Below are 144,179 nucleotides of genomic sequence, written 5' to 3' on the forward strand. Positions count from 1 at the left end.
ATGGATGCGTCCAGATGTTGCTGAAGCCCGTTGCTGTTTCTTCTTCGTCGATCTGCTTCACTGTCGCTGCTGCTCCGTCGTGCTGCTGCTGCTGCGTTCGTCGTCCATGGCTGCTACTGTTCTTCTCCATTGATGCCGTTGTTGCTCCGTTCTTTTTCTCCATAGCTGCTGCTCCCGTGCTGCTACTGTTTCAGCAGCGTGGCAGCAACATGTTGCTGCTGCTTCAGCTCTCGTCGTTTCCAAACACCCCTCTAACGAAGCTTCATCCATTGTTTAAGTTTCCGGGCAGATTCAAGTGATTTTGGTGCGATAATCGTTTCCGGACAGATTTGTTTTCATTCAAGTTCATCGTCGCTTCGATCTGGTTAGTAGGTTTGAGTTTCATGTTTTCCGTATTTTGTTTTGATATTTTCGGATTTAAAATCGGTAAATGTTCGATTCTTGTTTTGTTCATGTATATCGTTGAATTAACGTTCTAGTTTGTTCATATGTTTTGTTGAATTAATTCATGTGTTTGTTCACGTATTTTGTTGATTGAATTAATTGTTCAGTTTGTTTCATGTGTTTTTATTTATTTTTGTAAAAGAAATTGTTAGTTTAATTTTAATGTTGTTAGATTCAAAATGAAAATTGCTAGTTTAATTTTAATGTTGTTAGATTCAAAAAGAAATTGTTAGTTTAATTTTAATGTGGTTAGATTCAAGTTGAAATTCAATCAATTATTTCTTCTTCGGTTTATTTTTATTTGTTTAAAAGAATTTAGTTGTAATATAGAAATATGTTAGTTTAATCACTTAAATCGTCCATTTTTGTTGTTTAATTTAGATTTAATTCGTGTTTATTGTTTGTTTGAAGTTCGTTTTAATTTAGTGATTTAATGTGAGTTTATGTTTTGGTGTTTTGGTTTTTAATTTTTTGATTCAATGTATCTTTGTTATAATTTTGTTGGATTTAATTTAAAAAGATCAATTGATTATTTGAAGTTTAGTGATTTGAATATGTTTATTTGTTTTGTTTAAGCTTAATTCGAGTTTAATTCGAATTTGAATAAAACTTGCTTGTTATTGTTGTTGAATCTTTTCATTTATGTCCATACTTTGTTTGATTGTTCTTGAATCCGAAATTAGGATAAGTTTGATTTTCTTGTTTGTTGTTTATCATTTATGATTATTTCTTCAGTTTGTTTCATGATCTTGTTTAGTTTAATATAGAAATTGTTGGTTGTAATGTTGTTAGATTTAATTTTAAGTTCAAATGATTATTGAATTTAGAAATCTGAATATACTTGTTTGTTGTTGTTGTTGAATTTAAAAGTAGGTTTGTTTGTTGTTAAAAAAATATTGTTCAATCAAAATTTTAGTTTTTCTTTGTTGTTCATCATTTAGTTTGAATTTGTTGTTGAAAATTGTTTAGAAATTGGTCATATTTGTTGTATTGTGGTTGAAATTGATTAGGTGAATTGGTTATAGCTGAAGGGGGTAGTTTGGTAATTTGCAGTACGTTCAGGGGTAAAATGGTAATTTCAGTAAGGTTAGAGGAGTATTTTTTGAATTAAAATTCTGAACAATTATTTATTTTGAGTGCTCTGTCAATTAGGATTAAAATAATTAATAATGGGGGGACAAGATATAATGGTGGGGAATAATGAAATTGTTTAATATAAGCATGAGAAACAAGATATAATGAGGTATTTGTTTAATGTAGTGGGGGACAAAACATTAAGTAGTGGGATTAAAAGGGGGATGAGTGGGAAGATAGTGGGTTTTATGTTTAAAAAATACTGAAAGATGGGGATAAATAGAGGGACTTGATCAGATTTTAGGGAGGAGAGACAGAAAAAAGAAGGAAGAGAGAGAAACAAAGGAGTTGAATTTTAAGAGAGGGAAAAATTCCGAAAATACTAAGACTCCAAAAATAAAAATAAAAACATTCTGGAAATTCAAGAGAAGAATAGTATACACCTGATATACAATTTAAATATTCTGATATACGGATTTAGAAATTAAGGGTTGAACATTAATTAGTCTTTCAAATCTGAAAAGATTCCCTTGTCTTCTGTCCGTTGATTGTTGTTGGTGTTTCTGGATTTTTATCTTGAGTTTTAAAATCCTTCACTGGTTTCTCATTGCTGGTTGCTGGGTGTTGCTGTTGTTGTATGCTACTGAATTTCCGCTGATCTCCCTTTTCTTTTGCTTCCAATATCAGGTACACAACTGACACGCTGATTATTGTAAACTGAAACATAAAGCATGAATACGAAAATGAAGAGTTGAAGTTCTAAATTTATTTTAATTATATTCTGAATTTTATTTGTATATGTCACACCTCCTTTTTGCGCGCCCGCCCCGAGGGGTAAGATGCGCGGGTGGAGTTTTTCCAATTAAAGTGACAATATTCGAAATGGGATTATTTATTTGATTCAGAGTCGCCACTTGGGAAAGGTTTGGTTTTTGGTGTCCCAAGTCACCGGTTTATCTTGAATCCCGAATCGAGGAAATTTTCGACTTTTCCAAATGAAGTCTGCGAACCAGAAATTCTAAGTAAGGAATTCTGTTGACCCGAGGGAAGGTGTTAGGCACCCTCGAATCCCGTGGTTCTAGCACAGTCGCTTAAATTGTTATAATGGCTAAATATCGGATTTAAATACATGTTGTGACTTATGTGCTTTTATTAAGTTTAAAAACCGCTTTTATTATTATCATTTATTTTTATAGAATTGCAACGTCATGAAAATGCATCTCGAACCACGTCACAATCAATGTACCCGTAGTTGTTAACACATTTCGACTCCGTTGAGATTTGGATTCGGGTCACATCAATGGGCACCCGAATTTAAGAATATGATTTAATTAAACCGCGCCTAAAGAGCCTAACGCGTTATTATTTTTTGAGAAGGCCATGAGATTCACTAAACGGCCTAGCCTGAATTCTAAATATTTATTATGATTATTTATCGAGGGCCCCGCGATTTTGCATTTTTATTTGGCGAGGCTCGTCTCTATTTTAGAAAGGATATCCTAAAGTGGCTACATTTCTAATGTGTTTGTCTCTAAAAATAGAAGAAAAGATGCATGCTAACCCAATTATAATGCTTTGGCCAAATCCAGACTTTAGTTAATCGTCTGATTAATTATTTACAGAGTGAAGAAACGTTGTACCGCATGAAACATGCTTTTAACTTGATAGAAGAATTATATACAAGATTGATGAAATGCTACGACTGCTGCAAGAGCTCCCTAACTCTAACTTATTTAGACAAGATTAATTAAAACTACTTATTAGAAAATGCGACTAATGATATTTGAAACTCATCCTATAAACTGCCTAATGAAACTGAAACTCAAGAATCTGAAACTGTATTATCTTTAGCTAGATTTAAAACAACCATTTGCCCTTACATATTCAAAGCATGCTGAAAGAGCGAGTTTAAGTTAAACAATCGTATTAAATAGTTGCACATTTCATGAATTGTATTTACATCTTGTATACTACTTAAACGAATAAAATGTCGCAGTTTCAGATTGGCATAGACTTTAATTAAGTACAACCTTACTAATGTATCTCTATTAGGCTAACAGACTAGAAACTTACATATCTTAACAACATTTATATAAAAAAATCCGTAAGCAATGCAACAGATGATTATAACATTCTTCAGATCTTTCGATTCAACTTTCATTGCAACATCAGACAGATTCGAAATGTGTACCTGAGGAAATGCTTACAATGAAGAAAGTAGGGGAGTCAGTTGAGCAACAGTGCAAGCGGAACAGCAGTAACAGATGAACAACAGCAGGACAAATTCCCAGTGCAAAAATGCAATTTAGAGCTAATGAAAGATGGTAGAATGTAGCAAATCCCCAGCAATATGGAATCAGAATTTAACCAGAATGGATCCAGAACTGAATTGATACTTCACACAACTAGTAATATCAAACAAGACTCAGGATAAATCAATATAGAACAGGCAAATCCAGACTAGTTGAGAATCAAGACAAAGATGGAAAAATGCAGTTCCTTTTTCTTTCTGTGTTAGGCCTCTCTTTATCTATTTCTGTCCGTGTGTTTCGGACAAACTCCCTTTTTCTGCTTTCTTATCAATGCCTTCCCTATGTTCACTAATATCATGTGGTATTGCCCCCTTCTATTATCAATGTCTATCTCCCTCTATCAGATGCCCTCTCTTTTTCTATCTCCTCACAGTGTGCCCCTATCTCCCCTTTATATCAGGTGGTATCCTGTGATTCCATCTCCTTTTTATCTCTTAATGTGCCCCCCTTTATAAGCCTTCACATTACTCCTTTTAACAGCCTGTTTAGAATATCACAGTACCCCTCCCATGTGCCCTTTTTCATTTTCAGATTCCAATTAGTTATTTAAGTATTAACCCCCATCAACATTCCCTGGCAGACTTAACTTTTAAAAGGTTTAATACTTTTAAACTAAAGCAAGGTATGGGCAGTGGAATCTATCTGACAGCATATGCTGTCAAATTTATTTAAAACTTAACAAAGACCTTTATGCGGGCCACAGGTTGTGCACAAAGCACATGAGGTGCACCAATGCATATGCTGTGCACGAGTGCACATGCCCTCCAATTCAGCATTTAAATCAAACGTCCTTTTTACATTATTGATCCAAATCAACAGCTATAAGTAAACAAAACTGGTTCTTAATTGATTCAACAAATGCTTAGCAGAAGTAAGTCGATTTGTTATTGTTCGGACAGTTGAAACTAATTGACGACACATGTCGACTCGACTATATTAGCATTAACATACACAATCGTAGCCAAAAATCGGACACTTAAACAATATCGATACATGGTTCGAATTATACTGACTAAGCAGAAATACACTCGAGGAGTCAACTGGTCAGTCCAAACTTGAAAATTAGCTACTTGCACAACATTTACATACACATTATCAGAACAAATGGAAGGGCTTAATCAAACAACAGAGGTTCGGGTAAAGTGGACAAACAAAAGTTGATAAAATTAAAACAATTATGAACAAACTTTTAAAACAAATCACACGGACTAAAACAAGTAAAGGAAAGAAAGCAAACTCACCTTAAAACTCGAAAGATCAAAAGTTTGAACTCGGATTTGGACAGACCTTTCTTAAGGCTGAACGGACTTTAATCGAAGTGTTTCTCAGATGAGAAACACTTTGATTAAAGTCTATTAGACCTTAATCTCTTCGGTTGAACCATGTGACGAAGAACTACAAAGTTCTCAAAACTCAGATCTGGGATTCATGCTTCCCTGGTCAGATTCGGACCAAACCAAGTATGGCTTGGTCACGAGGGGGGTCTGGGGAGTGTCTGGTGTGAGATTGGGGTTAAACTGTGTAGATTGAGTTTTGACTCGAATCTTCAAATGAAGATTCGAGAAGGTGGGGAGGGATTCGAACTACATGGTTACCAGATCCATGTTCAGGATGGCAAGAGGATTCTAGGGTGTTAAGGGGAAGGTCACCGGCGTTCATGCCGCCGGTTTTCATGGTGGGGGATACAAGGGCGGCTCTAGGGTTTGGGGGTTGTGGTGAATACGACGAAGGCTGGGGTTTGGATAGGGGGGGCAGGGTAGTGTTATGAGCTTATATAGTTAGTGAACAAGTGGATCCTGGCCGTTGGATGAGATGAGATGAAGGGCCAGGATCCTTTGGCTAACAGGGAACGACGTCGTTTCAAGGATAAAGGGTTGGGGTCGGTCCGGGTGAGATGGGTCGGGTTTGTTGGTGGGTTATGGGAAATTGATCTTGGCCGTTGATCAATTTGAGATCAACGGCCCAGATCAACCTGCATCAATACGACGTCGTTTGGATTCTCTGGACATCAGGTGGTCTGGACCGGGCAGGCCTGAGTTTTGGGCTGAGTTTGTTGGGCCAATTTAACAAATTGGCCCAAGTCCGGAAGGGGTCTTTTCTTTTCTTTCTTTTATTATTTTTTTATTATTATTTTCATCTCTTTTTCCTTATTTATTTTAAAAACAAAACTAAGCAAAAAAATCAAAAATAAAAATTAAATACACCCTCACTACAATTATTTGCACACACACTAAAAATATTTCAAAACAGGTAAAATCAAACAACATAAAATCACGGACGAAGATGCTTGTTTATGCTTTTCTATTTAAACCATGTTACGGTTCAGATTATGCATGACACGTACACATTTTTTTTTGAATTTTGTTTTAATAAAGTAAATAAATAAAAACGGGCCAAAGTCACAAATAAATCAACAAAGTGCCGCACGGAAATCCAAAAAATTGTACAGCAGGAGCAATTTTTATTCTTTTGGAGCGACTGTCGCGCAAAACAAAAATCACGTGCTTACAGCTGCCCCTCTTTGTTTGGAAACACGAAGGGTTTTCGTGCAAAGATAAAGTGAGCGTGTATGAGCGATTTTTGCCTATAGACCACTCCGTATGAAGCATTTTTGAAAGATCTGACCGAATCTTGCTTCAAAGATTTCCTACATATCCTGGGCTAAACAGGAATCAGGTCAATGTAGTTCGGGAAGTTTTGGTAGCTGGGACTACCATGGGATTGCAATGCTTGCTGCTACTGCTGTTGCTGTTGTCACTGCTGCGTCACTGACCGCCTTATTACAACCAAACGAAAATTGGAAACTGAACTAACTACTTATATGCATGTCAACTGCTAGTTACAAGATTCCTATCTATGATTCTTTTACGACTTGATCTTGGGTCTTAGCTGATTCTGCTTGTAGACTCCGATCTGAATCTTGATGCTTGCGAGTTGCGGCGACTTGTTTAACCTCTGGGATACTGAGTGAGACGCGATCGGCAGGGTTCAGGATCTTAATCAAATGTTGGAGTCAACCACTTCCGATATCTCGGGACATCTTCTCTCTTTTTTTTCTTCGATTCCGAACTGGGACTCATCTCGTGGGTCGTTTCGATCCATGTGGCTCGAGGTTAGACCTGCGGGAGAAAACAAACGAACGAAATTTTCTGCCCCAGTTTCACTAGGAAAATTTCGTTAATTATTCGCCAGGAAGTTCATAGAATTGATGAAAGAGGATGTGCATGCTCGGTTCAGGGTTGGAGCCCCAATACCGACTAGTTGGGGAAAGTTTCAGTTTAGGATTTAAAACCCTAATGCCGAACAACTGGGGAAAAGTTCAGTTTAGGGTTTAAAACCCTAATGCTGACCAAAGGAAAAATTCAGTTTAGGGTCTAAAACCCTAATGCTGACTAGAGGAAAGAGTTCAGTTTAGGGTTTTAAAACCCTAATGCTGACTAAAAGGAAAATTCAGTTTAGGGTTTAAAACCCTAATACTGATTGCATGAAAAAGAGTTCTCGGGTTATGCCGAAAAGATTCATCGAGTCATGCTGGGAGGATTTATCGGGTTATGCCGAGAAGATTTATCGGAATATGCCGAAAAGATTCATCGGGCTATGCCGAGGGGATTCATCGGGTTATGCCGGGGGGATTCATCGGGTTATGTCGGGAAGATTCGTCGGGTTATGCCGGGAAATTCGTCGGGTTATGCCGAAAAGATTCATCGGGTTATGCCGGAAGAATTCATCGGGTTATGCCGGAAGGATTCATCGGGTTATGCCTGGAAGATTCATCGGGTTATGCCGGAAGGATTCATCGGGTTATGCCGGAAGGATTCATCGGGTTATGCCGGAAGGATTCATCGGGTTATGCCGAGGGGATTCATCGGGTTATGCCGGGAAGATTCATCGGGTTATGCCGGGAGGATTCATCGGGTTATGCCGGGAAGATTCATCAGGTTATGCCGGAAGGGATTCATCGGGTTATGCCGGGAAGATTCATCGGGTTATGCCGGGAAGATTCATCGGGTTATGCCGGGAAGATTCATCGGGTTATGCCGGAAGGATTCATCGGGTTATGCCGAGAGGATTTATCGGATTATGCCGGAAAGGAAAAGAGTCCTCGGGTTATGCCGAGAATTTGGATAGAAAAAGTTCTTTGGGTTATGCCAGGGAGATCCGGGGTTTATACCGGGATAGTTGAGGAACGAGGCCCTATGCTACCATGATTTGTTTTTCTTTTGAGATGTTCATTTTTTATTCCTTGTCTTCTTTCCTTCCTTTGGTTCTCCCTTTCTCTCTCTCTTTTTTTTTTTTTATCAGAAATGCACGAAAGAATTATAGGGGAACTTACCATTGGTCGTTTTCCCACTGCAAGGCTGTTTCAATGCTTGTGTGCTCCATTTCTTTTGAGCTACACCAGCTTTGTGCATGGCTGCTTCGGGTCGCACCTGTCTCAATTTCCTAGACAAAGAAAACATTGTCAGTTTGAAAATGGCGGTTGGTTTTGGGGGCCTTGATCGTTCCAATTGCTTTGTCTTAGCCTAATTCTTGTTGAAAAACTCTGCCATTGATTAGATTTACATGTGAAACCCTTTGGACTACTCAGACTTGCGTTTCCAGATTTTGTGATGATTTGCCTTATAAGGCTTTGGTTTTTCCGTCTCGTTCTGCTTGGTGATTTTGGTAGGGATTTTATTAAGGAGACTCGGTGGGGATTTGTACAAGAGAAACTTCGTGTGGATTTGTCCAATGCGAACTCTGTGAGGATTTTTTTTTTTTTTTTATGTATACACTTGCTGGGGATGTGTTGGGGTGGACTTCTTTGGGGAATTGTATACAAGGGAAGACTCCATGGGGGATTTGTAACAAGGGATACCCTGTGGGGATTTGTCGGTTTTGGAAGCAAATCAACTACCATGGCCAAGTCGGGATGGGACTGACGCGCCACTGAGGTCGTACATTTATTTGACTCTTTCCAAGCGGAGCCCTGTAAAACCGGTCCTGCCACCTTTCTTTGCGATTATTACGGAATTAAAAGTTAGATCAAAAGAACTCAAAGAAAACTATGTAAAGGAAAACATATGAGTTTAAAGAGAAACGCCCCTTTCGGGGAGAAAAGAAGGACTTATCTGGAGTGTATGCCAGTTTCAAACTGACATGACATGCCTTTTTGACTGGATGCCCGACCTCCGAGAACTTGCATTTCTTCATGAATCAAAACAGATCTATATTTTTCAAAACCCGGGAACCTTGCCAGGGCTTTCTGAGGTGGAGTCATCTTTTTGGCCGACAACGCCCTTTGCGGGTTTTCGCTAGTCGACCTCTCTCATTTCTCTTCTTACTGTCGCCTGCTAGTACTCTTTGCGAGTTTTTACTAAACAAGCTCTCTCATTTTCAATTTCTCTTCTCGCATCGCCTCACGGTGCCCAAAGGTTTTCACCGACAAGACTCTCTTATCTTTATTCTCCTCATTTGTTGTATCGGACCCAAATAATTCCAACTTCCTATTTTGGAATGCTTCGTTGATTGATCAGAAGGACTTGAAAAAGGTTTGGGGTGAAAAGAATTTGGGTTGAACTACAACTTTGGAACCTCTTGGGTAGGATTATTGCTGAATCGTTATAACTTCTGCCCCAGTTTTACTTTCGGGGGGAATTCCTGGATTTTATTTTGATGTGACTGAACCCCAAGGAGAGGTTGCCTACGTATCCTTTCGGAATCAAGTCAGACGTAGTTCATACGTTCCTTTTATATATATATATATATATATATATATATATATATTTCCTCATTCTTCCAATTCTTTCTTCTTCTCTTTTTTTTATTCATTTTTTTCAATAATATTTTCAGGTTCCAAAGAGGGTAATCAAAGAAGAGTAACCAGCTCAAATGGGTTTGCAAAGGGTTGATAGTGTTTGGGTAGCGAGAATGAAAGCCTTCGTCATCTCAAACTGTGCAAAGATATCGCCAGAGTGATTTAGACATATCACTGCACCTGCTTTCCAAGCAAGGCTGACGTCGTTTCTTCCGACGTCGCCCAGATACAAATGCTCCATTTGGTAACGTTTTTCGATGACGTATGGACCCTTCTTTCTTTTTGGTACAATTGCTCGTGACAAACCGCAGTTATTAAGGTTATCATTCTGTACGGGTAAAACCCCTTTACTGCTCTCAAACTCTGTTTTAGTGACGGACATTCTCCAAACCATGAACCAATTTTCTTTAGTTGTTCCTATTTTTCAAATTCTTTATATCTCAAATTTTGACTCATTATTTGAAATCTGATCGGAGTTCTCGTGATCCGGGCATGAAGTCCTCAAATATGTCATGTTGTTTAAAACTGCATTTATCAGAATTGAAGAGAACACAAAAGAAAACATAGAAGAATAAAGTGAGTAATCAAGCACGATTTCATTTCTTGGTATTTTGGGGAAGATAACGAAAAAGGTTGACATTCAGGAAATTAAAAACATGAAACTGAAGAAAAACATCCGAGCCACCCTCTGGGGTTACTCGTGATGCAGAGAAAGTGGCAAGACAGGTTCATTAGGACTTCCGTTTGATCAAGAATGGCGTAGCCTTCTAGTTTTGAAACTAGGTGCTTGGTCCCATGTACGATACTTCAACGATGCTAGTGTCCTCTCCTGGCTGGACCATGTGTATTTCGCATAGCTCTTCCCTTGTCGCCTCATATATTTCCTCGCTCTCGTCGAGCGGGGACACCTTGTCATCTCCCTCTTTGTTGTATTTTGGTTCATGTGGTATGCGTCCGACAAATACTGGCTCGTTCGGCCGAGGTTGTTTGATCGTCCCCCATACCATGGAGGCCTGCTTGAATACATCACTTATTCCTTTTTCTTGCTCCGGAGTTACCCTGGGTCCTTTTTCTGTATCAGCAATAGCAATTATGGCTTTAAGTGCCGGATCAACTTCTTCGTCTTCACAAATCATCCCAACTATCGGCCCGTTGTTGTGGGCGGGCAGCGGATTATTGGTCACATTTGGGATATCCTCGTCTCTCAACACAATCTTCCCTTGGTCTAACAGATTCTCTACAGCTTGTTTCAATGTCCAACAGTCGTTGGTGTCGTGCCCTTCTACCCCTGAATGGTATGCACATCTGACACCCCGCTGATATGATGGTGATCCCGGGTTCTGCCCGTTCGGTGGTATGGGCTGCAACAAATTCATTTGGACAAGCTTAGGGAATAGGGTGGAATAGGGTTCACCGATTGGTGTGTAGTTGGGTCTCCTGGGTGGTTCCCGAGGACGGAAATTATTTGGAGGAGGTCGAGGATTGTAGTGGTTTCGGTGAGGAGGCTGATTCCTGGGATGTGGGGCCTGCCCCCGATTGACTGGTTGTGACCGCTGGATATAAGGCTGGGTGCTCATGACCATGTAGGGTTGAGGAGCGTAGGTCGCATTTTGGTGGGGGAAATAATGTTGCGAGGTTCTTTCCGAAGAACAAAGCCCGGGATTATGATATTCTCCCACCTCTGACACTGCCATGGATGTTTCCTCTTTTTTCTTCCCTCTTGCCATTCCTCCAGACCCGCTTTGGACGGCTTGGGAGGTTGCCCTTATGGCTGCCTGACTCAAAATTCTTCCCGTTTTCAAACCGTTCTCCACCATCTCTCCAATCTTAATCGCTTCTGCGAAAGGCTTTCCCATTGCTGACATCATGTTTTGGAAATAGTCGGACTCTTGAGCCTGGAGAAAAGTAGTGACCATCTCTATCTCGTCCATGGAAGGTTTTACCCTTGACGCTTGCTCACGCCATTTGATGGCGTATTCTCTGAAACTTTCCGAGGGTTTCTTCTTTAAGTTTGACAAAGCATTTCTGTCTGGTGCGATGTCAATATTATATTGAAACTGCCCTACGAAGTCTCTGGCAAGATCATCCCATATATTCCAGCGAGATATGTCCTGGTCCATATACCATTCCGAAGCGACTCCCACCAAACTTTCTCCAAAATATGCCATTAGCAGTTCTTCTTTTCCGCCGGCTCCCCGCAATTGATTGCAGTATTTTTTAAGATGTGCAATGGGGTCACCGTGCCCATCGTATTTCTCGAACTTTGGGGTCTTGAAACCTGCTGGCAGGTGCACGTGAGGGAACATGCATAGGTCGGCGTAAGAGACGCTCTTCTGTCCGCTCAATCCTTGCATATTTTTCAAACTTTGTTCAAGGCTTCTCATTCTCTTGGCAATCTCATTTTGTTCTGCAATTCTGGGGTTCTGATCCTGCCCGGGTGCAAGCTCGCACTGAGGCGGTAGAGGATTAGTGCTGGTAGCGAATCTAGTTGGTTCCATTGAGAACGATGGTGCTTGGAATGTAAAAGAGGATGAGTCAAAGCTTGGCTTGTACGTGGCAGGCTGTGCCGTAATCGGGCAAGGCGATGCAGTAAAGATGTTCATGCTTGCATCGGTGGCTGACATTCGGGGATGAGGGTCAGAAGGCGATCCAGCAGAGAAGGCTGAGGTGGCTGGGTACCCGAATGGGGTAGCAGGATAATTTATGGGAACATTTGAAGTCCCACTTGACCTGGAGAATAATTCAGGGAATCCGGGGACGACACTTGGCGGCTCTTTCCCATTATTCCAGTCGTCCAGCATTTCCAGCATGCGGAGCCGTAGGATTCTATTTTCCTCCGCAGTTGCGGATTCAGGTGTGAGGACGGCTGAGATCGAGCTTTCCTCGGAAACCGAGATTGTTTGCGATGGAATTTCTGAAGACATTTCCACACTTCCTTTTGACCTGGTAAAGTAAGTGTGAGTACTGCTTCTGGTCCTAACAACAGGTAGTTGAACACTTCTCCTTGACCCCGTGAAGTAGGAGTGCGAGGCCAGACTTTCACCAAACCAACCGTCTTTCCAAAACCCTGGATATACTCATCGACAAGCGCACGGTTAATTTGCAGCAAATAACAGATAGTTAATCTCACGTTGGGCATGATGCACCTATACAGTTAAGTGGATTACTATATGTTTGCTACGAGAGCATGCGTCATTCCGGCATTTTTCTTCTTATTAGTTTTTTCCCTCTTTTTTTTTTTGTTTTTCTTTTATTTTGCAGTAAAAGAAATGCGACCGGATCCGATGAGGATTGCCTACGTATCACGATGCCTACGTGAATCAGATCATTACGTAGTTCGAAACTAACAAAAATAAAGAAGCAAGTGCTCATTTAGCATAGGGCTCAAAAGATTTGACTATTCTTTGTTTATTTACTTATTCAAATTTTTTTTTTGGGATTTTTGAAAGAAATACTTTAAAAGAAGAAAGAAAATTTTGTTTATTTTGATTTTGTTTTATTTTTTAAAGAAAGACTTCTAAAATTTATTTGCTTTTGACTTGAATTCTGGAAATTTATTAAGAAAAGAAAATATGTTTGGTTGGTTTTTTTTTTTTTTTGTTTTACCTTTTCTACGGAAGAAAGAATGTATATGATGTTGCCCCTTAAATTTTGAAAGAGGGACTTTTAAGAAAATGATGTGAAATTCTGAGTTTATTTATTTACAAAATCACTTCTAAAGAAAAATCCTAATATTTCGAAATTCAAATTATCAAATATATATATTTTTTTTATTTTAAAAAACACATTTTACAAAAGAGAGACTAAACAGCAAAGAGTATTTTTTTTGGATTTTTATTGCTGATTTTTAATTCTTATTACATTATTTCACATGAAAGACTTCAGAAAGAAGGAGACTATTTTTATTTGAGTTTAAGAAACTTTTGTATTATTTTTTGTTTCTTTCTTTTTTTGTTTTCTAAGGAAAAATTTATAAAGAAAGAACTAAAGGGAAATATATATATTTTTTTTGATTTTGAAAATTGGGGCCGGAACCGATGAGGTTTGCCTACGTATCTCACATCCGGTGAGAATCAGACCCGCGTAGTTCGGTCAAATTAACCGAATTATTTTAGAACAAAATTCTTTCCTTTTCAACGAACAACTTTCCAAAAATAAAAGACTATTTTTTCTATCTTTTTGTTTTTCTTTTTCTTAGTAAAGCAAATTATTGAAGAAAAAACATTTTCCCTTTTTATTATCGCAAAATTTCGGCAGAGTTTTGACAGTAATTGGCATTGCTATTTTTTAAAGTAGAAAATTAGTCCTATACACTGATATATTTTTTTTTTATATTTTCAAATACTCCAAAGTCAGGCAGCATGCATGTCCGAGACAAATAAATGCGCGGAAACAAATAGGATGCAACAGGATGGTCTTTTCATTTCAGGTCGCTAGTCCTAGACGGACCCAACCCCTGTGTTGAGTCCCCTAAGTCAAATGCAGCATGATGCAAATAAGCGTTCCTACTAGGGATCCAGCATGAAGTCAAGTTATTCTAGGTTCGTAACCTGGGTATTTGTTCTAGACTTTGCACCCGAGCGGACAACTCAAGTCGAGGAGGGAGCTACGTACCGGGGACCCGCGAGATCATCCGGCTTTGTAACTTGTCCGACCTCTTTCTTATTTCAGGTATTGACACTAACAGAATAGGGAGTCTCGACCAGCGAGCTTCTCCCCGGAGGTAAGAAGAGAAAGGGTTTCGGCACAGTTTATATACAGTTCAGATAATATCAAAGCGGTAAAAGACAACATTTAGCACGTTATGCAAAAACATGTAATAAAGATCAGATAATAAAGCCAAATATAACAATTATTCTAAGCTCGAATTCTTGAACCCTGAACCAGTGGTTCTGGGTTTCATCCCCAGCAGAGTCGCCAGAGCTGTCACACCTCCTTTTTGCGCGCCCGCCCCGAGGGGTAAGATGCGCGGGTGGAGTTTTTCCAATTTAAGTGACAATATTCGAAATGGGATTATTTATTTAATTCAGAGTCGCCACTTGGGAAAGGTTTGGCTTTTGGTGTCCCAAGTCACCGGTTTATCTTGAATCCCGAATCGAGGAAATTTTCGACTTTTCCAAATGAAGTCTGCGAACCAGAAATTCTAAGTAAGGAATTCTGTTGACCCGAGGGAAGGTGTTAGGCACCCTCGAATCCCGTGGTTCTAGCACGGTCGCTTAAATTGTTATAATGGCTAAATATCGGATTTAAATACATGTTGTGACTTATGTGCTTTTATTAAGTTTAAAACCCGCTTTTATTATTATCATTTATTTTTATAGAATTGCAACGTCATGAAAATGCATCTCGAACCACGTCACAATCAATGCACCCGTAGTTGTTAACACATTTCGACTCCGTTGAGATTTGGATTCGGGTCACATCAATGTGCACCCGAATTTAAGAATATGATTTAATTAAACCGCGCCTAAAGAGCCTAACGCGTTATTATTTTTTGAGAAGGCCATGAGATTCACTAAACGGCCTAGCCTGAATTCTAAATATTTATTATGATTATTTATCGAGGGCCCCGCGATTTTGCATTTTTATTTGGCGAGGCTCGTCTCTATTTTAGAAAGGATATCCTAAAGTGGCTACATTTCTAATGTGTTTGTCTCTAAAAATAGAAGAAAAGATGCATGCTAACCCAATTATAATGCTTTGGCCAAATCCAGACTTTAGTTAATCGTCTGATTAATTATTTACAGAGTGAAGAAACGTTGTACCGCATGAAACATGCTTTTAACTTGATAGAAGAATTATATACAAGATTGATGAAATGCTACGACTGCTGCAAGAGCTCCCTAACTCTAACTTATTTAGACAAGATTAATTAAAACTACTTATTAGAAAATGCAACTAATGATATTTGAAACTCATCCTATAAACTGCCTAATGAAACTGAAACTCAAGAATCTGAAACTGTATTATCTTTAGCTAGATTTAAAACAACCATTTGCTCATACATATTCAAAGCATGCTGAAAGAGCGAGTTTAAGTTAAACAATCGTATTAAATAGCTGCACATTTCATGAATTGTATTTACATCTTGTATACTACTTAAACGAATAAAATGTCACAGTTTCAGATTGGCATAGACTTTAATTAAGTACAACCTTACTAATGTATCTTTATTAGGCTAACATACTAGAAACTTACATATCTTAACAACATTTATATAAAAAAATCCGTAAGCAATGCAACAGATGATTATAACATTCTTCAGATCTTTCGATTCAACTTTCATTGCAACATCAGACAGATTCGAAATGTGTACCTGAGGAAATGCTTACAATGAAGAAAGTAGGGGAGTCAGTTGAGCAACAGTGCAAGCGGAACAACAGTAACAGATGAACAACAGCAGGACAAATTCCCAGTGCAAAAATGCAATTTAGAGCCAATGAAAGATGGCAGAATGTAGCAAATCCCCAGCAATATGGAATCAGAATTTAACCAGAATGGATCCAGAACTGAATTGATACTTCACACAACTAGTAATCTCAAACAAGACTCAGGATAAATCAATATAGAACAGGCAAATCCAGACTAGTTGAGAATCAAGACAAAGATGAAAAAATGCAGTTCCTTTTTCTTTCTGTGTTAGGCCTCTCTTTATCTATTTCTGTCCGTGTGTTTCGGACAAACTCCCTTTTTCTGCTTTCTTATCAATGCCTTCTCTATGTTCACTAATATCAGGTGGTATTCCCCCCTTCTATTATCAATGTCTATCTCCCTCTATCATATGCCCTCTCTTTTTCTATCTCCTCACAGTGTGCCCCTATCTCCCCTTTATATCAGGTGGTATCCTGTGATTCCATCTCCTTTTTATCTCTCAATGTGCCCCCCTTTATAAGCCTTCACATTACTCCTTTTAACAGCCTGTTTAGAATATCAAAGTACCCCTCCCATGTGCCCTTTTTCATTTTCAGATTCCAATTAGTTATTTAAGTATTAACCCCCATCAACATTCCATGGCAGACTTAACTTTTAAAAGGTTTAATACTTTTAAACTAAAGCAAGGTATGGGCAGTGGAATCTATCTGACAACATATGCTGTCAAATTATTTAAAACTTAACAAAGACCTTTATGCAGGCCACAGGTTGTGCACAAAGCACATGAGGTGCACCAATGCACATGCTGTGCACGAGTGCACATGCCCTCCAATTCAGCATTTAAATCAAACATCCTTTTTACATTACTGATCCAAATCAACAGCTATAAGTAAACAAAACTGGTTCTTAATTGATTCAACAAATGCTTAGCAGAAGTAAGTCGATTTGTTATTGTTCGGACAGTTGAAACTAATTGACGACACATGTCGACTCGACTATATTAGCATTAACATACACAATCGTAGCCAAAAATCGGACACTTAAACAGTATCGATACATGGTTCGAATTATACTGACTAAGCAGAAATACACTCGAGGAGTCAACTGGTCAGTCCAAACTTGAAAATCAGCTACTTGCACAACATTTACATACACATTATCAGAACAAATGGAAGGGCTTAATCAAACAACAGAGGTTCGGGTAAAGTGGACAAACAAAAGTTGATAAAATTAAAACAAATATGAACAGACTTTTAAAACAAATCACACGGACTAAAACAAGTAAAGGAAAAAAAGCAAACTCACCTTAAAACTCGAAAGATCAAAAGTTTGAACTCGGATTTGGACAGACCTTTCTTAAGGCTGAACGGACTTTAATCGAAGTGTTTCTCAGATGAGAAACACTTTGATTAAAGTCTATTAGACCTTAATCTCTTCGTTTGAACCATGTGACGAAGAACTACAAAGTTCTCAAAACTCAGATCTGGGATTCATGCTTCCCTGGTCAGATTCGGACCAAACCAAGTATGGTTTGGTCACGAGGGGGGTCTAGGGAGTGTCTGGTGTGAGATTGGGGTTAAACTGTGTAGATTGAGTTTTGACTCGAATCTTCAAATGAAGATTCGAGAAGGTGGGGAGGGATTCGAACTACATGGTTACCAGATCCATGTTCAGGATGGCAAGAGGATTCTAGGGTGTTAAGGGGAAGGTCACCGGCGTTCATGCTGCCGGTTTTCATGGTGGGGGATACAAGGGCGGCTCTAGGGTTTGGGGGTTGTGGTGAAGACGACGAAGGCTGGGGTTTGGATAGGGGGCAAGGTAGTGTTATGAGCTTATATAGTTAGTGAGCAAGTGGATCCTGGCCGTTGGATGAGATGAGATGAAGGGCCAGGATCCTTTGGCTAACAGGGAACGACGTCGTTTCAAGGATAAAGGGTTGGGGTCGGTCCGGGTGAGATGGGTCGGGTTTGTTGGTGGGTTATGGGGAATTGATTTTGGCCGTTGATCAATTTGAGATCAACGGCCCAGATCAACCTGCATCAATACGACGTCGTTTGGATTCTCTGGACATCAGGTGGTCTGGACCGGGCAGGCCTGAGTTTTGGGCTGAGTTTGTTGGGCCAATTTAACAAATTGGCCCAAGTCCGGAAGGGGTCTTTTCTTTTGTTTCTTTTATTATTTTTTTATTATTATTTTCATCTCTTTTTCCTTATTTATTTTAAAAACAAAACTAAGCAAAAAAATCAAAAATAAAAATTAAATACACCCTCACTACAATTATTTGCACACACACTAAAAATATTTCAAAACAGGTAAAATCAAACAACATAAAATCACGGACGAAGATGCTTGTTTATGCTTTTCTATTTAAACCATGTTACGGTTCAGATTATGCATGACACGTACACATTTTTTTTGAATTTTGTTTTAATAAAGTAAATAAATAAAAACGGGCCAAAGTCACAAATAAATCAACAAAGTGCCGCACGGAAATCCAAAAATTGTACAGCAGGACCAATTTTTATTCTTTTGGAGCGACTGTCGCGCAAAACAAAAATCACGTGCTCACAGTATATATAAATTATTTAGCTTACAAAAATCAGAATCATATAGCTACTTAATATATATAGTGGAACATCTGACGATAGCTTAACGGATGAACTATCTATATATATTGCCTAAAAATAAATAAATGGTGTAGTAACTCCATCTAGTTAAAATCAAACGAATAGACCATTTCGGAACTTGTAGGAATATTGTTTAGTTAAATAATATTGGTTAATTTCAGCATGTAAATGGTCTAGGATTAAAATTAGACTGCTAAGTTTTTTTTTAATTTGACAAACTGAGAACATGCCTAGTATAATATAACTAGGTAGTAACATGTGAATAAGACGGCCCAGGTTTAGTTTTATGCCATACACATTGGGAATGGGCCCGCATTGGCAACAGACTGTCCTGTTTGCATAATTTTCAGATTTTATGAATCATATTCGAAACCCATCTATAATAACCCAAGCATGTAAATAAATTCAGACATTTTCTCTTTCAATTTGTAGAGACAAATTTAATGGAGAAAAATGTAGGCATTTTAGGATTGTCCTTTAAAAATAAATGAGATGAGCCTCGCCCACTAAAACGCACCAATTGCGGGGCCCTCATAAAATGTGTGTGTTAATTACTTAGAACTCGGGATCGGCCGCTTAGCGAACTCCACGGCCTTACCCAAAAAATAATAAATACGCTAATCGCTTTAGGCGCGCATTTTAATAATCTTACCTTCTTAAACTTGGGTGTGCATTTCATGCGACCCAAATCCAAATCCCAAAACATTGAATAAAAATTTGTTCCGGATTGCGGGTGCATTTCATGTGATGCAATCCAAAGACATGTTTTTAAACGATGTTCACATTCCTTTAAAAATATAATAAAAGCGGTAAAGAGTTAAAATTTGCACATGAGCTCATAATTGTATAAAATCAGATAAACAAGCCTAATATGATAGTTGAGCGACCGTGCTAGAACCACTGAACTCGGGAATGCCTAACACCTTCTCCCGAGTTAACAGAATTCCTTATCCGGATTTCTGGTTCGCGGACTGTAATACAGATTCATTCTTTTCCTCGATTCGGGATTACAATTGGTGACTTGGGACACCCTAAATCTCCCAAGTGGCGACTCTGAAATAAACAAACAAATCCCGTTTCGATTGTCCTTTAATTGGAAAAAAACTCCTTCACCCCTCGCGGAGACGGAAAAAGGAGGTGTGACAGGCTAATCTCTCGTACTTCCCTGGTTGGGATTTTTTGAGTTTCTTGTGGATCCCCTTGGTGCACGCTCCTGTCAGTGTATGAGCTTATGTCGATGCATTGGGTGTCGTGTGAGACCGCGTCCATGAGGATTAGTTTTGGTGCATTCCCAGGGTTTCGTGGTGGCACACCAACACCTGGAACACCTACACCATTTTCTCCGTGGTCCTCAAGATTGTTGTTTTCGCCTTCATTCACTGAGTTAGACATTTCGACCTGAAATCGAAGATCTTAGACAAGAGAAAGCGTGAAAGATAACTTGCGTTATATAGTAAAATCAGCAAGAAAATAATCACTATTATTTTTAGCCCAATGGTGGGCCCAAACTATTTACCGTAAAAATGGTAATAACTATTAAATTTGATTATGGGACTCTAAAAATACGTGATCTATTTTTATGCTAATTATTAAGCAGTTGATGTTATGTATGTTAGACTTAGAAATGAAATGAGAGTTAAGGATAAGGTGATAACCGAACCGTTAAGTTAACAATCGGGGCTCTTTATGGCCAATGATAAGCAATAAATGATGAACAATAATGAAGATAATAAATGGAAGCAATAATATCAAGAGAATGTGTTAGAGAGAAAATAGAATATTCTTGTATATTTCGTGTGGAGCAACTAAAGCAACAGGGGTTTACAAAATGACAAAGATCCCCTTTTTATAGGAAGAGAATCCCAGCATAGTATAAAATACATTAATGACAAAGAAGCGGAGATGGGACAGCCAGATGACACCATGATTCGGGTTTAGAGTGGCCCACTAGGCTCTGTCAGTCCTAGCCGTGTGCCTTGGGAATTCCCTATTTCTACCATTACCGTAATCATTACTGTCCCGAGGTTGAGTGTCGATGACCCTCGAGTGAGGATACTCGGCCGTGGCCTCGATCCTTCGAGGTGATCTTCCGAAGTGCCTTAATGAAGAGAAATCGGACCCTCCGATTTCACCATATACAACTTCCATGGATTTCCCTATTTGATGTTCGAACATTTTATTAACTAGGCACTGGTACGTGGCTCCCGCATTTTTTATCCCGAAGGGCATTACATTGTAATAATATGTACCGTACTTTGTGATAAACGAAGTCTTTTCCCTATCCCGGGGTTCATCAAAATTTGATTGTACCCCGAGTAGGCATCAAGAAAAGTGAGGGTCTCATGGCCGGTCGTGGCATCGATCAAACGGTCGATGTTAGGCAATGAGAATGAATCCTTGGGGCATGCTTTATTTAAGTCTTTATAATCTACGCACATTCTCAACTAATTTTCCTTTTGGGAACTGCCACCACATTGGCTAGCCATTTGGGATATTTAACTCCCTAACAGACCCTATTTTGAGGAGTTTTGTTACCTCGTCTTTGATGAATGCATGTTTTATTTCGGGCTCGGGTCTTCTTTTTTGCTTCACCGGTTTGAATCTAGGATCGATACTTAGTCGATGAGTGGTTATTTCTGGTGGGATCCCTGTCATATCTAAGTGGGACCAAGCGAAGCAATCGATGTTATTAATAAGAAATTGAATGAGTTTTTTCCTGAGTTGGGGGGTCAGTCTCGTTCCCAGGTAAATCTTCCGATCTGGGAGATGTTCGATCAAAACAACTTGCTCTAGTTCTTCAATAGTTGACTTTGTTGTGTCCGACTTTTCGGGGGCAACGAAGGTTCGGGGAGCGAAGAAATCTTCTTCTTCATCCTCGGGGGTATGTTTGTCTCTCGGCTCTTCCGAGGTAGAGTGCATAGAATCTGACATTTCCTAGTGGACTGCGAACATCTCTTTCGCTGCATGCTGTTCTCCATATACTTTTTTATACCGTACTTCATTGGAAACTTCATCATCTGATACAGAGTTGACGGTACTGCCCTCATGTTGTGTATCAACGGCCTACCAAGCAATGCATTGTACCTCACATCACCGTCGATGACATAGAATTTTGCATCCTAAACTGCTCTAGACACATTGACCGGGAGGGTGATCTCCCTCTTCGTAGCTTCGTCGGCCATGTTGAAGCCGTTGAGGACTCGGGAGGTAGGTATAATCTGATCAAGCAGTCCGAGCTGCTCTACCACCTTCGACCTGGTTAGGTTAGCCGAGCTACCTGGATCCACGAGTACACGTTTAATTTGAATGTTATTCAAGAGAAAAGAAATTACCAGTGCATCGTTATGTGGTCGAGTTGGGGTCTCGAAATCTTCCTCGCTAAATGCAAGGGTGTCTTCGGGCATACGACCCCGAATTGACCCTTCCGTTACAGCGTACACTTTTACCCGTTTGATCACGGGTCCCTGGGGGATGTCGGTCCCCCCAATGACCATATGAACAATGTGTTGAGGTTTTTTCGCTCCATTTTTCCTGTATGCCTCTTTTTCTTCCCGGGTGGGATTTTTCTGAGTTTCCTGTTGGCTTTCTTGGTGTGTATTCTCGTTAATGTAGGTATCGACATCAACATGTTGGGCGTTGCGTGAAACAGTACCCACGGGGATCGGTTCTGGCATACTCTCGGGGTTTTGTGGTGGTACTCCAGTATCTGGAATTGCTACACCGTTCTTTCCATGGTCCTTAAGACCGTCATTTTCATGTGCATTTACTGGGTTAGACAGTCTAACCTGAAATCAAAGATTCTTGGACAGGAAAAAGTGTGAAAAATAACTTGTGTTATGTAGTAAACCAGCAAGAAAATGATCACTATTATTTTTAGCCTTACGGTGGGTGCCAAACTGTTTACCTTAAAAATAGTAATTACAATTAAATTTGATTTTGTTGGTTCTAAAAATATGTGATCTGTTTTTATGCTAGTTGTTAGGCAATAGGTGCTAAGTATGAGACTAGGAAAATAAGATAAGAAGTTGCAAATAGTATGTTTAAGCAAATCGGGTGCCTGAGAATCGGGGCCTCGAGCTTGGCTATACGGGACCTTGAGGTCGTGCTCGATACTGAGTTATGGGTAGCTGATGAAGGGCTAACAGTATTGGGAGCTTTGATGAAGGCTATTTATGGTCAATAATGAGCAATAAATGAAGAACAATAAATAGAACACAATAAATGTAAGTAGTCAAATCAAGAGAATATGTTTAAGTTAGATATCAGAGAATGTTCTTGTTCTTGTATTCAATATTGTGTATCTTGTGTAATATCATCTGTGCAAAAAAATAGTAAAGGTCCCCTTTATATAGGAGAAGGGAATCTCAACATATTACATGTGCATTTATTACAAAGAAATGTAGTCGGTATAGCTACTTAGCAGTCTGGTACAGACTGGTACTATTCTTGTAGGTGTTGTTATCTTGGACCACGTGCCCAGAAAACTTCCCGTTTATCCATGATAACCACCGACTCGTGCTACCCCGAGGTCGAGATCTCGAACTGTGCCCCTGGCCTTCGAGGCGAAGCTATGAAGAAGACATAATGACCGCTAAATCGGGCTTTCCGATTTCACCCGTATACAACCACCAATGTCCCCAAGATGGTGGAAAACTAAAAGAAAATACATTAATATATCACCTGATAGTGCGTTTATTCATTGCATTATTTCTTTTCTACGTGCGATAAACCGTTCCCGTGCAGTTGCAGTTATTGTTAGTACTAAATATGAGCGGTCACTTCCTTATTCTCTTGTTTTAATATATGTGATGGCTAAGATTAACGAGACTTGGTATTCCATAAAAAAAATTGTCACAGCTCAAAACCTCGGCCATAATTGGCACTGAACGAATTATAATTTTAAATTCTTTCTCCAGTAACAATACGCAAATAGATATTCATCACAACCATATTGTCGGTATGTAGCATACTAGCATTGCATACAGGGGTGAAGCAATGTTGGTCCAAGGGTGATCAACTGAACATCCTTCGCTGAAAAATTATACTACGTATAAGATAAAATATGTACTTATTATTGATTTAAAAATAAACTTTGAACACTCTTGCATAGCCCATTGGCAAAGGGTGTTTAAAATTTGAACACCCTTATTGAATTTCCTAATTTCGCCGCTGATAGCATATGATGTATCAATAAAACAACCTAAAAATATACCAAGGCAGACAAGTTTAATGAATAAATGGAGTAACTCTAGAACAGCTTTCTCTTCTACAAACAACGTCTAAGCAACTTTCTCGCCTTTAATTATTGTTATTATTAATTAAATCAGACGTTACAGGAGGTAAAGAGAAATCCTTGAGGAATTATTGTAGTAAAATCAATATGATTAAGCTAAAAGGATAATCTTGGCCAAATTGAAAAGTTGAGGCGCTGGACAGTGGACACAACTATTGATTGTGATAGATGATGGAAATAGGGCTGGTACCGTGGGCGGAAATTGGCCGGCGGAAGCGGATCAACAAAATCCCTTCCACCGAAAATTATACTGTGTATATAAAGTAAAATTATATATATAAACACTATTAGAAGTTGAATGCCACTAACTTTTTTGTCGTATTTACTTTTTTATTTTTGGAATTCCTTTAGTGAAAACAACTGACTGGTACACATGCATCACTACACTACCCATTGCTCCTTTTATTAATCTGGAATGATTGGTAGGGGCTCATTTACATAGAATATAAACTTTTGGAAATTTCATTGAAGATTTTATGATATATCCATTTTTTTGTTTTTCTGGGGTCACTCAATGCTTCACGACTTACAGTAACACAAAACTTTTTCTTGTCAATTAGTCAGGGTGTACATGGTCCACAAACACATTATTCTCTGCTGCTCTTCTTGAATAATGTTCGAATTACCACTCACGTGATAGGAAAATGTCAACAAGTTCAATCCAGCATATTTTTGCCCCCACTTTGTAAGATAAAATTTGATTTTAAGAATGAAATTTTAATTGAAATTTAATGAATAATTAATTCAATATTTCAACAAAATGTGGATATTTGAAACCGCATTAACAATTTTATCTATACCAATGAATGCCAATAAAAACTTTCAAAATCTCATAAAATTTAATGAATAAGAATTTTTGTTTTCCATTTATTTTAAAAATATTCTATAAATTAACCAGGATTCACATCATATATGCAAAGTTTAGTGTCTAATTTTAAAATATATTGGCTATTTGCAACAAAATCATATCATAGGAGTGTTTAAAGTAAAAGTAAAAGTAAAAGTAACGAGGAGATGAGGTACCTAGTGTTCACTCGTATTAGACTAGGTTCCAGTTTTTTTAAGAAAGTTCAATACTACTCCCTCCCTCCGTTCCAGTTTACGTGAACCTATTTTTTTTTTGTCCGTTCCATAAAGAATGAACACTTTTTAAATTTGGAAACAATTTAGCTTAAACTTCCAATTCTACCCTTAATGAGAAGCTTTTTAACCACACAAATACTCTGGACCCCATTTTAACTTGTTTAGGACCACAAATTCCAAAAGTCTTCATTTTTTTCTTAAACTCTGTACTCAGTCAAACAGGTTCACATAAATTGGAACGGAGGGAGTAGTAGTAATATATGGCCTACATGTATTAAATAAAATTATAGTGAAAGTCCCTATCATATGTACTCGGCGAAAATCACAGCTTACAAGTTGATTGTATTGATTTTCATTTTTATATTATTGATAGAGAGAGCTATATGGTCATAGCCCTGCCCTACAAAATCACACTTCCTCTATATATAGCTGTTAATGGTCTAGTCATTAAATATGTTTTATGGAATTTAGGATAAATAATGACCCTCTTTAAATCATTAGGAGACAACCTACTCCCTAAATTTGAAAAATTGGAGCCAATAATTATTCAAAATCGTAAAAAAGTGCAGCTACCCAAAAAAAAAAAAAAAAAAAAAAAGATAGGAAAAGATAGATAAGCAATTAATTTTTGTCATTCTCTATGTTGGAATTTGATATATAATACATGTGCATATTCCCAGGAAACAGAAAAAAGATGGATGTTATCGGTAGAAAGAATGAAGAAAACAGTAACTGGTATCTGTAGAAAACTATAGAACAGCTATTTCATTTTTTTAAAGGGGGGGGGGGGGGGATTTACAATTAAATGAAAGGAAAAAAAAATTGTTATTAGAAAATTTTAATAATAACGCAAAGGTGAAGTTACAGAAAGGAAAAAGGCAGAATATCTGTTATGCCATTTCCATAAATAGAAAGTAAAAATTGATATGAGGTGTGTAATATATTCTAAGGAAATGTTCAATCATTTCGCTGGTTGCGTACGTAACTAAATATGGTCAAGTTGTGAATAATAAATACACATTAGTTATTTTAAAAGCTTGATTGGTTGTTTAACTTGTCGAAACAATAGATTTAAAATGTTTTATTATATAGAACAATTGTATTATCAAAGATACTAATTATTTCATTCAGCTTCAACATTACAATTTCGTACAGGTTGGTAGGCGTTCTAATATAACGTCAATCGGAAGCTGATACATAATTACTTATTATGGGCCTAATTGATCTCTCACTTTAATTAAGCATAAACAAATGTATCCAGAAAAAAGACATCCTTTTGGGAATAGCCATATCACTGTAGTTCTTCAGTATACATGAGGAAACTAATGATTTCCTACAGTTGTAGCACTTCCCAATTGCATTACAAATTTCATAAACACACTTATTAATTAAATATTTGTATAAGTAATAATTATTGCTAAATGGACAATTATTGTACATCAAAAGTTTCGGAAAATAAAGCTTTCAGTTTACGTCACAATTTATATTTGAGCTAAAAACAGTTCTTGCCAGTTCAATTTGTCTTGATCTTGCACAGAAAAAGATGGTTCAATTTTCTCATACACGGTGAGATAGGTATTTGAACAGTATTCGATTGAAGATGAAAAAAAAAGGTATTTAAAATAGAAGTTGATAAAAAAATTTAGATGGATAAAGTATAATTCGAACAAGAATTTCACTTGGAAATATATGAGTGAAAATCATATTTTATTTGATATACTCCTTAAACTAGCTTTCAACTTCAAATTCTTTACCTCAAGTTGAAGTTGAAATAATAAATCATAATGTTAAGAAAACATTAATAGTATGTCATGTTCAAAATTAAAATAATGAAAAATTTATGACCAAATAATATAAGGGATCAATGATTTTAAATTTATGGGTTCAAAACCACATAAACCCTTTTTGCTTACTAAGTTTTGGACACATTTTACATATTAAGTGACTTTTTTTACATAAATATAGAGTTTGAGAGAAAATTAAAAAATAAAAAACTATTTAGTAGCAAGCGAGCAAACGTTAAAAAGGAGAAAGGAGGAGTTTTCCATCTCTAGAACAAGGTTAGAACATGAAGTGAACTTTGCTCAAATTTTGTCCAAGTCTTTGGACGCATTTATAGAGCTACATATGCCTAACCTTAACAATAGTAGAAATATATAAATACTGAGAACAACCAATTTGAAAGCAACTTTAACGATTACTTCTTTTGTTTCCCATGTTTGGGGACCAGGATAAGATGATAAACAAGACTACATCAACCATATAAAAAATTGGTGGACAACATTAATATCATATAGAGAAAATTAATGATTATGCTTGGTTTTTGTTTATATATCCTTGATAGACATGGCTTTGAGTTTATTATTCTTGTTTGAGCACTCCAATACCTTATTTCCCTTTTTTCGCATGTTGCTTTGAAGTAAGAGCTACCCTGAGCTTCTACTAAACATCATTATTAATTCAACTCACTTTTGTATATCTCTCCACCCATGAAATTATTTAAACTAAAGAATTTTGAACCATATTATCTTCTCTAATATATATACTGCCAAAACCTAGTTAAATCTATAAAGCTTCTCGTGATACAAAATTCAATTATGTTAGTGACTATATTTCTACTGACCTCGAAAATAGTTTTTCAACTTTCACAAGCAGAGATACACCTATGCTATACTGGGAGGGATCATAGGTATCCATAAAATACGGCAAAATTCTCTCTCTCTCTCTCTATATATATATATATATATATATAGTGGTGACACCTTATATATCAAATAAATTTTGGTTAAATCTAAAAACACACCCAACTTTTAAATTCTGGGTCCATCTCTATCACAAGGTAAAGATAAGATCTACGTACATACTATACTCCCTAGTTCCAATATTGGATTCGTTTTTGTTGTTATTATCTTATTGTTGTTATCTCGTGATACAAAATGCAATATTGAGTTTTTAGATTTTACTCTCACAATTTATAATCTAGTGATACCAATAAGAGCCTTGCGTATAATAAGTTCTGATTTTACTCTCATTGTCCCAAATCCCTTTTCTCCTCACCTCACCATCTCTCTATATAATAGATAAAAAAATTTAAAAGTGAATGAAGATTCTACATATTTACATCAATGCGATAACAGAGAATTAAGAAATAAAAGGAAATAGCATGAATAGTCATTCTTTTTAAATAAAAACATTACTTCTTGTTTTTTTTTCCTTTTCAGTGCCTCTAATTAATTTTAACCACCCATACTATTTTTAGTTCTCCCATATCATAGTCATCCATTAGAGTGCTTGTTTGGTTTGGTGAAGGAGGACACATTCATGTACTTAAAGTTTTCATGTTTCCATCATTGTATCTTAAAAGTGCGTTGATCAAATTACAGCAATGCAAGTACATGTCAATCTACAATAAGGCTGTGTATCTTTATTTTCTTTTAGGGCAAGAACTAGATAGAGTTGACAGAGGATAAGAATCCAAAGATCCAAAGCGAGAATTACTATTACTAGTATACCTTTTTTCAAAACCCTATATCAAAGTGACCATTGGCTATATAAAAGGGACAAATTACCACCCTAGAATAAAGAGTTCAAAAATTCTATTGAGAGCTTTTTAAAAAAAACTAGATGCAATATATGCAAACAAATTTTGAGGACGAATTTGTTGGTTCGATTTCAGCCTTTGGAAAAGCACAAATGTCTAATCAAAGATGCACAATATCTAAGGGCTATTATTAAAGGTATCGGTAAGGCTTACTAGCTAGCTCCTCTTATTGGATATATCTTTTTGCCTCAACTGGCTTACATTGTCTGAAAAGGATTTAATTTATTGTACCAGCTACTTGCACTGATGTAACATGTTGATTGTAAAGTTGGGACCAACTGAAGATAAAGGAAACAATTTTTCATTTTCAAATACAGTATAACATGGTAATAGAGCAAAAGAAGCTAAGATGAAAGGCAAAGCTTAATTCCAATATTACTGAGCAGCATAGCGTACAGGCTCAAAGCAAATATTCCTCTGAAAAGACAATCTATTCATAAGCCGCAAAGTTAAAGCGACTAATTTGTAAAGTGCCAAAAATAGAAGATAAACGTAAAGACTTCGTTTCTCGTAGATTAAGAGGATCTAGGAAGTATGCATCAAGAAAAGAGATGAGTGTTTGTACGCGAATGGTGCTTTTTTTTAATTAAAAAAAAAATATGGGTTAACTTACGCTCTAATATAACACTTGGTACCCGTTACTTTTCACTAATACAAATATCGAGTTCTATACCCGCGAAAACTTAACAGATAAAAAGATCATTATTTTGCAAGAATATGGTGTTTTAATATCTGCAGTGTCACGATTCTACTTAATTTCTTGCATCTCGTGGAAAATATAACCAAATGGATGACAAGTTCTCATTATTTTACACATCTTGACCTGCCTCCTCAGTCTTCATGTTTAATGATGCCACCATTGGGTTTATTAGGAGGCACAGATTAGGATACGATGAAGTACTTATAAACATTAAAAATGTGTTAAATAATTAAGTGGCGCCATTCGGTACACCAGTAAAGTAGAAATTAGTTTGTAGCCTAACTACAAGATTTTGATGTACTTTGCACCTTCAATTGTAGAGGGTTTTAAAGAATGCTTAACAAGGCTGAGGATACTTATTGGAGAAGGCAAGTAGATTCTATCCATCCCAAAACACTAGCTAATTGCTTTGTGGTGCTGTCGCTTTTGGTTGTAAAGGAGAATGTCCAAATATTAAAAGCAGATTTAAAGGCCCAAAACGGAATTTGTCAGGCAGCAACGACCAAAATGGTGTTAATTATCACAAAATGATCCCCCTCTAGTAATTTACTTTCACAGGGATAAAGTTCAAAGATATGTTAGCTCTTTCGGGATAAGATAATTTTTGCTAAAAATGGTTAAGCATATATCGCTGCCCGTGGTCTATCGGAAATAACAGCTCTATCTTTACAAGATAGGGGTAAGGTCTGCGCCAACACTAATCTCCTCAGATCCTACTTGTGAAATTTATATTTGCAGAAATGGTTTGTTGTTGTTATTGTTGTTGGTTAAGCATATATCTAAATTAGCTCATATTGCAGTAGGCTAGTTGTTTCATTGATAAATGAACATCTCTCTTGTCTAACTGTTTCAGGTCGAATTCCAATTCCAGCTTAAAGCGTATTTATGTACATTGTGTCTGTCTAAATTCACATTGGTGTTTGTTTTTCTTCTTATTAATTGGTTTTGTCATAAATTTCCCAACTCTTGTTCGAGATTCACCTAATTCATACATGTGCTGTTAGCAAATTTCAAAGTCACTAGCTAGAACCTCAAAATAAAAAAAATGGCTTTCCGCAAATAGCCAAAACATGCGACGCCCAATTGTTGCCATTTTTCATGGCATCCAAGGTACGAGACCGAGGCTGTCTACACCAGCCACCAAACTAGTAAGTCCAAATTTAAAAAGATCATTGACTTGCTGTTTATGATTCACGACATATTCACCAGGACATTTTCACAGAACATGTTTAACTTTTTACTGGAGCAGCACATCTACAAACCTTTGCTTAACCCAACATATCATGGCAACCATCTTTACAGAAACGGAGTGTTGGAGGAATCGAAAGCATACATACATGTCCACATACCGAAAAGCAAGACACCAAGTTCCCAAGCTTGTTTGTGCTCGATGCTTATATCATCCATCACATTATACAGGGGAATGGGAAGAAAGGGGTAAATAGCAACACTTCTGTGAAAACTTCTGTAAATTAACCTAGTTGTCTTGTAAACATTCAGGCTCATCAGCACAGTTAAAAACAAAAAAAGTTACAAAATTTAACAGAAAGACTTGGGCCTTAATATCTATCCATAAGAAGCCAACAAGTTCACTACATTGCTCTTTTGGCTTTAAGGCAGAACACATGGGGACAAATCTAGCATAAATGCTACAGCCTACAAACCGAACATTCCTAGTTCAGTCGCCTTCTCCTTCTCAAATGTCTCAAAATATTGGTAAATGATTGTGACAGCAAGAAGAATTCCAGTTCCTGATCCAATTGCTCCCATCAAGTCTGCCAAAACTGTCAATGCACCAATGCATACTCCTCCGAAGGCAGCTGCGGTAGGAATGTAACGATTTAATTCTTTCTGCAGGTTTGAATCACGATGCCCAGGCATCACCATTTGTTGCTCCTGTAAAACAAATATCATTAGAAGTGTCATACCAGCAATACTCGTGGAGTCATAGGCATCTAGAAAAATCCAAGAAGATAACAAACTTTTTACCGCCAAAGAGAATAATTGTAATATTTCCAATGGCGATTGAAAGAGTTACTTTTATTTTCTGAAAAATAACTGTTTCTGGAAATACACAAAACCTTTGTCATTCAGTACTATGACCACTCTGTTTCTATATTATAATCCATGTGAGATAACCATGCTCCAAAAACCTACATCTTTCATTCATAGGCAAAACTAACCAGGGTTTTACAGTGATTCAGTTATACAGAGAGATGTGGGACATTGCTTAGTCAAATATTATGAATTTTCATTAGTATTTTATGAGCAGTTAGCACAATGGAAAGATAAACTCTGCTGTCTTTTTCAACTTATGGTGCCTGGAAGTGACTAGTTCTTGACAATTAAGTAATCTATAGCATTTATTTCTTCTCATAATCTACAGTATGGGGCAAAGTTAGAACCCCAGTAAGAAAGTTAACATTAGAAGTCTGATCAAGTTGAATTTTGATTAGTATTACTGTCAAATCACTTGGATAGAGTAAATAGATTGGGAGACTGAAAGGCAACCCAGCAAAAGCAAATGCTACAAGATCATTTACCTTAAGCTGCTTGGCAACATCTCTGGCGGATGATCCAGAAACTTCAATCCAAGTCTTCGAGAACAGGGCACAGGCTGACAACATGAACACTATATAGAAAAGAGCATGAAATGGATGTGCTACCATTTCTGCCAAGCTGAAATACATGAAAGTAGACAGTCAATTGCAATTGAGTAAGAAGCAATAAGTATAAGATGTGGGGCTAAACTTAGATCTGTGAAGAACATTTACAGCAAATAGAGATTGATTAGCTGAAGCAAAAGGATACAATACCTTGATGGAGCAGTAACAAGGTAAGCAAGACCAGCAACAGGAACAGATTGACCAGAATATTCAGATTCCTTCCAGGTTCCTATCAAATTCACGATGATATTTCCACCGTACCTCCTGTAGAGTAACTGATCATAGAGTAAAGAGAAGAGGAAAAAGAAAATAACTTGTTAACACTCTTGGAACAGGTAACAGTAAGGTGTCAATTCAAATAAAAAAACTTTACAATTAGGTACCTGAGAGATGAAATAAAGGTTGGAGACAAGTGCGGACTGAAGAATAATAGGCATGTTTGAGGTGTAGAAGAGTTTGATTGGGTAAGAACCTTGCTGTCCGCGAGCATTCTTAGATCTAACTGGCAAAACTACACGGAATCCTTGGAAGTAGATAACAATGAGGAAGATCAACACAGTCGCAAGCAGATTTGTCACATTGGGGAGACTTTGCCGGTAGAATGCCTCTCGAAGGGCACTGATCTTATTTGCTCTAGTAATACTAAGATGGAACAGAGCAATAATAGCACCTTCAAATTCAGCGCCACGCCCAGTATTGATGGTTGTGGGACTAAAGGCTTTCCAGATAATGCTTTCACTGCAAAATATAATTAACTTGGAATCAAAAGCTCCAAGATTGTACAGAGGAGCCCAAAACAAGTTTTTTGATGGCCAGTAAGAAACTTACCAGATATTGGTAGCTATGAACAAGGAAATTCCAGAGCCAAGACCATATCCTTTCTGAAGAAGTTCATCCAAGCACATAACAATGATAGCAGCAAAACAAAGCTGAAGGATAATGAGGATAGCGTTTCCAACACCCAATTGGCTAACACTGCCATACATCCCTGACAGGACATAAGCAACTGCCTCACCAACAGCAATCAGGATACCCAACAACTTTTGAGCACCATTACTGCATGAGATAAATTTGTCAAGAGAGCACATCAGAGAGCTTATTGAGCAGAACAGGTAACAGAAACACCATAATATCTAGTTAACTTAATAGCAGGAACAAAATTTTGTCAGGTAAATTGTGTAGTAAGTACAAAAAAGCGGCATCCCTTTCTTTGAGGGTATGGATGAGGGGGGTGGTTGGAGCAAGTGAAGTAGGTTCAGATACAAGCATCAGATGAGGGCAGAAATATCAGTATAAGTTCAAGAGTGGGAACATTCAAAGCATGAAATTTGTCTTGCAAATCCATATAACACAACTAATATAGGTTCTGCAAACTGATTTGAGCATAAAAGTTATATATCAAATCATCCTCGAGAAGTTCCAAATAATATCCTTTTCTGATGGTTACAAACTATACTATTACCACTGCATATGGAATAAAACAAGGGACAACCAATAAATTAAACTGATGCAAATACATATAGTTGTAAAAAGAGTAAACAAACAAAATAAAAGAAATAATAATATTGAAAGTGTATGAACTAACAGGAGTGCTCGGTCCTCACGGACATTGTTGTCCACTTGAATGATCTTTGATCCAGCTAGCAATTGCATCACCATTCCAGAAGTCACGATAGGAGTAATTCCAAGTTCCATGACTGTACCACGGTTTGACGCAAGAATGACACGCATCCAGTAAAAAGGATCCGCACCAGTTGTGGAATGTATGCCATAAAGAGGGAGCTGGCTGCAAACCAGAAAGATGGCAAGCGCAATTACAGTATAGATGACCTTCTCTCTAAATTGAACCTTCCTGTCAGCACTCTGCACTTCTGGTAGGAATGAAAGAAATGGTTTCACAAGGTGCAGCACTCTGAATCCTCCTCCCATTGTTCACTATAAACAGAACTATCTCTGCTCGAACCATGAAAAAACAAAGACAAGAACTATTAGACAATTGACAGTGAAGATATAGTCCCTCAACTATACCAGCAAAAAGTACAAACATCTTTAAAACATTAAAGGGGAAAAACATAAAATATTAACTATTCAAAATTTCTAATTGTGGGATACTCAATTGAGTGTAATTTTAATGTGCATAGCTAGCAAAAAATATTAAATCTACATGTAATAATACTAGTATTAACAACATCTCAAGATAGATTTTAGAGCAAAATCTCAATCAATGAAAGGTGTTGTCATTCATTCAGATTAAGCAAACCATATATATCAAACCAATAATTTCCTAACTGAGAGTAACAGGATATTATTTGCACCCGAAACATGACTATAACTTAAGCATATAAATTGAGCTGATATCTGTAAACAAAACGAGAAAGTTCTTCCTACACCCGCCCCCGTGCCCCCCAATTCCAGAGGATTAAAACATGGAAATCGGAAATTTAATCAATCAACATATTCCTGCTATTAACAGGATAACTAATTCAAATAAACTTTTCTGAATGCTTGCAACACGACTAAAAGGTCGCTACAAATGCAAAAACATCAATTCTGATGTTGATGAACCACTTCAAATACTTTTGCATGGTCGATTAGTGAACATCACATAAATAATAAATCCATTTCATCTATAAAAGTCAATTCATCAAACCATATCTCTTTCTATAAAACATGTAAAGACTATACACATAGATGCCTTTTCAGATCTAGATCTCTTTTACCGTCACATTACCCATCAAAGCTAAAGAGCCTCCAAACAATTCAATTTTCGTACATTCGGAATTCAGACAAGTATAGGCGACGCACGGCCACATACATGCACAGCATATATAGAAAGAACAGATCTTGAGCTAAATAAAATCATCAGATCTATTGATTCTAATTACACGATTCAGATTTCAACTCCACAAAATATTTTCAAATTCACACAATGTTTCGATCGATAGATCTCTCCTTCTAATACATCCATGACCTCATTTTCAACATGCGCAAACAAAATCAGCAGTAAAACTCAATCATGGAATAGATCCATTATAGAAAAGTACATGGAGAAGAGATCGGAGAGACTTACAGCGGCGACGACGATCTGGAGATGTCCGTGGACTATTATTTCGCTCGATTTCTCCGTCGAGTTATGCTGCTATTTGTAGGGTTTTGACCATGAGAGAGAGAAGGGGCGGATCTGACGGGTTTAAGAGCAAGCGTAACAGAAATGGAGAGTGCGTGACGCCAAGTTGGATTAAATAAATAAAATATCTTCACTTTGTAACAACTGGAAAATGCAGTTGGTGATGAAAACGTGGCAGGGAAGGTCTTTGGGTGCCACGAGATTTAGCCAATGGTATTGTCCCACGTGGCTAGTGAGACGGGTTTAGTGGTCACTGTTTGGATTGAATAGTGGCCGATGTTGAAAAAGTGAGCAGGAAATGGAACAAGTCAAACCCAATTTTTGGCTAATGGAAATTCATATTATCACGAAGTTTTGGTGCAAATTGCACTAGCCGGACCAACTTATTTTTTCGATTTTAACCCGCATTAAAAATTATTTATATTTAATAGTAAAAAAAGAATATAAAATTTATATTATTTTTATATATAATATATATATATATATATATATATTTTTTATTCTACTATTATTTTGAGAGCGATTATACAGTATCATTTTTCCTGCTTATAATTTTGTGATATTTTGAGACTTTTTATTTTTACGACTAAATGTGATTAAGAGGGTGTTTGGCTAAGCTTATAAGCTGGTCAAACTGGCTTATAAGCACTTTTTGACTTATCTACGCGTTTGGTAAAATTAAAAGTTTTTATAAGTTAAGTGCTTATAAGCCAAAAATAAGTCAAAAGCCATAAGTTGGTCTTCCCCAACTTATCAAATTTCAGCTTATAAGCACTTTAGGTTTGACCAAAATATTTACTATTATATCCCTAAAATAATTCTTTTTAAACAAAACTCTTCGTACCCAATTCTTCAACTGCTTATTATTAATTTTAGCATTTTTAATCTTTTATCCAAACACGTAACTGCTTATTTTTTAAATCAGTTTCAACACTTAAAAGTGTTTTTCAGCACCTAATGCTTATCAGCTAATTAAATCAACTAAGCCAAATGGGTCTAAGCGCATTCATGGTTCGATTTATTAAAAAGGAAAGTAAATTAACTATCTTGATTTTTTCAGTTTTTCACTTGGATAATTTAATGCAAATTAAATTTATTCAATTTATTAAAATTATGGATAAACTTTTTCATAAGTAAATATATATTTAAAATTGAAATGTTCTCGTGAGAAAAAAATATGTTTTTTGAAAGATGCATAATTTATTCTTACAACCACTAAAGTGTTCATGAATTTTAAATCAGTTTCCGTCCAAATAATTTAAGGTCGGTCTTATATCATCACGGTGGTGGAGTGTGGACACTTAACGAATTGGTCTTTGAAGGTCTGTCTGCATAGGACATATATAACCAAATCATACTTGGCATTCAACTTCTCTTATTTTTTCCTCCATCATGTGCTACTTGCATTTTCTGATGATTGAAATCCTTTCTAATTTTTATGCCTTCACTTTCTACACACTTATCTTGTGAATATATTTGACCTCAGAAGCATATTATTAATTTGTTCATAACATTGTTGTATTGGTCCAAATTTGGACGACCACGACCATTGATGAATACGACAAACGACGAGATCCTCGTAGCTCGACGTCCAGTGGAGAACGATAGACAAGCAAACAGAGACTGCACGACTTTTACAGTCGTGTAGGTCCAATAGGGGGCACTAGGAATATTCCTTCGGATATTCCCCATAATATGCCTTTTAGGGTTCAGAAGGGGTTTGTTTCTTATATATAGCGGGAAAACAACCTTGTAAAAGGGGCTTTTCTAGCTGAAAAACACTGACTGTAATATTATTTTTTTTACGTAAACGATTGGCATCTTTAGCGTTCGATCATTCATCAAGGAATATTATCCACTATATTCATCTTACATACCTTTGGTTTTAGAGATTGTTATACTTAGCTAAGATTTACCTCTTTATTTTCTTTGATTGATTTGTTCAAAAATATTACAATATCTTTTGAGTCAAACAATTTGGCATCGTCTCTGGGGATTTGAGATTTTGGTTTCGTCTAGATCCTTGAAAGGGATAATCACTACTTCTTAGCCTCGAAAAGACCAACAATGGCAGGAAAGGGAGAAGCAAGATTAAAGGTAATAGTAGGTGTCACGAACAACTTTCTGGATTCCATCAACGAAGCAGGCAGGGAAGACAATGAAAATGTAATGCCAAGCGTTACACCTGAGGGAGATGCCTCAACCCCCCACACGAAAGCATGACTGTCTCGCGCGAGAAGGAAACCTCAACATCCGCAACAAGAGAAGCATCACCGGCTGTAAAAAGGCTATTAGAAGAGGGGTTGACAAACACCTTGAGCAGCATACTCGACAAACCCGTTCAAAGGGATACCGGAGGCTCAATACACACAGAAATCGCAACTGTCGCCGATGAGCCAGAAACTCCATGCACATGTAACACTCATAATGTCACTGATGCAGGTAACAATGCACTTGCTGACATCTTAAAGAAAATGGAAGAGATAGAAAATGAGAACAAAACGCTTCGCGATCAGATGAAGGAGCATCACGAAAGGGTCGATAAAATACCGGGCGCTCCGAAGTTGCTACCAAAATGGGACGTAGGTCGATTCATCGAACAACCATATAGCGAAGAGGTGACTCCCCACTCTATTCCGAAAACCTTCAAAATGCCGCCATACTTGAAAATATATGATGGCACCACGGACCCGAAAGATCACATAATCTACTACGTCACTGTAGTAAAAGGCAACGATCTGTCGAAAGAACAGGTGTCATCGGTGCTGCTGAAAAAGTTCAGCGAAACTCTGACAGGGGGGCGTTGACATGGTATTCCCAACTACCAGCATGATCAATATCAACGTTCGAAGAAATGACAGATAAATTCATCACCGCTCACGCGAGAGCGAAAAAGGCAGAGGCTAGGGTAAATGACATCTTCGCCGTCAGGCAGACGACATGCGAAGGACTTCGGGATTTACTAGCCCGATTCAACAGGGTAAGAATGAGCCTACCTAATGTATCAGAAGGGATGGCAGTAGCAGCCTTCCAAAATGGATTAAATAGAAATGGGTCAAAAGCAACCAAGAAGCTGCTAAGTAGACTTATAAAGTACCCCCTACCACCACCACGTGGGAAGAAATCCATAATGCCTATTGTACCGAAGTAAGGGCAGATGAGGATGACCTAAATAGTCCGATCCAACGGCTAACATCGGTCCAAACCTAAACAAGGAGAGATCGCCGCAACGATGGTCAACGGGACCAACTATCCCGTTTCAATCGAGAAAGGCATCAGCCCTACATCCGGACATACATTCCACCTCCTCCACGATATGCAGACGCCATACCTCGACACACCGCGCTACATAGAAATGAAAGAGGTATGCCTCCACTGTTATATGCTCATAACTTTTGTGTTTCTTCTTCAAAAATAGTGTATGCACTAGAAAAGCTCGGCATAAAGGTGTAGTGGCCACAAAAGATGAAGTCAGATCTGAGCACCCGAAAATCGAACGTTCTATGTGAATTCCACTAGGAAAGGGGACACAAGACCGAAGACTGCATAGGTATACGATAGGAAGTGGTAAGAATGCTAAATCAGGGATACCTAAAAGAACTGCTAAGCGATCGAGGACGGGTTAACTTTGCTCGTGGACGTGATCAACCTCAAGGACCCCCAAAACCACCTTCACTAGCTCGTACCTTACAAATGATTATTGGCGGCAGCGATGATACGGTAATCAACCATGTGAAATTCACCACCACACACAAACTCAAGCGGACGATCACTCACGAATGGTACGATGACCTCAAAGATAGTATCGTCTTTGATAAGTCAGATACCAACGGTTTATCTTTCACTCACTATGATGCTTTGGTTATAACTTTACGTATCGCGAATACTGATGTAAAAAAACTAATGGTGGATGACGGAAGCGGCGCGTGTATTATTCATCCATGAGTTTTTATATAGATGAGACTCGAGGATAAGATATTACCATGCTGCATAATAGGAAAGGGTTTTAATAATGCAGTGGAATGAACCTTTGGAGAGATAGTATTACCCGTTTTGGCAGGAAGAGTCACTCTAGAAATGACGTTTCATGTCATGAACTAGGAAACAACCTACAACGCCATTATAGGGCATCCATGGATACACGCCATGCGAGCCGTCTGATAATTAGGGATTTTGATACATTTTATACTCCTTCTTGCTTAAATTTTGATTAGAAATGTGTACAAAATAGTTCCAAAGGCTCACAAGTTGTGCTTAATTGCAGGTTTGATCAACAAAGTGACAAGAAATCAAATATTAGCTCAAAAGGAGTGAAACTTGCACAAGTATCAAGACAAGACAATGCTCAGGCAAAACAAGGCCAGTGCAGCCGCACACCATTCTGTGCGGTCCGCACTGTGAGGTTCAAAGAGCATGAGATTCAGGCACAAAGGCAATGCGGCCGCACTAAGTTTTGTGTGGACCGCACTAAGATCAATGCGGTCGCACTCGATTTAGTGAGGTCCGTAGTAAGGAGGATCAGAGAGTTGCCAAATTCCGAGTTTAAGCCAATGCGGTCCGCGCTCCATTTTATGCGGACCGCACTAGAAGCCTCCGCGGTCGCAGTCCATTCTCTATGGTTCGTAGTGCCCGAGTTCAAAGAGTTAGATTTTCAAGTTCAGAGCCCTAGTGCGGCCGCATACCATTTTGTGCGGTCCGCACTAGCCCCGCAGGGGTATTTTTGTCTAGATTTTTCAGCTTAGTATAAATAGCTTCTTTTCCCATTTTTAGGGTATCAGATAGTTTTAGAACATAGTTGCGCTAGTGGGTTCGAATATTTTAGCTATTTTGGGCAATTTTATCTACATTTCAACATTGAATCTTATTGTTTATCTTAGTAATTAATTAATATGAGTTGTTCTTCATCTATTTCTTGTGTTTCTTCTTCAATTATGAGTAGCTAAACTCATAAGCTAGGGTTGTGTCTCAACCCTAGTGTGGATAATTGATGGGTTTTGTGTTTTAGGGCTAGATTTACTATGGGTGTTTGATATTTGGGCTAATTTCATGTTTAATTGTTGAATTAGTGGTTGCAAACACTAGTTTGTGTTTAGTTGACTTGAGCTCTTCTTGAGAAAGAGAGCTTGAGTATCTGAAATTGGTCCAACAAGGAATTGGGACGTACTCAAGAGATTGATAGCTCCAATTAAAGGGTTAAACCTTGAGAGAGTAATACCCGACTTGAACCTTGATTGCTTGTGCAAATTTGCATACCTAATTGGTCTTGAGAAAGTCAGTTCGGGAAAAATCACTCGAACCACCGAGAGTGTAGAGTGGGTAAAATCATACAATGGTTATATCATACTCCCTAAATACGTCAATCATGCCTTAGACTCAAGTATCCGTTAATTGACCACTTAGGCGGAAGTCACTACCCTAATGCCTTTTAAACCATTTGAGCAACCCGCAACATTTTACTCTTAGCTTAATCTAGTTTCATTTACCATTGTAGTTTGATAAAAGTATAAGTAAATCAAAAACCCCAAAAATGATTAGAAGTGCAATTTGGAACACATACGCAATTTTAAACTAGATAGATACTGAATTCCAAATTCTAGCTCTCTGTGAAAATCGATCCCGACCCTAAATCGGGTAAAAGTTGCTCCGACCCTCTCTTGCTACTCAATAGTAGTGTGGAGTAGGTCGTGATCACTTTTTGGCACCGTTGCCGGGGAGCTAACGATTTTGGCTATCTATTTAGTTAGTTTTATGTATTGTTCTTCTTTCCTTCTTTGTTACTAACTTATTTGTGTCATAACTCAGGTACCAAATGGCAGTGAACAATGCTAGTGACCCTCTTGGAAATGTAATTGCAGGGGAGGAGGTAGATGATGTCGGAGATGATGAGGTGCCTCTTGTACCTTAAGGACAACGTAGAAACCGCCAGGCTAATGCTAATGCTAATGACAATATTCCAGATCCTCCTCCACCACCTCCAAGAGTGGCTCTTAGAGTGCTTCTGAACCAAGGCTATGCAAGTGCTATTATCCCACCCCAAATCCGGGCGGGCAATTTTCAATTAACCAATGTGATGTTGACTTTACTAGAGCAGCGTGGGTACTTCACGGGCACTGCAAATCAAAATGCTTACAAATATCTCAAGGGTTTCGTGGTATACATGTTGGGGGAGCAAGCAAACTAATGTGTCCGAGGATGCTCTCCGGTTAAGACTCTTCCCATTCTCACTTAGGGGGAAGGCATTGGATTGGCTCGAGCAATTTCCCAACCATTCCATCACTACTTGGGATGAGTTGGCGGACAAGTTCATTGCAAAATTTTTCTCACCGGGGCATATGACTACATTGAGAGATGAGATCTTAGCGTTTAAGCAAGAGCCCACGGAACCTTTGCATGCGATTTGGGAGTGTTATAGAACAATGGTGAAGAAATGCCCCAATAATGATATGACCGAGGCGATGATCCAACAGACTTTCTACCGGGGTATTAACACCACAAACCAATGTATAGTGAAACAACTTGTTGGGGGCAACTTCATGAAGTTGTCTTATGATGAGGCTTGTGACATTCTTGACGAGATGACTGACACTTCTTCCGTTTGGCAAAGTAGAGCCAATGTGCCCTAGGGTGACCCCATAGTTATTCATTTGCACAAGGAATTACATGATCATGGGCAAGCTATAGCAGATTTGACAACTACTATGAACTAATTGTCAAAGGCACAGTTGCAACAAGTCCAAAATCCTCGCCAAGTGAATGCCATGGAGGGTGTCAATATGCTTGTCAACAAAAGAAGGCAACAAAACCAAAAGAATTCTGAGCAATTTGATGATGATTGTGATGGATTTCAAAATGATGGTTATAATGAACAAAGTGAAGAGGTTCAATACGTGAATAATTATCAAGGCCAAGGGGGCAACTCTTCCAACCAACAACAATGGAGACCTCAAGGCAATTGGGGCAATCAACAACAAAACAATGGTAATTGGGGGAACAACAACCAAAACAACAACTGGGGCAATCAGAACAACAATCAAAACAACCAAGGAAATTGGAATGGTAGTAACAACAATTGGGGTAGTAATAACAATCAAGGTGAATGGAACAATGGAAATCAAGGAAATTGGGGGCAAGGCTTTCAAAGGCCCCCAATGTACCAACAACCGAACAATCCACCCCCATTTCCATCCCAATGTCCTAGTTCTTCTAGCAATGATATGGGTAGAATTGAAATGATGTTCGAACAAATGATGAAGAAGAATGCGAACTCGGATGCTCAGTTGGCTTCTCACAATACCTCTATCAGAAACTTGGAGGTGCAGTTAGGCCAAATCTCATAGTCTTTAAATACTTGCCCTAAGGGTGCTCTACCAAGTGATAGGGTAGTAAACCCGTAGGGTGGAAACAATCATGTTATGGCGGTAAAAACAAGAAATGGGAGAGGCAGTGATGTGCATGTCTCCAAACAAAAGCAAATTGTGGATGATGATGTTGAGTTGCAAGAAGATAAAGTTCCTTTGGTGGTTGAAAATGTGATTGATGAAAATGTGAACGAAGAAGTGAGGATTGATATTCAAGATGTCGAGGTGAAAACTCAAAATGATGTGAACCCATTTAGGGAACACATAATAGACATGCCGAAGCCAGTTGTGCCTAAAGCCAAGACTCCTTTGCCAAGGCCACATCCACCTTATCCTCAAAGTCTTGCGAAGCAGAAAAATGAGAATCAGTTCAAAAATTTCATTGACATGATGAAGAGCTTATCCATCAATATGCCTTTAGTGGAGGCTCTTGAACAAATGTCGGGCTATGCTAAATTCATGAAGGACTTGGTTATAAAGAAGCGATCTATGGATTGTGAAACTATAAAGATGACTCATCAAGTTAGTACAATAGTGCATCCAATGGCCCCGAAGCTTGAAGATCCCGGTGCTTTCACCATTCCTTGCATAATTGGGAGTACAGATTTTGCTAAAGCTCTATGTCATTTGGGGGCTAGTATCAATTTTATACCCTATTCTATTTTCAAGACTTTGGGTATCGGGCAGTCGAGGCAGACTTCTATGAGATTACAAATGGCAGATAGAATGATGAAGAGACCATTAGGTATTATTGATGATGTGCTTAGCTGGGTGGACAAGTTTATCCTGCCAGCTGACTTTGTGATCTTGGATTGTGAGGTAGATTATGAAGTTCCTATCATTTTGGGGAGACCTTTCCTTGCTACGGGGAATGCATTGGTGGATATGGAAGTAGGGGAACTCACCTTCCGGGTGGGTGATGGAAAGGTGGTCTTTCATATGTGCAAGTCTATGAAGCAGCCCAACAGTATCGAGGTGTGCTCTTTTGTTGACCTCGTCACAGTAGTAATAATTGATGACACCGGTGCAATGATCAATGTGGAGGACCTATTGGAGGTCGTACTATTGAATCTTGATGTCAATGAGGATGCAAGCTGGGTGGAGTGCGTGAATGCTTTACATGGAATGGGCTCTTATTCTTATGAGCCTAGAAAATTATCTTTGGACCTCGAGAATAGAAAGGCTCCACCAACAAAACCTTCAATTAAGGAGGCTCCGGTGTTGGAGTTGAAACCACTGCCTCCACACCTCAGGTACGAGTTCTTAGGCTCAAATTCTACTTTGTATTCTTTCTTCTTATCTTACTAACCAACAGGTTGATGCCACATTGGTGGTGCTTCAAAAGCGAAAAAGTCAATTGGATGGACTTTAACTAATATTCGGGGAATAAGCCCCGCGTTCTGTATGCACAAGATTATTCTGGAAGATGATGCAAAGCCCTCCTTGGAGCACTAAAGGAGGTCGAACGAGGCAATGAAAGAAGTTGTGAAAAAGGAGGTGATCAAGTGGTTGGATGCCGGGGTTGTGTACCTCATCTCTAATAGCTCTTGGACTTCACCGGTGCAATGCATACCGAAGAAGGGTGGCATGACAGTGGTTACAAATTCTCAAAATGAGTTGATTTCTACAAGAACCGCCACTGGTTGGAGGGTATGACTGGACTACCGCAAGTTGAATAAACTAACCCACAAGGATCACTTTCCTTTGCCTTTACTTGACCAGATGTTAGATCGACTTGCTGGGCGTGCCTTCTATTACTTCTTGGATGGGTATTCTGGGTACAACCAAATCTTGATTGCTCCAGAAGATCAGGAGAAGACTATATTCACTTGTCCATATGACACTTTTGCCTTCTCTAGGATGCCTTTTAGGTTGTGTAATGTACCGGCTATATTTTAGCGGTGTATGATGACCATTTTCACTGATATGATGGAAGACATTTTGGAGGTGTTCATGGACGATTTTAGTATTGTGGGGGGTTCATTTGATGAGTGCTTGAAGAATCTTGATAGGATGTTGGCCCGTTGTGAAGAAACCAATCTTGTCCTCAATTGAGAGAAATGACACTTTATGGTGGAAGAAGGAATAGTTCTTGGGCATAAAATTTCGAAGCATGGTACTGAGGTAGATAAAGCAAAAATTGATGTGATTTCAAGGCTCCCTCCCCCTATATCTGTCAAGGGAGTTCGAAGTTATTTTGGGCATGCGGGGTTCTATCGAAGATTTATCAAAGACTTTTTGAAGGTAGTGAACCCCTAATGAAAGTTGTTGGAAAAAGATGCTAAGTTCGTGTTTGATGAAAAATGTATGCAAGCCCTTGAACTTCTCAAGCATAAGTTGACCACCACTCCTATCATTACCGTACCTAATTGGAGCTTGCCCTTTGAGCTCATGTGTTATGCGAGCGATGTTGCGATTAGGGTGGTTTTGGGTCAACGAGTGAACAAAATGTTTCATCCGGTGTACTATGCGAGTAAGACAATGAATGATGCTCAAGTGAACTACACGGTGACCGAGAAAGAACTTTTGGCTATTGTGTTTGCTATGGAAAAATTCCGACCATATCTTATGGGTGCTAAGATTATTATTCATACCGACCATGCCGCACTCTGGTACTTGATGACGAAGAAAGATTCCAAAGCTAGACTGATGCGATGGGTCTTGTTACTTCAAGAGTTTGATTTGGAGATTGTGGACCGGAAGGGTAGTGAGAACCAAGTGGCAGACCATTTGTCCCACTTGGAGGAGGGGAGGCCTCGTGACGGCCTAAAGATCAATGATTCATTTCCCGACAAACAACTCTTTTCGGTGTCGATGAATGATATGTCATGGTTTGCCGATGTTGCTAATTTCCTTATGACTGGTATACTCCCGTGCGAGCTCTCTTCTAACCAAAGGAAGAAGCTCAAGCGGAATAGTTTGGATTTCTATTGGGATGAGCCATACTTTTTCAAGATTTGTACGAATGGGGTGATCTAAAGGTGTGTTCCGGAGGAAGAGCAATTGAGTATCTTGGAGGCTTGTCATTCCTCTCCTTATGGTGGCCATCATGGCGGGGTGAGGACGACTTCTAAAGTTCTTAGTTGTGGATTTTATTGGCCAACTTTGTTCAAAGATACGAGTGATTTTGTGAAGAGATGCGATAAATACCAAAGAGCGGGTGGAATTTTAAAGAAAGATGAGATGACTCTCAATATCATCCTTGAGGTTGATATTTTTGATGTATGGGGCATTGATTTCATGGGCCCATTTGTTAGCTCTTGTGGGAACACTTACATTCTTGTGGGGGTGGACTATGTTTCAAAGTGGGTTGAAGCCGTGGCTTTTCCCAACAACGAGGCCCGGAGTGTTGTTGCATTTCTCAAGAAGAGCATTTTTACAAGGTTTGGTGCTCCTCGTGCAATCATAAGTGATGAGGGGTCTCATTTTTGCAATAGAGTTTTCGACACTTTGCTCTCAAAGTATGGTGTCAATCATAAAGTTTCTACCATCTATCATCCTCAAGCAAGTGGTCAAGTTGAAGTCTCCAACAGGGAAATCAAAAGCATACTGTCAAAGACGGTCAATGCAAATAGGACCGATTGGTCAAAGAAGTTGGATGACGCTCTATGGGCTTATAGGACTGCTTACAAGACTCCGATTGGTATGTCTCCGTATCGGTTGGCATTTGGGAAAGCTTGTTATCTACCGGTTGAGTTAGAGCACAAGGCCATGTGGGCTTTGAGAAAGCTAAATCTTGAGTGGGATATTGCAGCCAATCTTCGTGTGGAACAGTTAATAAACTTGATGAATTCTGATTTCATGCCTACTCCAGTTCGTCCTTGTACAGGGACAAGATGAAGTACCTTCATGATAAATATACTCATGGAAAGGAGTTTAAAGTAGGTGATTTGGTTCTCTTGTTCAATTCTCGGTTACATCTGTTTTCGAAAAAGCTTAAATCAAAATATAGTGGACCGTTTGAAGTGGTGTTGGTGACCCCTTTTGGTGCTCTTAATTTGAAAAACAAAAATGGAGAGGTATTCAGAGTTAATGGTCACCGGGTCAAACATTATCTTGGAAAAATTGATGACAGCCACGTGGTGGCACTTCTTCATTTCAAATGATGTGATGGTAACCTGAGTCGTGTCGCGACATTAAATCAGGCGCTTCTTGGAAGGCAACCCATGTGTGTTTTCTTCTTGTTTTATTTGATTTTCATTGTAGTGTAGGATTAATTTTTGGGCTAACTGGTTGTGAGATATTACAGGATTGTGTTGGTACAGTGCAGGACATAGTGGAAAAATTGTTCAGGCCTCTGAACTTTGCAATGCAGCCGCACTACATTTAGTGCGGACCGCACTGGTGAAGGGTGAAATGTTGATCTCTCTGAAGTTTGCCACTGCGGTCGCACTACATTTTGTGCGGACCGCAGTGTGTTGCCTCATCAAACTTGGAAGTTGTTGTGCAATACGGATCGCGGTCCATTTTGTGCGGTCCGCACTAGATGGTAAGTTGGGCCCCAGGTTCTTTTCTATAAATAGGGCCTAAGGCCCTCCTTGTACACTTTTCGAACCTTTGAATCTCAGCACTCTAAAATCACTGTTCAGCATCCCTGTTGCTCGTAATTAATCATTTGGACTTGTTAGTCTTCATTTCATCTCACATCTGGTAACTCTACTGCTATTTAATTATTTTAATTTCATTATTTTCCTTTCTTTTTTTGTTTTTCTTGTCTTTCACCATATTATTCCCGTATTTTCTTCAATTAATTAGGTTAGGGTAATTAATTCTTTAATTAGAGTAGGTTTAGGTAGTTAAAAACAATGGAAAATCACTTAGGGACATTATTTAAGTGTAAAATTGGGCTTAAAATCAAAATTTATGAAACCCTAACTTAGTGCCACAGCTGGGCACTCAGTGCGAACTGCGGTCGATTCTGTGCGGTCCGTAGTAACATTTTGTACGGACCGCATTGCTAATTGTCCTGAAAGCTGAACTTTGGGGACTGCGACCGCACTACATTTTGTGCGGACCGCATTGGTCCCTGGGCGGCCGCACTATATTTTGTGTGGTCCGCACTGCCTGGATACAGAGAGTGGGTAGTCTGAACCCTACCTCTATGCGGATCGCATGGCCATTTTGTGCGGTCCGTATTGACCCTGTGCGGTCCGCAGTGTGTGACTTCTAAAAACTGACTGCAATTGTCTGCAACTTTTCCTTCCCGTTCTGCTACTTTATTTCTTAACTGCTTCTATTGATACTAACAAGTTTATTGGATTGTGTTTGCAGACAATGGTGAAACAACGAGGTAAAGGTTCTAAACAACCAGGCAGATGTGAATCCTTCCGAGGAGGGAAACAGAAAATAGTTAAACTCACTCCGCAAGCCAGGCAAAACATCAAAAATATGAGGAAGATGATTAAAGTTGCTGATAGGGCCATTGACATGTCTGGGAGTGAGTACGAGCCCTCCCGGAAGATATCTTCAGACTCAATCCCAGAATACATCCCTGACTGGCCGGAGAAAAATAGACTAAGAGACACTCCTCCCACTTCCCCTGCTGCCCAAGCATCAGTAAATGTGTCTTCTGGGTCGTCTGAGGGCTCAGCTGAAGGCGATATGGATGAATACTCCACCTCTCCCATAGCATCATTATCCAGAGAGGGTGCAGTAGGAGATGATGAGGAAGTAAGAGGTAAAGAAGTAGTTGGAGAAGGGGGTGAACCTCAGGTTGGTGGGGTGGATAGAACTAGGAAACTGGAGGCATGGCAAGACCGGTTCGTAAGTGAAGTAACATATCACAAATTCAGGGAATGATGGTCGCTGAGGAAATTAATCCCAAAGCGGATTTTTGTTGATATAGATCTACTGCCTCACAACCCCAATGTAAGGAGGCAGTTTAGGGAGAGAGTTGGCTGGGAGCATTTTTTGTATGAATGTGTAGATGCCAATGAGCACTTGGTCAAGGAATTCTACACCAACGTTGCCCATATCAAAAAGGGCTCCAAAGTGACCAAGGTGCGAAACCTGAAGGTGCTATTTGACGAAAAAACCATAAATGAATACCTTGGCTATGATGAGGAGGATGAGTCACTATATATGGAGAAGATGGAATTGGGCGAGGAGGTCCGTCCCTGGTTGGCACAGTACCTGGCAATCCCGGGTACCTTCCCCGATTGGTTGATTGCGGGCGTCAAGATTTTAAGACGTAGTTTGAATCTCGAGGCAAGGAGGTGGAAAACATTTGTATGTAGCAGGTTGAACCCCACGACTCATGACAACTCCCTCCCTCTTTACCGGGCAGTTTTGGTGGCTTCGATTATGGCGGGGTACCCAATCAATATGGGAAATGTGATGTCGAGGATAATTACAATTGTGGGTGCTGAGAATGACAGAAACTTCCCGTTCTTCAGTTTTCTGACTATGTACTTCCGGGACTTAAAAGTTGAAAAGAGGCCCTTCGACATCAAGGTCAAAGCGAAGGCCCCATTTTATTGGTATAACATGCAGGGGGATGATAACCCCAAGAGCAAGAACTTCAAGGGTACATCTACTGCTCCAATTGGCCAGTTTGAGGAGCCAATTGTGGTAGCGGCCCCTGCTCAGCCTGCCTCTACCTCTACTGATATCCCTCCTGGCCCATCCACCTTAGTAGACCTGGAGATACCATCTTCCCGTGCCTATCCGGTGACTGCCCATCAACTAAGCCAGGCTCTCCTCAGTATCAACAACTGGATGCAGACTGTGTCATCCAAGTTGTCTACCCTCACTACCACAGTAGAGGCTCAGTCGGCACCTCCACCTCCACAGGTCTCCCAGTCCATAGAGGATGCTCTTAAGGAGATTTGGCAAACCAGCAAAAAATCCTCGACACTCATAAGGTGCTCACAAAGGTAGTTGATTCACACAGCAAGGCTCTCAAGGAGCTTATTAGGGAGCACAAGAAGTTGAGGAAGACACAGGCCTCCAAGGAGTTCGTGAAGGAGTTGAGAGCTAATGTTGATAGACTGAAGGCAGATTAGCTGCCTTTAGATTTACTGCTCCAGGACCCAGTACCAGCAGTTCATCCCCAACCGGAGCAGTTACGTAAGCCTCCCAAGAGGAAGAGGATGATTCTCAGAGTAGACGATGCAATCATCCAGTTGGCAGACCCACCGGAGGCTTCCTCCAGTCAGCCACAGGATGCACCTCATGAGCCTGTCCAAGCCCAGGTCCCAACAACACAACAGTAGGCCTTAGGGAACCAGTCTGAGGTTCCCGAGCATAGTGAGGACTCAGGGACCACTCAGGAGCCCATGCAGACAGACAGGCCATAGGGAGTCCCTATATCCTTTTTCCCTTTCTCTTTTTGGTGCTTTATTTAGTTTAGTTGGCATTGGGGACAATGTCAAAGGGTAGACCCCAATTTTATGGATTCATTCGGATGATTATATATATATTTGATACTTTTAATGTTTTCCTTATCTTTTCATCTTTAGGTTGTATATAATTTTAACATTTCATTACATTTATCACACTTTTATTTTACTTTGGGTCTGTATATAAAGTTATGCTGCATTGTACATATTCATCCCATCTATTGTACATTCGACAAATCCCCTTCTATATATATTTATTCTACTTTCCGCAAATTTTTCGTTCTTAGCTTCTTATTTATGATTCGTAGCTTATAGTTTTAAAAGTTTGCAATAAGTGTTTGGTTTTCTTAATGCCACGGTTCTTTCCAAAGGTGGAGCTTTGTGTTAACCGGGTGGCTCTTCCCAATGTTGGATGGCGTGACAACCTTCTTAAGAGTTTGATTCCGTTTTTCTTTTTGTTTTTAGTAATTAGTAGTTAAGGGTGCCTCAAGCAAAGCTTCACTTGGGCCTAGCACATTTGCCTTTGATCTTATGGTCAAAAATAAATTGTTGTGTTTAGGATGGTGAAAGTAGTGACCTTGAGACTTTTGTGTTGACCAATAATCATCAAGTGGTTTTTTCGGACCATTGTGTGCTCAAATATTATCTAAGGTCGTTGTGGGCCACCGACTATGTATCTTTAGCAATCCCATAGCTTGTGTGGTGAGTAATCGCATTGCAAGTCCAAGTCCTGAGCCATTGGTCTAGAACTTGCCCTGAATGTTTGTTGAGGCGAAATACTAAGTGAATTTTGACTTGAGACATGATTATAGGCTCTCCTTGGTCCAAATAATAGCTTGAACACTTCCATAACATACCAATCATAAGATCCCTAGTCAACCCTTTTGAGCCCTAGATCGTTTTCTTTTAAGAACCATGATACAAGCCTTTACCCGTTCTAAAAGATACCCTCTCTTGGCACCCGATCTTTCCTTTAGCACATGGCAAAAGTATAAGTTTGGGGGGGAGACGAGGATTGCAACAAAGTGGTAAAAATGCACAAAAATGAAGAAAAAGAAAGGCAATGAAAAAGAAAGAAAAGCAAAAAGACAAAAAGAATGTTCAATAGGAAAGAGAATAAAAAAAGATTAAAGAAAAGCAAAGAATGAAAGGTGTGGAAAGTTGAAAAAGGAGAAAAGGTTTGAAATGTATAAGAAAGAGTGACAGTGTGTCTCTCTAACCCCTTAGAAAGAAGTGAAATGACTCAAAGAGTCAAGTGAAAGTGTGCCAAATGAAACAAAAGAAGTGCTTAAGGGAATATGGATCCTTCTTAGATCAAACATTTCCTACCCTGAACCAAAAGACTTTACAATGTCTCCACAAAAATGCTATATGATCTTGAGTCGGATGAAGCTTACATTAGTGGTGACTCACATAAGGGGCAAGCATATGGTACTTAGATCCGGACTTGTGACTTTTTATTAAGAGAGATGAGTGAATTTCTATTAACCTCGTTCTGAGTGCCACTATTCTAAAAGTGAGGTTTGCTTAGGGAGAGTTGAGGATGTGTGAGTTTGGGTTCCACAATGACCAAAGTAATAGAAAGAGTTCTTTGATGTGTTGAGTCAACTCTTGATGCTCCTGTGTCGCACTTATTCCATGGAGTTTCAAAGAGTAAAAATTTATTAATGATTCATTTGTATTGAGGAAAATTGTTAGTCCCAATTGATGCTAGATTAGGTTACTTTAGGACAGCTAAAATTTTCTTGGATGTTCTCTTGAGGGGTGGGTCTTATTTTGTTTGCTTGAGGACAAGCAAAAGCTTAAGTTTGGGGGAGTTGATAACTAGGGATTTTGCTACATTTTATACTCCTTCTTGCTTAAGTTTTGATTAGAAATGTGTACAAAATAGTCCCAAAGGCTCACAAGTTATGCTTGATTACAGGTTTGATCAACAAAGTGACAAAAAGTCAAATATCAGCTCAAAAGGAGTGAAACTTGCACAAGTATCAAGACAAGACAAAGCTCAGGCAAAACAAGGCCAGTGCGGCCACACACCATTCTGTGCGGTCCGCACTATGAGGTTCAAAGAGCATGACATTCAGGCACAAAGATAAGGCGGACGCACTAGGTTTTGTGCGGTCCGCACTAAGATCAATGCAGCCGCACTCGATTTAGTGCGGTCCGTAGTAAGGAGTATCAGAGAGTTACCAAATTCCGAGTTCAAGCCAATGCGGTCCGCGCTCCATTTTATGTGGACCGCACTAGAAGCCCCCGCGACCGCAGTCCATTCTCTGCGGTCCGCACTAGCCCCGTAGGGGTATTTTTGTCCAGATTTTTCAGCTTAGTATAAATAACTTTTTTCCCATTTTTAGGGTATCAGATAGTTTTGGAACATAGTTACGCTCGTGGGTTCAGATGTTTTAGATATTTTGGGAATTTTATCTACATTTCAACATTGAATCTTATTGTTTATCTTAGTAATTAATTAATATGAGTTGTTCTTTATCTATTTCTTGCTTTTTCTTCTTCAATTATGAGTAGCTAAACCCATAAGCTAGGGTTGTGGCTCAACTCTAGTATGGGTAATTGATGGGTCTTGTGTTTTAGGGCTAGATTGACTATGGGTGTTTGATATTTGGGCTAATTTCATGTTTAATTGTTGAATTAGTGGTTGCAAACACTAGTTTGTATTTAGTTGACTTGAGCTCTTCTTGAGAAAGAGAGCTTGAGTCTCTGAAATTGGTCCAACAAGGAATTGGGGCATACTCAAGAGATTGATAGCTCCAATTAAAGGGTTAAATCTTGAGAGAGCAATACCCGACTTGAACCTTGATTGTTTGCGCAAATTTGCATACCCAATTGGTCTTGAGAAAGTCAATTCGGGCAAAATCACTCGAACCACCAAGAGGTGTAGAGTGGGTAATATTGTGCAACGGTTATATCATACTCCCCAAATATGTCAATCATGCCTTAGACTCAAGTATTCGTTAATTGACCACATAGGCGGAAGTCACTACCTTAGTGTCTTTTAAACTATTTGAGTAACCCGCAACATTTTACTCTTAGCTTAATCTAGTTTCATTTACCATTGTAGTTTGATAAAAGTAGAAGTAAATCAAAAACCCCAAAAATGATTAGAAGTGCAATTTGGAACACATACGCAATCCTAAACTAGATAGATACTCGATTCCAAATTCTAGCTCTCTGTGGAAATCGATCCCGACCCTAAATCGGGTAAAAGCTGCTCCAACCCTCTCTTGCTACTCAATAGTAGTGCGGAGTAGGCCGTGACCACTGTCCCATCAAGTTTCTATCAAGTAATCAAATTTTCTACCCCATGGGGAATATTCAGTATCCGAGGCGAGCAACGCACCGCCCAAGAGTGCTACCGAATCGCCCAAGATTGCACACACACCCAACAACTAAAGAGGGCAAGTGCGGAAGCATAGCAATCAGCCATATCGGGAACCAAACCCGATATACAAATAGAGGCCATCAAAGACCCGGATGTCGTAGAAGCCTGCAAGGCAACCGTAGAAGACCTCGACCCCGTTCAATTGGACAACACCGATAGCACGAAAAAAGATTATATTGGACACAACCTCTCAGAACCAGGTAAGTTCCATGAGTTCTTAACTAACAGTGCCGATTTATTTGCCTTTTCCCATTTAGATATACCGGGAATCCCAAGGGACATCGCCACACATAGGCTGAATGTCGACCCTCTTTACCCGCCAGTACGACAAATGCGCAGAAAGTTCAATGCCATAAGAGGCAGTCAGCGAAGAAGTTGACAAGTTGCTCAATAATGGTTCCATTCGAGAATCAAAGTATCCTCAGTGAGTCGCCAATGTGGTCATGGTAAAAAAGAAGAACGAGAAGTGGCAGATGAGTGTCGACTTTACTGACCTGAACAAAGCATGCCCAAAAGATTCATTTCCGTTACCACATATCGACCAACTCATCGATGCAACGGCGGGACACGAACTATTAAGCTTCTTAGATGCTTATTCTGGTTACAACCAAATCCTAATGGCAGAAGACCAAGAAAAGACCACTTTCATCACTCACCAAGGAACGTACTACTACATAGTTATTCCGTTCGGACTCAATAACGTAGGGGCAACGTATCAAAGGTTAGTCACCAAGATGTTCAAAAAACTACTCGGAAAGACCATGGAGGTCTACATCGACAACATGCTAGTGAAGTCAAAAAAGGAAGGAGGATCACATTGGTCAGCTGAAGGAAGCCTTCGAAATATTGAGGCGATACGGAATGAAATTGAATCCCAAAAAATGCGCCTTTGGCGTAACCTCAGGAAAGTTCCTTAGTTTTTTGGTATCGCAACGGGGTATCGAGGTCAACCCGGATCAGATCAGGGCTATAGAAGGAATACCGGAGACATTAACCAGCAAGAAGCAGGTACAAAAATTGACAGGACGAATAGCCGTCCTATCGAGGTTCATCTCACGATCATCAGTCAAGTGCCATAAATTTTTCAATGTACTAAAGAAGGACCACGGGCTATAGTGGATTTCAGAATGCGCCGACGCCTTAAGAAAACTGAAAGCGTATCTATCCTTGCCGCCACTACTCGTCAAGGCAGACGCGGGCGAATTACTCCTAGTGTACCTAGCAGTCTCCGAAGCCATGGTAAGTGTAGTTTTGGTCCACGAAAATAAAGGTACGCAATCTCCAATTTATTATATCAGCAAAACCTTAATTGATGCTGAAACAAGGTACCCCCACCTTGAGAAACTAGCTCTGACATTAGTCATAGCTTCACGAAAGCTTAGACCATATTTTCAATGTCACCCTATAAAGGTGGTGACAGTCTTCCCCCTCAGGGGCATCCTACACAAACCCGAACTATCAGGTAGGTTGGCCAAATGGGCCATAGAATTAAGCGAGCACGACATAACATACCAACCACGAACTGCTATAAAGTCGCAGGTGCTCGCCGATTTTGTCGTCGATTTCAGCGCGGAAGTATTACCTGAAGTAGAGAAGGAGGCGCTCTGCGCTTTCGCACAATCTGACCTCTGGGTCCTCTACACTAACGGCGCATCTAATGCATTAGGATCAGGACTGGGACTCATCCTCGAGGTTCTTATGGGCGAAGTAATTCAACAGTCCATACGATGCCCCGAGATGACTAACAACGAGGCCGAGTATGAAGTTGTGATTGCAGGATTGAAATTAGCTCTCAAATATGGCGCTCGACGACTCGTCCTCCATTGCGACTCTCAACTCGTGGTAAACCAAGTCACTAGGAATTTCCAAATCAAAGAACAGAGACTACAAAAGTACCAGTCAGAAATTCACAAACTGCTGCCAGAATTCGACGAATGCCGTCTCGACCAGATACACAGGGCACAGAATATCGAAGCGGACGGTCTCGCCAAGCTAGCAGCAGCCACCAAAAATATCAACAAGGAGAACGTGGTCACCCTTCTCCATTCCGCAATAGACAAAGTCGAGTTACATTATATAAACCTAAATTGGGACTAGCGCAACCGTATCGTAACATATTTGTAGGAAGGGACGCTCCCGCAAGATAAGAAAGAAGCCAAAAAACTTCGAATACAGGCGGCCAGATACAACCTCGTAAACTATGATCTTTACAAAAGAACATTCGGCGACCCCCTGGCTAAGTGTCTTGGGCCAAATCAAACAAGGCGAGTACTAGAAGAAGTACACGAGGGGCACTGCGGTGCCCATAAGGGAAATCGTGCCCTCATCAGATACCTCATCTGCACCAGATACTACTGGCCTACCATGAAAAAAGAAACTACAGATTACGTCAGGAAGTGTGAACAGTGTCAAAAATACGCCCCTATGATACACCAAGCAGGAGAACTCCTGCATTCCGTCACTTCGCCATGGCCATTCATAAAGTGGGTGATGGATATTGTCGGACCCCTCTCAGCAGGACGAGGTAAGGTACGCTTCCTTTTGGTTTTAACTGACTATTTTTCTAAATAGGTGAAAACATGTACATACACCCAAATACACGAGCAAGAAGTTATCACGTTCATATGGAAAAATATAATATGTCGCTTCGGCATTCCCAAAAAAATTAGCTGTTACAACAGACCTCAGTTCGTCGGAAAGAAAATGACCGAGTTTTTTGAAAAATGGCACATCAAGCAAATACTATCCACACCATACCATCCCGCCGGCAACGGCCAAGCCGAATCCTCCAATAAAATGATACTGAATATATTGAAATAGAAGCTCGAGGATGCCAAGGGGCTACGGCCTGAACTGTTGCCAGAAGTACTATGGGCATACCGCACTACGCCAAAAACTAGCACTGGCGAGACGCCATATTCACTAGTCTACGGGACTGACGCGGTCATACCCGTCAAAGTCAGAGAACCTAGCCTGAGATACTCCAACGAAAGCGGACCAAGCAACGACGAAAGTAGGCTACAAGATCTGGATGAAGTCGAAGAATGAAAAGATATGGCCCACGTAAGAATGATAGCCCAAAAGCAAAAGCGGAAAGGTACTATAACTAGAAAGCCAAAGTACGACCGCTCAAGGTTGGAGACTACGTCCTCAAAGCTAAAACACAAGCAGCGAAAGACCCTAATAAGGGAAAACTGGGAACAAACTGGGATGGGCCATACAAAATCACGGCGGCAGCAAACAAATGAGCATTCCAGTTAGAGACAATGGAAGGAAAACTACTCTAAAATAATTGGAATGTCGTCCATCTCAAATACTTCCACTTCTGAAAAGAGGTGCCACCTAAGTCGTACTCTTTTTTCCCTCATCCCGGTTTTGTCCCAATCGGGTGTTCTCGGTAAGGTTTTTAATGAGGCGGCAAGGGGGACGTCTCGAGGTCCGAAGTATTGTTCATTACCCTGCCCATTGACGTGATCTCCAGGCCGAGTAATGAAGGGACTAGGTATAGACATCCAAATCTCCATTGTATGTACAAAGTCAACATGTATTTCCTACAGATATATAATCGAATCTCCAATGTGTGAATGAGATTCCCAATGGCTAAGGCCATCGATAAAAGCATGAGTTCGACTTCACTCGAACCACGACGGGATCCTACTTCGACACCAGCTCGAAAGTAACATCCCAATGGCTAAGGCTATCGACAAAAGCATGAGTTTGACTTCACTCGAACCACGACGGGATCCTACTTCGACGCCAGCTCGAAAGTAACATCCCAATGGCTAAGGCCACTATAAAAGCATTAGTTTGACTTCACTCGAACCACGATGGAATCCTACTTCGATGCTAGCTCGAAAGTAACATCCCAATGGCTAAGGACACTAACAAAAGCATGAGTTCGACTTCACTCAAACCACGATGGGATCCTACTTCAACGCCAGCTCGAAAGTAACATCCCAATGACTAAGGACACTATAAAAGCATTAGTTCGACTTTACTCGAACCACGACGGGATCCTACTTCGACGCCAGCTCGAAAGTAACATCCCAATGGCTAAGGCCATCCACAAAAGCATGAGTTCGACTTCACTCGAACCACGACGGGATCCTACTTAGACGCCAGCTCGAAAGTAACATCCCAATGGCTAAGGCCATCAACAAAAGCATAAGTTCGACTTCACTCGAACTATAACAGGATACTAATTCGACGCTAGCTCGAAAGTAGCATCCCAATGGCTGAGGCCATCGCCAAAAGAAAAGGGTCCGGCCTCACCCGAAACAAAATCGGCTTAACAGTTCGACGAGTACCTAGGATATCATAAATATTACAAAGATCATCACCGAATCAACAAAACAATTTCTTCATTACAACAAAATATTACTAGCATCTATCTTTACAACGGGCTCAAGCATGCCCTTACAAAAATCTTGAAGCAAAAAGTAAGTACAAACCAAAAATTATACATCATCCCCTGTAGCATACACATCTTCATACCAAGAGTCAGAGGCAAGACGGTTCGCATCATCAGAATTGATATCATCCCCGATAGGCATAAGAGGGTCGTATCCACATGCCTCACGAGCTGTACGAGCTTCAGCATGCACACCCTGAAGTTCCACTTCAGATGCCCTCCCGTCCGCACGAAGAGCCTTGTACACATCAAGTCGGGCCTCAGCATGAACCTACAACTCGTATAAACGACGAGGCATGACAGGATCGGCCGAGGCACGAGACATAGAAGGTTGTGAGTGTCGACTCGCATCCTCTGTTCTAAGTGATACCACTTTCCCGGTCAACACAGATAGCTCCGCCTCCAACTCCTTAACACGCCCCTCAAGCCCCGCTACCTTGTGTGTGGATGTCTCTTCCTCCTTGGTCCGCTCCGGCCTACAAAGATGGAGGGCATCCTCCAAAACTGACGCTTCAGAAATAGCAGCCGCTAGTCTATCGGCACTCACACTAAACTCACCCCTGAGCTTATTGATCTTCGCCATCTTCACACCCAGGTCGACAGTCAAACTGGTCATCTTCGCTTCTAGGTCGGAGTTCTTGGCCATCACCCCTCTACTTAACTAGATATCATCTTCCTTCGCCTTAAGGGATGCCTCAAGTTCACTGTTGCGGGCAATGACCTTCATAAGGTCCTCATCTCGCTCCCTCAACTCCTCGACCTTGCGCGCCAGTTGATCCTCCCTCTATTTAATCCCTTCGCGGAACAATTGGAAGTCGGGGTCCTAGTTGTAGATGTTAGCCATCGCACGATGCTTGGTGCGATATTTTTTATATTTAGAAGACATTTTCCCGTAGATGGTCGTCCTCTTCTTTTCCCGGCACTCGTGCTCAATCTCCATGACAAGGGTCTGGCACAATAGGAAAAAGTTAAAGAAGAAAGACAGGTCGAAAATAACGACGCAAACCCAATGACTAAAAAGAAGAGAAAGACATCTACCTGCAAGGCCATGCCGACGACGTTCCGAGATAACTCCATGTCGCTCATCGCTCCGAGCACCTCGCTCTCGGGAGCAACACATAAAGGGGCTAAAGCAGATGCTACTAATCACAATTCGACAGCACATTGTAATCCCCAGGAATAACTGCATGCCGATCAGAACCCTCCACTCTGACCTCTACATGAGTATGGCGTTCTAAAAACTCACGAACATCCCCTAGGTCGACATCTGAACCTGAGCCTTCGCCCTCGACGCGTGGGCCCCCTCCGATGTTAGACAATGCACCACCCTCGACAGAACGCATGGAACCACCTCCTGGGTAAACCCCTTCCATTTTGGGAGACCTCCTCGACAAAATAGCATCAGCCATAAATGTGGGCACATGCACTATCTGCGACGCACCCGTCTATCTTTTACCAGTGTCTACGATCACATCCTTCCCAAGCTCCACTCTCTTCCTTTTCCTCAGTAACGACTCTTCCCGATTAGAGAATTCGTCCAAAATGTGAGGGATCGGTGCGGAAGAGTCCTCTTCCCTCACGACCATGTCACGAGAAGGATTTCCCGTCTGTATCGGTTGAGCACGACCCTCTCGAACGGACTCACTTAAAATAAACTGCCTTCCTGCAGCAACGACATCCTGTCGAAATGCAGAGACTGGAGCCATCCGCCTAGAAGCTCCTCGACTTGTCATCATAAAAAGTCGTATCAATAGACAACGATGTATAGTCAAGGAGTGATACAGGAGAAGACACTTACCAGACAAAACTCCCGGCCCAAAACGCTTCATGAAAGTAGGCCAGTCTCGAGTTTCCGCTGCATGGGGGATCAAACGGGCCACCCAATCCCTTATACCCGCAATAGGTTGAGGTGACGCCCCATAGCTGCAAACGAGAAGCGAACAAACACTAAGGTGAATGAAGAAGAAAAGAAAGAACAAAGCAAATGGCGGCGCTTACGGTTCTCGTTCCATCACTCCGAAAACCTAGCGGGGCCAGACATGATATGTGCGGTTCTGAAGAAGAAGTGCTTGCGCCAAAATTACGACTCGCTCAGTCGTCGGTTCCAACCACCACCCCTTTCGTCCCACGGTGCCTCAAATGCACCATAGTGCTCCTATGAAAGCTGGGTGAAAACAAGTGCAGAAGATGATGAACAATAACCTTGCACCCTGCCAACTCCGCGTATTTTGTCAACAGTAGGAGTTTTTTAAGCGTGTACGGAGAAAGTTGTGCCGGGCAAACCTGGTAGAATTGACAGAGTTCTTCCGCTAACGGAAGAAGGGGGAAGGAATGGCCGATCACGAAGGGGTATCATAAAAGGCACAGTACCCAGGCCTATGGACTTCTACAAAGTCCCTCTCCGCTGGAACCATATCAACGTGGGAGGGAATGTTATACTTTGCACGGAGAGCATCAATATGAACTTGCTCGGTTTCAGAGAACACAGGGATGGGAGTAGGAGGAGGATCCTTAAGAAAGTCACTTCGAGACAAAGGGTGTCTCGGCAGCAACTCCTCCACGGTGGGAAAGTTGTCCCCCTCCTCCACTATCATGCCCTCATCACCAGAAGGAAGTGCCACGGACAACAGAGTGGCGTCAGAGACCCCCTCACGAGCTCAGTGCGTTCTAGGCATCTCTTCTACAGAAAATGCGTTAGAACAACAGGGAAGGTTAAGAGTAGAGAATGAGAGAAGAGGAAGTAGAGAAAATGGTGGAACAAACACGAATGAGATGAAAAAGAATAACCGTAAATGAAATGGCCATGAGTTTTTGAAAAAAATAAACCCTCCACCTATTTATAGGATTGGGTGGCACCAGAATCGAAGCGGAAGGCTGCAGAGTGGCACCGAAATCGAAGCGACAAGCTCTCAACCCCTGTCTCGAAAACACGCATAATGATGACACACATGGAGATGACGTCATTTCCCGATAAGATACACTATCCGATGTCTTGTTGAGCATGCTGACCTCCCATTATTGGTCAAGCCATAACGCTCCGTAAGACCAAATTTCTCCACAAGAGCGGATGGTATCTGCTTATCAAGGACACACCGAGTTGCAACCTCGACAAGCGGAGGGATTAATTGTATGGGTCCAAATTTGGACGACCACGACCATTGATGCATACGACAAACGACGAGATCCTCGTAGCTCGACGTCCTGAGGAGGACGACAGACAAGCGAACAGAGACTGCACGACTTTTACAGTAGTGTAGGTCCAATAGGGGCACCAAGAATATTCCTTCGGATATTCCCCATAATATGCTTTTTAGGGTTCAGAAGGGGTTTGCCCCTTATATATAGCGGGAAAACAACCTTTTAAAGGGAGCTTTTTTACTTTTCTAGCTGAAAAACACTGACTATAATATTTTTTTTTACGTAAACGATTGGCATCATTAGCGTTCGATCATTCATCAAGAAATACTATCCACTATATTCATCTTACATACCTTTGATTTTAGAAATTATTATACTTAACTAAAATTTAACTTTTCATTTTTTTGATTGATTTGTTCAAAAAGATTAATATATCTTTTGAGTCAAATAATTGTTACTCTCAGCATCGTTCTATAAGACTTACACTTAACTTTGATAGGTATCGCCTTATCATATAATACTCGTGTAGCACTCTTTATTTTAGCCATAATAATATTTTAATTACGAATCTATCTTAGACTATATTGGCCACCTCATTGAGTTCTCTGAGGTTGCTAACTCTTAGCCTGTCTCTCTCCTAAATCTTTGGTGTAATTAGACTCACATTACAGTTTGACACTTGTCATTTTGAAATGTTGCTCGGAGTCCAGTATTTCTATGAAATGACTACTTATAATCTTATGCTAAAACTTAGATTAAATTAAAATATTTAATTTAACTTAACGTTTTAGCTGCTTCAAAAAATAAACAAGTACATTCTTACCAATAGTTACATTAACCATACCAAAATAATTCTTGTAAATTTTTCATCAAATTCAGTAATATGTTATTCTATTTGTTATTTGAAATCATTAAAAAGAAAGAAAAAAAGTAATCACACAATTGCTTTAATTTTATTGTGTAACTGACAACAATTTCTACTTTAGAAGATTTTATTTTAATTGATGCACCTCTTATATTCTTTTTTGTTTTGTTTGCTTTTACGAATTTAGTATTTGCAGTTTACTAATTCGATTAAAAGGTGCTCAATTTCATTTTAAAGTCATTTTGGATTTTAAATTGCTTTTCAACAAAAAGGTTTCAAAATTTTAAAAGTCGAGATAAATTTAACGCTACACCATTCTAGTAACATTCTTTTAAGCAAATTTCGATCAAACCTGCATAAAAAACTTAATCTTTTTGTGTGCATGACCATAATAAATACCTCTAAAGGCCAGCTTTGTAAACAAAATTTGGAAATTGACCTCTTTTTATCTTTTTTCCGGTCGTAACAATTTTTTTTTTTTTAAAATGATAAAACTTGAACACTAAACAACACCATAATTATATGCATTATATAACATTAATAAGGAATAAAAGATTTGGACTACAAGCATAAATATAATATTTTTCTCGGAGCAATTGTTTTATGTCTCCTACCAAATTCTTTAAATTTTATCACTCTTAATAAAATGGAAAGATTTGTATTATGAAAAAATGATGTTGAGTCGTTTACTCCCATCATTAATTTATTTTATTATTTTTGTTAACAAAATTTTACTTGAAAAAAAAACTACTTATATGAAGTTGGATAATTTTAATGGCGTAAGGTTTTATGGGAAACCATATAAACATATTAAGAGTATCTTTAATTAGTGTTACTCCAACTGTCACGCCCCAAACTAGGGGAGGCACGACTGACACTCGATACTGTATTCGATCGAGTTATCCACTAAATATACTAGCTAAATAAACTGGGGGCCCAACAGATCGGGCAGCACAACATCTGAAATACTAAGCCTGGACCATTAAGGTCATGACCTGAATAACAATAAGCCATATAAACAAAAGTAGACGAGCCAAAATAATAAAGTACTAGCTGGCCGACGAGGTCGCGATTGGAGACATACATGCCTACACACATATATATACATGCCAAGCCTATGGGCTGGAGACTGAAAGCTACAAAAAGAAACCCAGAATACTGTGTCTACAATAGCCTCTAAGAGTGTCATAAGCACTGTCGGAACAAGGCCCCGACTATACCCAAACTGTACACAAAAGTAACTATCCTATGAAAGCTCCAGGAAGAGGTGCAGCTTACCAACTCACAGCTGAACCCCGAAATCCTAGCGGAGGGGTCGATCAGAGTCCCTACCTGGACCTGCACGCACGAAACAAAAATGCAGTGTCCCCAGGCAACGGGACATCAGTACGAATAAAAATATACTGGTATATAAGGCAGAAAGTAGAATCATACATAGCTGATGTAAAAAAAATAATAGTGAAACCACCGGACACTGAAACTCTTATAGCCTTCATGACCGACATCCGACCTCATAGTAATCAATTATGCATGGTATGCTCGTGTAAGCGTATGTCGTGAATACATATATATATTGATGCAAATGCATGACATACTCAACCAAATGCTAGCAATGACGGTCTCTCTTAGTAGCTAACCGATATCATATTGCCAACTTGTGGCCATCTGTATAATATATATAGTTTTTCGGGCAAATAGGCCCCTTACCTCCGATTATAGCTCGAAGTCCATGCATAATATGTCATGTATGATATGAACTTTGAATGCACATAATAGGCCATAACAAGAACCTAGCCTATCTTGGCTCATTGGTACTCTTATTCTTATAATCTCATAATCACCTTCGTATCGCATACAATTGTCTCGTGGAACCTCATATGTTTTCTTTGATTAAATAAGCTTGAAAACTTAACTCGACTTTTAGAAAGATAACTTAACTCTGAAGATGTTCATAAAAAGCTTAAGGTGCTTCACTTAGTCCTTATACCTGATTTCTTAATAATTAGTAAAGGAAAGTATATCAAAAATCAAGTGTTTTAATAGTTTAAACGTAAAATTTATATTTGAGATTTTTGGAAATAGATGTGTCACTTTAGAGATTTTAAAATATACTTTAACAAGAAAGAAGGACTGATCGTAAATACTACATGCCTTTATTTTGTTTAGTCACACAACCCAAAGACAAATAAGAATTCATATATATAAACATATGGATAAGAAAACCGACAAAATAACATATATAGATGTCGAATACCCTAATTAATTGAACGAGTGGAATATCAACCTAATAGCATAATGAAAATACTTCAGCTACGATCCCAATGCCTTTCACAGAAGGTCTTTCTAGCAATAGAATAGTAAAATATCACATTTGACGTCTTAGGAATTTTCAAGAATTCGTGCAAAAAGGAAGGACGAAGCTTAGCCTTAACATACCTTCCCAACAAACGTCCGAATGCCTGTAGTTCCTTCACGAAAGCTGTTCCTTACGTCCTAAGCTTCGCAAACACTATATATATGCAGCTTATACGCACCTATAAACAGTTCATAATTGAGTTTAAATCGGCAGATTTGCCATATGGCCCTAACTTGACGAAACGTCCGTAGAACTTTGTAAAAACGATCATAAAAGAGTCCCAAGATGATTACCTTGGAAAATCAAGTATAAAGCCTGAAGAACCAGCAAGAACAACAAATACCTATCTTCCAAAAATAGCTCCAAACACAGCTAATAGAAGGGGGGAACGATTGCAAAGCATAGAGATTGAGTTTCTAGGCACGGGGACAAACTTTAACGGGAGAAATTGTTAAAAACGTACCTTAATCACTCAAGAATACCATGGAACCCTCTCTTCAGCTCCCTCACTATTTTGGGACGAAAATGAAATGTTTTGGGGTCTTACAAGTCGGATTTGCCGACTTATACCACTTGTTTGACCCAACTCGGTTCGCGACCCGGTTTCAGCCTGGACAGTCCGGGGTAAAACAGTCATAACTTTTTACTCCAATGTCCGTTTGACGTGAGGTATTTTTGGTTGCGAACTAGACTTGTATACCTTCAATTTGATAGGTTGTGGGTCCCATAACTCATTATATATTGGGAGAAATGATCTGATACATTTGACCCAAAGTTTAGAAAAATTATTAGAGAACTTTACGATAACCTTTGCCGACCTTTATTTCGCAACTTGCTTGATTCCAAAACTTAACATGTGACCTGTGTGATATTATAATACCTCATAATACACTATTCTTAGCATATTAGACACTCTTAGTCTTATCTCACAGGTGCAAGTTAACTTAAACCTTCCGAACGCACGGGGTGCTACCCGAGCCATTTCTTTAACCACGAACCTTTGTTTAAGGTATTCCTTTGACCTAAAACTTTAGTTAGTTCCTTAATATTATCACACATTTTCAGTCTTATTCTCCCAATGTACTATACCCAATCGTATATACCTAATATAACCACGCCACATTACGTATATTACGCAAGAGAAGAGAAAAAAACACATTGGGGTCTCACACTAACAACTTATATCATAGCCCTTTAAGTTAAGGTAGTACAATTTTACCAAAAGGCCTCACAGAAGTACTTTTTTTTTTTTTCATTTTTCTCGTCCCCAATGTCATTTTCTGAACACATGCCTGGTGGACGTTTGGAACTGACACGTGTATCTCTAGCCGCTTACCTCATATAATTACAAAAAAAAAAAAAGTATTCTCAATTTTGATCCCAAAAACAAATTCCAATTCAAGTTCCATTTCATTTCTGCATTTCTCTCAACTTCCAATTCAAACCCCCAAATCTTCATCATTTTTCTTCAGAAATTGAGACTCTTCTAGAGCAATCAATCTGGGGCTGGAATAGGACGTGTTTCGCAGTAGGAATCATGAATATCTTCAGATTGGCGGGGGACATGACACATTTGATTAGTGTCTTAGTTCTCCTCCTCAAAATCTACGCGACCAAATCATGCTCAGGTCTTCTTCTTCCCTTTTGCATTTTCACTCTCACTTCCTCAACCAGCTATTATATATCTCTCTGTGTGTGAGACGAACAGATGCAAACTTGTCAACTTTGAATTATGTAGCTCATAGAATCTGAGTATATTATGTAGCATGTAATAGTTCCGCATCAGAAGGTGAAACAGAGTTCTGCATACGGTTCTGTTTTCAATTAATTTCATTTTTATTCATGTTGAAACCTGAATATGAGTAGTTTTGCTCTATACATAGATGACCGTATCTGATTAGGTCTTAAATTCAACACACATATAATTAATAGCGAGCTATGTATGTGATTTGTGCATTCAGAATTGAAAAAGTAATAATAATGTTATGTGGCTCTTGATATATTAAAGTAGCAAGCTAAGAGAAGTCGGCCTGTTATTCCTTTTATGTACTAGCAACTGAATTAGGCAATGGACAGGATACATTTTATCTACAAGGAAGTAGTGACATTATGCAAGTCCAGAATCTCATAGGACTTGGACGCAGTTTTAAACGTACTGGGAGATTGCCACGTGTGATCATTGTTTTTTATTAATGTTTGGAAATTTCTTTGACGCTTCGTGACTATTTCTGTGTCATATCTAGTCTTGGACCTTTAACTAGGTTAGCTTTGTGCCACATACAAAGTGGATATCTGTATTTGTGTAGGACATTTAGTGAAATCAGTGGCACTGTAAGTAATTTGAAAATATGAAGAGGTACACGTTAACATGTTCGTTTCTAGTGGATGTTGTCAACAGAAGTAAATCAGCAAACCAGCTGAAGTATGGTATGTTAGGACTTAGATTACTAATAAGGAGGGTCATAAATACCTCGGTATAATTACAGATGTACCAAGGGTGTTGCCTAGTGGTTAACGAAGAGGGTACAAAACTCAGAGATCAGGGTTCAAATTGCAGCAAACATTTTAAACACTCAATTTGGACAAAGCCCAGTACCTATTCTGGTGGGAGGTAGCAAGCAGGTAGCCGGTGAAATAGTTGAGGCGTGCACGAGCTTATCAAAAAAGAAAAAGAGAATGAAACATTACCTTTTCTCTTAATATAAAGTAAAATATATGATTCTTAGAATTCAATAGCTCATTCATTGACGTGTACGGACCTTTTTGTACATTATATTTCAAGTTTCACCATTGAAGGGACTCATTGCATCTTCCAGTAGCTTGAAATATACTTGTGCTGAAATCTAGTTGGCACTGAGAGTGTTTGCTGTATTCAGGAATATCATTGAAGACACAGGAGTTATATGCTATCGTGTTCTTGGCTCGGTATCTGGATTTGTTCAGTGACTTCATATCTCTTTACAACACTGTGATGAAACTGGTTTTTATTGGAAGCTCTTTGGCAATTGTCTGGTGTATGAGGTACCACCGGGTTGTCAGGCGCTCATATGACCGTGAGCTAGATACTTTTCGTTACTGGATTCTTGTTGGAGCGTGTTTCGCTTTGGCGCTTGTTCTTCATGAGAAGTTTACCTTTCAGGAGGTTAGTAGTGATCTCTAAATGTTCTAACTATTTTATATGGATTTTCCTAGCAATGATAATCCTGCTTCTTCTCACTTAATTTTTTCTGTTAGCTGGTGACTTATATTAATTTTTTCTGTTAGCTGGTGACTTATATATGTAGATCTTGACAAGCACAACATCCTGTTGGTGCTTGCGACAACCATGTTTTCAGAGTTGAATTTTAATAGGCTGGCTACTTTAAATAGTGAATTTCTCTAGAAGTGTTGTGTTGCTTTGAATCCATTACTAGTGACATCGAAACATTAACAACTATGCCTCAATTCTAAGCAAGTTTGGGTCGGCTATATGAATCATCACTGACCATGTCATTCCATTCAAGCTCATCTCAAACTTCCGGTTGCCGGTGCAATGCACTCCTAGATGGGCACGTCCAGATGCTATTTTCAGTATCGTGAGGATTCATGGTAAATTGACTAATTTTATGCTGTTTGTCAGCCTACCATAATCCTTCTCCTTTATCCGGGCTCGAGACCAACAATGTGAGCAAGCTCACATAGTCAGTCCGTCACTAAGTGAATGAACACCATAAATGTCTGTTTGCTATTACTCACATGCTACTCTGCATGTACATGGTTATAGCAACCTTGAAAGAGTGCTTGTACAGACCTTCTTAAGGTAACCCATTTCATGATTATCTCTGAGTTTGCATGACAAGCTATGAACGATTTTATAGTGACCTAGGAGTTCTCATAAGAAGATATAAACTCTTTACGTTGGCAATATACGGTCAGCAGCCTGACACATATTGAGATGATATGTTTGCATTCATGTGAATGGATAGACCTTCTTTAAGTAATCAGCTGTTGTTAACATCTGAATCAGCCTGCCCTATCTTCAAGAAGAATTTCTGTAATAGCCATTTGGGTTAGTTGTTTGCATCTCTTGTATTGGAATGTTCTGTTATGATGATTTAACCAGATCCGAGGGCAAACAAAGTTGTGACTGAAGTTTGACCTTGTCTATTTTGTATTTGACTCTGGGCTCCAGCTACTTTTCCCTGTTCAGAGCCAGCTGAACTCTCGAATTCTTTTTTCCACTGTCCTCGCCAAATATTCTCATACTCTATAACCTTACTAGGTCAATGAAACTCTCAATGAGTATGGGCGTGGATTTTGTGCATTTCTTTTACGACTTGGTGTTGTTCATAGTATGTTTCATTACAATTTGCATGAGTAAAGACATCTTCTTGTCTATATGGTTTGCAATGTCTTCCTGTATTTTCATTCGTGGTTTCCCTTCCGTTTCATTCATCTAGTTGTCTGTCTTGGCAGTGTTAACAATATGAGGTTCCTCCATTAAGCCCAGTACATCAAAAGAGAAAGATAAATGAGATTTCTCAGTACTCATGGTATCCTTATACTTTGACTCATCAGTTTATATCATTAGGGATTGAGTCTCTTCTTTTTATTTTGTGGGCTAGGAGAGAAAAGGGAGGGGATGGGGGAGAAGTGCCAGTGAGGATTGAGCCTTACGCTATGTTGCAAGGTGCTATACTAATTAATAAGCTTCCATTCAATCCTCCTACGACTGATTAGAATTTCCGCAATGACCCTGTGGCAGAGATTGTGTTACTTGTTTTCTTTGTCCTTTTTTGGCCGAATCTTGATTCTCGAATTTAAATTTGCTTGCTCCCTGTTGACACTGTTGATGCTTCATATATTGTTGTTTCAGCTGTTTTGGGCTTTCTCAATATACCTGGAGGCAGTTGCCATTCTTCCCCAGTTGGTACTCTTGCAAAGAAGTGGAAACGTTGATAATCTGACTGGCCAATATGTGTTCTTCCTTGGGTATGCTTCTTCTCCAGTAAATCTGGCCACTTCCTGAAAGGACATTATTTGCATCGTATTTTGAAAATTGGAGCAATTTTATGTTGATTTGGGCATATCTATTTTTTTATCTGAGTTCGATTATCAGTCAGAGCTGACATTGGACAATTTGCTGTTTTTTATTTTCATAAGTTCGTACAAATTTGTTCGCAGAACAGCCCAATTGAGTGCTGCTAGAAAAGACTAGTCTCGATTTTAATTATGCAAGGAGTTAATGAAGTTCATCCAAGAATCTACCGTGTACAAATGATTGTGAACATTTGAATTCAAAATGATGTGATACATGTTCTTCCTTCAAAGCATTGGTTCCTCTTTTCCATATACCCACACGATGCATGGGGGAACTGTATTCTATCAGTACTAACTGTCTTTGTAGTTTCTATCTTCTCCAGCTTGTGAAAGTGTTCTTCAGTAGAGCGCTTTAACCACTCCAGATACTTAGGAACATACTCCAGATCTTCCATATTACAGTACAATGCAAAAGAAGATGTCTTAGGTCCTGAGAATCCTTTTTTACATGTATAACATTATTGCAAGTGATGCTTTCCTTACTCTGCAGGATAGGATCTTCCGTTAAAATGTTTCCTTAAGCCGTTGAACTGTTTATTGTGATAGCAATTATTGCCATCTCACTGCAAAAGAAAGGGAAATGATTAGTAAGGTCATTGTGTGAAAAAATGGATTTGTGGTCTCTTTCTCACACTACTGACTACGCGTGCTCTCTGCCCGTATTTATCATCCGTCTTGATTTTGTTTCTCTTCCCTTTTGTATTATAATCCTTGGGAGCAGAAAGGGATCTAACCATTAAAGGTTTTTAAGTTATGTACACACGCTAGATATGTTCCTTTCTAGTTGTAATCAGGCATAAGAATATTTTACAATTTGATTTAAAATAGTTAAGGATTTATTGGGTATTGTCACTGACATGCTGGATTTATAATTACAGGGCCTATCGTGCATTTTACATCTTAAACTGGATTTACCGCTATTTGACAGAGCCGCGTTTCACTAGATGGATATGTAAGTTTTTCAAGATACAACCAGTAATATTTGTTTGCCACTCGCAATGGTTCTTCAAAGTTGAATTATTTTTTTCCTTTTGCAGCTTGCGTCTCTGGTCTTGTCCAGACGGCCCTTTATGCAGATTTCTTTTATTATTACTTCATCAGGTAACAATTCCTTAAAGCTTCTTGGAGTGGCTACTTCTTGATGACGTAAACAAACTACTAATAAATTTGTTTTGCAGTTGGAAAAATAATGCCAAGCTTCAACTGCCAGCATGAGGCAAAGACAAGATATGATGAACAGTTTTAACAGCTAACTGGGACCTGGTTTCATGCTGTGGCTTGCGGACATAACTTTTGGCATACTACTTTTCCTTAGACGTGATGATCATACAAAGTTGGCCATGGGTTTAAGTATTTTACTGAGCTCCTACATTGTTAGATTCAGATACAGTACCCTTGTTGATATGATGGGAATATGTTGATTAGAAAATGTTGTCTGTATTCCTGTCAAATGTGATTCAAACTTTCAAAGATATGAAGGTATGACTATTCAATTATTTGTGCTTCGTACATGTATGTTTGCATATCTTCTTCCTTTTCCATGTGCCTTTATATTTTGTTCTTAGCAAGTGCTGAACGATTTTAATTTTTCAATTGATCTTGATAACCGTTCATATTTATATGATATTCATTGTCAATGCGAGTATGTGACCTTTGAGGAAAGCAGAGGAACAATACTTTGGTATAGACCTGTAATCAATAGCTGGCTATATCTTTGAAGATTTGAGACAGATTTATTGAATACAACCTCCTACAAACCCAACAGGGTAGACGTCAACTGTCTTTTCCTCCGAATAATATAATCCTGTCGCTTGTGTGTATGACATTGATAAGTTTACTAGCCTGTTTGACCAAGCTTGTTTTTGGCCAAAAGTGCTTTTTTGGTTTTGACCTAGCTTCTGGAAGGAAAAAAGTGCTTCTGAGGAGAAGCAGAAACAGTTTTGGAGAAGCAGAAAAAAGTAGCTTGTCTCCAAAAGCACTTTTTTGAGAAGTACTTTTGAGAAAAATACACTTAGAAGCAGTTTTTCTAAAGCTTGGGCAAACACTAATTGCTGCTCAGAAGTACTTTTCAAACTAATTAGCCAAACACAAACTGCTTCTCACCAAAAGTAGTTTTGAGAAAAATACTTTTGAAAGAAAACAATTCTCAAAATAAGCTGATTTTTAACAGCTTGGTCAAACGGGCTATACTCTAAATTATAAACCAATGCCATCTTACTGGGAATAATTCTCGCCCGTTTTAATCGTTTTCCTAAAGAAAATTTTCTTCGTAATTTGGTATGCAAATGAAAAAGTACTTAGTCAAAGTCATGTGTTGATCACTTGCAACAACTAGTACTAGTTGAGATTAGCAATATGAATCTTTATTTAATATTATATAAAACAAAAATAAAAAGGTGTAGAAGTACGCTACGAGAGACTAAATTGCTAACATGATTAAACTTATGTCAATGTCACGCACTGCATTGGAGTGGGGTGGATGAAATGGCGGTTAGCATCTGGAGTCCTGTGTGACAAGAGGGTACCATTGAAACTCAAAGGTAAGTTCTACAGAGCGGTGGTTAGGCCGGCTATGTTATATGGGGTTGAGTGTTGGCTAGTTAAGAACTCACATATCCAGAAGATGAATGTAGCCGAGATGAGGATGTTGAGATGGATGTGCGGACATACTAAACTGGATAAGATAAGGAATGAAGTTATTAGGGAGAAGGTGGGCGTTGCTCCTGTGGACGACAAGATGCGGGAAGCGAGGCTTAGGTGGTTTGAACACGTGCGGAGGAGAACCATAGATTCCCCGGTTAGGAGGCGCGAGCGGTTGGCTTTGGCAGGTACGAGAAGAGGTAGAAGGCGTCCTAAGAAGAATTGGGGAGAGGTGATCAGGCAAGACATGGCGCGACTCGAGATTTCCGAGGACATGGCTCTTGATAGGAAAGCGTGGAGGTCGAGCATTAGGGTTGTAGGCTAGGGGTAGTTCATAGTTTTTCCCTCTTTGTACAGGGTAGTCTGATAGAGTTATGCCTAGGTCTGCTAGCGGTATATGTTATGTTTACACTATTTTGTTATTTTGCATATGATTTTATTATTGCACTCCCTTTCACCTATTTGGTCTATTTTAAGATATTATTATCATTTCTCTTGCTTTTTTTGTTGTTACCTATCTCTCCTTTCGTGTCTTTTTGAAATTATTATTTCTCCTGTTGAGCTGAGGGTCTCCCGGAAACAGCCTCTCTACCCTTCCGGAGTAGGGGTAAGGTCTGCGTACATCCTATCCTCCCCAGCCCCTACTAGTGGGATTTTACTGGGTATGTTGTTGTTGTTGATTAAACTTATGTCAACTTACTGGTATCTTATAGAGATTCTTTTCTTCCTTTTTGCGTAGTTTTTGTTAGGTCTATGGATTTTAAAAGGTTATAAGTCATTCAAGATAACTTCCTTCCATGTGATCTTCAATCTACCACCCCGTTTGAACACGTTACTCTCACTATGCTTTTACACCTACATACCAATACATCTGAGAGTCGATGTAGGACATGACCAAACCATCTCAAGTGACATTTGGAGGATAGAAAATGCATAATCAGTAAACTTTCAAAATCAAACGAACAATTTAAGAAACTTAGAATAGAGAAGCTCTTTGGTGCATCCGTTTGCTTTATTATTATCTCGATAATTTTAGGCTGAAAGGGTATTATCGAAATCACCTTTATCATTCTGAATTTCCGATAATGCCTAATCAACAGGAAAGCAAAGATGAATACCTCTATAGTCCATATGTTTTATTAAATCACAATATTACAGTACAACAAGAATGTCAGATGAAAATGGGAATCTCTTTTTCTTTCTCAGAGAGGAGAGGGCAACCAGTCGAGCATTTCACCAGCAAACATGGGAACGATATCTCCCGATGCATAGGAAAAGGATTCGGGCACCTTCCATGGCGTCTTGCTCAACTTAATCTTTGAGTTGTTCCTGGGAAGCCCATAGAAATCTGGTCCGTTGAAGCTAGTAAATGCTTCGAGCTTGTCAAGTGCATTTGCCTAAAATGCAAACAACCAAATTTATGTCATTGACATATAGCGGTAGCTACTAATTAAAGAATCCATCAGAACTAGTTAGAAACATTATATTAACATGGAAAGAATTCAACACGCAACAATATGATAAATTTTATTCTCGTGATGCAAGATAATTACTGTCTCGAGTAAAGAAGTTAATTTTTACGACAAATGAACAGGGTACAAAAGAGTACAAAAGTAACATTCGCAAGAAACACTACAAAGATCCATTGCATTTACCTGTTCAAACACCTTCGCATATGCTGATAAGGCTACAGGAGCATTGTAAATACCAGCACACCCGCAAGAACATTCTTTCTTTCGTCTATCATGAGGAGCGCTGTCAGTCCCAAGAAAAAATCTTTTACTTCCACTTGTTACAGCTGACACAAGAGCCTGCCCTGTATAGTTCAAAGTGAACAAGAGAAAAGAGAAAAGTAGCAGAATATGGGAAAGACCAATGCAATAGATCTTGTAACCATGTGAGTATATACGATTAGAATTTTGTTTCAAGCACTTGTTCACTTTTTTTATTTCGAAAAGCAATGGATAGAATTTACAAATTAGAGAGAGCCTGATCATATAGTGATTCGTGACACATATATTAGCATCAACAAGACTAAAACTTTCATAACTCTTACAAAGAGCCACAAAAAAGAAAAGGTTAGACGAGGAAACTTTAGCAAATTATTGTACCCAGAAAAGGGTCAATAACAGGCAAATACAGCTTCTACCTAACTTTCAAATTTTCAAGGTAGATGGCGTTAATCCAATTCTTCTTTGTTATGGTGACAGTATATCTCAGATAATCCATAAAGCAAAATCAAAATGCCATATTCTAACACGATAGTAGGCATTTAGACAATATTTTTTTTGAAGTATAAGCAAGGGTTCCACACCATAGCCAGGTGTAGCTAAAGAAGCATACCACATCAGTTGGTATCTATGTCCCTCCTTTTATTCTGGTCAGACACATGTATGTTCGTGCAGGAAAAAAAGAGATCTAGAGAACCTCTAGTTTAAAAGAATCCCTAATTTTCCTCAAAAGACAATTACTCATTACTGGAAAAATAGTAACCAGGAGTGGAGCCGAATGGCCACAGAGGATTCGTGTAGTGTAGCCGATATTTGGACATGAGGTGAGGTCAAGTGATATAAGTTGCACTCTAGATCTTTTCAAGCTTTTAACTAAGAAGGTGTGTCTGGTGAACTACATCTTTACAATCCAACAATGTGCTCAAGTAAAACATGGCAGAGAAACAAGCTCAAAAATAACCTTGGAGGAAATACTAATATTAGTTATATTCTCATACATTTACCTTGCCTCCAAAAAAAGCTATATTCTCATATATTACCTTACCTTCTCAAAACCTATGTTCTCATAAATTATGGTTGGACGGAGTGAAAAAGGACTCACAGGAAGGAAAGTAAAGGATGAGGAAAAAATTAACCTTGCTTGAGGAAAAGAAAACGTGTAGGATATGCAACTCCTCAACTTTTCAAAACCGTCAAAACTTGGGGAATTAGGAAATCAACCTCTTCCACCTCAGTTGGAGTCGAACCAAACAAGTGGAGGTTAATGGTAAGTCCTTTAAGCAGGAGAAGAAAATGAACAAGTCCTCATCCCCTTCGTTGAACCAAACAAGGTCTACATCACATTGTAGTCACTAAGGTGGTTAAAAAGAATCCTAGCTGGTTTTTCAAAATTTAAAAGAAATGTTACTTCATGATTGTTCTTGAAACCGAAAGACAAGCACCAAATATACAAGAAAGAATCTGAGCATCAATATGAAAGGATAAAGGATATTACTGTGGATCTCTCTTTTGAGCACTGGAAGGCAGTAATTATGCGGTTGCAAGCCCCCTTGGAAGAGAGAATTCCTGTTCAAAACAAGATGCTGTGGGGTGACAGTCGCTGCAACATTTCCTTTAAAAGAACGATAGCAAGGCTAAATTAGCATTTGAAAAAGGAGGGTCAATAAAGTTCTTTCCACTGACAAGAAGAGAGAAGTAAGAGGTGGATCAAGTAGAAAAGATCACCTTCAGTGCAAGATTCAACAAACTTTACAGCATCCATGGTGGTAACATGCTCCATCACGACCTTCAATCGTGGAAATTTCTGAACCAAAGGGCTTAGAACCATTTCAATGAATACTTTTTCTCGATCAAAAATGTCAACCTCAGGATTTGTAACCTCTCCATGAACCTGCAGTCAACTGCAATACATAAAAATCCTATGAAATGAAGTTATTTCAAGGAAAATGACAAAAACCACAAGCTTTGGCAGAATATTTGGGAGAAGAAAAAGACACGATTAAGGTTGAGTTACTACAGGTAAATGCTGAATTTATTTTATAGAGAACCAAAAGATAAAAAGAAACTAGAAAAGCGACTAGCATAGGAAAGAAATAATAAGAGAAGGTTCAAGGAACTGACAACAGCATTTCTGTTTGAAATGAGAAGCAACAATAATCCTGAAAACCCAGAGCACTAGAATATGTTGATAGTAATAGACTTGATGAGATCAATTCTAGCAGTCTCCAGTATCCATAAGCAAAGCAGAAAAAAATTGAAAAAAATAAGTGCTCTGCTCTGTTATGAAATGCTAGTAGTCCCAACTAAATGGATGACAATAACAGCTGTCATTGTAAAACTCAATGATGAACCAGTATTACCATAAGAATTATGATGATAATTAATCTGTAATAATGTCTCTAATAGGGTGAAAAGTAATCAACACTTTAAGATAGTTTGACCACAAAGATTAGTTCAGAAACTTCGTATAGAAGCAACCAATGATGAGTTACTTCCTTTTAAGTTTTAACTGACCAATGATCTGTTTGAAAAAAAGTTTTAACTGACCAAAGCTAAGACAAAACCATGCCACTGTGAAAAGTTTACTTCACATGGCCAAATTTGTCCATGTCAGAGAGTTTACTGCGGAGTTGTGCAGTAAAGGGCGAGAACATGATTGGTGCAATGTTATCTTGTATGCAGCTCCATTCATTACTTCGACAGATTCTTTCACTGAGTGCAATTTTCTTCTCTTAAAATATATATTATCTTTTTGTTCCAATTGTGTTTAATAATGTGAACATATCACAACTGAGGGTCCTTCTATTCGTGAGAGTACCATAGTTTTATCATTTTTTTGTCAAAAGGCAAAGTGCTCTTATTGAGAGGTTACTGAATCTTCTTTGCGTTTTCCCCAACATAACCTCTCAAGAACATAAGCTATCAAGAAGAAGATTAACCTTCAAAAGATGCATTCAAAAGATGCATCAGCCAACCGCTAAAACCTAGACCTAGCACGGACATAAAGAGACAAGTTTTAATGTGCAGCTTTATACAATGTAAATAGCAATATCCTTTTGGTGGTAAGGTTAGCATGTACATTAGAGCTTATGCAACGTTCTAGTGGAACAAGAATCACTTAGTACCAAGTTTAGCATCAAGTTACCAGCAGAGGCATATTATGCTCAACCATTTCCTGTAGAACTGGTAAACACTTCCCGAAGAGATCAGTCACTCCATCTTGTGAATTTGTCGTGGCACCAGCAGGATATAACTTCACCCCAAATACGACCTGGCTCTCTCCTGTTTTACTCTCATCTTATTAGAAAAAGTGGACAAAATACTAGATAAAACAACAAAAAGAAAAAGGATAATACATAAATGCTTTCATGGAAAGAAAAATATGAACATGGACCATTCACTATGAAATAAAACTGCACTCGGCTGACTGTGCACAATCAGTTTAACTTAAATGCTACAAAATTTAACATGTTTAAATTCCCATGGAAGTAAGTGAAACCGGACTTTGTAGGACAAGAGCCACACAACACTGACTTCAGAATTTCAAGGATTGTGATCTGATACGAAAGTAGACATAACAAGAAGACCCCCAAAAAAAAAAAAGGATGGCACGTAGCCGAGAATCTAGCCTTGAACTTTAATGTCTTAAGAATAAATTATGAATTACACTTCCCTGAACCCTAGGTGCCCATTTTACAAACATCTAGAAAGCCAAACCACCCAAGTAGGACGTTAGAAGCAAAGCAACAGGGAGAAATTGGTTTCTGACTAAATTTGAAAAGAACTTTAAGGTCATATGTTCAAATTTGGAACTACATTTCCCTGACCCCCTAGTACCATTTCTATTACCACCTGAAAAGCTATACAAAACCACCAAAGTAGGATGCTAGAAGCAAGGCTGCAGGGAATAATAGTTTTTTATTAACCGTCGATATAAATTGTCACAATAGCAAAACTAAAACGCCAGCTTTAGAATGAATTAATGAAGAATTACAATGTCTCTTATTTCAGCACTACTTAAAGTTTCACCAAATAGGCTTTCTAGTGGTGCCTTTTCTGTCATGATCTTATTGACACGTATATACGACTATTATCATTCACTGAAACTTATTTTTTTGTTTCCTAAGATAAGTGCCTGCACTATGATAGAAGAATGTCATATATGCACTAACTGAGCTATAGCACAGAAGAATAACATCTAATGTTTACCCTACCTTATCACAAAAAAGAAAAAAGAAAAAAAAAGAATAACATCTAATCTAATTTTATGTGATTTTAAATAAAAGATATTTCCATATAAAAAATATATTGGACTTACTTGCTAGTTTGATTTCAAGAGGACTGGTTGTATCTGTTAAATAAAGTGTCATAAGAGGACTGAAATCACTATTGGCAGGCAAAGATTTCAATATCGCTTCCCGGTATGCTACAGCAGCGGCGGTGGTCGTGATAGGAGGCTTCAAATTTGGCATAACTATAGCCCTCCCAAAGTGATGTGCACTTTATCAAAGAATGCAGCATGAACAAGTCAAAATCAAGATAAGAAACCGAACTAAACAAAGTTGTAGAAGAAGGAACTGAACATAAACTATAAACTATAAACTATCATAATCGGCTAATCAATATTGATTAGAGTCCCACACCATCAGCTTAAGAATTTAACTAAAAACCTGTGCGAGACAACTGTCTTAAGAACGTCACCATCACGAAGATGAAGATGCCAATCATCAGGTCGTGTGATTGAGAGCTCCATTTTTGCACTAAAGGCTTTTGACGAGCTTTTCCGTCCAAAGCTAATAACTGATATATGTGAAATCTGGATAACAATAATTTGATTTGATTAAAGAGGTGTGATTTTTTAAGCTAAATATAGAATATCTTAATAGAGTACCCCAAAAGCGAGAAAATCAAAGATATTATTTTCCATAAACTCAAAGATATAGAGCTGATTGGTTCATAAACTCTATTACACTACTCTGAGCCAAGGGAAGGTTATGTATCTTGTATCTAACACATTTGGTACATCAGAGCAAGGGGAGCATTTGAAGTAGGGACCAAAATTGTTTTCCATAATATACACTCTTGCACTAATGTGTCAAATATCTTGTAAAATTTTAAAAAGTGATAATTAAAAGCAACATCTACTTAGAAGTGATAAAGTCCTTCAGAACTACATATACAGAATAAAGGATGAAATTCGCTATGGTTTAAGCAAAAATTATTGCACACATTACATCCTAAAAGACATTCAGGAAAAAGGGAGGGTGGGTGGGAGAGGAGGTATAGGGGAAAATGCATCCAAATGCTTGAATTGGCTTGCAGTTATTGGATAGTAATATCAAAACACATCCCCCTTATATTCAAAATCAACCCACTCTTAAGTAGTTAATGGTAAGTGGAGAAGACATTACTTTTGTAAACTATTCCAACCAATACAATTCAAAAATAACCATTTTCTATTTTATGCAAAAATTTATCAACTTCAAGAGATAAAGGATACCTAAACCAGAGAGTCAGAGGTTTTCCACAAAGAGAACTGTTGTAAATGAAAATTCCACCAAACTTTTGACAAAGTACGAACAGAAAGAGCAGTCGGCAGCACTTCATCTTTCTACTTCAAGGAAGCAATAGCTTTCACAGAGGGAAAACAAATATGATCTTCCCTCTTGAATTGGCAGACACATTGTATACATCACAACTTTTACAGGCAAGACTCATTATAGGATTTTGTCTTCGAACAATTTTTTCAGCAGCACCTTGATTTACTTTTTCCACTAGTTAATCAAAGTTGTGGCCTGTTCATTTACTAATACTTTCCCTCTTCAGATGCATCTTTTGAAGTGGGATCACTTTTCTGAAATGCAACTCGGGTCTTATCCATATGAGAAAAGGTAAATTACAGCTCCATATTGAGGCATGCCGAAAAACTTGGTTACGTGGTCCTCAGCATTTAATAGCTTAACATGTAAAAAGATGGTAGCTTCTTATATATCCTGATAGTTCACACCTATAATCTGGCTTCTTTATTGAAGATGAAACAACATAAAAGGTGCTACTCTTACAGAATTCTTGAGTCAAGTTAATAAGGCAAATACTAGATATGAGGAGAGTTCATATGAAGTATCAAGAAGATTCATCATCAAAGAGGAAATCTGAGCTTCTAAACATAAAAACAAAAATGAAGCAAGAAGCATATGAAGCTACGAACTCCCTTTCTAAGAGTGTTATGACATACATTGCAGGGGGAGAATAAGGTCCTCATCATCACTCTAGAATCTGAGACAACTGCTCCCTTAGAAGCCAGCATTTTTGCTGTTACATTACGGGGAAAAAAAGAATAGAGAAAATTTAGGGGCAAAGGATATCCATACTATAATTAATAGAAGTTAGTTTTCTATGCAAGGAATTTTAAACATTGCTTATGTGAGCACATGTAACGACTAATCATTCCAAATGATACATTTGGGTTAATTTTTAACAATGCATTCAAATGTGCGCTTATGGGAGGTTCAGTTTTACAGCTTATATGACAATTGACAATCTTGATTCAGCTTGGCACTGTGACATGCTAAGATGAACTTTCAGAAGGCAATTTGACAAACACATGGCAGGCAAACTGAAAGCGAAGCTGCCAAAAAAAAAAAAAAAGGAGATCTAGCAAACTGGTGATTCCTTGGACTTATTAAACCCAGAAGCAATATATGCAAAAAGCAGAGTGGGGACGACTCGTCTCAACTCAACACGCAATCTTTAGATAATTAAATCAAGTTTCACGTAACCACATCAATGTTGTCAGAGGAAGTATAGACCAAAATCAAGATGAATTATACCTAGTAAATCACCTAACTTTATATAGCCGCAGCCCGCAATTTGCCAAATGGTGTGAAAGAAATTTGACTCTGGAAAATGCGACTTCAAAGCTAGAACTTTACTATCTCCTCTCAATGAGAATAAGAAAATAAATGAATTATCGAAATCGAAGCTACCCCTACGAAGCAAGATATGCTAATTTATCACTTCAAGAAATCATGAGAAGCAAACTTAAAAAACCCTAAATCCACATACGTCTACTTAATAGCCAGCAAGCACAAAGAAAAAAGAAGCAACAAAAGAGATGCAAAAGAATACCTATACGTCTGCTTATTTGCCTCTTTGGATATAGAATCTATGGTTTCACCGCAATATGAAATAGGCAGGAGATTTTGAGAAGAATGAAGCTTCACCCTCGGCTACTTCTCGGGGAAAAGACGCAAAGAACAAAGAATTTTGGGCTTTCGAATTAAGGGATTGAGCGTATTCTGGTGTGACAATCAAAATTAAAAAAAAATGGAAAGATCGTTTAGAAAAATTAAATTCCGTTGCCCGGACTTGAACCCGGGTCTCTCGGGTGAGAGCCGACAGAAACACCAAGAAGCGATTCTCTGACTTGATTCTTGAGTGCTTCACAAATCTATCCTGTCAATTGCAAAAAGTTGAAATGACATTTAAAATCCTTAACATGTTATGACTAATAGTAAGGCCTAAATTTACACAGAAAGGGACTGGAATATTGGTTCCAGAAGAAAAACATCAAAGATGATATGAACTGCATCAATTGCACAGCTGCGGGAGGAGTACATAGAGCTTGAATAGTAGTACGAGAATAAGGAATAGTTAAGTCAGTTATATAGTTTGAGAACTACCAGTTTAGTCCCTAAAAGTATTTTCACTTTAGCCCGCTTAGTCTTATATTTCTTTTACTTTAGTCTCCATCTCAGTCACGTTATATGTACAGCACTTTGCCCATTTGAGGATTATGAATGAGAATACTTAGTTCCTTTTCCTTCTCTCTTAGATTGCTAGCTTAGTTCCCGTTATTTTCCTTGCAAGTTAATAGATTATATCAGTGGTATCAGAGCATTTTCTTATACTGTGGGAGCTCGCCATGTCCGGCGAAATCAAGGAAGTGCTTAATCGACTAGATCGAGTAGATATTGAGGTTGCTAACGTGAACCTTCGACAAAATCAGTTGAAATCGGCGAATGAGCAAGCATTTTGTGAACTGAAAGAGACTATCATGGCGAGTCAAAACTCCGGTAAGGGCAAAGAAGCCAGCTCGGGGGTAAATCGAGCTGATTTATATTCTCCCACCGACGGACCACAAGACCTGATAGGTCTCAATGATCCCATCTCATTTCCCCCATTAAGTCCAAATCCTATTGTGCACAGATCCATGGGAGTTCAGTTACTTGGTGTTCAAAACCCAACTAATGGCCAAAATTTTAACTCCCCAATTACTCAAATTCCTAATACTTCTCAAATTCCTGCCACCCAGTCCCAAATTCTGCCTTCTACCTCTAACCCACATACCCAACTGCTCGTAACCCAAATTCCAGCCAAAATTTCAGTTTCTCAACTTCAACCATTCCAGCTACTATCTCTCATGTTGCTACTGCAGCTCACAACCAACTTGCCCCATACCATGGTTTACCCACTCCTATAACACACCACAGCCAGATGAGCTTAACACTCATTCCTCAATATCACTCTCAAATGACAGGAGCTAATGGCCAAATTTCCTGTTCTATTCCCTGCTCCTTTACCCACCCCCGTTACACACCTATATTTCAGAATTCCATACCCCCAAATCTAGGACCTATACCTCCTGTGTCACCTATTTACCTACCATACCAATATACCACCACAACTCATAACCAGTAACCACGTTCCATTCTAAGACAACATAGAATTGGGTTCCCTAGGTTCAATGGAAAGGGGTTCCAAGATTGGTGGTACCAAATAGAACAGTTCTTTGCAATGGATGAGATCCCTCAATATGAGAAGGTGAAAGTGACTTCTATGCACCTAGATGATTTGGTTCTGCAGTGGCATAGAGCATACATGAGAAGCAGGTCACAGTTGCAACTGCCTTCCCCAAGCTAGAAGGAGTATATTTGGGCACTGTCAGATAGGTTTGGGGCAGAATTTGATGACCCTATGAGTGAGTTAGTTAAAGTGAAGCAAATTGGAGGAGTGGTTGAGTTTCAGGAGTTATTTGATAGAGTTATGAATAGGCTAAATCTGGAGCCCGGTTATGCTATCAGCATCTTTTTAGAGGGGCTGAAACCTGAATTAGGGGATGTTGTCAGGATTCTCAAACCTTATTCCTTACCTCAAGCCTATCATTTGGCTTGGTTACAGAAGTCAATCTTTATTAAACAATCCAAAGCTTTGAAAACCTCCATTCTACAGTCATCTAATATCTTCAATAGAACCCATGTTGCATCACAACAACCCACCTATGCCAAACCTGTAACAACACATGTTAACCATTTACCAAAATATGTACAGAATACAGTCCTTGATAGGACTAAGAGGAGGAGACTCACCCCTGCAGAATTGAGTGAGAAGAGAGCCAAGAGATTGTGTTATGTCTGTGATGAAAAGTTTGAGCATGGCCATATGTGTAAAGCCAGGGCTCAGTTGTACTTGCTGGAGTTAGAGGAAGTGGAGACAGTGGTGGAAATTAAGGAAGAGCTGTTTAACAGGGAAGAGATTGCAGAGACGTGTGAGATCTCAATTTATGCTCTTCATGGCACCATAGGTTACAAGACATTAAGACTCTCTAGCTACTGTCAACAGAGGCCACTCAATATCCTTATCGATACGGGATCAACTCATAACTTCATTGACAAAGATTTGGTGACTAAAATGGGCTGGAAGGTGGATTATGTGAATTACTTGATGCTAATTTAGCTGATGGAAACACAGTGCCAATCTCAGGAGTGTGCAAGGGAAATGAGTGGTTGTTGCAAGGATCTATGTTTAGAGTAGACTTTCTGTTGCTTCCTTTGGGAACTTGTGATGTAGTGTTGGGGGTCTAGTGGTTAAGTGACTTGGGCGACATTTTGTTCAATTTTAAGAAGTTGACTATGCAATTTGAATATGAAGGGAAGATGTTACTCTTGCAAAGAATTAGGCCCAAACTACAGATGGTGGAGTCAGATGCTTGCAGAAAATACAAAAGGAAGGGGCCCAACTATTATGATTAAGGTTACAAGGAATGCACCAGAGAAGCACAAGGAGGAACATGAGTAGCTTCCAAGCGCTGAACCTGTTGAGATTCAGCAGGTGTTGCGGGAGTTTAAGAGAGTTTTCAGTGAACCAAAGGGGTTGCCCCCTTTCAGGGAACCTTTTGATCATCACATTCCACTCAAAGAAGGGTCCAATCCAGTAAATACAAGGCCCTATAACTATTCTCCCGTGCAAAAAGATGTTATTGAAAGAGTGGTGCAGGAATTACAATTCCAGGGCTTAATACAACACAGTAGTAGTCCATTTGCGTCTCCAGTTGTATTGGTAGGGAAGAAGGATGGCAGTTGGAAATTATGCGTGGATTACAGAGCTTTAAACCAGATTACAATTAAAGACAGGTACCATATACCTATCATTGAGGAGTTGTTGGATGAATTGAGGGGTTCACAAGTGTATTTAAAGATTGATCTTCGATCGGGCTATCACCAAATTAGGATGGCACCCTCAGACATTCACAAGACAGCTTTTAGGACCCATTCCGGTCATTACGAGTATTTGGTGATGCCATTCGGCTTAACCAACGCTCCCTCTAATTTTCAAGGGCCGATGAACCACATTTTTCAAGAACACTTGAGGAAGTTTATCTTAGTGGTCTTTGATGATAAACTGATTTTTAGTAAGACTATGCAGGATCATGTGGTTCACTTAAAGGAGACCTTCAGATTGTTGATGCAGCACCATCTCTTTGCTAGGAAATCTAAATGTCATTTTGCTACAACAAGTGTGGAGTATCTGGGACATTATATCTCTGCCAAGGGGGTCTCTACTGACCCTAAGAAAATCCAGGCAGAACAAGAGTGGCCAACCCCTTCTACTGTCAAGCAATTAAGAGGCTTTTTGGGGTTGGCTGGATATTACAAGAGATTCATTAGGGGCTATGGGCAGATTAGCAAGCCCCTAATTGATTTGTTGAAGAGAGATTGTTTCAAGTGGACTGAGACGTCAAGTGCAGCATTTCAATCATTGAAAAATGCTCTAACTACTGCACCAGTGTTAGCTCTGCCAATTTCAGCTTGGTATTTACAGTCGAAACTGATGCGTCTGATGTGGGAATTGGAGCTGTGATTATGCAGAAGGGCCAACCTATTGCATATCTAAGTAAAGGGTTATCTAAACAACACCAAGCTATGTCTGTGTATGACAAAGAGTTGCTAGCATTAGTAATGGCTGTCACAAGATGGGGTCAGTATTTAATAGGTAGACATTTCATTGTTAAAACTGACCAAAAGGCCTTAAAATTCCTACTTGAGCAAAAGTTGCACACAGGAGCACAATTGAAGTGGGTGACTAAACTCATGCAGTATGACTTTGACATTGAATATAAGAAGGGTAAGGAGAATAAAGCTGCAGATGCTCTATCCAGGATTCCTGCAGTGACAATTGCTGCTCTCTCACTATTTACCGTGAGAATTGACCTACTACAGGCCATCATGAATAGCTGGAGTACAAATCCTGAGTTACAAGAGTTAATGTATCGATTAAGTAATCTTAAACAAGAAGTGAAGGGGTATTCTCTCATTAATCAGCAATTGCGAAAGAATGGAAGACTAGCGATTGGGTCTAATGCAATGCTTAGGAAGGAGATACTTCAATTGTGGCATGACTCAGTTACTAGTGGTCATTCTGGAATCGACCACACTTACAGGAAGATTACTGCTCTGTTTTACTGGAGAGGGATGAAGGAAGATATGGAGAACTATGTTAAAAAATGCGATGTGTGCCAAAAAAGCAAGTATGACCACTTTGCATCTCCAGGCCTATTGCAGCTACTACAAATCCCAGCACTGGCATGGAGTAGCATTAGCATGGATTTTATCGAGGGGTTGCCTAAGTCCAATGGGAAAGAAGTCATTTGGGTAGTGGTAGATAAATTGACAAAATATGCTCATTTTGTAGCAATTAAACATCTTTATTCTCCAATAGACATTGCCAAACTGTTCATGGAAAATATCTTTAAGCTTCATGGAATGCCTGAAGATATTGTGAGTGACATGGACCCAATCTTCACGAGCAAATTGTGGCAGGAACTGTTTGCTACCCAAGGAGTGACCTTAAACAATTTTACTGATGACCACCCATAATTCAATGGTCAAACTGAGGTTATCAATAGGTGTTTGGAGACTTATTTGAGATGCTACTGCTCTGACTCACCTGCAGATTGGGGGCATTATTTGATCTTTGCAGAATGGTGGTACAACACCACCTTTCACACATCCACTCAGACCATACCATTGAAGCCTTCTTTCTGGCCAGCCTCCACCTTTACACTTGACTTATATGCAAGGAGATTCAGGGGTACCAGAAGTGGATAGAAGCTTGACGACAAGGGAGCTCAAGTTGCAGCTACTTAAGTTCCATCTGTCCAAGTCTCAACAGAGGATGGTCGACCAAGACAACAGGAAAAGATCTGATTGTTTAAGGTTGGAGAGTGGATATATCTTAAGATTTAACCCTACAGGCAGATGACTTTATCTAGCAGACACTTTACCAAACTCTCCTCCAAGCATTATGGCCCATACCAGATCTTTCAGAAGGTAGGCAATGTTGCCTACAAACTGTCCTTGCCTTCACAGTTGATGTTGCACCCCACCTTCCATGTATCCTTACTTAAACCCTGTTAGGAGGTTCCTCAGAAAGTACCTCACCCTCCAGTATTGGACTTGTCCGACCCTTACTATCCTTGCCCTGCTAAAGTGTTGGATAGAAGGATGGTTCAGAAGGGGAATAAAGCAATAGTTCAGCTTTTAATTCAATAGGATCAGCTTCCAGAAGATCAAGCGACTTGGGAAGATGCTAGTATTCTGCGTGTCAGGTTTCCATCTTTCCTTCCTTGAGGACAACCTTGAGGACAAGGAAGATTTTCAGGTGGGAGTACTGATATGAACTGCATCAATTGCACAGCTGCGGGAGGAGTACATAGAGCTTGAGTAGTAGTACGAGAATAAGGAGTAGTTAAGTCAGTTATATAGTTTGAGAACTAGCAGTTTAGTCCTAAAAAGTATTTTCACTTAAGTCCAGTTAGTCTTATATTTCTTTTACTTTAGTCTCCATTTCAGTCACTTTATATGTACTGCACTTTGCCCATTTGAGGATTATGAATGAGAATACTTAGTTCCTTTTCCTTCTCTCTTAGATTGCTAGCTTAGTTCCCGTTATTTTCCTTGCAAGTTAATAGATTATATAAAAAGATTAGCCAATCAATCCATTTAGCTGCTTTCTTCATTCTTCATGGAACACTTCAGAACCAACTACACAGAATCAAGAAACATAAGTTAAATAGTAGTAAGAGTAGTAAATAAAACAATGTAGGTCCATACAAGATTAATGATCTGTTTGGATGTTAATGGTCCAGCAGATGAACAAGTTTTCAAAAAATTGCACCAACTAAATTAGTCTACAGGCTTCTACTAAGGGCTCGAATCCAAGAAACCCAACCTCTCTGCCACATCAATGCACCCAGGTTTCCTTCTTCTCCGACGTATTTCTTTCACTTGCCACTTACAATTTTCTCTCACGAGTGTATTTGTTTTAACTAAATAGGGCAAAGCACGTGGGATTTCTGTGTCTTTCCTCCTAGTTGTGTATTAATTTTTTTATTTTATTAAGAACTTTTTTATTTTTCTTTTTCTTCTTCGTGAGAATAACTATGGTTTACGAACAATTTTTTTTATATTTTAAAAGGCAACTTTTATTTTATTTATTTGCTGGTGTTGTTTATTTATTTATTCTATCCGAGGGATTTCCCCTTTCATCATTGCATAGATATTTTTATTCGTCATATTTATTTATTATGTGAACTGCATATTCGATCCTCAAAATTTATAGTGAAATTATATTTGGTCATCATATTTTTCATAATCTCAATTGTGACTGTTTACCCTCGGAAACGGATAACAAATGAATTTGTAAGTGACTTTAAGGATACGCGAATTAATTCGATACAAATGATAAATTGCGTTAGATTAAATAAATAAAGACATAGTAAACTCAAAGATAATTCTAGCCTCAATGAGATATCCACCCCAATCCGGGCTCACAAAGACAAGCACTAATGAACAAGAATAAGAACAAAGAAAATAATACTATATTGCCTTGGAATGTGTGTTACAATATGTTTAATTAATGATCAGACTTCCCTTTATATAGTAGGGGAGTTTTACCTTAAGTACAATTCTATAGAAGGTAGGAAATCTTCTGTTTAACTAATCACTTGTCCTCTATCGATGTGTGCCGAGATCTGAACCGTGACATCCGACCGGTCGCAGATATCACGACCTTTTGTTGGTCTTGTTTGGTTGCCCGACGACGTCCTCCGAGGTCCTTTGGGATTTAGACCGATTCCAGATCATGACCTCGATATTCTCGAGGGTGGGTGTCACGCCCCTGGACTCTGACTCGATAAGACCCTCGCCTTGATTCCAGTCCCTCGCCTTCATATCTCTGGCTTGATTTATCTTATCCGAAGTCGGGGTGTACCATGAGCTTGGTTTTACCCATATACAGATAGTCCACTCGTTTCTCGGAGAGTAAGTTGATGAGAAACGGCATGAGCCCCTCGATTCCTTCTTCAATACGTCGTGACAGAAATGATAAGAAAACTCGAAATGTCTCGTCAATCATGTTATTATGACCTCAACTGCGTGTCAGCTGCCGTTTGGTTGTTCCTGGACATGAAACATCACGGAGCCCCTATAAATATTCCCTCATTCGTTCATTTTTTACTTTACGTCCAAACTTCTATCTTCGTACTTTCAGGATTTAATTACCCCATTCCTTTATATTCTAGTAATTTTACCTTCTTTGCTCAAGATTCCCAGTAAATTGCAAGCTTTTACTCATTCCCTATCCAAGCCAACACATCTGAGCTTTCAATTTTCAATATTTTCTCCATCTTTTTTGGCCTTTTCAGACATCAATGGCCAAAACCTCCAAATCTGTTCCCCAAACGGGCGCCTCTACTTCCCAACTGACTGCCAAAATTAACGAGACCATTTCCAATGTGGTTAACCTCGAGAGATCTACTGCTGGCATGGCTACTGATGAACCGGTGCAGAACCTCCCTTGAAGATGTTCATTCCCGGGGGTTGTTCAGTCAACGACGACTTCAAGGTTGAGAAACCTTCTTTGGTACAGGGTCGGCATGCGGAGGCCTCGAGATATATTTGCTCAATCACCGAAGAGGACCTCCCCACTGTCTGAAAAGACTACAACTGGGCTGACAAGGACATAGTGGTCCCCGACTCCGAAGAGGCCATTACCACTCATCTTGAGGGATATCTGAGTGTTTACACTTATTCCTTTACATTGGGCCCGGTAGACCCGGTCATCTTAGACTTCTGTGGGAGGTATAATGTATGTTTCGGCCAAATTCGCCCATCACTGTGGAAGATCGTGATCCTCCTCCGATTCTTTGTGAACAAAATTGATCCGTGCACGTTCACCATCGATCATCTACTCTGCTTGTACAGTCCCCGAATCTTCCGGGGGGACTGATAAAGTTTGTGCGTTGGGCAAACAAAGCCCCATTTTTGAGCATTGACGAGGACCGGAATCGAGGTTGGCAAGGACGCTTTGTCCGGGTAAGGACCGCCAACCTGATACCTGCTGAGTGGAGGCTGTTCCCCGAGAAGTGGAACGTATCACAAGTATAACTCCCTTTAAGTGTCGATTTTACGTTTTATCTTCCCTTTTCTTATCGGTGTTTGCTGTGGTGCAACCCTTGCTCGAGTTCCAAACCTATTCCTCGGCACAAGGAGTGGGTCGAGGGTATTGTGTCATAGATGCCCTACTCTGAGTGCTCGTGGCGCAAACTCTCGAAAGGCCATTGGGAGGCCCATTCCCATGGTAAGATTCTTTTCCCGAGCAAGTCGTATTGGGCTTCTTCTAGCATCGCGTTCTTATTTCCTTTATTTTCTTTTTGCAGGTTTGCCTAAGACCGTCGAGCTTAGGCCTCCGGTCGGGGACGAAGACTTGCCCGTTGACTCCTATGCTTTGGGGCAGCTTGGAGCTGCAATAGGAGAGAGGAAGCGGAAAAGAAAGGCTTTGGGCTTCCCGAGCTCAAAAAAGAGAAGACTGCCTCGTAAGCCAAAGGAGATATCCAGCTCTCGAGCACCAGATTCGGACTTGCTCTACCAGCTTAGGGATGAGTCCGAGGAGGAAGAGCCTTTTATGGCTCGCGACCCGTCGCCCCTCGAAGAGTAGGGGACCGTTGAACAAGAGACCCATGAGGTCGATCTCCCTTAGGATAAGGAGGTTGATGAGGAGGCCGGTGCTGAGACTTCCCATGATGCCGGTAGTGCCCTGAAAGAGGCATTCGGTGTGATTGATATTATCGGGTCACCCTCGTTTACCGAGTCCATGCTCAACGAGGCCTGAATGATGAAAGAGCGACCCAACGAGGGGGCTCACGGAGCGGACGATCCCCTTTGTTGCTTTTTTGGCAGCATGGACTCCATCGCCCTGGAAGACGTCACCGGCTTGGGTGACTTAGAGGTACCAAGGAAGGGTTCATCCTCAGAGTTTGGTGGGCCTAACTCGAGCCCGAGGCTAATTAACCGATTCCCTGCTCCGAGGATGGATCCTGGTCGGAAGCGATCAATTATTATCACCATTTCAGAGGATGCCCGGGTTCTCTTCCCCCCCGTCGGGATAGCTAGTTACCTCCGGTGCCTGGTAATCGAAGAAGACCAGGCAAAAATGAACTAGGTGGATTTGTCGTGCTTGTTCAACGAAGCACAACAGGCGCTGAACCAGATAAAGTGTTATCATACTCTTTTATCTTCGGACTCAGTTTTGAGGACTCTAATATTTTTTCCTTTCCTCATTTTGTAGGCCTCGGTGCTTCACCACGAGACCTTTCTCCGGTATCTGGATGAACTTAGCCAACTCGAGGCCGAAGTCAAGGAGTTTGCTAAGAAGAGGGACATGTATAAGCTTCTCAGCAAGCAACGCGAAGGAGAAGTCAAGAGCCTTCGAGCCGAGTTGGACGAGGCTCAGAAATAACATGCCAACCTAGTGGAACAAGTAAAGATTTTTGAAGTTAGTGATGGCGAGCTAGACATGGTGACTAACAGTCAAAACCCGCATGTCCGATAGAAGCTTGACCGGATCGACCAACTCCGAGCCGAGATGGATGTAATCAAGGTCGAGACCGAAGAGTGGAAAGGCAAGATGGATCATTTGGCTTCGGAAAAGGAGACTGCCCGGGAGCAGTTGGCCTCGGCGAAGGCCCAAACTTCGAGCGACAAGGGAGAAAGGTGCTCAAAAAATTGAGGACCTTCAGTCTCAACTGGGCTCGGCTGTTGCCGAATGGGATACCCTTGCGACTGAGGTTAAAACAGCCAAGTCAGTGGCGGAAGTAACCAAGGCCGATGGTGAGGAGATGGCGGCCCAGTACAAAGCTGATGCTGGGGCAGCCCAGAACCGCCTGAAAGACATCGTTGAATATGTGAAGTGGTAGTCCAGAAGGGAGGCCCTCGAGGAGGTTCATGCCCGGGGCTTCGACCTATCAGCCGAGATCGAAAATGCTAAGAGGTTCGAGGCCAAGGCCAAGAAGTTGGCATATCCCGAGAACGAGGAAGGCTTCGAGGGTTTCGGCGGATCCGAGGGCGGAGAAGACTCCGATGGTCCCGGTGACGAGGGGGGCTCCGGTGGAGATTAGGCTTAGGTGCCTTGTAGATTTTCCTTCGTTTTTGTACTTTTGTATTTTTTGTTGAGGCCGTTTGGCCTTTTGTAAAGATCTTTATATGTGTATAAATACAAGGCTCTTCCCTTTTTCCCTTCGACAATTTTCAAGTTTGTTTCTTTTTGCTTTTTCTTTGCGATTGTAAAGATTTCAAATGCCTTAGCACGTAATAATAAGGTCTTGTTCGGAGGTTCGAACAAGGCTCGTTCTCGATGTAATTTTGCTTAAGACTCGTGGGAGCTTGGTATGACCGGAAGCTAGAAAGTCTGCAATTGAGTTCCTATTTTATTTTCTGTCACGGAGATCATCCAATCCTTTTCACCATATTGATCCAAATTATAAACTTTTAAAAAAACTCTGAAAAAAGAAAAAGAAAAAGAAAAAAAATAAACAAAGAGGAGAAAAAGAAGGACTAATGTAAAAATTATAAACCAAAGTCGCTAGCAATTTCTCAAGAATAGAATCATCGTGGACTTTCTTTTCTTTTCTTCCAAACGTTCTTCGAAGTTTCTAATTTCACCCAAAATCAAATGTCTGTCTAGTAAAAAAAAAAAAAGCAGATAGAAGAAAAAGCTATATATAGATAGCTGTCAGTGAGAGAGTCGTGAGCACGCAATAATACCTCCTCAAAAGAAACACAAACCAACTCAAAATCTCTCTTCTTTTTTCGCATATAAAATTAGCCCCATCGACGCATATTTAGCAATAATTGACTGGGAATTTGACTCCCGAGTTGTTCTTGGATACTATGGGTTGCGCCGGATCCTCACGCTCCAAAGGAGATGGTACTCTTCTTGCTGAAACTATTGTCTTCACCAATTTTTTTGTGATATCCATTTGGTTTTCTTGATATATGCTTTGAGTATTTGCGTTTGGTTTGAAAGTTGGTTGCTCTCTTGTTATTCTTGGTCAAATTTATTTGCTTAGCAGTTATTGGAGATTCTCAGCTGGTTATACTGATATATGGTGCGAGTCGTTTTCAAATTATTTTGCGCTAAGAAAATTGGTTAGCTGTTCTTTCTCTTTGGGTTTCTCACGCGGTGTCTGATATTCGCATTTGGGGGCCGACTAACCCAGATTCGCATTTATAGTTTATAGATTCTGAATTTGCTAGGTTCCTAATTGAAAATTTATATATATTTAATGAATTTTCTAATACAAATACAATGTTTAAGCAAAAGTGACTGCGTTCAGCCGAACCCACACCTCAAAGGCTTGTTCCGCCTCGGGAAGTGCTCCCTACCAGAGGCATCTCCATTCCCAGGTCTCGAGACTTATGACTCTAGTTAAGGATAAGAGGGGTGCTTACCACCTACGGTAGCCATTGATGGTAATTGTTTACTTGTGAGTTTACTGTTATGTATAATTTTGCCTTTTCCAAGGAGTTTCTTCTGGAGAATGCTTAACTGTTTTCTTTGGTTATTTGACTATTTAAGTGGTGCTTAAGTAAGTGATATTTGATAATAAATAATTAGTGATGAATTAGGTATTGGGTTGATATTAGTACTATTTATGTAACTGTAGTTTTCGTTTTGTAAGATAATGTGGCTGTTTGATATTAATGGGTTAGGTTGTAGTTGTGAGGATGATATGTGTTGCCTATTTAACTTAAGATATGAGTGTGATGATGAAAAACAGGTTGATAAACTATTGTGGTAAATCTGTCTCCAATTATTTGTGTTGTTACCTCGTATAAGTCCACAGTTTGTCTTGTCATATGCATATCCCAATTCTGAAATTATATCTGAAGAAGATTTAAGTGGAAGAACAGTTAGGTGCAAAAGAATTTGAATAAATGGAGTGTGTTATTTGAGAGTCAAAAAATACCCTAAAAGCAATAAATGAGATACTTGGCAGAATTCTTGACAAAATGCAAAAATCAAAATATAAAAGGGCAACACGGTGCACGAAACATCCCGCATTAACGCAGGGTCCAGGGAAGAGGGAAGGACCGCACCCTAAGAAGGTGTGATGTAGGCAGCCTACCCCGATGCAAGTATTAATAGTTGATTCCACGGCTCGAACCCGTGACCTATAGGTCACACAGAGACAACTTTACCGTTGCTCCAAGGCTTCCCTTCGCAGAAATCAAAATACATGCACTGGACAGAGTACGTTCACCTGTTATGTTACTTAACTAGATGTATCCAGTGAGATTGAAAGGAGAATTGTATTATCTAACGAAGAATCATGTAATGCTAACTGTAACATGTTAGGTTACTGTGAGCGAGCAATGCTTTATCTGGAGAAAATTTTACTCGATAAGACAGATATGTAATAAGAAGGACAAACCTAGAAATCGAGGAGCAGATGGAACGGACTGAAATAGCATGGTTTGGTAATATTGGACGACAAAACATGACACTCCTCGTTTAATGAAGAATGTGTCCTTTAGCAAGTCAGTGTTGATAAATTAAAGATATTAGCCTGTAAAGGGGAGATGGTAGAGCATATTGGAGCTTTTGTCACAACCGGAGGTACTTTCATCATTTGGATTTTGTAAGGTTTGATTTTCAATTCCTAATTACCAAAGTTCATGCATTAGTTGACTGTTTGATTTTCTCCTCCGAAAGAGGTGTACTCAGATAGTCAAATCAAATAATTTGCTACAGTGAATATGGAAATGCACTAGGAAAAGTCTTTTCCTCTATGAAACTTGGTATGGCATACCCTTTGTCTGAGTAGATCCTTTTCTCCAATGGTATGGAAAGGTGGACTGCTGGCTGTTACCCATTAGTATACCAAAGTTGAGTAAAAGAACATATGGTAAACAATTGCCCTTTGTTTGGATGATTTGAATTGTGTTTGCTTTTGCAGTCCACATATTTTTCCAGTGCGCAACCCGTTAAGTTTGTCTGCCAGTTTTGCTTAACTTCTTTATCAACCTACTATTAGTCTGGACTTTTGGTTTTGGTTGTGTACTTGCAATTTAACTCCGTTTGTTTTTATAGATAAGTTGTAATTATTTCTATACTGACTTCAGCTCTTTATTAGAAGCGCTAGGTATTTCGAGTTGTCTCATGGTTTCCTATTTTTCTATAATGGATTTTCCATTCTCATATATCTCTTAGGCTTTTGTTATCATGTGCTCTGCTGTTCTTTCCTGTTCAATGATCTGCAGTTTTCTATTGATTTTGAATAAATTTCCCCTTTATAAATGATCCTTCTAGTCTCCGAGTCTTTCCCCCATAAGAAAACATAGTTTCTTCTGTAGCTAGTGCCCTTCATCTCCTGCTAAGTTTGTGTTTACAGAATGTTATATTGAAGTACTGATGATTATTTGGTGCGACTATTTTAATGCATACGTTTAGCTTGTTCTTTATGTCACTGCATGGAGTATTGTTTGGCTCTTTAGAGTGGCATTCTAGGAGAGTTACATTCCTCAGAAGATAAAAGTCTAAATAGTGCTAGATCACCTGTTTTTAGTACTAGTAATGTTACTCTCTACTTTTTAGAGCATCTGTTCTCAAAAATTTGTCGTTCTTTGCATTGTTGGCTAATTTAATTTAAGGCATTGGAAGTTACTGATTATTTCCTGTAGTGTAGTAAGGAATCCCCTTTTGAAAGGGGAAACAGATACTCAAAAGCTTTACTTCTAAAGTGAAGATTCCGGCTTTAAAGGAGTAGTAGTGCATGATTAACAAATTATAATCCGATTAAAGAATCCAAAAATGTGGGACAGAAGTTCTGGTGCCAAATTATGCTTGCTGATATAACTTATTTTTGGTGGCTTCTCGAGTGAGCATAATGATTTGGATCCACCTTACAACCAATAAGGGGGTTCGATGAATTAAGAATTCTAAATTCATGCCACTTAAGAATTCTTGTCTCTTCTCGTCTTTTTCGTCTTCTTGAGCCGAGGGTTTATCAGAAACAACCTCTCTACTCCATCGGGGTAGGGGTAAGGTATGTGTACACACTACCCTCCCCAGACTCCACTTGTGGGATTTTACTTAGTCGTTGTTGTTGTTGTTGTTGGTATATGTATGTGATGGGTGACTTTTGACCCTCCAGCTACTGCTATACTCTGTGGTGCCTCGCTCTAGACAATTGACTTTTACCCATTGCCAAATCCTTTGGCCTTGTTACGTCCAATATAAAATTCTATTTATTTTAGTGTCACCACCAAGGATACAAAAATTTGTCTTCCCTTACTCGTCTCTTTGACAAAAGCAACGAAATAGCCTTTTGTATTTTTTTTCGTTCTTTGTCCTTTCTTTGAAGAATTCTCCTCCGAACAACCAGTTAGCCGCATCATCTGGCAAAGATGGTTTCTCCATTGATCACATATTGTTATAAACTAAGTAATGGGTAAGTGGCTATTGTTTCTTTCCTTGCGTTTATCAGTAAATTTACCTTTGATCATCCAAACCACTTTATGAGGCTGTAAGTTCCTCTATTATCATCCTACTCCTTTTCTCAACATTTTGACCCAGAGAAGTTAGTGGTGGCTTCATTCTTCATGAGATCCATTTCGAAAAACACGAAATTTTCTTTTCACAATTCATCTGAACTTGTATTGAGCTATAATCTGTTAATAAACATATGCATGTGCACCTAACCGCGTTAGCAAGAAATAGAATAACGCCCCAGTGCTCAATGTGAAGCGGACAGGTTGTTAAGAGGATTGTCCATATTTAAAGAAATAGAGAACAAAAGGAATTTAACTGGAATCTTATCTGATTTTCTGTTCTAACAGCCTTTAAGTTCAGAGCAGTAAAGATGGATGCTAAATTTCCAGTAACCATGTGAAAAATCTTTTAACTTTGAAGAGTTGTTCTGTTCTCAAGGTAGAGGTTTCAACTTTAAATCATTTTGGTAATACTTGAATGCTGCTCGTATTAGATATGTGTTATAATTTAAAATACTGTACTTTGCTGACATCTTATCTTGCTCCTTCATTTGCAGAAACTGTTAAGAAGATACGAAAACCAAAGCCATGGAAACACTCAGAACCAATAACAAGAGCTCAGCTTGTACAGATGCGTGATGAATTCTGGGACACTGCCCCACACTATGGGGGTAGAAAAGGTACATTTCTTGATAATTTTTACTAGCTTGTTCAAGTTTCTGGAACCACTGGTTCAATAGAGCTGGATACATGATCAAGTTAAACAGTACTGTTGGCCACTGTGTTTAAATTTGCCTAACCAGTTAGTGATAGGTCAATTGTTAACTCTAGAATACACATCTGATGATGTCTGACAATCTATTTGGGAGCTTGGGGTAGAGTGGATTGACAGTATATGGTGTGTCGAAACTGCTTAAGTATGGATCGGAAAGATCCTTATTGATGATAAGTTGCTGTAAGTTTTACTTTGGGAGTGCCTTTATCATGCATTAAACTTTTATCATAACGATCTGGCTCCAGTAGTCAGTAACTTGGATCTCTCTTTTAGAAAAGAACGACTCTGAATGTATCACTCTGGGCGAATCCCACATCGACAAAACACGGTTAGATGTTGGGTATATAAGTAGACAGACCTTAGACTCTATTGGCGCGTTTTAAAACTGTGCAAGCCTAGGCCCAAAGCGGATAATATCACTAGTAGGCTGGGCTGTTACATATGGTATCAGAGCACTCCGCGTGCAACCTTGAACGGTGGTGGGAAAAACCTCAGCGAGGACGTTGAGTCCCTAAGGGGTTGTGTATATGACACCCTAGGCGAATTCCACATCGACAAAACACGGGAGAGGTGCTGGGTATATAAGTATACATGCCTTAGACTCTAGTGACGCGTTTTATAGCCGTGTAGGCCTTGGGCCCAAAGCGGACAATATCACTGTGGATTGGGCTGTTATAGAAAATCAAGCTGAACATAATATTTCTTCTTGAATATGCATCCTACATATAATTTTAAGTAATGCGCCCTATTTCGGCTGTTTTCAGTTATGAGAACATTGACATTGTGATAACTAAATTCCTAACATGCTCTTGAGTGATAACACATTAACGATCCTTGAGAAATTTTCTGCTAAATCATCTATAGTAACTCTCTATAAGTGAATTCTGTAATTTTGTTAGCAGCAGGGGGTGCTCTCAGTTTGTAATACTGCTAACTATTAGAAATGTGTTTCATCTCCAGATATGTGGTGCCTTGCATATTGTTAGAGAGAAGCTGCATCTTTCTTTCAAATAGTTCATCTAAAAGAACGCACATTAGCTAATGAAATAGTAATTATATTTTATAATGAAATGGTACTCTTGACTTTTCAAAAAAAACAGAAAAGAAAGATTAACTTTCTAATATGTCAACTTTCAAGAGAACCCTTTTTGATCGCACCAAGGAAAGCTGTCTAGTAAACCTCAATATTGATTTGTTTTCAGTCCATGCTGTTCATATTTGAGAGTGCGGACCTTCCCCGGGCTGCCCTTTATTCAATGCATTGAACCTCATCTTTTCATGTCCCAAATTGATGGGACACCAAGTATATGATTACGTTTTGTGGTGGTGATTGCTAAAATTTAGAGATTGTATAAAGCTATTGAACGTATGAGCTGCTGTTGAGGCAGTATATTTGCTGTAGTTAGGAATAGACCAAGTAGGAAGGTTCACTCCGGAAACAGTGTAATGTATGCAAATCATATTCTTACAGCGTATTATACTCCATTTTCAGAGATATGGGATGCACTACGAGCTGCTGCAGAGGCAGACGTAAGCCTTGCACAAGCATTCGTCGACAGTGCTGGGATTATTGTGCAAGTCCCTGATTTAACTATCTGCTATGATGAGAGAGGTTTGTAGTACACTTTGATCAACACTTTCCAACTCCCATTCCTGAGGATCTCACTTATGGAAATTCTTCCAATGCAGGTGCCAAGTATGAGTTGCCCAAATATGTTTTGAGCGAACCAACAAATTTGATTGGTGAAAACTGAAAAGGCGACATAGTCAAGTAACCATGCTTCATTGAGACTGTAAATGGTGTAAATTGCTCTCACAAGTCATTTCTTTCAAAGATCCATTTCCATTTATGTATTATGGTTTCATGTCATGATATCAAAATATCCATCTTGCCACAGCAGCAACCATGTACCATGGTATTTTTTTTTTGGGACATAATATATCCATCTTAGCATAATCATCAAATTTAATTTCTGTACATTGGATCTTTTATAGGATCAAGGGTGGTGGATATCATGGGCTTCAATGCAATGTTGGGCTACTTCGAACTAAGCCCATCAATTAGACACTGGGTACCTACTTCGAACTAGCTATTATTATGATCACAATTAAATCTTTTTATTTTGTAAGATTTTAAGATAATTAATTATGGTGTTTATCAAAACAAAACACAGTGCACGATCATGCACACGTGTACGGACAAGCAATCTAGGAGTAACAAATGCACATGGTAGACTGAACATCCAGATGCTTAACCTAAGGTTATACTTATTCGGTATTAATAATGCATTAATTGCTCCTTTATACTATCAAAATAAGTGATTTTTTGATTGTTTTCACACATACTAAGAAATTCACTTTTAAATATTAATTAGCAATAAAATTGACCATATTAACCTTTACTATCTCTTCACATAAACACTACTAACACATATTCCAACATTATTTACTCCAAGGGCAATGTAGGAAAAAACTAATTAATTCATTCTTGAAATCTAGAAAAATCACTATTTTGGACCACAAAAAAAGAGCCAAAAAGCACTTATTATGGACAGGAGGGGGTAATGGTCTAGAAGATTTTCATTTATTGTGTTATTTTATTTTTCATATATTTCTCTCTAACATGTTTATTACGACCACATTTGAAATATTCTGCAAGGGAAAAAAATTACTTGAAATATGGGAAAATTTTGTCATTTTTTAAGTTTGTATAGTGATGCATTTATGAGATGTTATTCTAAAGTGTAGCAGAAAATTTCCATTTGTGGCAAGAACTTAATTCCCTTTAATCTATAGCCGTATAAATCAAGTATATCCATTGTGTGAGCCCTTTACTATTTTCATTCTATTCAAGTATTCATGTATCCTAATTTCGTTTGGTGCTTGTAAATACTAAAAGTTTAGATTTCATATCCTTTTTAGCAACAATTAATTTAGCTGTAAGTTTATCTTGAATTTGTGTTGGAGCTTAAACTAGAGTGAGATTCCCCTTTAACAAGAAAAAAAGAGCGAAAATCCTCCCTAAATTTGGAGTCAAAATTTGGTGCTTATACTTTTTAATAAGAAGAGCCAGTCCGATGTTATTTACTCATTTTACAAACCCTCATTATTGTGCCTATCCACAAAAAAAATACATAATTTGAACTTAACCTACATTCCTAATCCTCTATAAACCTACATAGACAATTCCTAATGACACCCTAAGATGGGATGGGAAGTAGGAGACGGCGGCCGCAAAGGTGCATTTGAGTACTTTATTTCAAAGCAAAAAACATGATATACTTTGACAAATTTCACGCTGAATACTTAGAAGAGTTTTACATTTACCCATAAAAGCAAAAAAGATTAGGGCACTTTGGTTTGGTACATAAATCAAAGATATTGTCCCTTTGGAACTAGGCATGTAACCAGTTCCCAACGTTTTAAAATGATGTTCTCCACTTCTCACATAAAGGTCCCCACTGACTTGAGATATCATAAGCAAAGGTCAATATCTTTAAGCAATTACTTACCGAAAAAAGTGCAAAAAGAAATATAAAGATGCAATGCATATTATGACTAATCATAAAATTTTATATCAAACATTCCGTTACTCTAATTCTAAACGTATTTCTGAAGAAAAAAAAAAGTTAACTTTATTGGGAATTACCATCTCAAATAGTATTCCCCCGAATTACCAAAACAATAAAATTAGTATTCCCCAAAAGTAATGGTGAAGTTGAAAAAATAACCCTCCAAATATTTGTTGTGGAGTTAATAAACTATACATTCTTTGGTTGAATCATGCTATCTTTACCACAGATTATGAGTAGTTTGGTTTTAATGAAATTATTTTATGATTATGGGATACAGTAGGTATTTAATAGAAGGTGCGTGCAAATACCACCAAAGGATGTGGTGCAATGGATGAGACTGTTCTTTCCTTAACCAGAGGTCTCGAGTTCGAGGCTTGGGTATGGAAAAATTCTTGATAGGAAGCGCTTCGCCCCGAATGGAGCCCTACGCGGCGAGAATCTGAATATAGTCGGGTTCCAATGCGAGTACCGAAAAAAAAAAAAACAAGGTGCGTGCTAGTGATTCGAATGCTGTCGTTATACGAAAATAAAAATTACTTAATCGATATACTTGACCAAAATGACATGGAAATGATAAAGTTTTACGAATAACACAATCAAGAGAAAAATTTATCAAACTTCTTACGCTAGCAATTGGTAATTGGGAAGAAGCTATACCCCATGACTTTTTCCCCACAAGTATATATTTTGATAATCTTTTGTAGGGCAGCTTTCTCTACCAAATAATATTGCCATGTAATGTGATGACAAATTTGCACATGTGCTCCACCTGTTTTTCCGATGAATCCTATGGAGTTTTCTACTTGATTTGTACTTGCTTACAAAGAGTATATATACTTGTTGAACTTATATGGGAATTCTCGAAAACATTTTGCAGGCATAGCAAAGTGTATTTAAGGGTTGAATTGAATTCCCAAAGTCGAAAAGTTACATTGTCTAAATGTGTTAAAAGACAAATTTTCTAATATATACCTTGATTGCTAAGTGTATTCATTTACTATAAAAAAAAAAAATCATGTTTTTGAATTCACTCATTAAGATTTTTGACTTCGCCATCGCTTTCGCTTTCGGGTGTATTGACTAGGGTGGGTTAATTTGCATGAGTAAAGCTGTAGTTGGAGATAGATTAATCGCACATAAGTGGTCATGCACTGCTTTTGGAGCCATCATTAATTATTAATTTAGTTAGTTTATGTTAGTAATACTAGCAATCAGATTATTCAAGTGGAGATGCTCAAGATGGCTTGGTATCCTAGGAACTGAAAGATCAAATGTTATTTTCTTAAGTGTCAGAGTCAAATTACTAAATCTTGACTCCCTTGATTTAATAATTAAAGTTATAAAGCGATGGGTAGTGGGGACATTATATCATCTGCATGCGTGTGTGTGCATGGATTTGATTTCTTTTTCTTTTTAGTTCAAATATATAAACATTAACGACATTAAACAACGACAAACAAATAATTCAAAACTTATTGGCACACACCAGTGGATTAGTTAGATCCAAATCCAACTAATATGAATATCTAATTAGTTGTTAGATCTAACACTAAAATTTAAGTGTTTGTCTTGATATCATAAAACACATTAGTGTGCTCAAGAACTTATAGCCCCTGTATCTGATCATGAATATACATCTGTTGTTTGCCATTTGTAATTTAAGTACTAGTTGGGTCTAAATTTTATTGCTCACATGGGCTTGAGTAAATGTTTTGCTAGCTAGGGTTCTATTTGTGCAATAATACTATCCCATTTGAATGGTCCACCTACATAGTTTTAGACACCCATCCTAGAGCATTTATATTACTCAATTTTCTCATGTCATTCACTACTAGAAATTTGGGAAAACCATCCAAAAAAATCGACCAAAGTAGATCGGTAATGACCAATAACCATCTAAAACGCGACCATTAACATGCGGTCGGTATTTTTGAAGGTCGGAAGGGCATACCGACCAAAGTTGGTCGGTCAATTAAATTAAAAAAAAAATGCTGAAGAGACCGACCAAAGTCGCTCGGTATTTTAATTATGTACTTAAAAAATACACCATCTGAAAATCGAACCGGCATCTGTACTATGGCAGGATACTATTCTACTACTAGACCATTGGTGCATTTTGTTTTAAGACTCTCTTTTATTTCATTTATACTCTTTAACTATATTTTCGCATGAAAATAACCGACCAATGTCAGTTGGTTTTATTAAAACATCAAATTACCGACAGAATTCGGTCGGGTTTTTAAAATGACCGGCCGAATTAATCGGTCGGTTTTTTAAATATTAATTTTAATTTATTTTAAATAAAAAACCGACCAAAGTTGGTCAGTTTCTTGAAAAATAAATTTCACGGTACTTAAAAATAGTTTCCTGCATTTTTGCACTAAAGACTTTGGTCAGTTTCATAAAAAAATTAGAAAGTAAAATATTTTGAAAACCGACCGACTTTTGGCCCTTTTTTTGGTCGGTCGACCGCGGTCGGTTTTTGCCGAATTTCTAGTAGTGATTACTGACTTTTGGAATGGGACTTTTTCGTATATAAACGAAATTTTAAATTTATTTATCCGATTTATTTAAATTTTCCTATTAATTACAAAACGAAACTAAAGTTTTCTTATAAAATATATACAAATTCGATCAAAATATAATTTTTTAGTACAGAAATCCGGTCAAAAACTATAATTTATATGCAATTTGTTCATATTTTTACGCTGTTTTTACTTCCGACATACAAAAAATATATAATTTTTTCATGTATTTTTCCTTGAGTTTCAATCTTAAAATTCAACCAAAACCAACTCGAATATTTACCAATTCACTCAAAATTAAGATATAAACTCCAAATAATATTCCCAATCATTTGCAATGACACCCAATCCAAACAAATAATAATTTCGCAAAATTTAATTTTTATATTCAAAGATTCGAACTTTTTTAATGTCAGTCAATGGAGTTTTTTAATGAGCTAACACCTAGTATTTGATTCCACGACCTTTCTTCTCTAGGCGAAAAAGCTAAACAATATGATCAATGACAATAATCCAATAACATATAGCATAAGTTTATTCCTCGAAAAGGAATCCAGAAAGGAACCTCATGAATCAAACATTTTCATTAAGTCATGTTGCTCCTATATCTGCCTTTTTATTTATGTATTCCGGGGATACCCAAATTTGTTCATTTGGTTGTGATTATTGTATTTAGTGGATTTTGAAAGAATCATTTGATTGAACAAACAATAGGCGTGATAAAAAGAAGTGTCAGAGAGAAAATGGATAATATTGAAATATAATATTTTATATATGCTAATATAATTACGTGATAACCTCTTTAAGAGAGGTAAATAAGATTACATTATATAGGTAAAAATTCCTTTGGAATACCTTTTTACAATTCCGAGACATATTTGAGACGAAATCTTATTACACTGCATAGTTTAAAGAGATTTTACACCATTAACATATCAGGTAACTTGCAATAACAGTTCAACTATCACATAAGTTTATCAAACTAACAAGGCAAAATACATAAGTTATCACCTAACCTATGGACCAAATTCCTCTTACATATTTTTTGTGGACCAAAATTATCTTACACACTCAACCTTTCCATTTGACCACTTTATCTCAGAGATTGCATCACATGCGCTAATTAAATCTTGATACATGTCATAACTCAAGTAAAAAAAGAAAATGCATAATTTGCATCCCAATTGATACTAATTTTTAAACAAGAAAAGAAATCAGAAAACAAACCCAAACCCACTCGTCTCTTATCCCCTTCTCTTATCCCCTCCCCCCAACCGTTCCCTCCCCTTGTCCATCACTTTCCTCTCCGATTAATCAGAAAACTCCCTCATAAAATACCTTCTTTCTCCCATTCTTTAAGAAAAACCCAGAATTTCTTTGATTGATATCTGAAATGGATTATTGATTTTGCACCAATTAAGTTGTAATGGAAGTGTGCAATGATTCTTCCTCTAAAACCTTAGCAGCCATGGCAGATAGAACCTTCAAGAAAAAAACCCATTAACTCTCCTCTTTTGCCACTGCCATATTCATATAAATGAAGCACCCAATTGTATTAACTTCTTAATTTTTCAACTTGAAGCAGAATATTTAAACTATTTCACTGGCCGGAGTTTCAAGCAGAACTCCATTTTCGACTGATAAAAGACAAAAAAGATAAGGGTTTCACAAATAACTCCATGGCTATGGAGAAAAATACGGGTAGAGATTTTAAATCCAAAGATTATTTCTTTTTTATTCCTACTTGGATCTACTGGAGCGGTTGGGTGAGGTATATCGTGGGAACAAGACCAATGAGCAGGGAGGTTGGGGACGAAGGTTTTAGCATTAGCAATCTTTTTTCTTTTCATTTTTGTGTTTTGTATATAATGGTAAAAGAAAAAAAGGATAAAAAGAAAAAAAATATTTACCTTTGGATCAACTCGCTTGAATCTACAACGTTCAAATAAAATTTCAGATTTTTATTTTTTACCTCTTCACGTGCCTGTTTTGCGTGTAATTTACTAGGTCAAAAGTGGGGTGTCTTAGACACACTCCGGAAAGGTTGAGTGTGTAAAGTAATTTTGGTCCGCCAAAAGCGTGTAAGAGGGATTTGGTCCATAGCTTGGGAGGTAACTTATGTATTTTGCCAACTAACAATGATGATCATTCCAAAAATTTATTTGTAATTATTTTATAAATAATTTGAGTAAATTAAATAATTTTTATATCATCAATACATAACGTATAAACTCATAGTATCCAATTTACTGTCATTTTCTTGGACCATAAAAAACTTTTGGAGCCTCCCAAAAGTACACCAATATCCCAGTCTCATGTTTGGTCCCCTACCTTCTTAAGTTTTATAACCAAGATTGCGACCAAACTGTTACTTAGCACCTGTTTGTCAATAGATTTTTGGTATATATATTTTTAAAAAAATATTATTTATTCATGAAACATGATCAGTTTTTGATTTTTTTCCAAGTTTACGGATATTGGTTTAGGCAGTTTTTGGATGAAACTTTTTTCTACTCACAAAGTTTTAAGTTTTTTTTTTGAAATAAAATGCATGTCCAAACACAACTTTAACTTCCAAAAATTATTTTTCAACACAATTTTAAAAACTATTTTTTCAAGTTTCAACCAAATATATATGTCCAAACGCTAGTTTAAAGAATTCACTTACAAGTAATATTCAGGATTTGATCTGAAACCCTTCTTACACTTTTTGTTTTCATCCCAAAAGACGAAACTAACGGTAAAATAGTTAATTATTGCTTTTGTAGGTTAATAAATTTCATGTCTAGTAGCTTAGGTGGATAACCAAAAACCAAAGTTTATATTAACCAACCCTATACAAAAGTATAATAAACTGGTGATATAAGTAGTTGGGTCACTAAATAAGCTGTCGAATAAGTAGTTAGGTTTAAAAGATTTAGTAGTAGCTTCATAATAGGTTTAACAAAGTCATTCATATAGTTTGTCTAATTAATACTACTACTTTTATTATTTTGAATTGGATGTCTGCAAATGATTGGCTACAACGTACAACCTCAGTTATTACAAAATTATTTATTCAACTAAATACCGTACAAACAACGATGTAAAACTCGAAACCTGTTTAAAGACCCGTTCCAATCATAAATAGCCGAAAAAAGAGAGTGAAAAACTTAAAAAAATTTACAACTAAAGTTTGATTATTCCCATGCATGAAATTGCTACCCAATCCTCCCACGGGCGGACCCAGGATTTGAGCACGACGGACATCATTGTATGCTAATTACTAGCGATAAAATTTGGCGGGCAACTCTTTAAAAACTCAATGATTATGATGACTTATCATCTAAGTACAAATAAAAAGAAGTTCTAAAAAAATAGAAATCATAGAACAAAGAGAGATTTTTTCGCAAAATAGGTGCTACGGAAAGGGAAGGTATTTGATTTAAGACTGTTTCAAACTTTAAAATTTTTAGCTTTTTCTCAAATAAAAAAGGGGCCTGTGAACAAAAAGGTGTTCAAACTTCAAAAATTATAAAAAAGGAATAAAATTAAGTAAGTTGACTATTATATTTTAAAACTAAACTATAATTGAATTCAAAAAAAAAGAAGAAAAAAGTAAAAAAGTGAAGCAGGAGAAAGTGGTGAAAATGAGTTTTGAACCCACGACCTACAGCAAAGCTAGAAACTTAAATGCCCCCTTAAAAGCACCCCTCTAGTTCATTTCTTTTTGTCTAGGGGCACACGAAAAATATTTAAGGGGTTCCAGCTATATATATATATATATATATATATATATATATATATATATATATATATAGGGGTATTTGCCAAGGTTAACGTGGTCCCGTGACCTCTCAACCATCAACGTAGGCCCGCCTCTGAAATCCTCCTCCCCCAAAAAAATAAAAATAAAAAACGCATTCGTCCAAAAACAATGAGTAAGTACAAAGATTGTGGAGATACTTCCCATTTGACACCAATAATGTGCAATGGAATGTATGTTATATATGGTTGAGTAGTTGCATAGTTAATTTTCTTCCTCAAGATTTGAAAATTTTCCTTTCTTGTTTCTTCTGAGGGATGGAGTTCCAGCACAGGAACGTGTCCTGTCTCCTCGATTTAGTATATATTGTTTGCTCAGCCTTCAATTATATATTTATTCAATTTCAACTTGAAATTACTATTTTCTCTTAATTTAATTATATTGTTGACTTGCCTTCTCTTTCAAATTGCCTTGAACTCAGGCTCAGGTATATTTGCTGGTGATTCCTCTATAGAGATTTGCTAGCTACTACTTGCCACTTGCCTGTTGTTATTTTTGAACTTTTGCAAAATACTCAAAAGTTGAACCTTTTGGCATTTGCACTCGAAATTGTATTTTCATGTTTTTTCAAATATATAATAAAATAAGGTAACTGAATTCAAATAGTATGAGGTGAATGTTTTTATTTATTAATAATGTAGAGATGACAAGCATGAGTCATGTTAGGTCAGTCTAAATGAGAGAAACACGTGGCATTGAGGTTGACAGTGCCTTACTTGTAAGATGCTTTTGATTTTGATGCAGAGAGGATTTCCCAATTTTAATTTGTCGCCATCGTTTCATTTGGTACAAATTGTACCGTACAATTTTACTCTGCTTTTAGATTATTCCATTTCGATCATCTTCTTAAGATTGTTCAGGGTGGGAATCTTGTTTTTCCCTTTGTCTTGAACAAATTTTCGGTAATTAATTCAAGGATAATTAATTTTAATAATCACTAATGCAATCACTTAAATTAAATATAGCTAATAAATGTATTATATAAGTATAGTTTATATATAATATATATCTAACTGTGTATAATTATTACATAATCTATGTATACTGATTTAAAAAAAAAACAATGAATTTGTGACTATTTGTACAAAGATCCCTTAATTGAAAGTAGAGGTGTTAATCGGGCCGGGCTGACCCGCTAACAACCCGGGTCAGTCCGGTCCAGCCCGTTATTGTTCATATGTGTGCGGGTTGGGACGGGTTGGACCGGGGGGGGGGGCTAGTAACGTTAAGTTTTCGCCAAACGGGTACCCGAACCCGCCACAACCCGTTAAGCCCTTAACGGGTTCTTAACGGGCCTCAGCCCGCTAAACCGACTAAATTTTTTTTAAATCAAAACTGACCGTTGCCAACGGTCAAATTTCAAAAATGATCGTTGGCTAACGGCCAAATCTGTCAAAAACAGCCAAAATTTGATATATTATTTATATTTTAGCTCTCCCCCCCCCCCTTTATAATTTGTAACTTGCAATTGAATCCTTTTAAAAAACTATAAATACTTCCTTTCTTTTTCATTATTCCTCACAATTATCTCTCAATTCTCTCTAATTATCTCTCAATTCTCTCTTGATAATATTCTCAATTGCTCATTATTTCAAGCTTTCAAGTTTCAACTTACAAGTTTCATACTTTCATTACAAAAGTATTATTATCATAAATTTCTAATTCAATTATTCAAGTGAAGTGTGACATTAATTATCAAGTTATCAAATATCAATTGAAGATTTGAAGTTTGAGTTTTTACTTTCTCGTTTCTATATCAAATTTAGTGCGGCATTCGGATTTCGGAATCTCGGTACACTCATTCCATCCCTTTCTCTTTATTATTTAGAATTATTATTTGAATTTTTTGTTTTAAATTAGATAATGGATTTACTTAGAGCGGCCAAAAAAGCTTGCACTAGTAAAGGTGGTAGTAAGAAAAATTCCAAAAGAGTAAGAGGTGGTTCTTCTAGTAGTGCAACACATGTTTCTGAAAGTTCACCCGAAAACGTAAATGTAGATTATGAGCTACTTCAAGAAAATTTTGGTATTGATGATGATTTAGATGATATTTTAGATGATATTCAATCACCCGATAATCTTGAAACACCACCACCTACACCCGGTAATGCTAGTCAAAATATTAGAGGTGGAAGTGTAAGTAAGCCTCCTTTGCCTATTAAGAATAATAGAAGATTAAGAAGTAAGTGTTGGAATTTTTTTGATAGACTTGAAAATGAGAAAGATTATGTAAAATGTAAAATATGTAATGAAGTTTATAAATACGAGCCCGGTAAGAATGGGGGAACGGGTTAACTTCGTAGGCACATGGAAGAAATTCATTCTATTGATTGGGGAGTAGACGATGAAGCTGGGCAACCAAAACTTAATCCGGTCACTGGGGGGTTAATGGGTAAATACGATATTAAAAAAGATCGAGAAGAATTAGCTAAAATGATTGTTTTAGGTTGTTTACCTTTTAGTTTTGCTTCTTCACCATATCTTCTTACTTATATTCAAAGAATTTATAACTCTATGTTTAAAGGTATTCCTAGAAGTACTTGTAGATCTGATATCTTTAGTCTTTATGGACAATATCAGACATATATACGTTATTTGTTCGCTAGTCTTTCTTGTAAAGTTTCTCTTACTCCTGATATTGGTCGTGCTGTAAATGGAAATGATTATTTAACTGTTACATGCCATTGAATAGATGATAATTTTTGTATGCAAAAACGTATTATTGCTTTTAAATATGATGAAGATCAAAGTCATACTGGTGCGTTTATAAGTGCTACTATCCATGAAGTTGCTTTATTTTATAATCTTTCTGAAAAAGTTTTGTGTATGTCATTTGATAATGCTTCAAACAACACTTCTGCTATTACATTACTAAAATTGCATCTACGCCCACCACTTCCTGAAATATTTCATATTAGATGTGCATGTCATATTTATAACTTGATTGTGAAGAGTGGCCTTGACTTATTTCACAATGAGATCACTTTAGTTAGAAGAGCTGTTGGTGTAATTCAAGGAAATAATAGAAGTGCTAGATTAAATGCATTTAAGGAAAAATGTGTACACTATGGACTAAAACCAAGACTCATGCCTGAAGAAATAGTTACTAGGTGGAATTATACTTATGTGTTCCTAAGATGTTGTTATAAATATAGAATGCCTATAACTGAAGTTGCTAATTCTCATTGTACCGATCCTAACCGTCTGTTAACATCTAAAAATTGGGATGTCATTCATGATGTTGTACAATTTTTACAAAAATTTTATGTGGCTACACTTGAGTTTTCTGGAGCTTATTATCCTACTATTGTAAATGGTTTAGTTCACATTGCTGAAATTTCTCTTTTACTACATAAGTTGAAGGCGAAAGAGGGATATACTAATGTTGTTGAAACCATGCTAGATAAGTTTAAAAAATATTTCTTCCCAATTCCCCCTATTTACCTAATTGGTGCTATTTTAAACCCTACTATCAAAATGATAAAGTGTCGCCAATTAATCAATGCTTTATATACTTATATGGATATAGGACCAACTGAAACTCCTGATACTGAGACTTGTATTTCTGATCTGCACAAACATTTACAAATTTTGTATAATTATTATGCTAACATTGTTGATGCTTCTTCGGTTGTAGATGCAAATATTCCTTCAAGTAATACTTCAACATCTGGAACAAATTTGGAAGATGATGATAATGTTCAAGATTATTTGATTTGGTCTACATTAGGAGAGCATCAACAAACCAGTAGCCGGAATATTGATGAACTCCAATTCTACTTGCAAAAGTCACCGGATCCCCTCACAAATGATTTTTTACCTCTGAGTTGGTGGAAGAGCAACGCAAATCAGTTTCCTGTTCTTTCGGCCATGGCTCGAGACGTTCTAAATGTGCCTATTTCAACAGTCGCATCAGAGAGCGCATTTAGCCAAGCAAGACAGCAACTAGGAGATACCCGTCATTCATTGGGCAACAACGCTTTGGAAGTTCTAGTGTGCTTCAGAGATTGGATTAGATCAGAACGACGAAATCAAGGGCGCGACGAGGTAGATGAAGAGGAAGACCAAGAAATTGGAGATATAATGGTTTATGGTACCGATTATAATACCGGAAACCAAACACCTCACATTGACATGGAAGAGCTTACAAAGATGAGCAAAACATTTGATTTACTATTACTTCTTTTTGTTTTAACAATTGTTGTAAATTTTTTAATTTGCAAGTTCAAATATTTAAAAAATCAAAAAAGAACTTGCAAATTAATTAGAAGTACTATATATTATTCAATAAAAATATCAAAGTTACTTAAATATTATGAATTTTTTATATTGCATAATGTCTTATACTCTTATTCAATATTTTTTATATAGACTTATGCATTTATGTTAATATGTTTTATGTTTTACACTTTTAGTTTGTTCTTTTAATTCTAACCCTTAAAAGTTCAATTCTAATCTTTAATTTTAACCCTTAAAGTTTGAAAACACTTAAGTACTTAACTATCAATAATATTGAAAAAGAAAAATATAAGATAGTTAAAAAAAAATAATACGAAAGCCCGAACCGCCCAAACCCGCTAAGCCCGAACCCGTACGGGCCCTATAGAACCCGAAAAATTCCAGCCCGCCACCAGCCCGTTAACTTCAGCCCGTTAACAACTCGCCCGTAACCCTAATGGGCTGACCATTTTTGTGTCCAGCCCGTCCCAGCCCGCCCGATAAACACCTTTAATTGAAAGTACCTCATTTCTTAAGTACAAAAAAAAATTAAGTGCTGAAACTAATTTGTAATGAACAAAAGGCTACCTTTCACTTGGTCTCGTGTTGAAATTGAATTCTGAGAAGGAAAAGATGCAACTGTTGGATTAATTCTGAAAACTTAATACTTATGGGTTCTAAATAGAGTTAATTTGAATTACTATGAGTTTCTCTTTTACATACTGGTTAATAAAGACATGTCCAGGATTTTAAGTTTAAGAGTTCCTACAAAAATTTCAAGTTAATACACAATAATATCTGGATTAACAGACTGAGCTCCAAACTAAATATTCTTATACATTTGATGAATTTTTCAATACAAATACAAAATTTTGGCAAAAGTTACTGTGTTCACGAAAATTCATAACTAATACACTAAATCTGCCCCTGAGCTTCAGCGTACAGCGAATAGTGAAATTCCAACGCACAAAATTAGTGTGTCCCTCTTGGAACACTTAGAATTTATATATATATATATATATATATATATATTGAATAAAATATAAAAGTTGAATATGTGAACTCCTCTTTGTTCTTCGAATATCTAGTACTAGAACTTTATGGTATAGAGCTTCGAAAATTGGCTACATTGATTAGTTTCTTCCTCTCTTCTAGTCATTTTCACCCTTTATTGACAATAGATAGAATTATAGAAACCACTAGGCGCTAGTATTCATCATTCAAGATAACTTGGTAAAGTTAGTCCATTTTGCTAGCTAGCTTATTTTAGGCATTCCACAATATTGAGTACCTTGAAAATGATTTAGGGCTCGTTTGGTACGAGAGATAATGGATAATTAATTCTGAAATTAAATCTTTATCTCATATTTAATTGTGATAAAAATGTGGTATAGCTAATCTCGGGATTGTAACGTTTTTTAATCCGCATTGGACGAGTAACATAACTAACTCCGAAATAATTAATCATGAGACAACTTGTTTCCCGACCAGATGACCCCTTATTGTTTCCGGGGAAAATTTCTAAAGCTAGAGCTGGAATGTACGAATAGAAATTCTGATCTTGTTCCCTTCAGTATAGCATTATGAAATCTATAAAAATGAAATAAGCACTTGGACATTCTTATTTGTCTTTACTCTTTCTTTTTAAAATTTCTACTATTTAAAGGGTCAATGTAAGGACGATTATGAGAATTAAATGAACAATTATTTTGTGAAAGACTCTTAGAATCTTTATGATTCCTCTTTTTCTTTGTTCTTGTGTAAGTACTCATTATTTCTTTTCCCTCTTTTTCTGAGTTTTTTTTTTTGCTTTTCAAAAGGACGATTATTTTCCAATTTAAGATAAAAATGTAGGTAAGCATGTGCCACCCAAGAATGTCCTATCAAACAGTTGAAAGCAATAAATAGTCCAAAGTCCAAATAACACTTGAGAGTTGAGACCGTACGTACACTGCAACGGTATTTCGAACCAAACGGAACTCTTTGGCTATTGGCCCCCACCAAATTCAAAAACTTCACCGTTTATTTAGGTGGCGTTTGAATTTAATTTTAATTTACTAATGTTTCCATAACCGTTTATAACAAAAGTAATGTACTTTAAATAGCCTTTTTAAAATGTAATTTGAGTTAAATCATCACATGTGTCATGTAAGGGTATTTAAGAGAGTTTATATATTTTAATCAGGTTAGTTATTGTCCTAAGGTTTGATGTTAGATAGTCAAATAGTTTCACATGATATTATTTCTAATTTAGTAAGCTCATATTCTTATGCTCCTATATTTATATTAAAATTCATCAATAAACACTAAAATTGCTTTGCACGATGTTAAGTAATATGCAATGCACACAGATTGCGTAAGTACATCTAAAAGGATTTGTAAATGTCTTAAAGTCGTTTGACTACTTTCGTCTTATTTTCATTTTTTACTAATTGTAAATGGAGGAATTAGTACGCATACCATATAATGCCTCGTACCTCTTCCGCGATCGGGGTGATTAGAATAGCAAAACAATTACAAATGTTAATTGTATAATAAAAAACCAATCATGACTTTTATATTTTTGTACGAGGTAAACAAGTAATTGCGAGCTTGGGAAAATCGCCAGCTGCATAAATTTTTTAGTGTAAATACATCTGTTAATTTTGTAAAATCAAAATATGCTAAATATCGTTATTTTGACAAAATTGGAGTAGTTTACTAAACCAAGCAAGCCTAGATTTGTTTCCTAATAGTAGTGTGCCCTGCACCAAAGCACCAACTAAGAAGGATTATAAATAGGCATCCTGCTAATTTCCTAAGTTATTCATTCAATTTTACTTTTACGTCCTTATTGTGTTCATTCTGACTTGTGGTATTGACAGATGTTATCTACCTTTACTTTTGAGTAGCATTTTGCTATTATTAGCTATGTTACTTTTACTTGAAAGGATGTCCAAAAATTCAAACTCACCCTATTGTTTCTTTCCATCTATAAACATTATTACTTCCTCCGTTCATTTTTAATGGTTCATAATTAACTTTGTATTCCCTTTAAACATAATAAATAAAATATATCTTTTACCATAATACTCATAATAATAATAGCATTTTAAATCTTGAAAAATAAGTAGGAAAAAAATTGTTTTTATCTTGATTTGCTAAAATTGATAAATAAAAGTAAAAAAATATATTTTAGTATAGTGAACAAGTAAAAATGAACAGAGAAAATATTAAATAAAAGCTCGTTAATGCATAATAAATAATTAAGTACAAATAATACAAAAAGTACAATATTTCCGGTTAAAAGGACGAAAAAAAAGACATTCTCCCTATAAGAAAAATATGTATGCTATTCCTTAAATATGCATTCTTGTTACAATTTCTAAGTATGTATTATTACTCCGACTTCACTGTCATCTTAATAACCATATAGTTGGAGAATCAAATCTATGATTATTTAATTATTAAGCAAATCATGTTAAAAGACGCCAAGAAAGAAACCATTATTAGAAAAAGAGAGAGAAGAGATTTTAATTCAAAATCCAACAATCATTAATATTTATTTGATGCTAAAAACAAAAAAGAACTCTTTTTCCTTTTTCTCTTGCAAAAGTGTACCCAAATTCCTCAGCAAATTTTCCAAGATTCTTCCCTTTCTCTATCTCTATCAGTAACATTTACATAGTTGTGTTTTCGCTCTGCTAATTTTCTCTCTCTAGCCCCCCTTTTTTCTTACAATTTCACAAACACCCACGAATCTTTCTCTCTCTTCTGGTCTAGTAAATATAAACACTACCCATTTTCTGCTCTGTTCAGCTCATAACTGGTTGTCTCAATTTCTGCATTTAAACATATAGTAGTAATTAAAACAGTGCTTACAATCACATATGCACATGCTCTTCTCTGTGTGTGTGTGTGTTTGTGAGGTGAGTGGCAACTTCTATCGTTTTCTTGAAGGAAGCCCTCGTGAAGTTCATGTGAAACTATGGTATACAAAGAGATCTGAGAAAAAAGTAAACCAAAAACAAAGACCTTTTTATGATAGTAACGGGTCACTTGCTCCTTAGCCACTACACTAGAACAACTAGTTTCTCTCTTGATTCAGGTGAGTAATGTAGTGTTTCTCTCTCATCTTTGCTTTCTCTTTAATTACCACCATTTAGTCAGAATATACAGTGACCCTTTACTTCTAATAAGCTATTTAAAGCTTGAAACTTTTGGTTGGTTAATTCAGGTGTTGTTCGAGAAGAAAAGTGGGGCTGCTTTGTTATTGTCGAATCACTGTTTGGTGTCTGTGAGTATTTGAGTTAAATATACTGGGGTGCGGACAGTTTGGAATCTTTATGCTATAGTTGAGATGAGTTTTTGTTTTCGCTTTGTTTTCTTTGTTGGGTAGTAAGCAAGAGTGGCAGCTGGCTAATTGGATTTTTATTGCCTAATGATTTGGTTTAAGATTTTTCTGCTTGGGAATTTTAGCAGTCACTGGACGTGAGATTGGTTAATTGTGAAGGTGTATAATAGTTGCCGGGTGTGGTTGATAGTCTTGGAAGGTGAATCTTTGAGGAATTGAGTTTGATTAGGTCATTATTACTTGGTTCTGGGGTGTTACTAATGAGATTTTACTGGTGAGTTTGGAAGACATTTTAAAGTTGGATTTTTTTTTGGGCATAATTGAGAAGATTTAGAGAGAGAATGATGCATTGGTTGAAGTCTAATCATAATTCAAGAATATTTCCGTTTTTGGATCAATATATGTACTGATCATGACCAGGGCTGTCCGTGACCGGATTCTTAAGGATGCAAATGGAAACATTAGTGATCACCTACGAAACCACATACATTTGACAAATTGTATTCATTTGAAGAACCACATGCATAAGCAGAGCCCCATCTTGGGTGACAGGTCCCTTATGAGGGAGCTTGTTGTCCTTCAGAGGTCAAGGTCGTTGAGGGATCCTTCTGCAAGTCCACCCTCATGGCATTCTCCTTCTGTTGTCGATGCCCTTCTTAAAACAAGTGAAAGGAGGGATGCTGTTGTCAGCAGTGGTAGGCGGTCTCTAGGCGTAGACCGGCCTATGAATGCTAGAGGTTTATCTGGAAGCTCACCTCCTTTAGCTGGCCGATCGACATCTAGAGTCGCTTCTGCAGAGATTAATACTGAGCGAGTAGCAGGGGCTCCGAGTGACCGAAGTAGCAAGAGTGGAATTCGAGAGCGGAGGAGAGTTAGGAGAGAAGAATCAAGCGGTAGGAATCTGGGAACTGACTTCAAGGATGAGCGTCCAGATGATTTGGTGCACAATACTGTTTCAGAGAACTCTGAACTAAGGGATAGAATTAGCAATGAAATAGAGAGGCAGAGGTGTGATGATCGAATAAGGACCCTCTCTGAGCAATTAAATAATGTTCCAATGGACAGTGATGAGGTAGCTTCTTCTCATGGAAGGCAAACTCGTAATGAGAAATTTGCAGTGCAAGCGGAGGCAACCACTCGTGGCTATGGAAGTAGCAGAGTAAAACAGCGCAAGTTTCGACGGGCAAGAAGAGCTCGGGCTTCTGTTCCTTCAAGAGATGCTCTTGCCCACAATGAAATGTCTGTGGCCTCAAATTCATTAGGTCAAGCTTCAGCTCACCAAAAATATCATGCAGAAGAGTGCTACGAAGAGTATGCCAACCAGAATGTGGCAAGGGCTCCAAGGAATGGATGTGGAATTCCTTGGAACTGGTCAAGGATTCATCATAGGGGAAAATCATTTCTTGACATGGCAGGTAAGAGCTTATCTTGTGGTTTGTCTGACCCAAGGTCAAAAAGAAGTGGTATTGGTCACAGAGGGAGGGACTCTGCTGATATGCCAATAATGTCCGAATACTCGAGTTCATCTAGTCAATCTGAGGCAGAGGCGTTGCCCTTACTACTGGATGCTTCAAATTCTCAGGGAAGTACAGACAATCCTGCTTGGGTTCACAATTATTCGGGAGAGTTGGGTATCTATGCTGACAATTTGCTAAAGCAAGAACTTGACTCGGATCTTGCTTCGGAAGCTAGATCAGGTCAGAAACACAAATTTCGTAGGCGTGGCAATAGTAGGCACCAGAGTCTAACACAAAAGTATATGCCAAGAACTTTCCGGGATCTGGTAGGACAGAATTTAGTTGCACAAGCTCTTTCAAATGCTGCTGTTAAGAGAAAGGTTGGCTTGCTTTATGTTTTCTATGGGCCCCATGGAACAGGAAAGACCTCATGTGCCCGCATATTTGCAAGGTCATTAAATTGCCAATCGATTGAGCATCCCAAGCCTTGTGGGTTTTGTGATTCTTGCGTTGCACATGATATGGGAAGGAGTCGGAATATAAGGGAAATAGGTCCTGTCAGTAATTTTGATTTTGAGAATATGATGGATCTTCTTGATAATATGATTGTTTCCAAACTGCCATCCCAGTATAGGGTTTTTATTTTTGATGATTGTGACACACTGTCACCTGATTGTTGGAGTGCTATTCTAAAGGTCGTCGATAGAGCCCCTAGGCGAGTCATTTTCATGCTTGTATCCTCAAGTCTTGATGTCTTGCCTCATATAATCATATCTAGGTGCCAGAAATTCTTTTTTCCCAAGTTAAAGGATGCGGATATCATCTATACTTTGCAGTGGATAGCAACCAAAGAAGATCTTGAAATCGATAAGGACGCACTCAAGCTTATTGCATCAAGATCAGATGGATCGTTGAGAGATGCTGAAATGACTCTTGAGCAATTGAGTTTGCTTGGGCAGAGAATCTCTGTTCCTCTTGTGCAGGAGCTGGTGCGTTTTCTGGCATTTTCTCTGATCAAAAGCCAAGGAACTCCTTCTTGCTTGGCAGACCAAGATCTCATACTTTATTGCTAAAGCATTTATATTATTTATCTAATGATCTCACTTTAACCTTATTTTATTTGCAAATGTATGCATGGAATGTCCAAATTAAAGTTCAAAATTTTTGTGCAAGAGTTTTGTTTTCTTTCATGCTCCCTTTCCTCAATGGGGAGATTACTGAACATGCTTTGATTTATCATACTGCATCTTTTATCAGGTGGACATAGACCTTCACAGCGTTTGAAGGAGATTTTAGTTTTTCATTCTTTTTACCTTAAAGTATGCTTTCACCAAGAGGGTGGCATATGATTGACTTCCATTTGGTTTCATAAGTTTTTAGCAAAAAGCTTTAGCCAAATGAGGAAGTTAGGTGTCTAAGGCTAGTTAAACTATTATCTTTCACTTCAGGAATGCGCCTTTCTTTCGTAAGAGGATATCATGTTTTAACTGTAAGAGGTTTAAGTATCTTTCACTTCAGGAATGCGCCTTGTCTTTCGTAAGAGGATATCATGTTTTAACTGTAAGAGGTTTAAGTATCAGTTTACAGTGCTGCTGAAGCATTAGGGATCTTGAATGTGAAATTTAACAGGTTATCCAATTATATGATAGAAGCCTTGGCGCACATTTGAATGTACTTTAAGCTTCCTATAGAACCAAAATTGCCTCTAATGGACTTGTAATTGCGTGTTGCATAATAATATCGAGCAATTTAGAAAGGCATTTAGTAGATATTGTTCTCTGATGAAGAAGTGGAATCTGCTTTATTAGAATTACTTCCACTTGCTTTTATGGATGACTTCTATGGAAAATCATGCTATTCTCTGTAGAGGCTAAGCTTTGCTTCATCTTCTTTGAAAAGTTGCCTGTTAACTTAATTTTATATATGTAAATCAAACATTCTGATAACTTTTTTATGACTTGACCGCTATTACAGGTTGGACTTATATCTGATGAGAAATTAGTGGACCTACTTGACTTGGCGTTATCTGCAGACACTGTCAATACGGTGAAACATTTGAGGGAGATCATGGAATCTGGTGTCGAACCCTTAGCTTTAATGTCGCAACTTGCTACAGTCATAACTGATATACTTGCAGGGAGCTATGACTTCACAAAAGAAAGGCCTCGGAGGAAGTTCTTTCGCCGCCAAGCATGTAAGTGCTCCATAATTTGGTTATTCCGTAATAAATGAGTTATTCGTTGTCCTGCTTGATAGATCTATATGATACTGGATACTAAACTACTGGCAAACAGCTCATGATTGCCAGGCAGTACATCATTGCATTTCCCTTTATAAGTCTTGCAAATGAAAGTTAATCAACATGGCTTCCCAAGCAATTTGCCACTAGAATCTTATATCACGTTCCTCAAGTCAACTAATTGCCTTCTCATGCTCTTTCGATAAAATCTCACAGGAACTTCCAGACTTTATATGCCATCTTAATCGTATTGTTCTCCAGGTTCAGCTTGATCTTACTTTCCTCTGTTCTTTGGTTGCAGTATCAAAACAGGATATGGAAAAATTGCGTCAAGCTCTGAAAACACTGTCTGAAGCTGAAAAGCAGCTGAGAATGTCAAATGACAGACTTACCTGGCTTACAGCTGCATTGCTGCAACTTGCTCCAGACCAGCAGTATATGTTGCCCAATTCCTCTGCAGACACTAGTTTTATTCAAAGTCCACTAGGCTTGAATAATGCAGGGGGAACGGAAAGACCCAGGAAAAGTAATGTTGAGCATGCTGACTTGCCACACAAAGACACAAAAGGTAGGGTAGAAAACTTTCAAGCTGGAAGTTCTGGTGATATTTACTCTGACTCCAGGATGAAAGGTGTTTGCATTGGTGGAAAAGGGCATAATGGAGCTGGAGTATTTGCTCAGAAGGCTTATAGCGTCTCTAGTGATAAAAATCGAATGAGCAGTGGCCAGCTTCCTGATAAGTTGCACCATGATATTGAAGAAATATGGTTAGAAGTGCTTCAAAATATCGAAATAAATGGCTTAAAAGAGTTCATGTATCGAGAAGGGAAGCTTACCTCACTCAGCTTTGGAGCAGGTACATTCGTTTAGGTTTCTTACAAGTATCATTAGCTATGTCTTGTGGTCATGACTAGTGAATTGTTCTTAATTATTTTCATTGCTTGTGCATTTCAACTGCATGTTTAATCAGCAGGTCAAAACTGGAAAAGTTTTCTCGGCTAGATCAGTTTAACACATTAACATTAGCTAAAAACAGATCTTGGTTATTTTTAACATTGTTATGGGGCCTGCAATCTTTTAAGAAACGATTATGGAGTGGATCCAAGAAAAGCTTCTTTTCTCTTATTCAGAAAAAAATCTGGACCATAAAAAAAGAAGTTGGTTGGGCTTTCTTGGACAACCCTGTCTATTCAAGTTTCTTGGATATATTCGTTGGTTTCTTGGTTAATAGAGATCTTGAGCGTATATTTACAGATGTCTAGGATGTTAAACTTGCTATTTTTGTGGGGGAGGTGGATTTGACTTGGAACCTAGTAACATAAAGTGGGCACATTTTGACATGCATATGGTGAGCACTTCATTTGAAAGCCCTGTTGCAGCTGCTGTAGTAGCAGGCTGTTATTCCGAGAGTGATTTTAGTGCTTCATTCTTATTCCCTCATTCTTTTGAAACTCTCTTTATCTCATTCCTGATGTACATCTTTTGGTTACCTGCTTAATTTACATCCATGTTAACAAAATGCATTGCTTGCCTTCCTGAATACTACTCTTTTCACTTTTTAACTTGGTTCCGTTTGTAAGTCCATATTCATTCTGTTGTAAGATACCCTTTTGACTGGCATCTAATTGTTGTAGTTTTGGACTTCCTGTAATTCAAACATTTGAAAAAAAAGGTCATGCTGACTTGTAGCAATTGTATATGCTTTGCATATGTTCCACATGACATATGAGAGAGGGAAGGAGGGACTCTGTTGGAAAGATATGTTTCATGTACAGTGTGTCATATTGTCATTCAAAATTGAATGGACAGATGCTGCAATTTTTTTTTCCTTGTACAAAGCATTTTTAGGTTATTATGCTGTTGTCCTGACATCTTGTTGGAAAAAACAGTATCAAATACTGCTCAGTGATGCTTCATTGTAGACGGTGTGTGCGCTCATCTAATTTGCTAATTTCGTTGCAGCTCCAACAGTGCAGTTACTCTTCAGCTCACATCTGACGAAATCTAAGGTAGAGAAATTCAGGGGTCATATTTTACAAGCTTTTGAGTCTGTTCTTGGATCCCCAGTGACAATAGAAATCAGATGTGAATCGGGGAAAGACGTCAGGGCTGGACCAATGGTCTTGTCTGCATCTCATATAGGTGCAAGCCCCAGCATTTATGGTAATGGGATGAGAATGGCAGGTCCTGATGAAAACACCAGGACGCAAGTAAATGTCAGAGAAGGTTTGGCTTTTGCAAAGCTTGACTCAAGAGGAATAGGTGATAGCGAGATAATTGAAGAGGAAGCTTCTCCAAGAGAATTAAAACACCATGGTCAGATCGACAACAATACACGATCTGATTTGCCGGGAGGGACAATGTCTATAGCAAAAAATTCATCCACCTCCATACCTGAACGAAGAAAATCAGGGGATAGAAGCCAGAGTTTGAGCCTAGTTAAGAGCAAGGTATCTCTTGCCCACGTAATTCAGCAGGCAGAAGGATATACACAACCAAGTAGCTGGTCAAAACGCAAGGCTGTTTCTATTGCTGAAAAGCTTGAACAAGAGAATTTGTATGTACCTCTTTTTCCCATCTTTCTTGTATTACCACGTTATATATATGATTGTATATATAACCATATTCACATTCATTTGCTTGAACCATTTTCGCATTCATTTGCTTGAAGATATAGATAATATCCCATTTAAATGCATAAAACAGGACTATTTCTTTAAGTTGTTTTGATTTTATATAGTAGTACAGATGCGCAAAAGATTAGAGAATGTCCTACTCATTACTTGGGTGAGGAGATATAGGGGTGAATATTTGTGTTATATGAAATGTGTACCAGAAGCAGCCTCCATCCTTCACAGGTAAGTGGATCGAGAGATACACATGCTAGAAACACACACTCCAGCTTAGTGTTGTCCCTTCACCAGTTATCAACTATAAGACCCCGTAGAAAATGTTACAAGCTATCTATACTTCTTTGAGAGTGTAGATTGACCTTTGAGTATAACATCAGAAGATATGGCACCACTTAGTTTTTTTCTTATACTCATCATGTGTAGATATCATTAGTTGAATTAAAAGCAGAAAGCACAAACACCATTCCTCGAGTTTCATATGCCTATTGTCCATGCAAGTTATGAACTTGGCACCAATTTTCTCCTACAAGTTAGTTAGGCAGAGGATATTGCAATTGCATGTTTCTGTATCATCCATCTCTCTACAGATGTGTATTATATATATCTTTCCATACCTTTGTAATTCTTCTTTTTTCTTTTTTTGATAAATACCTTTTGCTAGTTTTCTTAATTATCAAGTATTATAAAAATATAAAATATATAATAGTTCCTTGATATAGCGCCACATGAAGCTGAAAGTGGACCTTTCTACTCAAAGAACTTCCTCTTTTCATACTTGATCTCTGGAACAACATTGGTCGAAATCTGTCTTATAGCAATTTTACTGAAGCTTCGGATGGCGGTCACTCGTACATATGGAATGTTACTTTTATTTTTTATTTGGAATGATGCTCCTATATCAAATAGTTCTTATAGTAGGTATAACTGTTTATACTTAACATTCAATTGTTGTTGGAAAAAGGGTAAATGTTCCTTGTTTGAGTTGCTGATTCTCATGTAGTAATGTGATATTTCTTCTCTGCAGGAGATTAGAGCCAAGATCAAGGAGCTTGCTTTGCTGGAAGGCTAAAAGAATCACCCGCCGAAAGGTAAACAGATTTCAAAAGTCTATTTTCTTTTTGAATGTAAGAGTCCTTGAATATTTTCTGCGCATCTTAGATTCTGAGTATGTCAACATAATTTGCTTGCATTCTGCCACTAATTGGAACTTGACATACTGCAAGAAAACAGTTGCAATTGTAAGCAAGTATGAAGATTAACTTCCTCACATGTCAAATGAAGATGCTTCCTTACTGGCTGCCTTTGTCTTCCATTTACCTGGTTATGATGGACCAAGACATCTCTTACCCCCCCCCCCCCCCCCACACACACACACAAAAAAAAAAAAAGGAGGAAAGCAACTGGTTTATGCCATAGGCTTCGGTTCAATGGCAAAGGGAGTATAGCGCGGGATGTGTTGTAGGCACATGTTAGAGGCGGGCCCATTATCTATTGAGTTCCGAAGCTAGAAATAGCTTATTTTTTGGTTATTTAGAAAATAGCAAAGTAACTGGCCTATTCTATGGCTTCGAGACTATTCCCTCCTGTTGAATATTCTGAAATTTTTAGCAAAAACCTCTGCCTTCCCAAAAAGGGAAATAGATGGGACAATTGCATATTCATAGTTTCCACTGTTGCTTGGGCAGTGCATGAGATGTTAAAACTTAAAACTATAACATGCAGCCAATACAACCAGTTTTCTGTAAAAGGTGTCACATATTTGAATATAAAAGGCCTTTAAATAATATCAGGCTATAGCTATAAATAGTATTATTCAGGTTAGTGGTGACATGTTGCTTTACGGCACCCAATTTAGTAGGCTGGCATAATCGAGCCAGTTTCATGTTCTTTTTGGCATATTTATCAACGGGAAGATAGTCTTGGTGTGTGTAAACGGGATGTGAATCCATTTTCAGTTTAGTGCTATTGGTTTCGTTTGTAGGTTTTTGTTGCTTTTGTTTTATGATTTGATAGAGCTAGAGGCTTAACAGGAATAGAGACACCAACTCACATTCAAGAAAACTGATTTAAAGCAAACTTACTTGAGTGTACTGATTTATTTGAAGTCATCACTTACAGAATTATTTATTGGTGCAGCTTTCGCGATTGAAAACAAGAAGTAGGAGGCCGAAGAGCTTACTGAAGTTGGTTTCTTGTGGGAAGTGCCTCTCTGGTAGGTCTCCAAGGTAGTAGTGAGTCAAAAATGAATGTATCAGAAAACTTAGGGGCAGATTTTCAGTTTTAGTCATTCTATTTGTTCAAGTCAATCTTTGTTAAGAGGGTCAATTTCATTTTTCCAATAATAAAGTAGAACATGAAAAATGGAAGATGTAACATTATTAATATAGCCTTTTAGTTTCTAGCCTTTTTCTTTTAGATGTCTAAAATAGTTTTGGGAGTAATCTCAGGTGCAAGACTCATCTACATTTTTTTTTTTATTGGCAACCAGTTCTCCTTTGCCAGATGTGAATTGTGTTGGATTCTTAGTTAAGACTTTTGTTTCAATGGTCATTTTTTTAAGATGTAGTTTGGAAAAAAAAATATTCTGGAAACATATTCGGAACTTAAGAGTAAAAGATAGGGGCCAAACTTATATCACCCAGTAGCCACAAAATGACCCCATACAAGTCATAGCCTAAAACAATAATAACGGCTAGAAACTAAAAAACCTGAAAGTGCAGCAAATTTCCTAGATACCTGCTTCTTAAACTGCCAAATATTATTGAGTTTGGCCATACATATAAGTACGCTTAGTTGTTTCACCTTCATCACACTATCACTGATTGTCTATCAGTACATGTTGTAACTCGAAAAGCAATTTCCCCAAAAGTAAACTCCCGCAAGTGCTGAGGATGAAGAAGAAAAGGAGTGATATCATACATTTATGATAAAAAAATTTGCAAGCTTAACAGGACAAATTGTTAACGAGTTCCCAAATCTGATAATGTTAGATTTCTCTAATGCATAAATAGGACGGTCCATTCTCAACTTGAACTGGAGAATGTGAGTCACATTCCCTACTATCACAGGGGCATTTTCTGTCCGTTGAAAACTTATCCGTTGTGCGGCAGTCAAGTCCCTACTTGGCTCAGCCTTCATTTGATTTCTTTCGCTTTCAAGATTTAACACTTAAAATAATTTTAAGGCAACATAAAATATATAAAGGAACACGCAAAATTATGAGAACTCTTTCCCAACCTTTTATAATGAATGAATTACAAAGGAAAATCTCGAGTTTGGCAAGGTGCTGCCACCCTTGGCCGACACCAACTCACAAAATTACCGACTTTTGCACAATCTGCCTTATAAAAGCCCCTGCCTAAGACATTTCGTGCTGCCCACTGATTTTGGCAAGGCAATAGCACATAATTTGCCATGCTCAAGCCTTGACATAGACAACCCTATGTCTACATCTTGCCTATTTTCCCTCCCTAGGTACTTAGACGGATTTATGGGCTGCTAGCACACATATTTATAGTGTAGTCAGCCCTTTCCAATTTTCCTATTTCAGTTGACACCCCCAACTGATAGGCTATGATCACCCATGATAAAAAACTTGCATGTCATGATCTAACATGCTTAAAAACGTGCATCAACTTAGCCCCATAATCAACCACTCTTGGACAAGGTAGTTGTAACCGCCCAACTGCACAGCATGTGCTCAGCACACTTTGTAACCGCTCCATGTGCACTGCATGTGCGTGTTTTTGGCCAGCTGCTGCACGCCCAAGGCTGGCATTGCGCCCAGCCTTGCCCTTTGACACTTCTCCGCCCCAATGTCATAGCCATAACTTGTCTCCCATGAATTAGCCGCACACAGGCCCGCTGCCACAACCACTTGTTCATGTCAAGTCGCCCCTACTTAATTAAGTCTGCCCTTTGCCAATGCCATAGCTGATATTAGCATCAAGTCACCAAGCCATGATGCCATTTCCCTTGCTAAGTCGTTTGCCCACAAATTACTTAGGTGCCAGCCCACTCACCTAAGCCAATGCAACACCGTGTTGCCAATGCCACTGCCTTGGCACTAAGCCGCCTTGTCTTAGTGCCTAGGCCTTTCCCTCATTACCTTGCCAAGATTCCATCCAGCCTACCTTGCCCCTTGAAGAACTTAGCCTTTGCTTGCACATAGCTCCACTCGGGTTTTAGTATAGTCCGTCACACCTTAGCCTTACAACAGTTTGTTGCCATTAACAACGCCCGCATTGTCTTGCATATTGATTGCCCCGCATATGGGACAATGGCAAGGCCATCATGCCAAATCTTTACCACTGCCGCGCCATTTGCCGATCAACTTTGTCAAGGGTATAACAAACCTCCCCAACCAGTTGAATTCGACGCCCTCGTCGAATAATCCCAACACATGCTCGCCATTTGCAAAGATATCACAAGTTCAATAGCCTTGTAAGAATTATGTTGTCCTTGCCCTTAAGTGCAACGTTTTTCTCATTTGCTTTTCCTATCTGTCCTTCCCACAACAAATCCAGCATGCAACTGGCTTGACTTAAAATAATCCACCGCTGATTTTAGCACTCATGAACTCGAAATTTTGCATACTGCCTTGCTTCCCTTTCCTGAATTTTCTAAGCATGGACAGTCCCTTCCACGAACAAGCACACTGACCTTTTGTCTTGCCGTCTTGTCCATGGATGTCTCTCCCTCGTTCTGAACCTGGCTCTGATATCAGTTGTCACAGGGGCATTTTCTGTCCGCCGAAAACCTGCCCGCTATGCGGCATTCAAGTCCCTACTTGGCTCAGCCTTCATCCGATTTCTTTCGCTTTCGAGGTTTAACACTTAGAATAGTTTCAATGCAATATAAGATATATAAAGGCATATGCAGAATTACGGGAACCCTTTTTGAACCTTTTATAATAAATTAATTACAAAAGAAAATCTCGATTTTGGCAAGGTGGTGCCACCCTTGACAGACACCAACTCACAAAATTGTCGACTCTTGCACAATTTGCCTTATAAAAGCCCCTACCTAAGACATTTCGTGCTGCACACTAATTTTGGCAAGTCAATAGCACATAATTTGCCATGCTCAAGCCTTGACATAGACAACCCTATGTCTACATCTTGCCTATTTTCCCTCCCTAGGTACTTAGACGGATTTATGGGCTGCTAGCATACATATTTATAGTGTAGTCAGCCCTTTTCAATTTTCCTATTTCAGTTGACACCCCCAACTGATAGGCTATGATCACCCATGATAAAAAACTTGCATGTCATGATCTAACATGCTTAAAAACGTGCATCAACTTAGCCCCATAATCAACCACTCTTGGACAAGGTAGTTGTAACCGCCCAACTGCACAACATGTGCTCAACACACTTTGTAACCGCTCCATGTGCACTGCATGTGCGTGTTTTTGGCCAGCTGCTGCACGCCCAAGGCTGGCATTGCGCCCAGCCTTGCCCTTTGACACTGCTCCGCCCCAATGTCATAGCCATAGCTTGTCTCCCATGAATTAGCCGCACACAGGCCCGCTGCCACAACCGCTTGTTCATGTCAAGTCGCCCCTACTTAATTAAGTCTGCCCTTTGCCAATTCCATAGCTGATATTAGCATCAAGTCACCAAGCCATGATGCCATTTCCCTTGCTAAGTCATTTTCCCATAAATTACTTAGGTGCCAACCCGCTCACCTACGCCAATGCAACACCGTGTTGCCAATGCCACTGCCTTGGCACTAAGCCGCCTTGTCTTAGTGCCTAGGTCTTTCCCTTATTGCCTTGCCAAGATTCCATCCAGCCCACCTTGCCCCTTGAAGAACTTGTCCTTTACTTGCACATAGCTCCACTCGTGTTTTAGTATAGTCCATCACACCTTAGCCTTACAACAGTTTGTTGCCATTAACAACGCCCGCATTGTCTTGCATGTTGATTGCCCCGCACATAGGACAATGGCAAGGCCATCATGCCAAATCCTTACCACTGCCGTGCCATTTGCCGATCAACTTTGTCAAGGGTCTAACAAACCTCCCCAACCAGTTGAATTCGACGCCCTCGTCGAATAATCCCAACACATGCTCGCCATTTGCAAAGATATCACAAGTTCAATAGCCTTGTAAGAATTATGTTGTCCTTGCCCTCAAGTGCAACGTTTTTCTCATTTTCTTTTCCTGTCTGTCCTTCCCACAGCAAATCCAGCATGCAACTGGCTTGACTTAAAATAATCCATCGCTGATTTTAGCACTCATGAACTCGAAATTTTGCATACTGCCTTGCTTCCCTTTCCTGAATTTTCTAAGCATGGACAGTCCCTTCCACGAACAAGCACACTGACCTTTTGTCTTGCCGTCTTGTCCATGGATGTCTCTCCCTCATTCTGAACCTGGCTCTGATATCAGTTGTCACAAGGGCATTTTCTATCCGCCGAAAAGCTTCCCGCTATGCGGCATTCAAGTCCCTACTTGGCTCAGCCTTCATCTGATTTCTTTCGCTTTCGAGGTTTAACACTTAGAATAGTTTCAACGCAATATAAGATATATGAAGGCATACGCAGAATTACGGGAACCCTTTTTGAACCTTTTATAATAAATGAATTACAAAAGAAAATCTCGATTTTGGCAAGGTGGTGCCACCCTTGGCAGACACCAACTCACAAAATTGCTGACTTTTGCACAATCTGCCTTATAAAAGCCCATGCCTAAGACATTTCGTGCTGCCCACTGATTTTGGCAAGGCAATGACACATAATTTGCCATGCCCAAGCCTTGACATAGACAACCCTATGCCTACATCTTGCCTATTTTCCCTCCCTAGGTACTTAGACGAATTTAGGGGCTGCTAGCACACATATTTATAGTGTAGTCAGCCCTTTTCAGTTTTTCTATTTCAGTTGACACCCCCAACTGATCGGCCGTGATCAAAAACCTGCATGTCATGATCTAACACGCTTAAAAACATGCATTAACTTAACACCATGATCAGCTACTCTTGGACAAGGCAGTTGTAACCGCCCAATTGCACAACATGTGCCCAACACACTTTGTAACCGCTCCATGTTCACTACATGTGCATGTTTTTGGCCAGCTGCTGCACGCCCAAGGATGGCATTGCGCCCAGCCTTGCCCTTTTACACTTCTTCGCCCCAATGTCATAGCCACATCTTGTCACCCATGACTTAGTCGCACACACACACGCTATCACAACCACTTGTTCATGTCAAGTCGCCCCTACTTGATCAAGTGTGCCCTTTGCCAATGACACAATTGATATTAGCATCAAGTCACCAAACCATGATGCAATTTCCCTTGCTAAGTCATTTGCCCACAAATTACTTAGGTGTCAGCCCGCTCAGCTAAGCCAATGCAACACCGTGTTGCCACTGCCACTGCCTTGGCACTAGGCCGCCTTGTCTTAGCACCTAGGTCTTTCCCGCATTACCTTGTCAAGCTTTCATCCAACCAGCCTTGCCCCTTAATGAACTTGGCCTTTGCTTGAACATAGCCCCACTCGTGTTTTAGTGTAGTCCGTCACACCTTAGCCTTGCAACAGTAGTGTAGTCCGTCACACTTTAGCCTTGCAATAGTTTTTTGCCATTAACAATGCCCGCATTGTCTTCCATGTTGATTGCCCCGCAGATAGGCCAATGGCAAGGCTATCATGCCAAATCCTTGACACTGCCACACCATTTGCTGATCAGCTTTGTCAAGGGTCTAACAAACCACCCCAACCAGTTGAATTCGACGCCCTCGTCGAATAATCCCAACACATGCTCTCCATTTGCAAAGACATCACAAGTTTAGCATCCTTGTAAGAATTACGTTGTCCTTGCCCTCAAGTGAAACGTTTTTCTCATTTGCTTTTCCTGTCCGTTCTTCCCATAGCAAATCTAGCATGCAACTGACTTGATTTTGAAAGAACCTACCACTGATTTTAGCACCCATGAACTCGAAATTTTGCATACTGCCTTGCTTGCCTTTCATGAATTTTCTAAGCACGGACAGTCCCTTCCACGAACAAGCACACTGATCCTTTGTCTTGCCGTCTTGTCCATGACCATATCGCCCTCGTCCCGAACCTAGATCTAATACCAGTTGTCATAGGGGCATTTTCTGTTCGCCGAAAACTTGCCCGCTGTGCGGCAGTGAAGTCCCTACTTAGCTCAGCTTCACTTTCGAGGTTTAACAGTTAGAATAATTTCCAGGCAAGATAAGATATATAAAGGCACACACAGAATTACGGGAACCCTTTCCCAACGTTTTATAATAAATGAATTACAAAGAAAAATCTCGAGTATGGCAAGGTGCTACCACCCTTGGCAGACACCAACTCACAAAATTGGCGGCTCTTGCACCATTTGCCTTATAAAAGCCCCTGCCTAAGACATTTCGTGCTGCCCACTAATTTTGGCAAGGCAATGGCACATAATTTTCCATGATCAAGCCTTGACATAGACAACCCTATGCCTACATCTTGCCTATTTTCCCTCCCTTATTTAGGGGCTTCTAGCACACATATTTATAGTGTAGTCAGCCCTTTTCAGTTGACACCCCCAACTGATAGGCCATGATCACCCATGATCAAAAACCTTCATGTCATGCTCTAACATGCTTAAAAACATGCATCAACTTAGCTCCATGATCAGCTACTCTTGGACAAGGCACTTGTAACCGCCCAACTGCACAGCATGTGCCCAGCACACTTTGTAACCGCTCCATGTGCACTGCATGTGCGTGTTTTTGGCCAGCTGCTGCACGCCCAAGGCTGGTATTGCGCCTAGCCTTTCCCTTTAACACTGCTCCACCCCAATGTCATAGCCACCGCTTGTCGCCATTGACTTAGCCGCATACACTACCGCTGCCACAACCACTTGTTTATGTCAAGTCGCCCCTACTTGATCAAGTATGCCCTTTGCTAATGCCATAGCTGATATTAGCATCAAGTCACCAAGCCATGATGCCATTTCCCTTTCTAAGTCGTTTTCCCAAAAATTACTTAGGTGCCAGTCCGCTCACCTAAGCCAACACAACACTGTGTTGCCAATGCCACTGTCTTGGCACTAAGCCGCCTTGTCTTAGTGCTTAGGTCTTTCCCGCATTACCTTGTCAAGCTTCCATCTAGCCCGCCTTGCCCCTTCAAGAACTTGTCCCACTCGTGTTTTAGTGTAGTTCGTCACACCTTAGCCTTGCAACAATAGTGTAGTCCGTCACACCTTAGCCTTGCAGCAGTTTGTTGCCATTAACCATGCCGACATTGTCTTGCATGTTGATTGCCTCGCACATAGGCCAATGACAAGGCCATCATGCCAAATCCTTTCCACTGCTGCGCCATTTGCTGATCAACTTTGTCAACGGTCTAACACCTACCATGTAATTTTTGCTATTTAGTGATTGACGAATGTCTGGCGTGTGTATAAATTAAACTCGTACTCTATCAAATTATAGTACAGAAAGATGTCGAACCCACAGAGATTGGTTTATCTATTCTACAAACGTTTCTTGTTTTAATTACTATTTGAGAAAATCAGAAAGAGTTGAGTTGTAAATTAACTAGCTAAAAATGCATGAATAGAATAGTAGAAAATATTTTATTTTTTACAAATATAATAAAAGGTGTTGGGATCTTGACTTCACTTAATATTTCTATTATATAATAGAATTATTATTCTTTAATTTCTATTTCTCAAAAATGTATAAATGCCTCTCACGATTACAAATATATATATTATTACTCAAGTTGAATAATTAATTGCACTACTCTCGATTATACAAATTAATCTTCAAAATAGTAATACTAAAGAACCAAAAATATATGATTGAACTAAAACATGCTCTTGATAGTAAGTCCCTTTCGGTTACCCTACTTGTTATAACTGATTATTACACCATTCGCCTCTCTCGATTACAAATAAGTGTAAAATTAATTATAACATAAAAGAGATAGATATTACTGAATAAATATTAACATTTATCAATACTATACTTAACTATATTATTTTTTCCGCCTCTCTCGATTATAGAATTAATAAACAGTTAATATGTAGTACAAGATAGATAGATGTTAATAAATTAAATAACGTCTAACTGTAAAAGCAGATAAAAGTTAAATAAATTCTAGCTCAAGCATGTGAATTTGAGGAATAATATCTACTATTATATAGAAATATTAAGATCCGTCTTTCTCCCAACACAAGAAAAGTTACTCCATACTGGAATTAGTACTAACAATGAAAATATTCTTATCCATTAAATAAGAAAATAGAAAGAAATATTCAAGAAGAATAATTCCCCCTATTTAATTAAAAGTAGGAACTAGAGTAATTTCCTACACTGGAATTTATTTAGAAACAACAACTAAACCACTATTATGATTTAAAAGAAAAGATAACTCGATACTAGTGAAAGAAATAAAATAGAGAAGCTTATTAAGAATTTGGATTCAGACTTCTAGCTCTAAGTGTAACGACCTGACCGGTCGTTTCATGAGTTACCGCTCCGTTTTTGCTTCTTATTGTCTTGTTCAGCTGTACTATGTGATATCGGGTTGGTTGGTTCAGGTTCGGAGAGGTTTTGGAAAGGAATGAGACACTTAGTCTCTTTTGAGTAAGCTTAAGCTGGAAAAGTCAACTGAATATTAACTTATGTGAAAAAGGGAGCGGATGTGAATTCTGACGGTTCGGATAGTTTCGGGAGGTGATTTGGGACTTAGGAGCGTGATCGGAATGAGTTTTGGAGGTCCGAAGTAGATTTAGGCTTGATTTGGCAAAATTAGAATTTTGGCATTTTCCGGTTGATAGCGGAGATTTTGATATAGGGGTTGGAATGGAATTCTGGGAATTGAAGTAGGTCCATTGTGTCATTTGGAACGTGTGTGCAAAATTTTAGGTCATTCGGACGAGGTTTGATAGACTTTTTGATTGAAAGCGGAATTCGGAAGTTTTTAAATCCTTAGGCTTGAATCCGAGGGTGATTTGATGTTCCGGCGTTGTTTTGAGTGTCTCGGGGGTTGGTACAAGTTTGAATAGTGGTATGTGACTTGTTTTTACTTTTAGTTGAGGTCCCGGGGGCCTCGGGATGATTTCGGAAGGTTGTCAGAAAGATTGGAGTTGAGTTTGAGCATGTGTCAGATGATGAAGTTCCTATCATAACTGCACCTGCGGGTTGGGGACCGTAGGTGCGGGCTCGCAGAAGCAGATAAGGCGTCGCAGATGCAGCCAAAGTGGAAAAGGACTAGAGCCGCAGATACAGAGATTTGGGCGCACCTGCGATAGCACAGGTGTGGGTGTTTGAGTGCAGGTGCGAGGGAGGGGCGGACAAGTGATTTCTGCAGGTGATCACCTGGGACTGCAGGTGTGAGTCCGCATGCGCGAGAATTTTGACTGCAGATGCGGTATTACTGGGGCAGAACATAATGGCCTTCGCGAAATTTAAGTTGTTCTTCACCATTTTTATTCGAGATTGGAGCTTGTGGGCGATTTTAAAAAGGGGATCAAGAGGGTTTTCATTGAGGTGAGTTTCTTGGATCTAAAACTCGATTCTATGATGATTTTTCCTTGTTTAAGCATGGAATTTAAGAGATTAGGGGTGAAAAATTGGGGGTTTAGGGTTTGAAATTGGAGACCTTTGATTAGGAATTTGAGGGGTCGTTTGTTGTCGGATTTTGATGTTCTTGGTATATATGGACTCGTGGGAGGATAAGGATTCTATTGATGTGACTTTTATCAAATTTTGAGACGTGGGCCCGGCGGTCGGGTTGGACCAATTTCGGGATTTTTGATATAATTTAATTATTTTCGTATGGGCTTCGTTCTCTTAGCATATATTGATGTTATGATTCTGATTTTGGATAGATTCGATGCAAGTTGAGGAAGATTTGAGAGGCAAGGGCGTTGTGGAGTAGTATTTTATCTGGTTTGAGGTAAGTAACCATTGTAAATCTGGACCTGAGAGTATGAAACCCCGGTATTTCGTATTGTTTTGACAAATGAGGTGGTGCACATGCTAGGTGACGAGCGTGTGGGAGTGCACTGGTAGAGATTTGTGACTTGGTCCATCCCGTAGGGACTATTAAGCCGCGTATTTGATTTGAAATCTTATGATATCCTGTATTTTAGAGATTAATACAATATGTTGGGCTGTACGCTGTGTTTGGGGCCTTGTGCCGACCTGTTTAGATCCTTAGGTGTATTTTTACTACTTTCCTCACTCTGTTTGATTTGAAAGCATATCCTCAGTCATGTTTTACATGTTATTTTTTTAAAACCGATTTCATCACTCTATTTCTTACTATATGAAAATTGTTTGGGCTGAGTTTCCCTTATATGCCCGAATGGACGTGAGGTTAATGACTGAGAGAGGTTGAGGACCTAATGGTGAGGATTATATATAAATATGTTATGGATTGGGCTGCGCGCCGCAGCGATATTATATATATGGATCGGGCTGCATGCCACAACGATATACGTATGGATCAGGCTGCACGCCGCAACGATTTATATTGGATTGGGCTGCGCGCCGCAGCGATATGATGCTTAGGCTGTAGGAGCCCCTCCGAAGTCTGTACACCCTCAGTGAGCGTAGTCGACTATAAACTATGGATCGGGCTGCACGTCGCTACGATTATTATTATTATTATTATTATTATTATGAGATATCTATTGAGCCGAAGTGCTGAGTGTGAGTACTGACTGACGAGAACTGAGTCACGAGTGACTGAGAGGCTTACCCGAGAGGCTATACTTATGAGTGATACCTCGCTCGAGGGGCTTGTTTATGACTTTTGTTTCTTTCACTCTTCTTTTATATTGAGCCTCTGTTGAAAAATATTGAATAAATGATTTCAAAGTATTTTAATTGAAACTGAAGTTTTACGAGATAACTGGCTATTGAACTCTTCTTTTGACTTGATATTTCTGTTGAAAACTCTTATATGTTTTTTAATTGCTCGTCACTGCACTCAGACTTTATTTACTTTAGTTACTTACTGAGTTGGCGTACTCACGTTACTCTCTGCACCTTGTGTGCAGATCCAGGTGCCCAAGCATCAGAGTGAGAGCTTCCAGCATCCTCAGAGTTTCACCGGGGATCGCAAGGTAGCTGCACGACGTTTGCTACCCTGCCTTCCTCCTTCCTATCTTAGTATTTTGTATTTCAGACTCATATTGTACTATCTAGACAGTGTTTTGATTATATTTAGAGGCTCATGACTAGTGACAACGGATTCGGGTTGTGTTAGTGTATTTTATACTGTTTTCCACATATTTCCGTTGATTTTTATTTTACTTATGAAAGCTTTGAGACTTAATTGCTTTTAGAAAATGATTTTATTAAAGGAATTCGATGTTTTATTAAAGGAATTCGATGTGGTTAGGGTTGGTTTGGCTTGCCTAGTACTGTGATAGGCGCCATCACGACCAGAGTATTTGGGGTCGTGACACTAAGCTTTCTCTCTATTGCGATGCTCTCCTCTAATCGGGCAACATCTTTTTATATAAGAAAGTTTCATGATGACTTCTCGATTTGGTGTTAGATTTCCATGGCAAATCTAGATTTTGCATTTGCAGATACGAGAATTCATCATTCTAAGTTTAGATTTTGTCGATTTCATCATGGAAAATCGAGACTTGGTGCATTGTCACGGTAGTAATGAATCGTAGCTCGATTGCACACTTCTTTGTTGTATATTTCTTGAATATTTATTTTTCTTTATTCTTTTTCCTTTTTTTCATGCTGCTGTTGATACCCAATTTTTCCCTATATATTTTTCAATATGCAAAAAACCTTCAAAATAGCATATGTATACATATATAAGCATGTCCAAGGGTTTTATTATTTTTCCATAGGGTTTTAAATTGATTTATTTTCTCCCCTTTTATCCATAAAATCCCCAATAATTATTTCCAAAATTAATATTTTGATAATTCACCTATTGAATTTCTATGTTTTTGCCAAAATCTGGCTAAGGTAATTTTTACAATTATATTTAGTATTTTTAAAGCTAAATTGCACATAATTGCAATATTAGCCTTTTTTAAGGTTTAATTGTGTTTTATACGCATAAAATTGGATCCTGTATTTTTAAATTGTTAATTATGTAGTATAAATCATTTTATCCCTTTAAATTAGTTTTCAGAAACTATTTACTATTTTTTATAATTTAAATAGGGAAAAAATAACTATTTAAATTATAGCTAAATTTGGCTTTTAATTATAGCCAAATCAAGACCGCAATTCCCAGCCCAATTAAAACCCACCGGACCCAAGCCCAAACCCAATTTTATAACCCGCGCCCCAAACCTTTCAATCCTGGCCGTTGATCACAGTGATCAACGACCACCGTTTACCCTTACCATAATTAATCCCAAACGACCCCCCAAACCCTCTCATTCTTACAATCCGCCGCCCTTGAATCCCCTCTCCTCTCCAACTCTCTCTGAAACCTAAAGCTAACCCTAGCCGCCACCACCCAAATTAACCCTAATCCCTTCAATCCTCGGAATAACTACTGCTTATTGCTTTACGCCTAGGCAAGCCTTAAGTAATAACTTAAATAAAACTAGAACTGCCTTTGTTTAATTATCAACTATTCAAAATCAGTAGGCAAACCTGATTCAGACTTCTTTTCTGAGTCATGTAATAAATCTGGTTATGATGTTATCACTTAAACACCCTGCTTTAGGATTTTAAATTCAGACTTTAATTGTGTATAAGTCATGCTGTCTATGTGCATTATTTGGGGAGGTATATCTGAGCCTTCTACTTGTTTCTGTGTTTTCCCCTTTTAAATGCAGTCCTACCTGTTTTGTATGTCGCTTTAGTATTTTGCCTTTAAACCTGAGGATCTGCCTAGAACCTCCTTCTTATAGATATGAGTCCTAAATTCCTCCGGGACTGATAGGAGGGGACGGGTAACAACATACAATAGGGGTCGAGACCAACCTTCGCTCTAATTACCTTCATGGAGTGGGAAAGGGTAGATATGGATATGATGACCGATGCTCTAATACCACGTGTAGACCCTCTTTTGAGGAGTGTCATACCGGGAATTGCTTTGATGTGATCCATATTACAAACAAACCTAGGACACCTCCTTTACATTCATAAACATGCTTAGATTGTAACTCTTTTCAAAACCTTACTTTCATTAATCGTTTTCAAACACTTGTGTATTTAAATCCCCTATTATTTGAGCTCTACTTGTTTATTTGCTAATTGCACAAATTTACAAAAACTATCTGGCCGGGAACCACACTAGTGGATCCTAAGGGGTGCCTAACACCTTCCTCTTAGGATAATTTCAAGCACTTACCCTATCTCTGGTTATCAAACGTAGTTGTAGATGAACCTTATAGGTGCCTTAACACACCTTAAAATCGTTAGGTGGCGACTCTTCAAAAATACAAACCCCTTTCCCAAAAGGAATGAGTTGTCCCATGCCAAAATATCATGAACCCGATTCTGCGGAGGGAAAAAGGGGGCGCGACAGCTGTGCACAACAATTCTTCTATAATTATTCATGCAGAATAAAGTTAAGAATATGGAGGAAATATGATAATTTATATATTTTTATGAGAGAAATAATGTGGTTAAGATCAGGTAAAATGCACTTATATTCTCCCATACTTAAACTTTTACTCGTCCTCGAGGATAGAATTTAGAAGATCAAGTCATCAATTTTTTTCCTTACAACGTTCGTAACTTCTCAATAAAATTATGAACTTTTTTTTTACTTGACTTTTCAAATTTTTTTTGAACCTTCAAAAACTTGCTGTGTTTATACCTCCATTTTTACTCTGCAAATCTCAGTGCTAGAATTCTTCGACTTTCAAAAAAATTAAGAATATCAAAACCAATTATTTACAATAAACCATATGTTTGCCTTTCTTGTCAATCTCCACTAATATATATCAATGCTGAATTCAGAATTTTTTAGGACTTTTATTGGCTTGTAATGTTAGGATATGGGCTGGTAGGATACAAGGATATTTCAGAGTGACTTAACTTTTTCCAGGCTTGATATTTCAAGATAGTGAGAGTAATTATAAGGTTTGCAATTCTACACCCTCATTTTATTGCAAAAAAAATAAAATACACATATATTCTTCTTCTTTTTTCTTTTTGGATTTGTTTCAGTAACTTTGTTGGATTTTTTTTCTTTTTTTCTTTTCAAAAAAGAAGACACCCAAATTAATTTTTCATCATACTCTATTCATAAATCACTATCTTCAAATAGTCTTTACTACGTCCAGAAAAGTAACGAAAGGGGAAAAAATACATCTTTTTTTTTATATACAAAATGGAGTTTGTACGAAGGATGTAATTTTCTTTTCTTTTATTTTGAATTTGGGTTATGAGGTTTGAATAAAGGAAAAAATGATTAAGGCTTAAAGTTTGGACACTAAAGATAATTTTCATTTGGTAGGTAATAGAAAGGCTCAATCGATCCAAAGATAGCCTAATTCATTTTTCAAAATCAGTATTTTTCTAGGATTTCGCCTTGACCAATAATAGAGGTAAGTCGTAGCTATCAAAATTCTTGATTCTCATATTCCATAATTCCCCCGAATATCAAAGATTCATTACATGGAGTCTTTACATTTGCAAATATAGAGGCACAAAGTTAGAAGTTTGCAAAAGCTCTAAATTTACTGATGGCTATTCATGTGTAAGAATTTTTTTTTAAATACATATAAAGACAAAGTTGTGACAAAATGGCATAATAAAGAGACTTTGCCAGAAAATATGTGTGAAAAATGCCAAACTCTAAAGTTTGAAAAATTAGAAGAATTCAAAATAAAGTGAAAAAAAGATGTATATAGTTTGGCTTTGTCACATAAAAATCATAGAAACAGAGTGCCAAAGTCTATGAGAATGTATCATACTTTGGCATTATCACATAAAAGACCACAAAACATACTGCCAAAATACATGAGATTTGATCACACTTTTCCATAGATGTGTAAAGTTTGGCATTTTCATATAAAAAATCTCAAAATAGAATACCCAAATCTATGAGAATACATCACACACTAACATTGTCACATAAAAAATCACAAAACAGAGACCCAAAGCACATGAGAATGCATCACATTTTCCTTGAGAGTTTGGCATTATATTAAAAGAAACAGGTAGGACTAACTTTAAAGTTAGCATCAATTCTTTTAGGCTATTTACAAGCTGCTTTTAGTGAGTTATTTACTTAACAAAAAGAGATACCTCACCTGAAGCATGCCAAGTCCCTATCTTCCTTAAACCACCAAAAGCATAAGAACCATCATCATCCCAAAAACAAAGCAACAATACACCTACATTCCTCTAAAAGTGCAAAGCTAGTAAGAGAAACTTTTACCATTCAACTTTTGGATCGTTCATTCTCGTGAATAAACAATTCAAGAGTTAGTGTGGCTCGTCTTGGTGCCATTATGTTGGAAGAATTGAAGCTCGGAATTAATTTCTCCAAACTCAGGACGTCGAGACAGGACCGAAGGTCCTTCATTGAAGAAGTTAGAAGGAATGCCAATGGTAGTTAAGTCATAAAAGGGCGGCACCTCTAAAAAAGGATGACTGGTGTATGACATTGGAAATGCAGTAGATACTTCTCCTCTTTCTGAAAACACTATAGAAGGTGGTGACACCATTGACATAGAGAGTCCCTGAGCTGGATGTACACTGATACCTTCGCCATTGAAGCTACTTATGCCTGGATCTGTAACAAAATATGGCTGAAAATTTGGTATGTTAGAATTTCTTACTGCATTGGCAACATTCCATATTAAATTTTCCATCATCTCGATCGTTAGAAATGGGTAGGCAACTTGATTCTCTAGGGTTTGGCTAATAATTTTTTGACTAGATCTCGTCTGTGCCAACTCTGTCATGACATGAGTTATCCTCATTACCTGCTCATTCTTAAGCACATCCCAATTTCTTGTCATCTCCTCTTGTTTTTGCAATATTTGTTGCAGACAAGTAAGAATTTCCGATGAGATAGTCGTAGGGGCAATGTTAGTTTCCGTTTGCATAGGTTGCACATTAGTTTCTAATTCTGGACTTTCGGAACTTGTTTGACCATGTGAAGCTCTTTTTTCAATGCCTCGCGGAGGTTGTAATGTAGAAAGATAACTTTGATCAATAACATAATTACTTTGAACCCTCCTAAAGTTACTCATATCAACATTAAACATTTCTGCGAGGTGAGTAATGGTTGATGAAAAAAATTGACATTTAGACTCATTTGAAAAATGACTAGCAATAATTCCATCACTAATTATTCTCTCGACATTTATAGGTAGACTTCTCTGAATTGCATATAACAACATTACCTTTTCCATATTGTAATTAGATGTATTCTGATAAGGCATTAATCGAGAACTAACAAATTTACCCCATGTTCTAGCAGTTTCTAGCATACATGATCCAACGATACTTCAAGTTCTTATAAGAACTCCTAACACAATCTGGACATAGTTCTTTAAAAGCTTCCGCCATAAATATTTCATCTTTCCCTTCAATTTTAATTATTGTTTCTTCATCATTAATGTCCTTCAAATTATATAGATCATTCAGAACTATGGAGTTGAAGGGAATAATCTTACATCCAATTTCGAAGTTCTCTCAGATTTATTGATATTGGCGTAGAACTCAAGAATGATTTCAGCAACATAATCACCTGGATTCTGCACAAACCCTTACCAACCTAAAAATCAAACATTCTCTAGAATTTTGGTTGCATGAGACCTATCTGTTGGGGAAAATATCATTTCACATTCTTCTGCAGAAGACTTTTTAGTCTCCAAACATCTCTGCACTAAAGAGTCAAAATTTTCACTTTGTAAGCTCATATATGAGAAAGTTCTTTTCAAGAATGTCATTTTTCTTTTATGTTTATTTGGGTGTTGGAATGGTGGAATTAATAATGAAAATATGGTGTTTGGCGAGGGTGGACTGATGATTACATGAGAAAATTACAGTGGTGAGAGGTGGATATGATAAAGGTTTTCTTGGGAAAGAGATAGAAATGTGTGAATGAGATTGGAGATGGTAAATTTGAGGCATTTTATTAGAAAAAAAATATTATAAAATATTATTTCCCTTGAGAACGGTGTGTCATTTACCCAATTAGCATGAGCCCTTATGATAATCAATTTTTGTTGTGTCCAGATTGCTGTTCTCCCCTTTTTTTGTTTGTTCTTTAAATAATTTTTTTTTAATTTGTTATTTAAGAGTATAATATATATATATATATATATATATATATATATATAATTTTTTTATTTCAGGAAAATAAAATAAAGTAAAACATTATATATATTATTTATAGAGGGATTTTTTTTGAATGAGATTGGGAACAAAGTACTTATTTAACAGTAAAAATGGCTTGTCTTGAATCTTAAAATTTTTGCATCAAAATTTGAGAGTAGATTTATTACCAACCAAATAGTATTAGCTCTATGTGAGTAGCTAAATTTAGGATATTGTGACCCTGTCTCTTGGATTTCCTCCCGATTTCTAATCTTTTTTATTATATATATATATATATATATATATTAGATTTACATAGGAGCATATTATACTACACAAAATCTACATATACTTATTGTTGATACCCAATTTTTCCCCATATATTTTTTTGATACATATATATTCTTTCAGAATAGCACATATGCAGTTATAAGCATGCATAAGCATTTTTATAATTCTTTTATAATCTTTTTTTAAAAAAGAAGCTCCAAATTGATTTATTTCTTCCCTTTTATCTATAAAACTTTCAATAATTATCCTTCAAATTATTTTTTGTGGTGATTTAGTCATCAAAATTCTTTATTTATGCCAAAATATTATGTAAATATTTTTAATGTATTTTTTAAATAATTGCATTTACATTTTTAGGCTAAATTGCATATCTTTACAATAATAGCCCTATTAATGCATAATTACGTTATTAGTGCGTAAAATGATCTTTTATATTTTTAAAATATTAAAAAACTATTTTAAATCATTTTAGTATACGAAAATAATTTTTACAAATCATTTATTATTTTTATAAATTATATAGGATTAAAAGTGGCTATTTAAAACCTAGCCTATTTTTATTTCAATTTCAGCCTTAATTCTGATCCAATACCCAGTCCAACTTTTAAACCTAAACTTACCCAGGCCCAATACCCATCCGCCTGACCCGATCCGGCCCCAAAAACCCGTTTAATCCGGCTGTTGATCATAGAGATCAACGACCACAAACAACCATTCCTAAAATAAACCCAAAAGACCCTCCAAACTCTATCATTTTCTATACTACCCGCTGTCGTGAAACGTCTCTCAACTCTCAAACACTCTCAACCTAACCCTAATCCAATCTCACTGACCCTCATCTATGGCTATCTCCGATAGTTTCTCACCACCTCCCAGGCCTCCAATGGTCTCTCTCACGTTATTCTTACCATCTCCAGGACCCTCAAGGGACCAGGGCTAGTGACTTGCATCTATGGTTCCTCCCTCGCCTGTTTTAGGCCATTCCAGTGTAATTCCGAGTAAGATCGTCCTATATTGACTACGATCTATGTGTTTCTCAATATGTTTCTTCATCTCGGTGCTGTTCTCTTTGAAACCCTAATTTCTTTTTCTAAACCTCTTAAATATGTACAGATCTGAGGTGATTTGGGTTTGTTTTATGTGAGTTTTACAACAAACCTTAAGATTCTTTACAAGAATCGTATGATTTTCAAGTGATTTTCATTTTTTCCTAAAACTAAGGTTTTCGGAATTTCTTTTTAAAAATTGTTTGATGATTTTTGTGTTTAATCTTCTGCTTCTCATATATTTTGACTGATTTTATGAGTCTGCTACAACTTTAACTCGCTTGTACCAAAAGCCCTAATTTTTGGGGTTCTTCGTTTGGTTTCTGAGTATTAGTACATCTGATTGTGTTCTTGCTTTGGGTTCTTGTGATTTCTCGTGATTTTCTTTTCCTAATATGCTTCTACTGAATTTCTTAGTTCGGCCTTTCACTTATTTTATGTGCTTGTGTTCGTCCTGACTATTCATGTTAAGACCTGTAACATTCTCCTTGAATCAGTGCCGTTCTAACTATTTGTTTTGTTAAAGTTATGTGGAATCCTGACTATTCATGTTGTACCTTATTTTATATGTTAAACATGTTGACTCTTTCATGACTATCTACTTGATTATTCTGAATTCCTTATTTCTTGGTTTGATTTGAACACTTTCCTTTAAACTTTCGATTCTTACCTCTCTACTCGATTTGATTGAATTGCTTGCCTTAATTAATTTTCCTTTACCTTGTTTGTATTGTGCTGATTCATACTGATTTGTCTCCTTAATTAAAACTTCTGTTCATTTACTTCTAATTACCTACTCTATACTAAACCTTACTTGATTATTTTTCTTACATACTTAGCATGCTTTACCGTTGATCTAAATTGTCCCTTGATTAAGGGAAAGACTTGCTGATTTACATGTGACTTCCCTGATTTGCTACTTAATTAATCTCTTACCTTATTTGTTAAGCTTTTGATTACTATATAAACTCCCTCTTATTTTAATTTCAAAAACAACGAACTTTATTTCAAAAATCACTACTCCTTACACTCTAAAGTTCTCTTTCTCTGCTGCTACTTGTGATACCCACTGATCTAGCCGGCTGAAAGCCAATGCTAGATATTGGAACTTTATTTGCTTTATATTCTACACCCTTTTCTTCAACTGGTATGTCTTTAATTAAGTTTTGAGATCGAAACCCTAAGTGTTTCATTCCTAACTAGTTTATCAGTTATGATTTCAACTTGTATTCCTGTTTATTTCTTTGCTCAGTATGTCTAAACTTTGTCAGTTCAATGCATGTTTTACACTCTGCACTCTTTCCTGCTTACTTCTTCACCTAGCATGTCCAAACTATATGTTTAAACCTGTTCAAGACATGCCAACTATTATCTATGTCCTAACTATTTACTGAGTCTCTAAGATCCTAAGTGTTGCATGTAGTTTGTGACTTTATGTTTCCTCTATCCCTATCCATGTACCCTAATATGATTCTTATGTACCACAATCCCTTTATCCCCATGTGAAGATCTGTTTGTTAAGTGTTCTTTTCTGAATCTCGATGTTTCTTATGACCAATTAATTGTCTGCTGCTTGATACTCTTCTCAAATGTCTTTTACCACTAAGTTATTTCCTATTTCTGAAAAATTTTTCTACTTCTAAAGTCATCTCTGTACTATTTTCAAAACAAAACTATGTCAAGCACTCTCACTTCACTCTTAGGATATTAGGTTCTACCCCTCTGATATGTGTACTGCCTTGAGACCCTTGAGATATCTCTGAACTCTGGCATGTCAGAGCTGGCCTCTCTACACTGCATCGAAATCAGTTAATGTTTGAGAAAAAGTCTAGGTGTGAGCACTGCTCGGTATCTTGGAAGTCCTTAGGGAACTCTGACACACCTAGACATGATACTGTCTATGGAACTTTGGCATTTGAGTCTATTGGAGGCTTGGGAGTCATTTGGGCCTACTACATGCTCCCTATAGATTAACTTCTATTCATTTATGTATTTTAATTCATTGGTTTGTAATAATTATTGTAAACAACATAGGGGTGATTAGTGAAAAAGGGTGGGTAGTTATATATGTTGGGTAAGTCGGGTAGATACTATGCCTATAGGATTGTATTAATGCATTTGCTATGTTTGCTTTACTTCCACAATATTAGAAACCATACCTATAGGATCTAAATGACTCTAATAATAGAAATCATGCCTATAAGGTCAATATTAGTCTTATAGTTAGATATCATGCCTATAGAGATAAAGTAATTAAAGTCCAGTTTTTGTTACAACATGTATTCACATTAGTCTTCTTAGATATCATGCCTATAAGTTCAAGAGTCAGCTTTAATAACAAGATACCATGCCTATAGGGATTAAACTCAGCTCTAATAGAAATTATGCCTATAAAACTTAAAATCAGTTTAATTCATGTTAGTTCATTCTAAATTGGTTTAATCAACTGTCTGCTTCTTTAAATGAGCTTTCAAACACTGCCTCAAATTAATACCGCTAGAGAACATGTCTATAGGGTCTCAAGTTGTATGTT

General features: G+C 38.2%; 7 protein-coding genes across 9 annotated transcripts; 5 read left to right on the forward strand and 2 right to left on the reverse strand.

The window, feature by feature from the left end:
- Positions 1-30,754: 30,754 nt before the first annotated feature.
- LOC104247866 (uncharacterized) lies at positions 30,755-35,238 on the reverse strand. Its single transcript, XM_009803999.2, has 7 exons — positions 35,040-35,238; positions 33,555-33,922; positions 32,798-33,025; positions 32,353-32,707; positions 32,120-32,244; positions 31,847-31,982; positions 30,755-31,199 (listed from the first exon to the last, which is right to left on the reverse strand). Exons 2-7 carry the CDS (start codon positions 33,896-33,898, stop codon positions 30,960-30,962), a joined length of 1,428 nt encoding a protein of 475 aa, XP_009802301.1. The 5' UTR covers positions 33,899-33,922; positions 35,040-35,238; the 3' UTR covers positions 30,755-30,959.
- A 7,627-nt stretch (positions 35,239-42,865) lies between these two features.
- LOC138884872 (uncharacterized) lies at positions 42,866-43,826 on the forward strand. The gene is made up of 2 exons (XM_070165731.1): positions 42,866-43,561; positions 43,770-43,826. The coding sequence occupies exons 1-2, from the start codon at positions 42,866-42,868 to the stop codon at positions 43,824-43,826; spliced, it is 753 nt and encodes a 250-aa protein (XP_070021832.1).
- Positions 43,827-43,927: 101 nt separating this feature from the next.
- On the forward strand, positions 43,928-44,509 carry LOC138884873 (uncharacterized). The gene is made up of 2 exons (XM_070165732.1): positions 43,928-44,104; positions 44,354-44,509. Exons 1-2 carry the CDS (start codon positions 43,928-43,930, stop codon positions 44,507-44,509), a joined length of 333 nt encoding a protein of 110 aa, XP_070021833.1.
- Positions 44,510-65,328: 20,819 nt separating this feature from the next.
- Positions 65,329-70,536, forward strand: LOC104247865 (ER lumen protein-retaining receptor A). Its single transcript, XM_009803997.2, has 6 exons — positions 65,329-65,589; positions 66,838-67,103; positions 68,817-68,932; positions 69,919-69,992; positions 70,078-70,141; positions 70,219-70,536. Exons 1-6 carry the CDS (start codon positions 65,499-65,501, stop codon positions 70,253-70,255), a joined length of 648 nt encoding a protein of 215 aa, XP_009802299.1. The 5' UTR covers positions 65,329-65,498; the 3' UTR covers positions 70,256-70,536.
- A 2,137-nt stretch (positions 70,537-72,673) lies between these two features.
- On the reverse strand, positions 72,674-81,048 carry LOC104247864 (dihydroorotase, mitochondrial). 3 transcript variants are annotated; one of them, XM_009803994.2, is made up of 9 exons: positions 80,539-80,718; positions 79,646-79,722; positions 78,081-78,226; positions 77,729-77,910; positions 76,556-76,692; positions 75,136-75,301; positions 74,906-75,022; positions 73,336-73,496; positions 72,674-73,077 (listed from the first exon to the last, which is right to left on the reverse strand). In XM_009803994.2, exons 2-9 carry the CDS (start codon positions 79,715-79,717, stop codon positions 72,883-72,885), a joined length of 1,176 nt encoding a protein of 391 aa, XP_009802296.1. In that variant the 5' UTR covers positions 79,718-79,722; positions 80,539-80,718; the 3' UTR covers positions 72,674-72,882. The 3 variants fall into 3 exon arrangements, with proteins under 3 accessions (XP_009802296.1, XP_009802297.1, XP_009802298.1); XM_009803995.2 differs by lacking the exon at positions 79,646-79,722 and having other exon boundaries at positions 80,539-81,048; XM_009803996.2 differs by lacking the exons at positions 79,646-79,722; positions 80,539-80,718 and adding an exon at positions 78,911-78,985.
- Positions 81,049-91,738: 10,690 nt separating this feature from the next.
- LOC104247863 (uncharacterized) lies at positions 91,739-98,259 on the forward strand. Its single transcript, XM_009803993.2, has 4 exons — positions 91,739-91,953; positions 96,077-96,199; positions 97,787-97,906; positions 97,984-98,259. Exons 1-4 carry the CDS (start codon positions 91,917-91,919, stop codon positions 98,046-98,048), a joined length of 345 nt encoding a protein of 114 aa, XP_009802295.1. The 5' UTR covers positions 91,739-91,916; the 3' UTR covers positions 98,049-98,259.
- A 15,762-nt stretch (positions 98,260-114,021) lies between these two features.
- LOC104247862 (protein STICHEL-like 3) lies at positions 114,022-123,582 on the forward strand. Its single transcript, XM_009803992.2, has 7 exons — positions 114,022-114,504; positions 114,634-117,196; positions 118,182-118,401; positions 118,748-119,302; positions 120,409-121,003; positions 122,104-122,167; positions 123,216-123,582. The coding sequence occupies exons 2-7, from the start codon at positions 115,163-115,165 to the stop codon at positions 123,306-123,308; spliced, it is 3,561 nt and encodes a 1,186-aa protein (XP_009802294.1). The 5' UTR covers positions 114,022-114,504; positions 114,634-115,162; the 3' UTR covers positions 123,309-123,582.
- The last annotated feature ends 20,597 nt before the right edge of the window (positions 123,583-144,179 follow it).

This window comes from Nicotiana sylvestris, chromosome 2, assembly GCF_000393655.2.
Source record: "Nicotiana sylvestris chromosome 2, ASM39365v2, whole genome shotgun sequence".
NCBI lineage: Eukaryota > Viridiplantae > Streptophyta > Magnoliopsida > Solanales > Solanaceae > Nicotiana > Nicotiana sylvestris.

What these genes read in the sequence shown, in the direction of transcription:
- LOC104247865 (XM_009803997.2), top strand. Translation starts at nt 65,499, where the DNA reads ATGAATATCTTCAGATTGGCGGGGGACATGACACATTTGATTAGTGTC. An exon ending in AGAAGTTTACCTTTCAGGAG is followed by an intron (nt 67,104 to 68,816) that starts GTTAGTAGTGAT and finishes TTGTTGTTTCAG; the next exon opens with CTGTTTTGGGCTTTCTCAAT. An exon ending in TTTTATTATTACTTCATCAG is followed by an intron (nt 70,142 to 70,218) that starts GTAACAATTCCT and finishes TTTGTTTTGCAG; the next exon opens with TTGGAAAAATAATGCCAAGC.
- LOC104247862 (XM_009803992.2), top strand. Translation starts at nt 115,163, where the DNA reads ATGACCAGGGCTGTCCGTGACCGGATTCTTAAGGATGCAAATGGAAAC. An exon ending in TTCCTCTTGTGCAGGAGCTG is followed by an intron (nt 117,197 to 118,181) that starts GTGCGTTTTCTG and finishes CCGCTATTACAG; the next exon opens with GTTGGACTTATATCTGATGA. An exon ending in AAGCTTGAACAAGAGAATTT is followed by an intron (nt 121,004 to 122,103) that starts GTATGTACCTCT and finishes TCTTCTCTGCAG; the next exon opens with GAGATTAGAGCCAAGATCAA.
- LOC138884872 (XM_070165731.1), top strand. Translation starts at nt 42,866, where the DNA reads ATGCCTTTAGTGGAGGCTCTTGAACAAATGTCGGGCTATGCTAAATTC. An exon ending in ATGCAAGCTGGGTGGAGTGC is followed by an intron (nt 43,562 to 43,769) that starts GTGAATGCTTTA and finishes ACTAACCAACAG; the next exon opens with GTTGATGCCACATTGGTGGT.
- LOC104247863 (XM_009803993.2), top strand. Translation starts at nt 91,917, where the DNA reads ATGGGTTGCGCCGGATCCTCACGCTCCAAAGGAGATG. An exon ending in CTCACGCTCCAAAGGAGATG is followed by an intron (nt 91,954 to 96,076) that starts GTACTCTTCTTG and finishes CTTCATTTGCAG; the next exon opens with AAACTGTTAAGAAGATACGA. An exon ending in TATCTGCTATGATGAGAGAG is followed by an intron (nt 97,907 to 97,983) that starts GTTTGTAGTACA and finishes CTTCCAATGCAG; the next exon opens with GTGCCAAGTATGAGTTGCCC.
- LOC104247866 (XM_009803999.2), bottom strand. Translation starts at nt 33,898, where the DNA reads ATGGGAGGAGGATTCAGAGTGCTGCACCTTGTGAAACCATTTCTTTCA. An exon ending in CGTGAGGACCGAGCACTCCT is followed by an intron (nt 33,026 to 33,554) that starts GTTAGTTCATAC and finishes TATCTCATGCAG; the next exon opens with TAATGGTGCTCAAAAGTTGT. An exon ending in ACCTTTATTTCATCTCTCAG is followed by an intron (nt 32,245 to 32,352) that starts GTACCTAATTGT and finishes CTCTATGATCAG; the next exon opens with TTACTCTACAGGAGGTACGG.
- LOC138884873 (XM_070165732.1), top strand. Translation starts at nt 43,928, where the DNA reads ATGAAAGAAGTTGTGAAAAAGGAGGTGATCAAGTGGTTGGATGCCGGG. An exon ending in GAACCGCCACTGGTTGGAGG is followed by an intron (nt 44,105 to 44,353) that starts GTATGACTGGAC and finishes GCTATATTTTAG; the next exon opens with CGGTGTATGATGACCATTTT.
- LOC104247864 (XM_009803994.2), bottom strand. Translation starts at nt 79,717, where the DNA reads ATGCTGGCTTCTAAGGGAGCAGTTGTCTCAGATTCTAGAGTGATGATG. An exon ending in AAGACAGTTGTCTCGCACAG is followed by an intron (nt 77,911 to 78,080) that starts GTTTTTAGTTAA and finishes TCTTTGATAAAG; the next exon opens with TGCACATCACTTTGGGAGGG. An exon ending in TCTTGAAATCAAACTAGCAA is followed by an intron (nt 76,693 to 77,728) that starts GTAAGTCCAATA and finishes AGAGTAAAACAG; the next exon opens with GAGAGAGCCAGGTCGTATTT.